The sequence below is a fragment of the Erinaceus europaeus genome, chromosome 5, assembly GCF_950295315.1.
Source record: "Erinaceus europaeus chromosome 5, mEriEur2.1, whole genome shotgun sequence".
Classification (NCBI taxonomy): domain Eukaryota; kingdom Metazoa; phylum Chordata; class Mammalia; order Eulipotyphla; family Erinaceidae; genus Erinaceus; species Erinaceus europaeus.
In genome coordinates, this window is record NC_080166.1 from 38,295,814 (window position 1) to 38,439,992 (window position 144,179).

General features: G+C 40.3%; 4 protein-coding genes and 1 pseudogene across 4 annotated transcripts in view; 2 read left to right on the forward strand and 3 right to left on the reverse strand.

Moving 5' to 3' along the window:
- Window positions 1–24,419: 24,419 nt before the first annotated feature.
- RAD1 (RAD1 checkpoint DNA exonuclease) lies at window positions 24,420–37,195 on the reverse strand. The gene is made up of 6 exons (XM_007530902.3): window positions 37,056–37,195; window positions 35,531–35,777; window positions 33,857–33,965; window positions 28,926–29,184; window positions 25,581–25,679; window positions 24,420–25,133 (listed from the first exon to the last, which is right to left on the reverse strand). The coding sequence occupies exons 2-6, from the start codon at window positions 35,723–35,725 to the stop codon at window positions 24,950–24,952; spliced, it is 846 nt and encodes a 281-aa protein (XP_007530964.1). The 5' UTR covers window positions 35,726–35,777; window positions 37,056–37,195; the 3' UTR covers window positions 24,420–24,949.
- Window positions 37,196–37,294: 99 nt separating this feature from the next.
- On the forward strand, window positions 37,295–48,273 carry BRIX1 (biogenesis of ribosomes BRX1). Its single transcript, XM_007530903.2, has 10 exons — window positions 37,295–37,509; window positions 40,936–41,047; window positions 42,964–43,007; window positions 44,815–44,885; window positions 45,137–45,186; window positions 45,315–45,388; window positions 45,725–45,775; window positions 45,859–45,960; window positions 47,300–47,428; window positions 47,816–48,273. The coding sequence occupies exons 1-10, from the start codon at window positions 37,351–37,353 to the stop codon at window positions 48,083–48,085; spliced, it is 1,062 nt and encodes a 353-aa protein (XP_007530965.1). The 5' UTR covers window positions 37,295–37,350; the 3' UTR covers window positions 48,086–48,273.
- A 4,182-nt stretch (window positions 48,274–52,455) lies between these two features.
- On the forward strand, window positions 52,456–86,076 carry DNAJC21 (DnaJ heat shock protein family (Hsp40) member C21). Its single transcript, XM_060191215.1, has 12 exons — window positions 52,456–52,870; window positions 57,549–57,642; window positions 63,861–63,984; window positions 64,546–64,668; window positions 65,041–65,345; window positions 70,084–70,235; window positions 73,053–73,140; window positions 75,464–75,622; window positions 76,414–76,456; window positions 79,293–79,462; window positions 84,323–84,398; window positions 85,607–86,076. Exons 1-12 carry the CDS (start codon window positions 52,504–52,506, stop codon window positions 85,769–85,771), a joined length of 1,866 nt encoding a protein of 621 aa, XP_060047198.1. The 5' UTR covers window positions 52,456–52,503; the 3' UTR covers window positions 85,772–86,076.
- A 20,872-nt stretch (window positions 86,077–106,948) lies between these two features.
- The window catches only part of LOC103120485 (alanine--glyoxylate aminotransferase 2, mitochondrial), a 39,093-nt gene continuing 1,862 nt past the window's right edge, over window positions 106,949–144,179 (reverse strand). The window contains exons 3-7 of the mRNA XM_060191216.1: window positions 138,878–139,010; window positions 132,881–132,972; window positions 126,070–126,219; window positions 113,803–113,901; window positions 106,949–107,815 (exon numbers count right to left, since the gene is read on the reverse strand). Coding sequence (XP_060047199.1) covers window positions 107,708–107,815; window positions 113,803–113,901; window positions 126,070–126,219; window positions 132,881–132,972; window positions 138,878–139,010 — 582 coding nt within the window. The 3' untranslated portion in view covers window positions 106,949–107,707. The remainder of the gene's footprint in view (window positions 107,816–113,802; window positions 113,902–126,069; window positions 126,220–132,880; window positions 132,973–138,877; window positions 139,011–144,179) is intronic.
- LOC103120481 (eukaryotic initiation factor 4A-I-like) lies at window positions 141,924–143,135 on the reverse strand (annotated as a pseudogene).

Sequence of the window (144,179 nt, forward strand, 5' to 3'; positions counted from 1 at the left end):
AAGGAGATGTAGTAGTAGTGGTGGTGGGTAGATAGCATAATAGTTATGCAAACAGACTCTCATGCCTGAGGCTCCAGAGTCCCAGGTTCAATCCCCCACACCACCATAAGCCAGAGCTGAGCAGTGCTCTCGTTAAAAAATAATAATAATAAGTAGCAGTAATAGCCATAAGCTACTAGCAAGCTGATGTGGAAAACATTTTACTGGTTTAACATTTCTGAAGTGATCTAGAGCTTATCAGCAGGTGGAAACACATAATATAGACCAAGATATTATGACACAATTACTGAGCCCAAAGGAGATAACCTGTACACTGGAAATCCGTCCTTTCAGTGACCTGAAGATTTCAGACATAGTGGATTCTGCCACCTTGTGGCAGGAGAGGAAAAAGCAGAAGCTTTCAGTTACTGGTAGCAGATAACCTTGTCTACCTCTAATTTTTTTAAAATAATTTTTATTTCTAAAATGGAAACACTGACAAGAACACAGAATAAGAGGGATACAATTCCACACAATTCCCACTACCAGAGTTCTGTATCCCATCTCCTTCACTGGAAGCTTTTCTATTCTTTAACCCATCTGGGAGTATGGACCCAGGGTCATTATGGGGTTCAGAAAGTGGAAGGTCTGGCTTCTGTAATTGCTTCTCCACTGAACATGGACATTGGAAGGTAGATCCATACTCCCAGCCTGTATCTTTCTTTCCCTAGTGGGCAGGGCTCTGGGGAGGCAGGGCTCCAGGACATTTTGGTGGGGTCATCTGCACAGGGAAGTCTGGTTGGCATCATGGTAGCATCTGGAACCTGGTGGCTGAAAAAAGAGTTAACATATAAAGCAGAAAAAATTGTTGACTAATAATGAACCTATAACCAAGAATATTGCAGGTGAACATTTAGGGTCTCCATTTTGGAAATTGCTAGTAGGTCTATTTTAGGTATATTCCAAGGGGCCTATGACTTCAATAGTTTTTGCCTGACCCCAAGTTATTGTCTGGGGAAATGGTGTCATAGTTGGAAAAAGGTCTAGAAAGCTGGATCAGGGAAGAGAGTAGCTCCCAAAAATGAGAAAAGTATATAAATATTGTTGACTGTAAACCCCATCGATTTGATCTGGGGGCCCATATTTAGCACAGGAGTCTATGTAACCTCTGCAACCTTGTAGGTCCTGTCTACCTATAATTTTACAAAAATTCTGGCTTATTTCTGTGCCTATTTCTTGCTCAAATTCATAATTTCATTATCTCTTGGTTACTGAGGAGGAAGTAATCCTGTCAAGTAGCTTTCTGATTTCATTATAATCCAGCTATATACTAAGAATTAGTTTTAAGATTTGCATATAAAGCCCTCAAGGGCAAGGAGATAGCATAATGGTATGCAAAAAGACTTTCATGTATGAGGTAGCAAAGGTTTCTGGTTCAGTCTTAAGCACCACTATAAATCAGAGCTAAGCAGTGCTCGGGTAAATTAAAATAAAATAAAATAAAATAACCATAACAAAGGGACTTTTCAAAGTTAACCCAATTAACAAATAATGTGATGATAATATTAACTATCGATTGTCTTTTTGAACCCTAAGACAGCAGGAACCTCACATCTCCACTATAGAGCCCCTACTTCCCCCAGTCCTGGAACTCTTGGATAGGGCCCACTTTCCCGTATGCATCTCCCAATCCAAACCAAATAATATTGCATCCGCCGATCACAACCTAACCAATGCAATGATTGCCACCTCAACATGCTTCACCTCAGACTGTATCCAGAGACTTCACGTGTGGAATGACAACCCTTCAGCTTCATTACTCGGGTGAGACCCTTCCTTTTATAGTACACTCTAATTTCATCTCAGGTAGTTCACTTTCTAACAAAGTCCCATAACCTAGATATACACCAGTTTCTGTGAGAGAGAGCTTATGTGCACATAAACTACTGCAAAATATATACCTGAAAGCAGAAGTACACTAGAGTTTGCAGTGAGTACCTCCCTAACACTTCCTCTCCACTATTCCAAGCTTGGGATCCATGATTGCTCAACAAATTGTTTGGCTTCATATGTTAACTCTCTTTTCAATCACCAGGTTCTAGATGCCACCAGGATGCTGGCCAGGCTTCCCTAGATTGAAGACCCCACCAATGTGTCCTGGAGCTCAGCTTCCCCAGAGACACACCCTACTAGGGAAAGAGAGAGGCAGACTGGGAGTATGGACCGACCAGTCAACGCCCATGTTCAGCGGGGAAGCAATTACAGAAGCCAGACCTTCTACCTTCTGCAACCCTCAAAGACCCTGGGTCCATGCTCCCAGAGGGCTAGAGAATGGGAAGGCTATCATGGAAGGGGGTGGGTTATGGGGATTGGGTGGTGGGAATTGTGTGGAGCTGTACCCCTCCTACCTTATGTTTTTGTTCATTAATCCTTTCTTAAATAAAAAATTAAAAAAAAAATAAAAATAAAACAAAACAAAACAATAACCTTGAAGCTGCTCCTGAAAATTTGTAATTCCTAGTTCTGTGGGACAGAAAAATTTTCAGGTGAATTAAAGTTATGCAAATCACAGTGTTTACAGGCTTGAGATCTAACTAGGAAGTGATGCAGAATGTAACAGAAACTGTGTTTTTGGACCACAGTCTTTTGGCCTATATTACTTCCAATTCCAGCCCAACTTCCCAGTATTAGGTTGTGTGTGTTAGCTTTTTCATTTAGAGAGAGAGACACCATACCACTGGAGCCAAAGTATGAGCTTGGCATGAATAGGCATCCAACCTTGTAAGCTCTCCAGCCCTAAATATAATGATATGTTTTTAAATCAGTTATTTAATAATGATTAATAATATTATAGGATGAGAGGCATACAATTCCATACAGTTCCCACCACCAGAGTTCCGTATCCCATCCCCTTCACTGGAAGCTTCTCTATTCTTTATCCATATGGGGGTATGGACCAAATTCTTTAATTTATTTATTTAATAGAAACAGAGAGAAAATGCAATAGGAGGGGATAGAGAGGGAGAGAGACAGACAGACACCTGCAGCTCTACTTCTCCATTTATGAAGCTTTCCGCTGCAGGTGGGGACCAGAGACTTGAACCCAAGTCCTTGCACACTGTAGTGTGTGCACCTGGCCCGATGGACCAAATTCTCGATGGGGTGCAGAAAGTGGAAGGTCTGGCTTCCGTAATTGCTTCTCTGCTAAAAATGGGCGTTGGCAGGTTGAGCCATATCCCCAGAATTTTCCACCACCAAAAACAGAGAAGACAGTTGCTCATTTTAGCACATACAGCCCCCTATGTGCTCATAAGAAATCACCTGAAAGGTTAAGCGCACATGGTGCAAAGTGCAAGGGCCAGGCGTAAGGATACAGTTTGAGCCCCCAGCTCCCCACCTGCTGGCCGTCGCTTCACAAGCGGTGAAGCAGGTCTGCAAGTATCTATCTTTCTTTGCCCCCCTCTGTCTTCCACCCCTCTCTTGATTTCTCTCTGCCCTATCCAGCAACTTACAAGGGCAACGAAATGGGAAAAATGGCCTCCAGGAGCAACGGATTCGTAGTGCAGGCGCCGAACCCAGCGATAATCCCGGAGACAAAAAACAGCCAACTGCCTTCTTGTTAGGCAGGAGTGCGCTGGTTATAGAAATCACCTGAAAGTCATGAATTACTAAATTAGTAAATGCTTCCAGCTGTTATTAAGAGAAATCTGCATATATCAGGTTATCTTCCTTGGTTTATCATCTATCTGAATCAAGCAAAATCCTCTGGAGGAAAATGTGTAACTCTAGTATCATTTTTGGAAATCAACTAGAAACCAGACTTTAGGGTATAGTCACAGGGTGAAATGGCCAGTTGCCTTTGGCTGAGATCCGCCTTCTAGTTCAATCAAGTTGTGATTTGGTGCTGGGGGGGAAAGAGTGCAAGAACCAAGAAACTACACAAACGATTTTCTTCTTTCTTCTAGATTTTCTGCTATCAGTAAAAGAGAAAACCTCTATACAATAAAACAAGTAAAAAAATCAACCTTGTCCATAACAAATAGTCTGGGCTATGAAATATATTTATTAACATTGATAGTGGCAAGTCACAAGCTGGAGAACTGAGGACTGGAGCGTATGGAGGCTGGAGGGAAGGCCCACTTAGCAGCATCAGGTATAGGATCCAACAAACCAAGATCCTAATCTGCAAGTTGGGGGAGAAAAAATCTTTTGGTGGGGCATATTTAGTTTCTTATGTCACTATAACTCCATTGCATGCCATTTCCCTTTTCAAAGTTCATTCCTTTCCATTCACCAAAGTTCTGTGTCCTCTCCCCTTATCCCATAGATAGCCACTATAGTTCTCCCACAGTCTTGGAAATGGGTTGACATTTTGTTTTTTCACATTCATATACTCAATTATCTATATTCTGCATATGCGTGAAAACATTCTGTAATTGTCCCTCACCCCCTTACTTGCTTCACTAAGCTTAATTTTCTCCAATTCCATCGACTTTATCCAAAAAGGCACTGTGACATCTTTTTTACTGCTGAATAATATTTCATTGAGTATATGTTTCATAACTTTTTTTATCCACTCATCTGTCGAAGGGCATTTTGGTTTCCAGGTTTTTGCTATTGTGAATAAGCGCGCTATAAACATGGGGGTGCATATATCATTTCAAATCAATGTTATTATGTATTTTGTGTATATGCCTCATAGTGGAATTGCTGGGTTATATGGCATTTCCATTTGTATTTAATTAAGGATTCTTCAAACTATTTTCCATAGTGGCTGTATCAGTTTACATTCCCAACCAGGAGTGAAATAAAATTTTTCTCTCTCCAATCTTCTCCAACACTTATCTTCCCGTTTTATTGATGAAGTCCATTCTCACAAGTGTGAGGTGGAATATCAATGTGGTTTAATTTGCATTTCTCTGATGATGAGTGAATTGGAGCATTTCCTCATATGCTTGTGGGCTGTGTGTATCTCTTCTTTAGAAAACTATCTATTCATACCTTCTGCCCACGTTTTATTTAGGTTCTTTCTTTTGGTTAAACTGTATTAGTTCTTTACATATGTTTGATATTAACTGCTTGTCTGAAGTGTAGTATGAAAATGTCTTTTCCCATTTGCTGGGTTTCCTGTTTATCCTTATGGAATTTTTTTTGATGTGTGTAAAGGTTTTTAATTTGATATAGTCCCATTTATTCATTTTTAATTTTTTAATATTTATTTTCCCTTTTGTTGCCCTTGTTGCTTTTTCATTGTTGTTGTAATTATTGTTGTTATTGATGTCATTGTGCTGGATAGGACAGAGAGAAATGGAGAGAGGAGAGGAAGACAGAGAGGGGGAGAGAAAGACACACTGCCTGAGAAGCATGCCTGAGAAGCAACTCCCCTGCAGGTGGGGAGTCGAGGGCTCAAACCTGGATCCTTAAACCAGTCCTTGTGCTTCGCTCCATGTGCGCTTAACCTGCTGTGCTACCACCCGACTCCCCCATTTACTCATTTTTAATGTTGTCTCTCTTGTCCACGGTGTGAAGTCAACAAATATATCTTTATTTATTTATTCCCTTTTGTTGCCCTTGTTGCTTTATTGTTGTAATTATTATTGTCATCATTGGTGGATAGGATAGAGAGAAATGGAGAGAGGAGGGGAAGACAGAGGAGGAAAGAAAGATAGACACCTGCAGACCTGCTTCACCACTTGTGAAGTAACTCCCCTGCAGGTGAGGAGCCAAGGACTCCAACCGGGAACCTTACACCGATCCTTGCACTTTGTGCCACATGCTCTTAAGCCGCTGCATACCACCCAACTCCCCAAATATATCTTCAATGTTAAGGTCCTGGAATGTTTTACCAGTGTATTTTTATATGTATCTAATATTCACATCTTTGACTAATTTTGAGTTAATTTTGGTGTATGGTGTTAGGTGGTGGTCTAGTTTCATTTTTCTGCAGGTGGTTATCCAGTTCCCCATTGGACACTTTTGGCCCCTATATTATATATAATGTCCTATATATGTGTGAACTAAGTTCTGGGCTCTCTATCCTGTTCCATTGGTCCATATGTCTATTTTTGTCCCAATACCATGCTGTTTTAACTGTTACTGCTTTGTAATATAAACTGAAGTTAGGAATTGTGATGCCTTCATTTTTCTCCTTTTTCCTCAGGAGTGCTTTTGCTATTTGTGGGTGTTTTTTTTTTTCCCTCTATATAAATTTTTGGATAAGTTCAATTTTTTTGAAATATGTCATTGGGATTTTAATAAGGATCGCATTGAACCTATAGATTACTTTTGGCAGAGTTGCCATTTTAATGATATTATTCTTCCAAATCATGAGCAGGAGGTGTTCTTTCATTTCACTTTTTTAAAAAGTTTTTGTTTATAAAATGGAAACACTGACAAGACCATAGGTTAAGAGGGGTACAGTTCCACATTATTCCCACCACTGGAATTCCATATGCTGTTCCCTCCCCTGATAGCTTTCCTATTTTTTTTTAATTTTTAAAATAATTTTTATTTATAAAAAGGAGACACTTTATTCGAGGCCTAGGCCCATCATGTCTGTTTGGGAATCTCAAGACTCCCCAACTATGGCCCCAACTGATGGGGTGGCCTGATAGTAACTAAAGAGTCATCATTAAAGTATGCTTGTCCTTAAAGTCTCTTGTCCTTATTTAGCTTTTGCAGTCCTTGCTTTGATAAGGTTAGATTTTGAGTGAGGGAGGGAAATATAATAGGAACTAGGTGAGGAGGATATCTAAGTAGACACTATTTCATTATGAATTTTGTACTGTTGTGTATTTTTGCTATCAGGTATATATTTTGCCCTAATTTATGGATACATGTGAACATATGCTCTATCTCATGGGACCTGGTCTATATCTAGGTTTTGGGACTTTGTTAGGAACCACCTGGAATGGAATTAGAAAATACTATGAAAGGAAGGTCTCACCCAAGTAATGAGGTTGAAGGGTTGACATTCCATGCCTGACCTCTCTGGACACAGTCTGCAGTAAAGCATGTTGATGTGGTACTCATTACGTTGATTAGGTTGGGATCGGCGGATGCAACATTGTTTGGTATGAATTGAGAGAAGCATGCAGGAAAGTGAGCCCCACCCTAGAGGTTCCAGGACTGGGGAAATATAGGCTCTATAGAGTAAGCAGGAGGTTCCTGCTGTCTTAGGGTTTAAGAAGACAATAGATAGTTATTGCTATAATTTTATAATTTTTATAATTTCACATTATTTGGCAATTGAGTTAACTTAGAAAAATCCCTGTTAGGATTTGCTGTGTCATACAAAACATCACCATAATTTATGTCCTTTGACATTATTTTTATATAGCTGTGTCACCAGTTGCTTCTATTCTCCCTGGTCTAAGCTTTTAAGAGAGTCAATTATCAAAGACTCAGCTATGGTGTGTGCATTAAAAAGTTTGAGACAGGGAGTTGGGCAGTAGCACAGCTGGTTAAGCACATGTGGCGCAAAGCACAAAGACCGGCTGAAGGATCCCGGTTTGAACTAGGCTCCCCACCTGCTGGGAGGTTGCTTCACAGGCTGTGAAGCAGGTCTGCAGGTGTCTTTCTCTCCCTCTCTCTGTCTTCCCCTCCCCTCTCCATTTCTCCCAGTTCTATCCAGCAACGATGATATCAACAACAACAATAACTACAAAAATAAAACTTCAGCAAAGGCAACAAAAGGGAATAAATAAATATTTAAAAAGTTTGAGACATTCAATCTTTCCCCTCATATAAATAGTGATTTGTATGACTACAAATTAATAGGTGTGTACATAAGCACCATTCCCACCACCAAAAGACTGTGTCCCATCTCCTCACCCCTCCCTATCCCCCCATTCCCCCCACCCCCCCACCCCCCACTCCCCACCTCATAAAGCTAAACATCCGCCCTTACCCTCACTCCAGGGTTTTTGCTTTGGTGTTCTACTCCAGATTTAGTCAAATCCTGCTTTTAGTTTTCCTTTCTTTTCTTCCTTCTCAGCTTCTGTTTATGAGTGGGATCATCCCATACTCATCTTTGTCTTTCTGACTTAGCTCAATTAACATAATTCCTTCTAGCTCCATCCAAGATGGGTCAGAGAAAGTGGATTCATTGTTATTAATAGCTGTGTAGTATTCCATTGTGTATATATACCACAGCTTTCTCAGCCACTCATCTGTTCTTGGGCACCTGGTTAACTTCCAGGTTTTAACTATTATGAACTGTGCTGCTATGAACATAGGAGTACACATCTCTTTTTGGTTGGGTGTTATGGAGTCCTTGGGGTATAACCCCAGGAGAGGAATTACTGGATCATATGGAAGGTCCATGTCTAGCCTTGTGAGAGTTTTCCAGACTGCTCTCTACAGAGGTTGGACCAATTTACATTCCCACCAGCAGTGCAGAAGGGTTCCTCTGTCCCCACAGCCTCTCCAACATTTGTTGCTGTCCTTTTTGACGTATACCATTCTCACTGGGGTGAGATGGCATCTCATTGTTGTCTTTATTTGCATTTCTCTGACAATCAGCGACCTGGAGCAATTTTTCCTGTGTTTATTAGCCTTTTGGATCTCTTATTTAGTTCTATTCATATCCCCTGCCCATTTTTAAATGGGGTCATTTGCTTTTTTGTTGCTAAGTTTGCTGAGCTCTTTGTATATTTTGGTTATTTCTTGTCTGATGTATGGCATGTGAAGATCTTCTCCCATTCTGTGAGGGGTCTCTTTGTGCGATAGTTTCTTTGGCTATGCAGAAGCTTTTCAATTTGATGTAGTCCCATTGATTTGTTTCTGCTTTAGTCTTCCTTGCAATTGGGTTTGTATCATCAAAGATGCCCTTGAGGTTTAGGTGGGAAAGTGTTCCAGTAATGTTTTCCTGTAAGTATTTGATAGTTTTTGGTCTAACATCCAGGTCCTTGATCCATTTGGAGTTGATTTTTGTTTCTGGTGAGATAAGGTGGTTCAGTTTCATTCATCTGCAATATCAATCCAGTTTTCCCAGCACCACTTATTGAGGAGAGCTTCCTTTCTCCATTTAATACTTTGAGCCCCCTTATCAAAGATTAGATATCCATAGGTGTGGGGATTTAGTTCTGGACTTTCAATTCTGTTCCACTGGTTTGTGTACCTATTTTTGTTCCAGTACCAGAGTGTTTTGATGATGATGGCCTTATAATATAGTTTGGGACTGAAGTGTGATGCCTCCGTTTCTGTTTCTTTTCCTCAAGATTGTTTTTGGCAATTCTAGATGTTTTCTGGTTCCAGATAAATGATTGTAGTGTTTTTTTAATTTTCTTAAAGAAGCTTGGTGGAACTTTGATGGGTATTGCATTAAATTTGTATATGGCTCAGGGGAGAATATTCATTTTGATATTAATTCTTCCAGTCCATGAGCATGGGATGTCTTTCCATTTCTTGGTATCAGCTTCTATTTACTTGAATAGTGACTCAGTTTCAGTATACAAGTCTTTCACTTCTTTGGTCAGTTTTATTCCTAGGTATTTTATTGATTTTGAGCAACAGTGAATGGGAGTGATTTCTGGATATCCTCTTCTTCAGATTTAGTGTTTGCATAAAGAAATGATTTTTGTACATTGATTTTGTAGCCTGACACCTTGCTATATTACCTAATAACTTTCAGTAGTTTTCTGCTGGATCCTTTAGGTTTTTCATTTTTTTTAAAATAATTTATTTCTTTATTGGGGAATTAATGTTTTACATTCAACAGTAAATACAATAGTTTGAACATGCATAACATTCCACAGATTCCCATTTAACAATACAACCCCCACTATTTCATTCATCATTTTTCATGGACCTGTATTCTCCCCACCTACCCACCCACACCAGAGTCTTTTACTTTGGTGTAATACTCCAAATCCATTTCAAATCCGTTTTCTTTTCTGGTCTTGTTTTTCAACTTCGGCCTGAGAGTGAGATCATCCCATATTCATCCTTCTGTTTCTGACTTATTTCACTCAACATGATTTTTTCAAGGTCCATCCAAGATCGGCTGAAAACGGTGAAGTCACCATTTTTTTTACAGCTGAGTAGTATTCCATTGTGTATATATACCACAACTTGCTTAGCCACTCATCTGTTGTTGGACATCTGGGTTGCTTCCAGGTTTTGGCTATTACAAATTGTGCCACCAAGAACATATGTGTACACAGATCTTTTTGGATGGATGTGTTGGGTTCCTTAGGATATATCCCCAGGAGGGGAATTGCAGGGTCATAGGGTAGGTCCATTTCTATCCTTCTGAGAGTTCTCCAGATTGTTCTCCACAGAGGTTGGACCAATTTACATTCCCACCAGCAGTGCAAGAGGGTTCCTTTGACCCCACACCCTCTCCAGCATTTGCTGCTGTTACCTTTTCTGATGTATGACATTCTCACAGGAGTGAAGTGATATCTCATTGTTATCTTTATTTGCATTTCTCTGACAATCAGAGACTTGGAGCATTTTTTCATGTGTTTCTCGGCCTTTTGGATCTCTTCTGTGGTGAATATTCTGTCCAAGTCCTCCCCCCATTTTTGGAAGGGGTTGTCTTGTTGTTGGGTCTGGCAAGCTATTTATATATATTGGTTATTAAACTCTTATCTGATGTATGGCATGTAAAGATCTTCTCCCATTCTGTGAGGGGTCTCATGGTTTGGGTAGTGGTTTCTTTTGCTGTGAAGAAGCTTTTTAATTTGATGTAGTCCCATAGGTTTATACTTGCCTTAGTCTTCCTTGTAATTGGATTCGTTTCATTGAAAATGTCTTTAAAATTTATGTGGAAAAAAGTTCTGCCAATATTTTCCTCTAAGTATCTGATAGTTTCTGGTCTAACATCCAAGTCCTTGATCCACTTGGAATTTACTTTTGTATTTGGTGAAATACAGTGGTTCAGTTTCATTCTTCTGCATGTTTCAACCCATTGTTTCCAACACCATTTGTTGAAGAGACTCTGCTTTCCCCATGTAATAGTCTGGGCCCCTTTGTCAAAGATTAGATGTCCATACGTCTGGGGCCTCATTTCTGGGCTCTCAATTCTATTCCACTGGTCAGTGTGTCTATTCATGTTCCAGTACCAAGCAGTTTTGATGACAATGGCCCTATTATACAGTTTGAGATCTGGGAGTGTGATGCCTCCGGTTCTGTTCTTTCTTCTCAAGATTGTTTTGGCAATTCTAGGTCTTTTCTGGTTCCAGATAAACATTTGTAACATTTTTCTATTCTCCTAAAAAATGTGCTTGGGATCTTGATGGGGATAGCATTAAATCTGTAGATGGCTCTGGGTAATATATTCATTTTGATGATGTTAATTATTCAAACCCATGAACATGGAATATCTTTCCACTTCTTTGTGTCTTTTTCAATTTCTTTGAGTAGTGACTCATACTTTTCAGTATACAAGTCTTTCACTTCTTTGGTTAGGTTTACTCCTAGATATTTTATTGTTTTTGTTGCTATAGAAAAAGGAACTGATTTCTGGATTTCAATTTCTTCTAACTTAGTGTTTGCATAGAGGAATGACTTTTGAATGTTAATTTTATAGCCTGACACCTTACTGTATTGCCTGATGATGTCCAAAAGCTTCTTGCTGGATTCCTTAGTTTTTTCCATGTATACTATCATGTCATCTGCAAATAAGGAGAGTTTGATTTCTTCTCTTCCAATATGTATCCCTTTAATTCCTTGCTCCTGCCTGATTGCTATGGCAAGAACTTCCAACACTATGTTAAATAGTAATGGTGATAGTGGGCAGCCCTGTCTAGTACCTGATCTGAGGGGAAATGCTTCCAGTTTTTCACCATTGAGTATGATGTTGGCTGTAGGTTTGCTATATATAGACTCCACTATCTTCAGGAATTTTCCATCTATTCCCATTTTTTGTAGTGTTTTGATCATAAAGGGATGTTGTATTTTGTCAAAGGCTTTCTCTGCATCTATTGTTATGACCATGTGGTTTTTGGTCTTGCTTTTGTTGATTTGGTGGATCACATTGATTGACTTACGTATATTAAACCAACCTTGCATGCCTGGGATAAACCCCACTTGGTCATGATGAACAATCTTTTTGATATACTGCTGTATCCGGTTGGCTAGAATTTTGTTCAATATTTTCGCATCTATGTTCATCAGAGATATTGGTCTGTAGTTTTCTTTTTTGGTTGTGTCCCTGTCTGCTTTTGGTATCAAAGTGATGTTGGCTTCATAGAAGCTGGCAGGGAGTATTCCAGTGTCTTCAATCTTCTGGAAGACTTTTAAAAGTAGAGGTATTAGTTCTTCTTTGAAAGTTTTGTAGAATTCATTTGTAAAACCATCTGGTCCAGGACTTTTATTTTTGGGAAGATTTTTCATAACTGTTTCAATTTCATTAGCTGTGATGGGCCTGTTCATGTTATCCACTTCCTCTTTACTTAGTTTTGGAAGTTGGTAGGTATCTAGGAAATCATTCATTTCTTCCAGGTTCTCTAGCTTGGTGGCATAGAGTTGTTCATAGAAGCCTCGCATGATATGTTGAATTTCTGCAGTGTCTGTTGTGATATCTCCTCTTTCATTTACTATCCGATTTATTTGGGTCTTCTCCCTTTTTTGTTTTGTGAGTCTGGCTAAAGGTTTGTCGATTTTGTTTACTCTTTCGAAGAACCAACATTTACTTTCATTGATCTTTTGTATGGTTTTCCTATTCTCAATGTTATTTATTTCTGCCCTAACTTTAGTGATTTCTGTCCTTCTGGTTGCTTTAGGATTCCTTTGTTGTTCTTCTTCTATGTCTTTAAGATGTGCAATCAGGCTGTTTATTTGTGCCTTTTCTTGTTTCCTAATGTGTGCTTGTATAGCTATGAACTTCCCTCTTAGGACTGCTTTAGCTGTGTCCCAAATATTTTGATAGCTTGTGTCTTCATTTTCATTGAACTCTCAAAACATTTTGATTTCTTCCTTGATTTCCTCTTTGACCCAGAAGTTGTTAAGAAGTGTACTGTTGAGCTTCCACATTTTGGGACTGTTACTAATCTTTTGTTGATTGTTAAGTGTTAGTTTAATTCCACTGTGGTCTGAGAAGATGCTTGGGATGATTTCAGTGCTCTTGAATTGGCTGATGCTGTCTTTGTGACCTAACATATGGTCTATCCTTGAGAATGATCCATGTGGATTTGAATAAAATGTGTATTCCAGTTTCTTGGGATGAATGACTCTGAAAATGTCCAATAGTTCTAGTTTATCTATCTCTTCATTTAGCTCCCTTATGTCTTTACTGATTTTCTTCCTGGATGATCTGTCAAGTTGAGATAGTGGGGTGTTGAAGTCCCCTACTATGATTGTGTTACTGTTAATATATTGCTGTAGCTCTTTCAGTAGAAGTTTGATGTATTTAGATGGCTTCTCATTGGGTGCATAGATATTAATAATTGTTAAGTCCTCTTGATTGACTGATCTTCTGAACATTAAGTAGTGTCCATTCCTATCTTTTTAAATCTTATCTATTTTAAAGTCTATCATGTCAGATATGAGAATATCTGTTCTTGCCCTTTTTTGTTGGCCATTGATTTGTATGATAGTTTTCCATCCTTTCACTTTAAGTCTGTGTTTGTCTTGTTGAGTTAGGTGAGTTTCCTGTAGACAACATATTGTTGGGTTGTGTTTTCTAATCCATCTTCCTACTCTGTGTCTTTAAATAGGTGAATTCAGGCCATTGACATTTATTGATATCAAAGATTGAAGATATTTTAACGCCATTCTTGTAGAGTTTTAGAGTGTTTTGATATATGTCCTATTTGTGGTGGTCTGGTTGTTTATAGACCTTTCAGAACTTCTTTCAGGGCAGGCTTGGTGATGGTTGCTTCCTTCAACTGTTGCTTGTCTGAGAAGGTTTTGATGCTTCCATCTAGTCTGAATGACAATCTAGCAGGATATAGTATTCTTGGCTGAAAGCCTTTCTCATTGAGCACTCGATAGATATCTTGCCATTCTCTTCTGGCCTGTAGTGTTTGTATGGAGAAGTCTGCTGCTAATCTTATGGGTTTTCCTTTGTAGGTGACTCTTTGTTTTTCTCTTGCAGCCTTGAGGATCCTTTCTTTATCCTTATTCCTTTCCAATCTAAGTATGACATATCTTGGTGTCTTTAGGTCTGGGTTAATTCTGTTTGGGACCCTCTGGGCTTCTTGAATCTTTATGTCTTTGGTGTTGTCTAGACTAGAGAAATTTTCAGCTATTATGGCCTGGAGAATGCTTTCTTCCTCCCCTTCTCTTTCTTCCTCTGGTAAGCCAATAATGCATATATTGTTTCTTTTGTAGTCATCCCATAGGACTCTGTTGTTGTTTTCAGCATCTCTTAATCTCTTTTTGAGATCTCTTACTTCTTTTTTAGTTGTCTCTAATTCATCCTCAATCTTGCTAATTCTGTTTTCAGCCTCATAGATTCTATTCTCTCTGCCCTCTACTGCTTTCTGGAGTTCATCTATTTTGTTGCCCTGCTCTGATACTGTTTTAGCTTGTTCAGCTAGTTGCCTTCTTAGCTAAGTGATTTCAGCTTTCAGGTCTCTAATAACCATGAGATAATTAGAATTTTCTTCCATTTTCTCATTTGTTGTTCCTGCATTTCTGATTACAATTTTTTCAAATTCTTTACTCACTCCTATTATTATTTCCTTAGCTAATGTTTGGATGTTGAACTCGTTTTCTGCTTCACCTTCTGGAGGACTTTTAGCTGGACTCTTGTCCTGGTTCGAGTCTCCAATATTTTTTTCTTGTTGTTCTAACCATTTTATATATGTTAACAGTTTTTTCAATCCCTGAGTTGGAGCTCAGTGGTGTAAAAGCCTCTTTTTTTTTCTTCCCTGTAGGCTATGGGAGCCTGAGGGCTTTTAAACTATCAATAGGTTTCTTAGCTTAATCACTGACTCCTGACCAAGAGATAAAGCAGGGTGTGGCAGAGATAATCCAGTGGTTATGCAAAGAGACTTTCACAGCCCCTCAGCTATGCCACCGAGGTATAGGTCTTCTCCTGAGTTTCCTGGTTAGATCTCTGTCCCCTGGTGTCCCTCCCTGTTGCTGCTCCAGATTCTGAGGGTAGTAGCAATGGAGACTCAGAGTTGCACTTAGTGAGTCTCTGGGGAGTCCTTTCCTCCCTTCAGCTGTCCCCTTGTTGTGGAGCAGACTGGAGGTGGTGTCTCCACTGATAAACTGTTGAACTCTTAGCAGCCACTTAATCTCTCCTTAGGCCCCTCTCTCCTGTCACCAGCCACGCGTCTTTGTACTCATGGGTGATTTACTGGGTTCCTGTGGTCATTCTAGTCCTGTCTTGTTTCGGTCCGGGTGGTCTCCTTTGGTATTCCTAGTTGATCTGGGAGAGGAGAGGAGACCCTTTAGGTTTTTCTATGTATACTATCATATCATATCAAATAGTGAGAACCTGACTTCTTCCTTTCCAATCTGTATTTCTTTGGTTTCTTTCTCTTACCTGATTGCTATGGCAAGAAGTTCCAATACTAAGTTGAATAGTAATGGTGATATGCCACACCTGTCTGGCCAGATAGGCAGGCCACGACCGCGGTGTGACAAAACAGTGCGGGTGACCTGGTTAGGGAACCGGGCAGGGGCCTTACAAGCTCCTGTACGGAAGACTGTACCCAAGATAGGTGGTGGACAGAAGCCTGGATATTTGTGTGGACGGATCCCTGGGTCTCCCGGTTGGCGGAAAGGCCTTGGATGGCTAGGTGGACTTGGTTTCGCTTCTGAAAGCTTACTGTTGTTGTTTATCATGCTTTATGCAGGCCACCCAGGGAATGTCCAGGAGACTCCGGAGACGCTTACAGTGGAACCCACCAAGTCTAGTCTGGACATTCCAGATGGGACCCCACTGGATGAAAAGCCCCTTACAACAGTAAATCCCAGCACTTCAAGCCCCAATGACTTGGCTATCCAGGTTGAGCAAGGACTGAGCACTATTCTCAGAAATATTACATTCAATCATACAGACAATGGTCCTTTAGCTTTCCCAGGAAACATGTTACATAGCAACCCTGAAATGCACCTGCATATTGTCTTAGGTAGATTACAGGAAAGGGAGCTTGGCATAAGGATCAGAGCAAGACGCCGTGTTCCCACTAGTGCCTCCCCTATTCTGGGTATTAAGGTCCAGTGCTTGGAAGGAGAAAGAATAGCCCTTTGGATAAATGAGAGCAGTGAAAGCATTTAGTTCTTACTGATAAATTGACTTTTGTCTGAAACCAAAGGGATGTGGTTAATAACCCATGAAAGAACAGTATGGCTGTGCTTTCGTTTTGATGGTAGTTGTATGCCTTCAGTTCCTCCTGTCTGTGTTACTTATAAAAAATGTACCCTGCGTACTTTGTGGTCAACTGACTTGGCCAGCTTTTGATTTATGCTTCTTTGTTATGCTATTATAAAAAGAATCTCTATATCAGTAAAAGATTGCAGCAGCATTGAAACTCATGTGTCTCAGTGTTGTCTGTCCCGCCGAATCCACCTCCCACCTATAAGTCTCATTCTCCCTGAATCGGCCTGCTGAGCCCCCAGTTGGGAGGTCGGCGGCAGTGATAGTGGACATTCCCTCCATTCCCTGAGAGGGAATGCTTTCATCTTCTGTCTGTTGAGTATCATGTTGGCTTTAGGTTTGCTATATATGGACTCTACTATCTTGAGGAATTTCCCACCTATTCCCTTTTTTTAGTGTTTTCAGCATGAATGGGTGTTGAGCTTTCCTATCCTTTATCCCTCTGGAGTATGGACCAAGGGACATTATGGGGTGCAGAAGGTGGAAAGTCTGGCTTCTATAATTGCTTCCCTGCTGAACATGGGTGTTGTCAGGTCGATCCATACTCGCAGCCTGACTCTCTTTCCCCAGTAGGGCAGGGCTCTGGGGAAGTGGGCTCCAGGACACATTGGTGGGATCGTCTGCCCAGAGAAGTCAGGTTGGCATCATGGTAGCATCTGGAACCTGGTGGTTGAAAGACGAGTTAATTTATAAAGCCAAACAAATTGTTAACTAATCATGAACCTAATGGTTGGATTAGTGTGGATGAAAATTTGGGAGTCTCTGTTTTGTAGATAGTTGGTAGGCCTATTTTAGTTATATTCCAAAGGGCCCATGACATGACTATACTAGTGTTTTTTTGTTTGTTTGTTTGTTTTTTGAGCCTGACATCTGATATGCAGGTGGACCCCAAGTTATTGTCTGGGGAGATGATGTCATGCTGGAAAAAGGATCAGAGAACTGGATCAGGGAAGAGAGTAGCTCCCAAATATGGGAAAGGTGTATAAACACTGTTGACTGTAATTTTTAAAAATTATTTATTTATAAAATGGAAAAACTGACAAGACCATAGGATAAGAGGGATACAATTCTATGTAATTCCTGCCACAGATGCGATTCCCTCCCCTGATAGCTTTCCTATTTTTTTTTAAATATTTATTTATAAAATGGAAACACTGACAAGACTATAGGATAAGAGGTACAGTTCCCACCACCAGAGCTCCGTATCCCATCCCCTCTCCTGATAGCTTTCCTATTCTTTATCCCTCTGGGAGTATGGACCCAGGGTCATTATGGGGTGCAGAAGGTGGGTGGTCTGGCTTCTGTAACTGCTTCCCTGCTGAACATGGGCTTTGGCAGGTTGATCTATACTCCCAGCCTTTCTTTCCCTAGTGGAGCAGGGATCTGGGGTAGTGGGGTACTAGGACACATGGTGGGGCTGTCTGCCTAAGGAAGTCAGGTTGGCATCATTATAGCATCTGGAACCTGGTGGCTGAAAAAGAATTAAGATAGAAAGCAGAAGGAGTCGGATGGTGGCACAGCGGGTTAAATGCAAGTGGCGCAAAGTGCAAGGACTCACCTAAGGATCCTGGTTCGAGCCCCACCTGTAGGGGAGTCACTTCACAAATGGTGAAGCAGGTCTTCAGGTGTCTTTCTCTCCCCCTCTCTGTCTTCCCTTTCTCTCTCCATTTCTCCCTGTCCTATCCAACAACAACGACATCAATAACCACAACAATGTTAAACAGCAAGGGCAACAAAAGGGAAAATTAAAAAAATGAAAGATAGAAAGCAGAGCAAATTGTTGACTAACCATGAACCTGAAGGCAAGAATATTGTGGATGGAGATTTGGAGTCTCTTGTTACGGAAAAAGCTAGTAGGTCTATTTTAGGTAAATTCCAGGGGGCCCATGACCCAACTAGTTTTGCCTGCGCCTGACATCTAATGTGCAGATGACTTAAGCTATTGTCTGGGAAGATGGTGTCATAGTTGGAAAAAGGACCAGAAAGCTGAATCAGGGAAGTGAGTAGCTCCCTAATATGGGGGAAAGTATATATTGTTAACTGTAAGCTCCATTGATCTGATCTGGGACCCGTAGTCAGCACAGGAGCCTCTGTACCTCTGCATCCCTGTAGGTCTTAGCACACATTCCATGGTCACAGCTAAGAATATTCCAGGCTTCGCCTATTTCAGGACTCATCATCCTTGGGTGAGAGGCAGAGTATATATATATATATACTCTGGATAGTATATATCCAGATAGTATATATACTATCCAACCTCCCTTCAGAGTGGAACTGTACTTACCATTGTTGCTTCACATTGAGGGCCAAATTTGATAGGGGCCCACAGAGGGGTCCATTATGTTGTTCCTGATAAAGATGACCAGTGACAGTGGTGAGAGGGATCTGTTAGAGGTCTAGGCTCATCATGTCTGTGAGCAAGTCCCAGGACTCTCTGACTAGGGTCCCAGGTGATGGGGTGGCCTGGTAGTGACTAAAGACTCATCATTAAAGTACGCAAGTCTCTTGCCCTTATTCAACTTTTATAGTCCTTACTTTGTCTGACAAGGTTTTGGTGCGATTGAGGGACGTGAAATAGAAGGAAGGTGAAGAGGGTATCTAGGGCTAAGAAGAAACTATTTCACTTTATGGTGTCTTTTTAGGTCTTTCTGCTTGCTTGCTACATTGACTCACTGCAAACTACTGTGCACTTTTACTTTAAGGTATATGTCCCTCCTTCAACTTCTGGATATATGTACTTATGCCCCATCTCATGGACCCTGGTCTATATCTAGGTTTTGAGGTTTGTTAAGAAGTGTACCACCTGAAATAAATTTAAGGAGTTCTATGCTCTAGGAAAGGTCTCATCAGAGTAATGAAGCTGGTGGGTACACATTCCATGCTTGACATCTCTGGATGCAGTCCGAAGTGAAACATGCTGAGGTGCTATTGGCTGCTTTGATTAAGTTGGGATCAGCAGGTGCAGTCTCATTTGGTATGAACTGGGAGAACATGCAGGAAAGTGGGTCTCGCCCTAGAGGTTTCAGGACTGGGAGAAATATGGGCTTTATAGAGAAAGGGGAAGGTTCCTGCTGTCTTAGGGTTTAAGAAAGTAATAGGGAGTTGGGCGCTAGCGCACGTGGCACAAAGCACAAGGACCGGCATAAGGATCCGGGTTCGAGACACCGGCTCCCCACTTGCAGGGTAGTTGCTTCACAGGCGGTGAAGCAGATTTGCAGGTGTCTATCTTCCTCTCCCCCTCTCAGTCTCCCCATCTCTCTCAATTTTTCTCTGTTCTATCCAATGACAGCAACAACAACAACAATAACAATAACCACAACAATGATAAAATAACAAGGGCAACAAAAGGGAAAAAAATGGTCTCCAGGAGCAGTGTATTTGTGGTGCAGCCACCGAGCCTTGGCAGTAACCCTGGAGGCAAAAAAGAAAAAAAAAAGAAAAGAAAGCAATAGTTATAGCTATTACTAAATCTTCGGCAATTACTTTTAAAATCCCATTGTTAGGATTTCCTGTAGCATATAAGACCTTGTCATAATTTTTTAAAATTTATTTCTTTATTGGGGAATTAATGTTTTACATTCAACAGTAAATACAATAGTTTGTACATGCATAACATTCCCCAGACCTTGTCATAATTTATGTCCTCTTATGCTATTTACTTATAGCTGTATCTTATAAAGGAACACCACCAGTTGCTTTTGTTCTCCCTGGTTTAAGCTTTTAGGAGATTTAATATTTCAAAGAACAAGTCATTATTAGAAATGTATTAACCAGGGAGTCGGGTGGTAACACAGGGGGTTAAGGGGGTTGTCTTTTTGGATTTAATTGTAAATAATATTGCTTCCTTCATCTTATTTTAATTGATTTCTGCTCTAATTAAAATATTTCCTGTCTCCTGCTGACCTTTGGCTCTTTGTTGCTCCATTTCTAATTAATTCAATTGGGTTGTTAGATGGTTTATTGGCTATTTCTCCCCTTATTAACGTTGGCCTGTATTGCTATAAACTTCCCTTTGAAGAGTGCTTTTGTGGGGGCCAGGTGGTGATGTTCCTGGTTAAGTGCAGACATTACAGTGTGCAAAGACCTGGGCTCAAGCCCCTGGTCCCCACCTGCAGGGGAAAAGCTTCATGAGTGGTGAAGCAGGGCTGCAGGTGTCTCTGTCTTTTGCCTTCTTTACCTCTCACTTCTCATTTCTTTGTCTCTGTCCAATAATAAACAAATAAATAAATATTCAAGACTTCTTTTGCTGTATTCCATAAAGTCTGAAAACTGGTTTCTTCAATTTTATTAATATTAAGAAATTCTTAATCTTTATTTCCTCAGTGACCCATGTGTTATTCAAAAACATGTTTGTTTAGACTCTAGACTTTGGGGGATTTGTTTTGTTTTTTCGGTTTTTCTTTTCATTTTGTGGTTGATTTCTGGCATCATGCCATAAGGATCTGAGAAGAAGTATTTTATGATTTTAATATTCACATAATTGGGGAGTCAAGCAGTAGCACAGTGGGTTAAGCGCATGTGGCCTGAAGCGCAAGGATTGGCTTAAGGATCCCTGTTTGAGCCCCTGGCTCTCCACCTGCAGGGGAGTCGCTTCACAGGTGGTGAAGAAAGTCTGCAGGTATCTATTTTTCTCTCCCCGTGTCTTCCCCTCCTCTCTCCATTTCTCTCTGTCCTAACAATGATGACATCAATAACAATAATAACTACAACAATAATAATAAAAACAAGGGCAAAAAAGGGAAAATAAATAAGTACATATTTTAAAATATTAAAAAATAAAAAAATATTCACATACTTGTTTAGACTGTCTTTGTGGCCCAGCATATGGTCAATCTTTGTGAATGACCTATATGTACTTGAGAAGAATGTTTGCTCACTTATATTGAAATGGTAAATTCTGTATATATATATATTCTGTATATAAAATATATATGTATATTTTTATTTTATATATTTATATAAAATGTATAAATATATAAAATATATTCTGTATATAAAATCACTATTTCCCTATTGGTTTTTTGTCTGGATGATCAGTCTTTTGCTGTGAGTGGTGCATTAAGATCCCTTGCTAATATTGTGTTCTACCAATACCTCCCTTTAGTACTTGTTTTATATATCTTGGAGAGACTTCATAGTGAGTTTTCTATAGTCTTTCTCTGATAGTCTCTCTATATCTAAAACCTGGAGTCCTTCTGTCTTTTTAAGTAGTCATATTTTGAAGATTGTTGTTGCTATTTCTCTGGATTTTGTACATTTACTGTGCTGGTTGTTGCTTAGCCAACAGGTTGCACTATTATTATAGTCACTAGATTTCACTTTGCTTATATAATAGATGGTGGGGGTGGTTGGTGGGGTATTTTTTATTATACCCTCGAGCTGTTTTTAGCTCTATGTAGTGTGTATATATAAGGCCTTCTCTGTGGGATTTCAGTCTGCATTCAAGCTATGGAGGTTTGCTACTAACTGTCATTTGTGTTTAAAGAAGGCTCAGTTTACCATAGGCCATCAGCTGCTGCCTATTACCTTTTAACTGCCAGCTGCCACAAACTACCTTCTGAATGTCTACCTTAGTTTGGGGAGGCAGACCAGACTAGTCTATCAAATCCCCTGCTACTGTGGTGTAACCCCACTACTAGTTCAGCAGGCTCTCACTCCTGAGGTCATGCGCCGAAGTTCAGAGGTTACCCATTCTCACAGTTAGCACCCTGCTTAGCCATGACTTCCGTTGTTCAGATACAAAATGGTGTGATCTATTGCTGGAGCTCCCAGCCTCCAGGTGCTTGGCTTCAGTCCTGTGCTCCTCTCACCATGTCCACACCCACCAGCACCCACCCACCTGAGACCACAGTGTCTGTGGATATCCTAGCTGCAATTTAGTGAGGTTTGTGGATTCTGTGGTTGTCAATATTTGTTGTTTTGGGGGGAGAGTCTTTGCTGTTCACTTAGTCCATAGCCACACCTCCCAGAAGTCTTACCCATTCTGACTTTTTTTTTTTTTTTAAATTCTGTAAGACACAGGTAGTTTACTGGTGAACACTTTAATCTATAAACTACTGGCAATATTTTTAGTCAGAATTAGTTTGAAGTCACTGAAACTGCTTTGTTAAGGAAATGTTTGATCTTCAAACATTTATCCTGCTCTGACTTACTGAAGTCATATCATGATAAGAGTCAGAAAGCGCAGCAGGTTAAGCGCATGTGGCCCGAAGCACAAGGACCAGCTTAAGGATCCTGGTTTAAAAAAATGTTTACAGATATTGTTTGAAAAAAAAAAATTCTGAGTCCCTGAACAAGTGTATTAACCATCTCAAAAAATCATATCCCTTACTTTCTCCTTCATATCTTCAGGGACAAAGAAGAAATTGGGCTAAGTCTACATGGTTTAAAAAAAAAGGGGGGGTAGATAGTATAATGGTTATGCAAAGAGACTGTCATGCCTGAGGCTCCAAAGTCCCAGGTTTAATCTCCTGCACCACATAAACCAGAGCTGAGCAGTGCTCTGGTGTTTCTGTCTTTCTCTGCATCTCACTCAATAAATAAATAAATAAACTGCCATAGCGGCCCAGGAGGTACACAGCAGACAGAGCACCTGGCTTGCAAGCCTGAAGCCCAGAATCTAGTTCATGGGCACTGCATGTCAGAGTGATGCTCTGATTTTCTCTTCCTCTCTCAAAATAATAAAGAAATGAATCTTAAAAATTGTTTAAAAAAAACACACACTTTTATTTACCCCTCTGTTTCTCAGTTTATTGGATTTAATGGAGCTCAAAGACCCACCACCTTTAGGGACTCAAATATCTCTATAATTCAGTGTTTACAGAATCATATTTTGGCTCTTTCATGAAACTATTATTTCATTCCCCTTATTTCTTCATTCTAAAAAAAAAAAATTCAACTTATACTCAAGCCTCAGCAGTGAATTGTGTTCTACTGTCACAGATATGTATCTAAACCAATAATGCTATAATTCAATGGCCACAGATAACTAAGTTTTCTTCTGACAGTTGTCCCTTAGCTAATTCCCAGAATGAGGCTTGGCACTCAGATCAGACTCTTAGACTGTAGCTTTGGCTCAAAGTAGTTTTATTCCAGTGACCTTCTCTTTATTGCTTATTAACTGGTCACTCTGTCACTACTAGGTGTTATTTAATCTCATCTAGATATGGGTAAGTAGCTTCAGAAAGTTGCCTATATTTTCGCATACTCAGGTGAAAATGAAAAACAAAAAAACTAAAACAAGAAAAAAAAAGTGTCAAGGAGTGATCTTTAATACCCCATTTGCAGCAATACTAAAATTCTACTATTTTATATAAAGTTCCCCAAGTCTGAAAAACTCAAACTGACAAGTATAGTTAATAAAACAATCTCAAAGTATAACATTGCAAAATAAAATTTGGTATAATACCATTTTTGCATCTGGAATCTGTTAATACTTCTAGCTTTTCTTTATCGTCAGTATAAACTTACTATTCACTTTCTGAGATTTTGTTTTGTTGCTGTTGGTGCTTTGCTGGGGTTTCCTGCCTATAAAATGCTACTGTTCCTGGTGGAATAAAAAAAAATGGAAATACAAAGAGGGATTAAGGAAGAGAGATATTATAATACTGCTTCACTGCTCATGACTTTCCCTTGGCATGGTGCTCCTATGTGGTGACCAGGGGCTCCAACCTGGATCCTTGTGCAAAGTGTGCACTAGTATATCTGTCCCTCCCTCTCCTGGGGAACTTTTGATATTAAAGTGCTTTATGAAATTGGTGGGGACAGTGAGTAGTACTTATGGTCTTACATAAGTATTTGGCAAAATACTTTGTCATCTTTGTTGGCCCTAATTATATATATATATATATATTTTTTTTCTTCTTCTTCTTTCACGTTTTTTTGAAATATCTTATTTTGTTTTTATTTTTTTAACCAGAGCACTGTTCAGTTCTGCCTGATGGTAGTGTGGGGGACTGGATCTGGGACTTTGGAGCCTCAGGCATGAGAGTCTGTTTCATAACCATTATACTATCTACCCTCCACCCTGTGAAATATCTTTAAGAAACTACACTGGGAAAACTTAGCATGATATAACTTAATGCAAAGGGCTGGGGTGATAGTGCAGCAGTGGTGCATAAGTGGTGCATAGTTGTATTTTTCAACTAGAAAACATGCCACATAAAATATTTATTAAAAAATTACTTGAGAAAGTACAAAATCAATTAACTGGTTTTCTACACCTTAGTTTGGTTGAGAAACTCTCACAGACACATAGGCAGTATCTAATAAGTACTTACAGCACTGAAAAATTTTGAAAATGGGAAAATATTTATTTTCCAGGCTGCTGACTTTTCTATTGGTAAATAAATAGAACATTTGATCTTTGACTTTATCAAACAGTAAAATTTTAGATTCTTAAAATATCCTACTTATATACAATGTATAATTTATCTATGTTGGCTCATAATGATTTCACAGATTCTAGAGTAGAATGAGAGAAGAATCTAAAAATGGGTAATCTGCAACTAAAAGAAAACATATTACAAAGTGCATAACTACTGTCAAGGTCAGGGACCTTGTCCTTATCTCTCCCATACTTCTTCCCTGTATAAAGTCCATAAAGAATTGTTGTGGGGGGTACTATAAATAGAAAAGAGACTTGTCCTACATGGATAAATACATCAATATCACAGTGAACTGTCATAGTTAAGACTCGGATTCAGGAACTTCTTCATCAGGGCAGCAGTAATATTCCACAAAGCATACTTGTCCATCTTCATTTCTAATCATATACTGTAATGAAAGGAATCCTCGGTTGTCTGTTCGAATAGACACCTTGCAAGACAGGACTAATGCCTTTGTGGAGGGCTTCAGTAAGGAAATCTTGTATCTGTAGAAGAGTTTTTTTTTTTTTTTTTAAAAAAAGAGCTGTTATTTGCACACATTTAAAGTAGTATTGATAACTCTGAGTCAAGAGAAAAAAAAAATGAGACAAGTACTCCAAGCAGTAAATGGAAATCAAATCTTTGTTCCAATTTTCGATTTTTAAATGTCTATTATAAACCCAAATCTCCAACTAAAGCAACAGCTCTACTGTTCACACAAAAGATGTTATCTACTTGCATAATAACCAAACTGACTCTTATAGGGGTATAGTTTCACATTACATCCACTATAGACTCCTAAAATCTTTTAATAATGTAAATCGATGCTATATCCAAAATGATAAAGAAAAATGTTATAAAAATATGGAAATTTAAAAAAATGTACTTGATAGAAATTTGGCATTTACTCATACCTAGACGACTAAAAGCAAACTCAACATTTAAGAGTTTACCTGTTGACTTGGGTCTGATTACACTGAAATGATTCCATTAAATCAGAATCTTTTGGGTAGTCAAGGTGAGAACTTCCTGCATTTCCAAAAGTTGATAACCTGTAATAGAAAAATTTATAATTTAGGAGCCAGGCAGTGGCACACCTGGTTAAGCACACACACTACAGTGCACAGGACCCAGGCTCAAGCTCAAGTTTTCCTGCAGGGGGAAAACTTCATGAGTGGAAAAGTAGGGCTACAGGTATCTGTCTCTCTCACTCTCTACCTCCCCTCTCAATTTTTCTCTATCTCTATCAAATAATAAATTAAAATTTTAATATTTATTTATTTTCCTTTTTGTTGCCCTTGTCGTTATTGTTGTTGTAGTTATTATTGTTGTTATTGATGTCATCGCTGTTGTTAGGACAGAGAGAAATGGAGAGAGGAGGGGAAGACACAGGGGGGAGAGAAAGACACCTGCAGACCTGCTTTACCACTTGTGAAGCAACTCCCCTGCTGGTGGGGAGCCGGAGGCTCAAACCAGGATCCTTATGCCAGTCCTTGCGCTTTGTGCCACATGCACTTAACCCGTTGCGCTACCGCCCAACTCCCCAATAATAAGTAAATTAAGCAAAGTTTAAAATGTACAAGTTATTTGTTCATTGGTCCAACAATGGGGTCCAAATGAAACATCCTTAATTCATTCTGGTGATTTATGTACTATACCATCTCCCAGATTGTACAAGCACCTCGAATTTAACATCCAGAAAAAAGAAGCTGCAACTTCCAATTCTAATAATTATATATACTTTGCATCTAAGTTTTAAGCTGCTTAATGTCAAAAGCTTTGCAGTTCTTCTCAAGTTGATATTAATAGAACAACTTAAACCTTTCAGTCCATATGCATTTTGCTATTTAACTTCTTAATATTTTGAAACATTTCAAAAGGGAACATTTAAACTCCCTCTCTAAATTGACTATAACCCTGAAAAGAAAATTGTCAGTTTGAATATAATAAGATGTCAGGCTACAAAAAAAGTCAGTGGCATTCCTATATATAAACACTAAGGTAGCAGAAGAAGAAATCCAGAAATCAATTCCTTTTACTATAGCAACAAAAACAATATCTAGGAATAACTAACTAAAGAAGTATAAGACTTACTTATATGCTGAACATTATGAGTCACTATTCAAGGAAAAGACACAAAGAAGTGGAAAGATATTCCCTGTTCAGGGTTGGAAGAATTAGCATCATCAAAATGAATATACTACCCAGAGCCATCTACAAATTTAATGCTATCCCCATCAAGATCCCAACCACATTTTTTTAGAGAATATAACAAAAGCTACAAATGTTTATCTGGAACTAGAAATGACCTAGAATTGCCAAAACAATCTTGAGAAGAAAGAACAGAACTGGAGGCATCACATTCCCAGATCTCAAATTGTATTATATGGCCGTTGTCATCAAAACTGCTTGGTACTGGAACATGAATAGACACACCGACCAGGGGAATAGAACTGAGAGCCCAGAAGTAAGCCCCTACACCTATGGACATCTAATCTTTAACAAAGGTGCCCAGACTATTAAATGGGGAAAGAAACGTCTCTTCAACAAGTGGTGTTGGAAAAAAATGGGTTGAAACATGCAGAAGAATGAAACTGAACCACTGTATTTCACCAAACACAAAAGCAAATTCTAAGTGGATCAAGGACTTGGATGTTAGTCCAGAAACTATCAGAACTTAGAGGAAAATAATGGCAGAACTCTTTTCCATCTACATTTAAAGGCATCTTCAGTGAAACGAATCCAATTATAAAAGAAACTAAAAAATATATATACCAATGAGACTACATCAAATTAAAAAGGTTCTGTACAGCAAAAGAAACCACCACCCAAACAAAGAGACCTCCCACAATGGAATACTACTCAACTATTAAAAATGGTGATTTCACTGTTTTTAGCCCATCTTGGATGGAGCTTGAAGAAATCATGTTAAAAGGACCCCAATAAGTCATATTAAGGAGGCCCCAATAAATTATGGTAAGGGGGGCCCAATAAAGAAATTTAAATATAAATAGTTAATGAAAGAAGGGGGCAATGACCTGGCATAAGGTTAATAATACATTCAGTTCAATGCAAAATGCTTTTTGAGTTTAATGCCTGAGAAATGAATAGCACTCCCTCAAAAAAAAATTACCAGTTTGTAATTTGTTTGGTCAATACAATTACAAGCAGTAGTGATATACAAACAGTTTTTGACATATTGTTGAAAATTATTCTGTCTGGATGGAGGTATGGATTGACTCGCCAATGTCCCTGTTCAACAACAACAAAAAAAAAAACAGTTATATAAGCGAGACCTCCCATCTTCTGCACCCCATAAAGAATTTGGTCCATACTTCCAGAGGAATTAAAGAACAGAGATGCTTCCAATGGAAATGATGGGAATTGTATGGAATTGAACCTCTCTTATCCTACAGTCTTCTAAATCATTATTAAATCACTAATAAATTATAGAGGAAAAACAAACAACAACAACAAAAAGAAAACTGCCCTGTCTTATTTTAAGTTATCCCTACCTGTCTGAGGTGCTTCATAATGTAGCCAAAAACACAGTAACTGTTTAAATGAACCATGTATTAAAAAGTGTTGAATTTCTTTTGCATTTCGTATTAACTTGAAAGAAAAGAGATACTATATAAAAACTTTTCTAAAATTTAAACAGATCTTCCTCTAGATATAATCTGATCCTATATATAGATAGTTATAGAAATAATAGTCAACCTTTATCTGTGACCTTGGAAGTATCACAGTTTCCAGTGGAGGGAATGGGGATACAGAACTCTACTGGTAGGAACGGTGTGAAATTATACCTATTATCTCATAATTTTATAAATCACTAATAAAATTTAAAAAGATATAATCTGGGGTGGAGGTAGATAGCATAATGTTTATGCAAAGAAACTCTCATGCCTGAGGCTCTGAAGTCCCAGGTTCAATCCCTTGTACTACCATAAACCAGAGCTGAGCAGTGCTCTGGTAAAAAAAACAAACAAAAACAAAACAAACAAAAAAAAGATATAATCTGACCCACCACCTAGTAGTGCAATGAAAGACACTTAGTTTATTATGATACTAGACTACTTATCTATAGACCAATACTGCCTACTATGAAGCTTTAAGTAATAAGCTAATTTTCCTAGGTCTTAAGTTTCTTTGACTTGATTTGTAAAAGTATAAGAGTGAAATCCTACAGTTCTAAATCTTTTGGGGCCTTGGATAAAATTTCCCTAGCTAAGCAAATGTATAAGTAGGGAAGTAGGGGAGACTACATCAACTATAATTGCACTGCTTTCAAATACCTGAAATAAGGCTTGTCGGGAGACATAGTGATTTGTAGGACCTCACTTGTCATATCCAATTCAGAAAATGCCTCACGGAGCCCCTCTGACTGGAGAATAATTTTATTAGTAACATTGGTGCTGCAGAAATCAAAATCCAGAGTCTCTTCAGGCTCTTGAGTATTGATTTTACACACGGTTACGACTCCTCCTTCTTCCAGAAATAGCATCAAAGGGTAACCATAACCTTGGTAGCACATCCGAAGTGCAGTTAAAATCCCTGCAATGTGAATAAATCATACTTTGTGCTTAGTTTTATAGGTCTCAGTTCAGTTTCTTCTCAAGAATATTCTACCGCTTACTAGTATACATATAAGAAGGAATCATATCTTTCCTGATGATAGCTGTATGTAGACAATTTCAACAACAGCTGTAAGAAAATTGAGAACCACCACATATACCAACTACTGTACTTTATTGTTGACTACAAACCATTAATCCCCCAATAAAGAAAAAAAAAAAAGAGAGAGAGAGAAGCAGAATAAAATGTAAACTCCCTGTGTAGGACTATGTGAAAGCTTGGTAGAGCTTAGGGAAAACTCCCCCCATCCTTGGATGGAGGTCTGGAAAGACACCCCCTTGTTAGCCTCTCTCATAGAGATGAGCCAAGAGGAAAAGTCTTCCAGACTCAGTTTTCCTTTGTTAGACTCACAGCTCACAAGAAAACCCACACCCTCTCTCACTTAGCTCCCCCTGCTGTCAGCCAAATGGTTGCCTGCTTTAGGATTCACTCATTCAAAGTTCACACATTCCACTTCACCTTTTGATCACAAAGAAAGAACACATCCTGTCATACAATCCTAACACCAGACAAGTGAAAAGCCCCCAAAATCTTATTTCCTGGTGCCCTTTGATGTCCTTAATTTACATCAAGCCTTGTTCTTCCTTCTCTATCTCACCTTACTGGTTCAACCCCTATTCTTCTCTCAAATGCCTTTGGATAATTAAATGCCTGCAACAGGAGACTAATTGTTTTGATCTTTATCAACTCTTATCATACCAGCCCCCTACCATAGGGGCATGCTGACCTCAAAGAAACCTGTGAATTCTGACGTATGTGAAAACTGTTCTTTGTTTAGCCTTCTATTTTAACCCAAACCCACATCCAATAAACGAGTGTTCATACCAGAATTCCCCCCGGTGTCTCCTTTCTGATCTCTGGGCCCCTTAGAGCCGAAGAGGGAGAATCGGTAAGCTTACCTTCCTGGCTGGAGTCACTCCAAGTGAGCCCCAACATCCCTGAAGTAATTTTTAACTTGCCAAAGGGGGATTTAAAAAAAAAAAATCTTACTAGGGGCTGGACAGTGGTGCATCAAGTTGAGTTACCATATACAAGGACCTGAGTTCAAGTCCCTGGTGCCCACCTATAGGGGGAAAGCTTCATGAGCAGTGAAGCAGTCTTGCAGGATTTTTTTCTCCTTTTCCCCTCTTGATTTCTGCCTCTATCCAATAAACAATAAATAAAAATGTCTTATTGACTATATATAAACTCAGGATAAAGAATCTACATGAACTTGGGGTAAGGCAGTGGTGCACCCAGTTAAGTGCACACGGTACTTACTATGCGCAAGGGCCACTGCGCAAAGATCTAGGTTCAGTCCCCCTCTCCTCTACCTACAGAGGGAATGTTTCGCTGTGAAAAAGGTCTGCAAATGTCTGTCTGTCTCTTTCTTTCTTTGCCTCCAGGGTTATCACTGGAACTCAGTGCCTGTACTACAAATCCACAGCTCCTGGAGGCCACTTTTCCCATTTGTGTTGCCCTTGTTGTTGGATCGGACAGAGAGAAATTGAGAGAGGAGGGAAAGACAGACACCTGCAGACCTGCTTCATCGCCTGTGAGGTGACCTTCCTGCAGGTGGGGAGCCAGGGACTCAAACCAGGATCTTTAAGCTAGTCCTTGGGCTTTGCACCATGTGTGCTTAACCCACTGAGATACCACCCAGCTTTCCAGGTGTCTTTCTCCCTCCCCTCTCAATTTTTCTCCTATCAAATAAAATGGGGGAAAAAAATGACCACCAGGAGCAGTGGATTTGTAGTGCCGCACTACACCCCAGAGGTAACCCTGGAGGCAATTATTAAAAAAAAAAAAAAAAAAACTATTATGGACCATTACAAAAGAATCCTACAAAATAGGTATGCTGTTTTGAAGGTTCAATTTTAGTTTTGAACTGGTGTCACTGTCTGAATATGCCAATTTATTCTTTGTTTACTAGGATGGAGAAATTTAGAGGGGAATGGGAGAGGGAGAGATACCTGCAGCACTGCATCACTGCTCATGATACTTTCCCCCTGCAGGTGGGGCCTGGGGCCTTGAACCTAAGCCCTGTGCACTGTAATGTGTACACTTAACAAGGTGTACCACAACCTGGTCCCCTACTTTGTTCTTTACAACCCTTCAAACATTTCTACTAGAAGACAGTATTTATATTTTCTCAAACTTTAAGGCAAAATTAGGAGAAAAGGGACAGTTAATCCATTAGAGAATAGAGGGACTGTGGCAGGACATCCAAACTCCTTTCCCTTACTGGGTGGAGAGTCAGTGGGGAATGGGGGAAGGCAGATGCTGTTATGAAAAATCAGCTGGAAAGTCCCCAGATATGGGGGGAAACTTCACAAGTGGTGAAGCAGGTCTGCAGGTGTCTCTCTTTCTCTCCCTCCTTTCTCAATTTCTCAGTCACGTCCAATAAAATGGAGAAAAAAAAAAGACAAAAAAAAGAAAAATCAGTTGGAAGGCTGGGGAGACAGCACACTGTTTATGCAAAAGGCTTCCATGTCCAAGACTCTGAGGTCCCAGAACCTACCATAAGCCAGAGCTGAGAAGTGCTCTAGTCTTTCTCTCTCATTTCTCTCTCACATTAAACTAAATTATCTTAAAAAAAGAATCAGCTGGTGAACTGAGTGGTGGTATACCAGTAGAGAAAGCATGTTACCATGAACACAGACCCGAGTTCAAGCCCCAGTCCCTACCTGAAGAAAGAAAGCTTCATGAACAGTGGAATATGGTTTGCAAGTATCCCTCCTTTTCTATCTCTCCCTCCCTGTCTTTCTTTCTGTTTCTCACCCCCATGACAGAAAAAATAAGAAAAAAAAAGGGGGGTTCCAGGAGCAGTGGTAATAAACATGGTGACAAAAAAACCAAAAACTATCAGCTGGGTAACACTGCACCAGAAAATGTATAATTGGGAGTTGGGCGGTAGCACAGGGGTTAAGCACAGGAGGCGCAAAGCACAAGTGACCGGCTTAAGGATTATGGTTCAAGCCCCCAGCTCCCCACCTGCAGGGAAATCGCTTCACAGGCGGTGAAGCAGGTCTGCAGGTGTCTGTCTTTCTCTCCCCCTCTGTCTTCCCCTCCTCTTTCCATTTCTCTCTGTTCTATCCAACAACGAAGACATCAATAACAACAACAATAAAACAAGGGCAACAAAAAGGGAAAATTAATAAATAAATATTAAAAAAAAAGAAAAGAAAATGTATAATTAAGGGGGCACAGAGGTAGCACTGCAGGTTAAGCACACATGGCGTGAAGCGCAAGGACCCACGGAAGGATCTAGGTTCAAGCCCCCAACTCCCTACCTGCAGGGTGGTCGCTTCACGAGCAGTGAAGCAGGTATACAGGTGTCTATCTTTCTCTTCCCATCTTCCCCTTCTCTCTCAATTTCTCTCTGTCCTATCCAGCAATGATAACAGCAATAAGGGCAACACAAATGGGAAAGATGGCCTCCAGGAGCAATGGATTTGTAATGCAGGCACCGAGCCCCAGTGATAACCCTGGAAGCAAAAAAAAGGGGCGGGGGGAGAAATGTATAATTACTAATAGTGAAACTGTCAGCAAGTTTTCTAGAAAATTCAACTATTTCCCTGAAGTCTCCAGATTTCTTTCTAGGGTACATATGTATGTGTGTATGTATATGTGTGTGTGTGTGTTTCAATTTATGTTATATTTTTATATCCATAGTAACAAAGTATTTTGAGGGAAAAAACATAATTCATAAGCAGGGCTCAAAGCAAACTTTGAACACAGAAAACTAGGAATTAGAACAGGGTTCCATTTTTCTGCAAAAACTCTAACCTTGGGCATACCTAGAGAAAAAAAAATTACTATGTTAAAGACATTTATGACACATTAAGTCTTTTTAGTTTAGTTCAAATTTAAAACCCCCAAACCTTTGCAGATTAAACACACAAACAAACAAAAAACAAATGGGACTGGCAAATGGCTTACCTGGGTAGTGCGCCTACTTTGTTGTGTGTATGACCCAAGTTCAAGCCCAGATGCTACCTATGGTGCTATGGTGTCTTTCTCTCTGTCTGTCTCTTTCTATCTGAAAAAAATCAGCTCTGAGTGGTGAAGCCTCATTGACCAAAAAAGGGGAAAAGACAAATGTAAAAACTCTTTCGCAGATATGAAAAAGAAGCACAGAAATAGGCACACACTCTAATATTAATAATCAGAATTCATGACTGTGACAAATGAAAAAGCCTTTCTCTCTCTCTCTCATTCCTTGATTCATTCTATCGCCACCAGAGCTATCACTGTGGCTTGGTGCTGGCACAATGAACCCACTCATCTGGAAGCCATTCCTCCTCTCTTTTTTTCCTGTTTTATTTGACAGGACAGAGAAAAATTCAGAGGGGAGGGGGAGACAGAAAGGAGAAGAGAAAGACAGACACCTGGATATCTGCTTCACCTCATGAGATGATGTGGGGGTTGGGGCCCAAACACAGATCCTTGTGCATGGTAATATGTGGTGCTCAACTGGGTGTGCCACTGCCCAGCCTCCAAAATTCAATTTTCTGAAGAAATGTTTATATCACTTAAATTCTAGTAGTTCTTCCTGTATTTCTGGCCAGTCTGTAGAATGTTTTTATGTTGTTATAATAAAATGGTTCACCTGGCATAGGACTTGATCCAAAAATAGATAAACAATCCAAAAGGACAGTTAAATTAATTCGAAAAGTAACGGACTCTTCCTGAACTTTAAATTCTTGAAATATTCCAGCCTATGGAAAAAAAAAAGAGTAAACATGAAAATGCAGTTGTACTTATTCAGGAATGAAGCTCAATGTACAGGGTTTCCAGACTTCACTTTACATGTTTTTAAACTGTTGCATAGTCCTATTAAAAAACTCATTATTGATTACCATAAGGGTACTGATTGATATCTAAAACATTTTTGAGGGAGTCGGGCGGTAGTGCAGTGCACATGGAGCAAAGCGCAAGGACCATCCTAAGGATCCCAGTTCAAGCCCTTGGATCCCTACCTGCAGGGGGGGGGGGTCGCTTCACAAGTGGTGAAACAGGTCTGCAGATGTCTATCTTTCTCTCCCCGTCTTCCCCATGTCTTTCGATGTTTCTCTGTTCTATCCAATAACAGAGACAGCAAAAAGAACAATAACAACAATAAACAAAAATGGAAAAAAAAATAGCCTCCAGGTGCAGTGGATTTATAGTGCAGGCACTGAGCCCCAGTGATAAGCCTGGAGGCAAAAAAAAAAAAAAGAAATATTAAAAAAAACATTTTAGATATTGTTACCATTAACCTTTATGTCCATAAAACAGAATTGGAAGACTAGTAAAATAACACATTTGGATAGTGGGTTGCTTTGCCATGTGCATGACCCAGGTTCTAACCTTGCTCCTACCACATTGAAGAAAGCTTTGGTGCTATGGTCTCATTGTTTCTCCCCCTTTTAAAATTTCATTTATTTATTTAATTTGATGGGACAGAGAGGGGAAGTGTAGGTAGAAAGGGAGAAAGAGACACCTGTAGCACCACTTCACCACTAGTAAAGTTCCATCCCCTACAGGTGGGGATGAGGGGTTGAACCTGGTCCTTTGAACATGGTAACGTGCATGTCAACTAGGTGTGCCATCTTCCAGTCCCTGGTATGGTCTCTTTCACTTTCTTGAGAGCTTGTTTGGAGGTTCTAGCAGGGGAGCACAGCTACCCTCGACTGAATACTGGTCTGTATTCAGGGAAGGCCATCCTCTTCGACCAAGTGCACAGTTGGGAGGGACACACATGGAGCGGTGAGGAAGGGGACAACTGCCTAGCTGGCCAGATCAGCCAAATCAACCCTGGCGATCAATGGGGTGACAGATGTCACAGCCGGATTGCCCTCACATCCTCTTTCACTTTCTTAATGATTGTCTTCTATCTCTACTTAAAAAAATTTTTTTTTAATTAAAAAAACTCAGTGAATAATAAAATCTAAAACCAGACAAAATTGGTGAGGAATTTGTTAAGAGAAAAAAAGGAATTCAAATATTGGGCATCTTATTCTCTAAATGATGTGTACTAAAACTTTCAGAATAGTGATCTGGGAGATGGCACAGTGGATAAAGCACTGGACTCTCAAGCATGAAGTCTCAAGTTCAATCCCTGACAGCACATGTACCAGACTGATATCTGGTTCTTTCTCTCTCTCCTCCTATCTTTCTCATTAATAAAATAAAATAACATAAAATAAAAACTTTGGAAAACAAAAACAAAAACCTTTTGTAGTTAATCAAACTGGGCAGTGAATATCATATACCGTAAGCTTAAAGGTGTTACATTCCATACCTGAATAAAAGCATTTGCTTGCACACACTTTGCATTTTCCACTGTAACCTTGATACCATTTTTAGTTGCGAAACACGTGGCATGTTCTCGGAAATGAATAGCCTTGAGGATGGTAGAGAAATTCCTGACATTATCAAGGCTGGCCACTAAGCTGTAATCATTCTCCTCTTCAGCCTGTGTGGTTATGAGAGGCATGGTCCACCTTGCATCAGACTTCAAAGGATGCTCCTGTTCCTGCAGAGAACAGCTGGAGAGACAGGATATTGTTATGCAAAAACTTTCATGCCTGAGGCGCCAAGGCACCAGGTTCAATCCCCAGCCAGAGCTGAACATTTAGTTTAAAAAAAAAAATACACTTTTTATTTTTTCCTATATTTTTTATTTATTAATGAATAGAGACAGGAATTGAGAGGTGCGGGAGAGGTAGAGAGGGAAAGAGACAGAGACACCTTCAGCCTTGCTTCACTACTAGTGAAAACTTTTCCTCTGCAAGTGGGAAAGCAGGGGGTTGAACCTGGTTCTTGTGCACTATAGTGTGTGTGCATAACCAGATGCACCACTGCCTCATCCCCAGCCCCAATTTTTTAAACTCTGGTTGAGCAGTTATGCTACAAATGTGCAGGGACCTGTATTCAAGCTCCCCATTTGTAGGAGGGAAGCTTCGGGAATGCTGACGCAGGTCTACAGGTGTCTCTGTCTTTCTCCTTATCTCCCCCTTCTCCTTCGATTTCTCTATCTTTATCCAAAATAAATAAATGCATATAATTAAAAAAAAATCTAATTAAAATTGACTCTAAGACTCCCCAGCACCTCAACCTCCACCCAGGTGGAGTGTAACTTTGGAGAGAAATTACTTCTAAATGGCTTCCTGGACTTTAGTTAAGGGGTCATTAACACAAGGATATTTGGGGCGGAGGGTAGATGGTTATGCAAACAGACTCTCATGCCTGAGTATCCAACATCCAGGTTCAATCCCTCACACCACCATATGCCAGAACTGAACAGTGTTCTGGTAAAAAAAAATAAAATACATAAGGATATTTGTGAATGTGGAAAGAGGCAACTGGAGTCGGGTGGTAGCGCAGCAGGTTGGAAAGCGCAAGGACTGGCATAAGGAAAGAGGCAACTAACAAAGTGTGGCGCACCTCGTTGAGTGCACATGTTACAATGAGCAAGGACCCAGGTACGAGCCCCCGGTCCTCACCTGCAGGGGAAAGATTTGCGAGTGGTGAAGCAGTGTTGCAGGTGTCTCTCTACCACGCTATTTCCTCTTAATTTCTGGCTGTCTCTATCCAATAAATAAAGATTAAAAAAAAATAAAAGTAGTTTTTCTATTTGGGGTGACTTTCGTCACGCCAAACTAGGGCTGTCTGTGTCACAGTGTTTTGAGCTGCCCCACGCCACCATCCTCGCCTCAAACACAACAGAAGATGGGGTGCAGCGGTCCCCTTGCCATACAGGTTCACTAGCTGCTGCTGGAGGCAAGAATTTACTGGTCCTGGGATCCAGGGAAGCGGAACCCTACCTTTGCGGTGGAGTTCGGTTGCCTAAGCGCCCTCCCCAGCCAGATGACTGGGAAAGAGAGCCGCAGTTACCACAAAACAGGGTAGGAAAAGAGGTTACTCCCGCCACTCTTCAGACGTCGGCCACCGTCAACCATAGAGCTAGATGAGGCCTAGAGAGGCGAGCGCAAAGCCCAAGGGATACGGCACAGAATGCGGAGGCCAATCAGAAAGCCGCGCGAACCGTACCATAGAGATCAGAAGGCGGAGCGAGCGTTGGAGCCGGAAGGAAGGCCGAGAGCGTGGTCGTGAAGTGAGATGGCGCCGACCAAGAGAAAGCGGTGTGGAGATTTGGCTATTCAGGTGAAGAAGCGGAAGAAAACCGAAAAAGATGCCAAAGCTCCAAAAAAGCGGCCCGACGAAGCACAAGTGGAGGAGGAAGAAGACAGAGACCGTATCCCAGGCCCCGTTTGCAAGGTAGGGCTTGAGCTTGGGGCTGCTGCTCAGCACGCTTTTCCTGGGGCTTCCTACTTGTCTGCTGTCCTGCTGATTTCCTTTCTATTTTTTACTTTTTCTACTTACCTATTAATTTATAGGATAGGGACATATTTGAGGAGAGATTCCTGCATCGCTGCTTCAGCACGCATAAAGCTGTCCCCCAGCCCCCATACACCTAGACGGGGACTGGAGTTTGAACTCGGGTCATTTTAACACATGAGCTCAAGCGGGTGTACCCTCGCCAGGTCCCTCTACTGACTTTCGAGTTACCCCGGGCCTTCGTCTCTGCTCTCTAGGCTAGACTCGCTAAGACACTGACATCTAACTATTAAACATGAGGCCATTGTCATGGAGGCATCTGGCTCAGCAACAAGAACTGGAAGGACTTAGCTCGGACTCGGAGGTTTTGGAGTAAATGTGTATCTAATACTGCCCGCGGTTTCACGCCCCCTAACAGATAAGGGGGTTTGACTTGTTCCGAGTTCCGCTGTTCTTGTTTAATCCATTTAGAGGGTGAGGGAGGTGGGCATTAGTTTTTTTTTTTTTTTTTTTTATTAGTGATTTAATAAGGCTCGACAAGATTATGGGATAAGAGGGGTCCAATTCCATACACTTCCCACCACCAAGGGGCCAGACGGTGGCGCACCTAATTAAGTGCTCACAGTACAGAGTTTAAGAACCCAGATTGAAACCCCTGGTCCCCACCTGTGGCGGGGGGTGGGGGGGGGGCAAGGACTTAATGAGCGGTGAAGCAGGGCTGCAGGTGTCTCTCTGGGAGTATAGACCAAAGATCTTTATGGGGTGCAGAAGGTGGGGGCCATTAGTTTTTCTTAATGTTATTTTTCGCTGAGTATTTCTTCCAGAAATTAGCTTTATACACTCTGCTCTAGTGAGCTTTTGCATGACAGGCATCCTGAAGTTTGTTTTGCAGTCCTTAAAGAAGATGCAGACTTTTTTTTTTTTTTTTTTTTTTTTTTAATTGGAAGGGACAGAGAAATTGAGAGAGATGGGGAGGGACGGAGGGAGGGAGAAACATAGACACCTGCAGACTTGCCAAAGTTCCCCCAGTAGGTGGAGAAGCAAGCCAGGGGCTGGAACCCAGATCCTTGTGCAGGTCTTTGCGCCTAGTACATGTTTAACTGGTTGTGTCACCACCGACCCCAAGAGGCTGCAGTCTTTGCAACTGGCTTAGTTGTGTTTGGTTAGGTCTTTAAATCTTTTTATTGGGAGGGTGAGTTTGAAAATGCGTATATTTATTCTTCTGTACTTTTTTTCCTTTTTCTAGTATCAGTATCACTTTACTGGGGAAATGTTGACTTCAAGTTGTTTTTGTCACATGGCCAGTCTTTAGATCTTTTAAACTTAATTTTATTAAACTTAATTTTAAAAATCTTTTAATTTATGTTATTTATTGGGTTGTAGCAGAGTGAAATTAAAAGAGAAGGGGAAGATAGGGAGAGAGAGATTCCTATAGAATTACTTTATCTGCTCACTCCCCCGCAGGTGGGGGCTTCAGGCATGAGTCTCTTTGTATAACCATTATGCTATCTCCCCCACCCTGAATCTTAATATTCCAAAACTGTGAAGGAAATTGGTCAAAATGTTGGAAATTATGAAAAACTAAAAATAGAGAGCTAGACTAATTAAAATGTAGGGTTGATTAGGAACAATAGTATGGTAAAAATATTGCATAGAAAAATATGTCATGGGGCAGAACGTGGTGGTACGGTGGAAAAAGCATTGGATTCTCAAGTATGAGGTCCTGAGTTCAATCCCTAGTAGCACATGTACCAGCATGATGTCTGGTTCTTTCTCTTTCTATCTTCATGAATAAATAAATAAATAAATAAATAATTTTTTAAAGGGGGGGAGGAAGGAAGGAAGAAAAATACTTCATGGGTGGTTCAGGAGGTGGCACAGTAGATAAAGCATAAGACTCTGAAGCATGAGGTCCTGAATTTGATTCCTGCCAGCACATGTACCAGAGTGGTATCTCTGGTCCTCTCTCCCTCTCCCCTCTCCCCTCTCCCTCCCTTCTTCCCACTCTCTCTCTCCCTGACCTTTCTAATAAAATTTAAAAAAAAATACATGTCATGGCTTTTCCAACAACCCAGTCATGATAATGAAGTAGTTTAAAATCCATAATTAAAGCTTTTTGAATCCACTTAAGTGCCACTGTGGACTTGGTTTAGAAAACCTTGGGAGGTTAAAGGTGTGATTAGAGCAGTACTTAAAAAAAGGTATTCATAGTTGGCCATATCTGTTAAAGAATCTCCAGTCTGGGAAGTCTGACCTTTTGGAAGATTGGCAGTTCATACCAGGTTATGAGAGCCCTGTAAATAGGTAAGATATGAGTTCATTGATAGTAATTAGCATTGCTTATTATATGGGGGATTCCAAGCCTGGGGATGGAAATGACAGTGGTCATCAGGGAAATAGCAAAAAGACCTCTGTTTCATCTAAGACTGAGTTAAGGAGATTTCCTTAAACTTTCTGTAGCATTGACTGTTAAATCAATGGGAATAATTTAGAGAAATCTGCCCTAGAGAGAATAAAAAGAGTGCTAAGAAAGACTCTTTAGGGGCCCAGGCAATGGCACACCCAGTAGAGTAGAGCACTTACTTTACAGTGGACAAGGACTCCATTGAACCTCCTGATCCCCAGTTCTGTGGGTGTTTATCCTTCTCTGATCTATCCAAAAAATTAATACATAAATAAATAGAATCTTATTAAGGGGATGGATGGAGTTACCTTTCTATTTCCCCCTTCCCCCTCAATTTCTCACTTCTCTATGCAGTAAGTAATAATAAATACTAAAATGGGGGGAGGAAGATGACTAGAAACCCAATTCCATCAGTACCCAGAAAGAGAAGAGGGAAGGGAAAAAAAGACTTTTGGAAGTAGTAATAGTGTAGCTGTGAAATGAAAGAGAAAGCAGGATCATAGATAAAGTGGGAAAAGAATAGATATAGATAGAGTTTTATAGATGGAATAGTCAACCCTTATCTGTGACCTTGGGAGAATCACTGCAGTTCCCAATAGACAGAATGGGGACACAGAACTCTATTGGTGGGAATGGTGTGGAATTATACCCGTGTAATTTTGTAAATCACTAATATAAATAAGTAAATAAATGAAAAATAATAAAAAGAATGACTCTTTAAGAGTCAGGAGAAGGAAGTGGAAAAATGGAAGGAAACTCAAGGAAGCAAGCCTGGGTGAATTATTTCTGGATCTCAGCCTTGTCATTATGTTTTGCTGAGAGGCTGAAGTAAAATGGTTACTGTTGCTTGACTTGCTACCTGGAAGCTTTCTCTCAAGCAGACAAGATAGTTTCACTGAGATTTAAAAATCTTTCATCCAACAAAAAAGTCTTTCATCCATTTTCTTTCTTTCTTTTTTTAGGGAAAGTGGAAAAACAAGGAACGGATTCTCATCTTTTCTTCCAGAGGAATAAATTTCAGAACAAGACATTTGATGCAAGACTTGAGAATGTTGATGCCTCATTCAAAAGCAGGTGCCTTCATATCTAATAACTTGAAAATTACAGTTATAGTACTGCACTTAAGTGTATCAGAAGACTAATTTTATATCTTGAGTTTATACAGTATTATATCAAATATATTTATAGACTTGGTTTATTTATGTATTTTCACCTAATTTTTAAGAGATTTATTCCATATGAGATAGAGAATTTCACATGAGAGGAAAGCCAGATCACTACTCTGGCACATGCAGCACCAAGGAGCAAACCAGAGCTTTGAGCATGGAAGTCCTTTGCTCTACAAGTTGAGCACTTTCCTGTATAAATTTCCACTTCAAATCCCACTTTATTCATCCTTGTCACTAAAGAACTCCAAATGTATTGACATTTGAAGGTTTATTTATTTATTTTTATTCCCTTTTATTGCCCTTGTTGTTTTATTGTTGTAGTTATTGTTGATGTCGTTGTTGGATAGGACAGAGAGAAATGGAGAGAGGAGGGGAAGATAGACACCTATAGACCTGCTGGGTGAAGCGACTTCCCTGCAGGTGGGGAGCGGGGGGCTCAAACTGGGATCCTTAACCCGCTGCGCTGACTCCCTAAAGTATTAGTTTCAGACCCAAAGATTTTCCAGTTATAATTTGTTAGAAATTCTTACCAGAACTCATTGAATATTTTCATCTCCTTAAACAGATAATATATTATGATTACATCATTTCCTGCCAATATTTTCTTCTAAGTATGTGATAGTTTCTGGTAAAACATCCAAGTCCTTATATCAACTTAGAATTTACTTTTGTGTTTGGTGTAATATAGTGCTTCAGTTTCATTCTTCTGCATGTTTCAATCCAATGTTTCCAATACCATTTGTTGAAGAGACTGTGCTTTCCCCATTTAATAGTCTAGGCACCTTTGTCAAAGATTAGATGTCCACAGGTGTGGGGGCTTACTTCCAGACTCTTAATTCTATTCCAGTGGCCGGTGTGTCTATTCATGTTCCAGTACCAGGTAGTTTTGATGACAATGGCCCTATAATACCATTTGAGATCTGCCTCCAGTTCTGTTCTTTCTTCTCAAGATAGTTTTGGCAATTCTAGGTCTTTTCTGGTTCCAGATAAACATTTGTAGCTTTTGTTCTACTCTCCTAAAAAATGTGGTTGGTATCTTGATGGGGATAGCATTAAATTTGTAGATGGCCCTGGGTAGTATATTCATTCTGATGATGTAAATTCTTGTACCCCATGACCAGAGACTATCTTTCCACTTCTTTATGTCTTTTTCAGTTTCCTTGAATAGAGACTCATAATTTTCAGCATATAAGTCTTTCACTTCTTTGGTATGGTTTATTCCTAGATATTTTATTGTTTTTGTTGCTATGATTACATCATTTCCTGAAAGTACAGGAATGGCATACTCTCAAATGTACATAAACTAATTTTTCCTAAATGATTCACAGGTGTCATTTATTGCTCTCTGCAGAAAGTAAAGAAAAAAACAACTGTTTTTGTTGAATAGCAGTTATAGGATTTAAAGCAACTTAAAGTTGGGGCACATAAAGTCCTTAGTTTGATCTCTTGCCATTAATAGACTGAAGTCATACTCTGGTTCCCTCACTTCAAGTTCTCTGTCTTTAATAAAGAAAATAAATCTCAACTTTAAAGTAAACCTTTAAAAAAAGAATGCAAATTGATTGTGACTGCTACTCATTATAGTTTATGAATTTTGAGAAATAAAAATTATAGAACATTTATCTAAATGTTTTCTAGAAATTAGCTGGTTTAAGGGCATAATGGTTACACAGAAATACTTTTATGCCTAATGCAACAGAGATCCCAGGTTCAATCCCCAAACCACCATAAGCCAGAGTTGAGCAGTGCTCAGTATAATAATTTTTTTAAATCAAATGTGTGATTTGAAATATTTAGTTTACTTTTTCTCCTTTTTCCTAGATACTAAAATGGACCGCAAAGACAAGTTATTTGTGATTAATGAGGTAATTATAGAACTCATTCAAATTAAGAATCTGGGGACAGTATTTAGAAGTATTTTGAGACACTAAAGATAGCTTATTTACAAAACAAGTTATTCCATGAGTTAAATTGTTTTGTAAAAGAAACTCACGTATTTTATTTATCCAACAATCTACATTAGGTATTTAATACTCACTGTTTAGTACTTCAATATGTATTATTTCTTAGTCATTTTTATATTGTGGCTTGTCTCAAACACTGAAATCTGGAAAGGGCTACATATAATTATGCTTTCCATATCTAGTACAGAGCTAAATTCATAGTTTGTACTTATGGAACAAATCAACATATCATTCATATATATATATATATATATATATATATTTTTTTTTTTTAAATACACATTGTAGAGGTTAGATGGTAATGCACTTGGTTGAGTGGACATGTTACAATGCACAGGAACGTATGTTTGAGCCTCAGTCCCCACTTGCAAGGGGAAAGCCTCACAAGTGGAGAAGCAGTGCTGCTTCTGTCTCGCTTACCTTTCAATTTATCTATCCTATCAAAAAAAAAAAATTGAAAAAAATGGCCTCCAGAAGCAGTAGATTTGTAGTGCAGGCACCAAGCCCCAGTGATAACCCTGGAGGCAACAAAAACAACAAAAAATTCTGTCTACCAGGGGAACTGTTTAGCAAAGTAGTAGTAGTAGGTTTGGGAGATACAATGGTTATGCTAAGACTTTAATGCCCCAGGTTGAATCTTCAACATCACGTAAATCAGAGCTGAGTAGTGCTCTGGTAAAAAATAATACTGTGGTCTGGGAGGTAGCACAGTGGATAAAGCATCGGACTCAAGCATGAGGTCCTGAGTTCAATCCCCGCCAGCACATGTACCAGAGTGATGTCTGGTTCTTTCCTCCTTTCTCATAAATTAATTAATTAATTAAAAATAATGTCCTGTCATTGGAGCTTTTGTTAATTGGGAGAGATAGGATATAAATAAGTTCTTTTTTAAAAATTTCTTTATTGGGGGATTAATGGTTTTCAGTTGATAGTAAAATACAGTAGTTTATATGCATATCATTTCCTAGTTTTCCACATGACAATACATCCGCCACTAGGTCCTCCTCTGCATAAATATGTTCTTCAGTGAAGGTAAGAAAAATAATAGTGGATATCTAGTACCTGAGATCAGAAAGATTTATTCGGGCGGAGTGTAAATAGTATAATGGTTATGCAAATATACTCTAATGCCTGAGGCTCCAAAGTCCCAGGTTCAATCTTCTGCACAAGCCAGAGCTGAACAGTGCTCTGGTAAAAAAATGAAAGATAAAACTAGTAAGAAACAAAAGATTTGAACCTAAGAATATTTTAAGTTGTTTTTAAAATCTCAAGTAGCTAGGAGTTACTTCATTAATTTGTAAGTACCATAACAATGCAAGATCTTAGATAAGTTATAAATCAAAATGCCTACTATGAAAAATGTCTAGTTCTAAAAGGGTTGTATTTTCCTGAGTCTGGTGAGGCAAATTGTAATGTGTGTTAGCCCTTGGGCATCTGATCTCAGTCTTTGTACTTGGAACCCTGGTCAAAAATGTTCCCATTAGTAAGTGAGGTCAGTTAAACTGATTAAGCATCTAACTTACTTTGGGTAGAATACTTCAGAGGAATTACTAATGCTTCTCTCTGAATATTTTACTTAGGCTGAGACTTTTGTAGTTCATTACCAAGTGCATCTCTCTCTTTTTTTGAGGAATCAAATATTAAACTGATTTTAATCTGCATTAGTATGTTCTTGTAATTTCTTTCTTGGGTACTTTGTTCTGTTTAGGTTTGTGAAATGAAAAACTGTAATAAATGTGTCTATTTTGAAGCAAAGAAGAAACAAGATCTCTATATGTGGTAAGAAAATAAATTAAGTGAGATTTACTATGTAATTGTAGTATATATATATTTTTTTTTTCTTACCTAGATTTCTTTCAGTAATTTTGAAGACCAAAGCAGAAAATAAAATTACTTGACTTCAAAATTTGAAATCAAATTTATAATGTGAATAGGTGATGGTGTGTTTTAACTACGAACAGATAGCTGATGTTTATTACCAAATAAATTCTAACTTGTTGAAAATAACACACACACCCCCCCCCCCCCAGGCTTTCAAATTCACCTCATGGACCATCTGCTAAATTCCTTGTTCAAAATAGTAAGTTGACTTGGTTTATTTGTGTGTGTGTGTGTGTGGTTTTTGTTGTTGTTTTTTATGAAGCTAAAAATCTTTTGGAATATTTGTGCCAAAGTTATAACTTTTTGTTATTGTTGTAATTTTTCTAGTTCATACCCTAGCTGAACTTAAGATGACTGGAAACTGTTTAAAAGGTTCTCGACCCCTTTTGTCTTTTGACCCTGTAAGTTTTTTGAATATAAGCCTTAATAATTTTACCCTCTTTGTTTTGCATTTTAGTGAACATAATTGTAAAATTCAGTTTAAAATAACTTTAGAGGGGCTGTGTGGTGACACACCTAGTTGAATGCACATGTTACAATGGGCAAGGACCCGGGTTCAAGTCACCACGAGTGGTGAAGCAGTGCTGCAGGTCTCTCTGTCTCTCTTCCTCTCAATCTCCCCCTTCCCTCTCCGTTTCTGGCTGTCTCTATCCAATAAAGATAATTTAAAAATCATCATTTAAAAATTTTAAGAGACTTTTGCTATTATCAAATTATAGTTTACTTTGTTTTTGTAGGCTTTTGATGAATTGCCACATTATGCCTTATTAAAAGAACTCTTAATTCAGGTAAATAGCATTTTTCTCTAGAAGAATTTTTAGTGATGTATTAGAAATTGCCTTTTTTCAGCTTTTTTTTTTTTTCTAAGTAGATCTTTAGCACACCAAGGTATCATCCCAAAAGCCAACCATTTGTGGACCATGTGTTTACTTTCACCATTTTGGATAATAGGATATGGTTTCGTAACTTTCAGGTAAACTTTAATTAGTTTTTACCTCTATTTTGAAATTAATAGAATGCATAATACTTGTAGACACAGAAAATGCAAAGAATAGTGTTAGGGAAATAAATCACAGGGTAAATGTGCTGGTTTGCCATGTGTATGACCCAAGCTCAAGCTCCTACCACATTGAAGGAAGCTTAAACCTTAGGAGTTCCAAATTTCCCTCAATTAATAGTTGTTAAAAAACATTTGACTGGGAGTCGGGCACAGTAGGTTAAGCGCACATGGCGCAAAGCACAAGGACCAGCATAAGGATCCCAGTTAATGCCCCCGCCTCTCCCCCTGCAGGCTAGTCACTTCACAAGCTGTGACGCAGGTCTGCAGGTGTCTCTTTTTCTCCCCCTGTCTTCCCCCCCCTCTCCATTTCTTTCTGTCCTATCCAACGACAACGTCAATAACTGCAACAATAAAACAAGGGCAACAGAAGGGAATAAATAAGTATTAAAAAATAAAATACATTTGATCATGTATTCTTTTACATAAGACATTTAAGATAGAATTAGTTTATGTGTGGGACTATGCATTGTAATCTTACTTGTAACTATTAGTCACAAATTAAAAAATGGGGGGAAAGGAATTAGATTTATGAAAACAATTTAGGAGTGATTTAAATTTCAAAGGTCTCAGGCCGGGTGGTGGCACACCTGGTTGAATGCACCTCTTACCATGCTTAAAGGACCCAGGTTCAAGCCCCTGGTCCCCACCTGTAGGGGGGAAGCTTCAGGAGCAGTTTGTTGATCAGTGCTGCAGGTGACTCTTTTCCTGCCTGTCTCCCCCTCCCTTCTCAAATTTCTCTCTGTCCTGTCAAATATAAGAAAAAAAAAATTTTTTTAAAAAAAACAACTTTTTTTAAAACTTTTATAAAATATTTATTTTATTTATTTATTCCCTTTTGTTGCCCTTGTTTTATTGTTGTAGTTATTATTGTTGTTGTCGTTGTTGGATAGGACAGAGAGAAATGGAGAGAGGAGGGGAAGACAGAGAGGAGGAGAAAAAGATAGACACCTGCAGACCTGCTTCACCGCCTGTGAAGCGACTCCCCTGCAGGTGGGGAGCCGGGGTTCGAACCGGGATCCTTATGCCGGTCCTTGTGCTTTGCGCCACCTGCGCTTAACCCGCTGCGCTACAGCCCGACTCCCAGGAAAAATGTTTTTAAAATGTCTAAGGAATCTCCCCATGAGATGTTAAAGTGTTGCAGGTTTTAAAATTGAATTAGTTTTCAATTTATGCATTGTGAGAAAGAGGTGATAACCATTATTTTTGGAAAAGTGTATCTTACTCAAACTAAATTTATTTCTTTTTATTAAAGATCATTGAAGAAGATGCTGCTCTTGTAGAAATAGGACCTCGTTTTGTATTAAATCTCATAAAGATTTTCCAGGGAAGTTTTGGAGGACCAACTTTATATGAAAATCCTCACTATCAGTCACCAAACATGGTAAGCTCTTTTTGTTAAATTCTTTTTTTTTTGGCTAGGACATACAAGCATTAAGAGGGGTGAGGGAGAGAGACTGAGAGACAACTGTAGCTTTGTTTTACCATTTATGAAGTGACCTCCCCCCTCCCTGCAGGTGGGGAGCCAAGAGCACTAACCAAGATCCTTGTGCGGGTCCTCGAGCTTCATACTATGTGTGTTTAACCCGGTGCACCACTCACTGCCTGACCCCCGTTAAGTTCTCTTTGAAATGCCAGAACTTTTGGGCCTAAATAATTCAATTAATTATTTTTCTGTTAACTTTCAAACTGGATTTGACTGTGGTCTTGGGCAGTACCCCTTTTGAAATGATACAGGGCAAAGCAAAAGTATCTTGTCTTTTTTCTCTAGCAACGGCGTATTGTAAGATCCATCACAGCTGCAAAATACAGAGAAAAACAGCAAGTGAAGGATGTGCAGAAACTGAGAAAGAAAGAACCAAAGACTATTCTTCCACACGATCCTACTGCAGATGTTTTTGATACTCCAGCTGAAGAAAAACCAATAGAAATACAGTGGGTAAAACCAGAGCCAAAGGTGGATTTGAGTGCAAGAAAGAAAAGAGTTTATAAAAGGCACAGAAAAATGAATCAAAAGATGAACCATGGGAATGCAAAATAAATCAATGGATAACTACTGTTTTCAGTGTTTTATATTTATTTTGTGTTCAGATTGTACATACTTCAGTTATCCATTTTAGATCTAATGAATGACATTTACAAGAAAAAAATTAAATGAAAATGAAAAACTTGTGACTTCAGTGGTATCTATATTTTCTAAATAAAATATCACCAGAGTTCATTGGTTAATTTTTGTTTTTCTTTTCAAAATTTCCTTGAAATTTCAAAATTTGCTTGAAGCTCCATGTTCAGTCTTTAGCACCTACAAGAGGCAGAACTGAGCACTTGGTAAATAATGATTATGATAATAATAAATTGGTACTGTTGGGGCCACTTAAGTAGTGCAATGCTAGTCTTGGGATATGTAAAAACAAAAACTCAGGGCAGTCGGGTGGTAGTGCAGCGGGTTAAGCACACATGGTGAAGCAGGTCTGCAGGTGTCTGTCTTTCTCTTCCCGTCTTCCCCTCCTCTCCCCATTTCTCTCTGTCCTATCCAACAACTACAACAATAAAACAAGGGCAACAAAAGGGAATAAATAAATATTCAAAAAATAATTCAAAAAAAGTCAGGTGCTAATTTTCCTTCTCTTTTTTTTTAATATGGTAGGCATATTAATTTCTGTTACTAAATCTTAACTCTTGATTTCTGAGCCTTTATTTCAGATTTGTAGGCCAAATAGTACTTTTTTTTATTTAAAAAGGGAGACATTAACAAAACTATAGGATAAGAGGGGTACAACTCCACAGAATTCCCACCACCAGAACTCCATATCCCGTCCCGTCCCATCCCCTGGTAGCTTTCCTCTTCTCAAGGTCATTGTGGGATGCAGAAGGTGGAAGGTCTGGCTTCTGTAATTGCTTCACTGCTTAGCTCTGGCTTATGGTAGTGTGGGGGATTGAACCTGGAGCCTCAGGCATGACAGCCTGTTTACATAACCATTTTGCTATCTACCCCTGGCCATAGTACTTGTTTTTATAGAGGCTGGGTTGTGGCACACCTGATTGCACATATCAGGTGCCAAGACCCAGATTCAAGCCTTTGGTATCCACCTACAGGGGCGAAGCTTCGCAAATGGTGAAGCACTGCTGCAGGTGTCTTCCTCTCTACTCTTCCCTCCTCAACTTCTCTGTCCTATCAACATAAATAAAAATTTAATATTTTGATTTTTCACGATAGGAAGTCAAGCTCACTGTTCCATGGCATGTACACCAGCATGCATACAGGTCTTGTGTTCTGCCAGTTAGTTGAGCTATTTCTTTGGCTGCTTATTTTTCTTTGTTGGTTGGTTTGTTTATCTGTTAAATGAAAGATTTCATTACTCTTTAAAAAGTTGCCTAACAGGCTGGGAGTATGGTACAACCTATCAACGCCCATGTTCAGCGGGGAAGCAATTACAGAAGCCAGACCTTCCACCTTCTGCAACCCACAATGACCTTGGGTCCATACTCCCAGGACCCAGTTAAAGAATAGGAAAGCTATCAAGGGAGGGGATGGGATATGGAGTTCTGGTGGTGGGAATTGTGTGGAGTTGTACCCCTCTTATTCTATGGTTTTGTCAGTGTTCCTTTTTTTTAAAATTTTTTTAATCTTTATTCATTGAATAGAGACAGCCAGAAATTGAGAGGAGGAGAGATAGGGAGAGACACCTGCAGCACTGTCTCACCACTTGTATAGCTTTCCCCTTGCAGGTGGGGACTGGGGGCTTGAACCTGGGTCCTTGTTCACTGTAATATGTGCACTCAACCAGGTGTGCCACCTGCCCCCCTTCAGTTTCTTATATATATATATATATATATATTTGCCTAAATTATGTGGGTTGTTAAAGTCAGAAGCTCATTTGAAATGGTGTTATGTGACTAGTGAAGATTCAAATGACTAAAGTGGCCAATAAACAGCTTTATTCAGTATCAATTTTAATCTTTTTGGGGAGTAGGGACTTGCACCTGTCTGATTTCATTACTTAGGACAACATTTCATTCTTGCAGATAGAGTCAGAAAGATATGTCTCAATACAAGAGCCTTCCCAGGTGCTATGACACTCCTGTGCTGCCAGGGGTCAAAGCCTGCAGTGTACATTGCAAGGCATGCTATCTCCTGACCTAGGATTTGATTCATGTACTTTTTGCCACCAGGGTTATTGTTGGGGTTGGATGCCAGCACTATGAATCCACTCCCTGCAGCCATTTTTCAATTTTTTCTACCATACCCGATATGACAAGAAGTGAGAGGGAAGGAAGATAGGGGGAAAAATACCTGTAGACCTGTTTCACTTATAAAGGACCCCCTGCAGGTGGGGAGGAGGGGCTTGAACCTGGGTCCTTGAGAATGGTAATATGTTCACCTAACCATATATGACAATGCCTAGCCCAGATCTGACTTTTTCTTTATTGGGGGATTACTGTTTTATAGTTGACAGTAAACACAATAGCTTGTACATGCATAACATTTCTGTTTTCCACATAACAGTACAACCCCCCGCTATGTTCTCTGCCATCTTGTTCCAGGACCTGCACTCCTCCCCTGCCCCCAAGAGTCTTTTACTTCTGTGCAATACACCACTGACTTAAAAATATATATATAAAATTTTGGATAGAGGTAAATTGAGAGGGAAGGGGAAGAGATACCTGTAGTACTGTTTCACCACTCATGAAGCTTCCCCTCTGTTGGTAGGGGCTAGGGGCTTAAACCTGTGTCTTGCATACCATACTGTGTGTACTCTACCAGGTACACTTCTACTTGCCCTACCCCCTACTGGTTTATTTTTAAACATCCTTATTTCAAGAAGTTAATTATAATCAAACTGACTCAAATTGTGAGAGTAAAGAATTTGTTTATTTTGCTGTTAGGCTCAGTGCTTGTACAACCACTCCATTTTTGGCAGTCTTTTATTTTCCTTTTTTTGACTGAGAGAAAGAGGAGGTACAACAGCTCCATTCCTGAAGCTTTGTGAGTGGTGAAGCAGTGCTACAGTGTCTCTCTGTCTTCCTATCTCCGCCTACTCTCAATTTCTGGCTGTCTATCCAATAAATAAAGATAATGGAAAAAGAGAGAAGAGAGGGACTGGGTGTCGACCATCTGGTTGAGCTCACATTACAAAGTGCAAGCACCGAGGTTCAGGTCCCCAGTCCCCACCTGCAGGGGGGAAGCTTTGTGAGTGGTGAAGCAGGGCTGCAGGTGTCTGTTTTTCTCCCTGTCTATCTTCCTCTCTCAATTTCTGTTCCTATCCAATAATAAATAAAATTAAACAAAGATAATGAAAAAGTAAAACAAAAAAACAAGAAAAGAGACAGCGAGACACCTACAGCCCTACAGGTGGGGACAAGGAAGTTGAACCTGTGCAATACGCACTGACTCCCAACACTTACATTTTATTTTTTACCAGAGCACTGTTCAGCTATGGCTTATGGTGGTGTGGGGGATTGAACCTGGGGCTTTGGAGCCTCAGGCATGAGAGTTTGCATAACCATTATGCTATCTACCCTTCACCCCAACCCTTACCTTTTATAACACACTTTAAGCCTAAATTTCTGACCCCTCATCTTACATTTTCAGGATTGGTTTAAATCAAGAATGTAGTTGAATTGATCTAAGTGCTAAAGAGAGATGGACTGAGTGGCTGGGGAGACCAGCATAATGGATATGCAAGAGATTTTCATGTCTGAGGCTCAATCCCCAGCACCAGCACACACCAGAGCTGAGCAGTACTCTGGCCTGTCTTCCTCTCATTAAAAAATAAATGAAAATATAAATAATAAATTAAAAGAGTGATGTATGGATAAGCATTGATTTATGTTTGTGTATTTAGGGTATTAAAATATGTTGATTCTTCCCTCTAAGATTTTCTCAGTGTCTCATTTACTGTTATTTCTCATGCGTATTGATCAGGATAAGCAACATTAGCTAGTCCATTAAATTGGCAGCTCAAGTGAACTAAAAAAATTTAAGAATGGGGGCCCAGCCCTATCCTGCTGTTGATTACTTGGGGGAAACTAGCAATTCGCTGGACTCCTTGGAGGCTCAAGTGCCTCTCTGTAAAAGCTGCCAATGTAGCTTTTTACAAAATGTACCTCTGTAAAAGCAAATTGCGGAACCATCAGAACCACAAAGGTGACTTACGGAATCCTCTCCCACCAGGTTTTCTTGGCCCTCAGGGCCCTGGTGGCTGTTGGTGCCACTCACACAGAGACCTGGCGTCGGTGTCCCTCACAATGCCACCTGCAGTGACCCCGCCTCCCCTATACCCGGACCACACCTCCATCCGGCCGCAGTCCCACCTCTAGCCGGCCGCTGTCCCACCTTCTTCTGCGGCCCTGCCCCCGACCGTCGAGGCCCCGCCTCCAGACCGAGGACCCGCCTCCTCACCGGGGCCCCGCCCTCCCGCGAGGCTTCTTCCGGAACACAGCCCTCCCCCCCAGTCCATGCGGAGTCGTCGCCGCCGCCGGCACCGCCCCCTCCGCGCACCCGCGTGCCGTCTGTCGCCACCGCGTGCCGCCGTCGTCCCGCGCCGCTGCCGCCGCCGCCGCCGCGCTCGCTGGCTGGCCCGCTGCGGCCGCCCGGCTCCCGAGGCTGGAGAGGACCGCTGGTACCACCGCCATCGTTTCGGCCCCAGCCCCGGCCCCGGCCCCGGCCCCGGCCTCGGCCTCGGCCCCGGCCCCGGCCCCGGCCCCAACCCCCCGCCCGGCCGGGCGATGAAGTGTCACTATGAGGCGCTGGGGGTGCGGCGCGACGCCAGCGAGGAGGAACTCAAGAAGGCCTATCGGAAGCTGGCCTTGAAATGGCACCCGGGTGAGTCCGCTGCCGCCTCTCGCCCTGGCCTCCCAGCTCTCTCGGCAGAATCACTTGGGGGCTGGCCGAGCCGCAGCCTCCCTCCTGGGAGCTTCCCGCGCACCGGGAGCAGCCCCTAGCCGGGCGCCCACCCTGGGCTGCGGCACCCCGGCTCTTTGCAGGCGCCGCCTCCCGCACTGCCCCGCCCGCCGCGCCGAGCCCCGCGCCCTGAATCCGCGCTGCCCGCCTGCGATCTCTGCACCTCCGAACCCCTCGCAGGCCGTCGTGCAAAGCTCTCGCCGGCTGCCTCGGTTTCTTACTGGTCAAGGACTCCTTTGGGATCGTTCTGCCGAGCCCGAACCCTTGTACTTCACTGTGGATGGTCCCAATACGAGTTTTGATAGGTGCCTCCCCGAGAGAATCACGTTTTTATTACGTTTACTCAGAACTGTACTTCCCCTGGAGGCTCTATTTGATTTTTAGGACAAGTCGGAGTCATTTTTGTAAAGTTATCTTCTAGACTGGGAGACAAGCTCATTTATCATTTTTTTTAAAGGTTTATAAGAGACTTAAAAGAATGTTATTAGTGGGGGCCAGGTGTTGGTGCACCTGGTTAAGCGCACACATTACAGTGCACAAAGACCCAGGTTCAAGCCCCTGGTCCCCACCTGCAGAAGGAAGGTTTCATGAGTGGTGAAGCAAGGCTGCAGATGTCTCTCTGTCTCTCCCTCTATCTCCCCTTTCTCTCAATTTCTGTCTCTCTATCCAATAATAAACTAATAAAAATATTAAGAAAATAATGTTATTAGTGATTAAATACAACTCAAATAGATCATGAAACTACTGGGGTATACTTCCACACCACACCCACCTTCAAATTTCTGTATAGTCCTCCATCCCACTCCCCCAACATACACACTATAGATCTCTCCAAGTCTTAGAAGCAGTTTATAGTTCGGCTACTTAAAATTTTTTTTTATTATTATCTTTATTTATTGGATAGAGACAGCCAGAAATCGAGAGGGAAGGGGGAGGTAGAGAGGGAGAGACACAGACACCTGCAGCCCTGCTTCACTCACAAAGCTTTCCCTCTGCAAATGGGGTGGTCTCTTTGCATAACCATTAAGCTCTCTCCTCCACCCAAAAATAGGTTTTAAATACAAGTGCAGACAGACCAGTACAGTATCAGTGAGTAGTCACATTACTAGAACTAACTGAGCTCTGAGAGGGAGGGAGGCTTCCCTGTGGCAGAGTTTGGTCCTTGAGGAATGGAATTGGGAAAGGTGAATTTGCCAGTGTAGAGATGAGCAAATGGGGGACAGTTAGACTGAAAGCAGTGTTTACTAGGTGTGTGTATAAGGGGAAGATTGAAGGACTGGTTTGAAATCAAAAGTCAGATGGTAGTGTCTGTAGTTAGTGGATAGAAAATAAAAGGCACAAGGTGTTTTATTTAAAGACTTTTACCAATAGTGGAACTAAAAAATTTGATAGATACTGAGAGAGAAATAAAATATTGGGCATATTTTAGAGTAGTAGGGATTATTTACATCAGAAATTTAAGTTAGTCTTGTCTGGCAGTGGTATACCTGGTAGAATGAGCAAGGACCAGGATTCAAGCCTCAGTTCCCCACTTGCAGGAGGAGGGCTTCACAAGTAGTGATGCAGTGCTGCAGGTGTCTCTCTCTCCTTATCTCCTCCAACCCTGTTGACTTTTCTCTGTCAAATAAAATATTGAAAAAAATAGTGATTTAATTAATTTTATTTTTTTGCCTCCAGGGTTATCACTGGGGCTTGGTGCCTGCACTATGAATCAATCCACTGCTCCTGGAGGCTCTTTTTCCCTTTTGTTGCCCTTGTTGTTTATCGTTATTGTTATTGCAGTCATTGTTGGATAGGACAGAAAGAAATCAAGAGAGAGGAGGAGAGTAGACAGAGGGGGTGAGAAAGACACCTGCAGACCTGCTTCACTGTCTGTGAAGCAACTCCCCTGCAGGTGGGGAGCTGAACCAGCAGCTGGTCCTTAGGCTTCGAGCCATGTGTGCTTAACTTGCTGTGCTACCACCTGCCCCCTCCCCCGAAAAGAAATTATGTTAACGATTAGAAGAAAAAGTCAGGAATTTGTTGACTAGGTAGGGTAGGGGGAGGCAGAGAATTTAACTTTTATGGCTAATTAACTTTTTATGGTTTTTGTAGTTTTGAGGACAGTATTAAAATGTTTTTGAGTAATACTTTGAGGTTAGATTGTAAAGGGTCTTTTTAAAAAATTTTTTTTATTTATAAAAAAAAACTGACTAAACCATAAGAGGGGTACAACTCCCCACAATTCCCACCACCAAAACACCATATCCCAACCCCTCCCCTGATAACTTTCCTATTCTTTAACCCTCTGGGAGTATGGACCCAAGGTCATTGTGGGATGCAGAAAGTAGAAGGTCTGGCTTCTGTGATTGCTTCCGTGCTGAAGATGGGTGTTGACAGGTTGATCCATACTCCCAGTCTGCCTCTCTCTTTCCCTAGTGCAGCGGTGCTCTGGGGAAGCGGAGCTCCAGAACACATTGGTAGGGTTGTCTTGTCTGTCCAGGGAAGTCTGCTTGGCATCATGCTAGCATCTGGAACCTGGTGGTTGAAAAGAGAGTTAACATATAAAGCCAAACAAATTGTTGACCAATCATGAACCTAAAGGCTGGAATAGTGCAGATAAAGAGTTGGGGGGGGGGGGTTTCCTCCATTTTGTAGATAGCTAGTAGGCATATTTTAGTTATATTCCAAAGGGCCTGTGGCTATACTGGTTTATTTTATTTTTTTTAAATTTTTTCCCAGACCTGAAATCTGTTATTCAGGTGTATCCAAGTTATTGTCTGGGGAGATGATGTCATGGCTGGAAAAAGGACCAGATTGTAAAGGGTCTTGAAAGTTATGCTATAGACTGTAAAATCATCTTTCTAGTCATTAAGAGCAGAGTGTGATTTTATTAAAATGTTTTGAGAAAGTAACTGAGTGAATTGGAGCTAGCAGAGGTAGAAGCCAGGTAGAGGTCCAGGTGAGGTTTGGGGGCTGTGTGTGTGTGTAAGTGTAAGACCCAGATGCAGAAAAGTTGCAATGGAAAAATGACCAGGTTTGGTGGTTAATTGGAAATAGGTGCAAGCAGGAAGTTTCTAAGTATTAGTAAAATATCAGTTAATTACTTTGAAACCAAACCAGTGAGAAACTGAATGTCTTCTGAATGGCATCATGATTTATAGCTTCTTGAGATCTTTTGAAGATGTCTGTATATTTCTTCTCTTTTTACTAGTAATTTAACAGTAATTTACTATACTATAATAGGAGTATAATTCCACACCACTCCCACCATTAAAGTTTTGTGCTCCTACCCCCCTCCAGTGGTAACTGCCATAGTTATCCCAAGGTTTTGTGTGTATGTGTGTGTTTTCCCATTTTATGTGCAAACATAGCAGCATTTTATCATTTAAGAAGTAATGAAATCTGAAGTGGTACTCAAGTTACGGGTCCTGTACTAACTAGAATCAGTTCGCAATAGGGTCATAGTTAGAATGTAAGTTGGAAATAACAGACCACCTAACTACAAAGGTTTAATACTGTAAAAAAAAAATTCGATTTTCATTATTTACTTACTGGATAGAGACAATCAGAAATTGAGAGGAAGTGGGAGTTAGAGAGGGAGACGGAGATACAACTGTAGCACTGCTTCACCACTTGTGAAGCTTTCCTCTTGCATGTGGGGATGGGGGACTTGAACCCAGGTCATTGTGCATTGTAATATGTGTGTGCTTGACCAGGTTTGCCACCATCCAGTCCCCAAAGGTTTAATACATTTTAAGAGGATTTGCTTGTCACTAGGGCTTCACTACTCAGGTCAACTTTTTCAGATAGACAGAAATATACCAGAGTACTGAAACTTCAGTGTAGTATAGACCAGCCTCAAACCTGGGTTGTACGCATGACAGCAAGCCTATTACCCAAGTATGCTGTCTTGCTGTCCCTAAGAGATGTGCTTGTTTTGATTTCCCCACCACAAGACTCTAAGCTTGTGCTGGCATTGTAAATCTCTTGACTTTTCCTCCATGTCTCAAGGTAGCCGAGGAAGTACTTTTATTTCCACATATAAGACAGAGAAAGGAAAGAAAATACTCTAATTGCGGTCTCTTTTTCTCTTTTTAATAGAGCAGTGTCTCATGTCTCCCCTCCTAGTAGCAGGGGAGGCTGGATAGGTACAATACTTGCTTTTATTTTTGCTTTTCCATCCTTCTCAGTATAGGCTGCAAGAGAAAAGGAGAGAAGAATCTTAAGAGGATATACATTGAGTCTTCCACAGAATGGATAAAGTATGATTTTGAATTAAAATGCACAAATAGCTGTTACTAATTGACTAATCAGTAATAAGTGAAAAATGCTCAAAACTTAAGTCAACTCTAAGTTAAATATAACAATATTATATTGCTAAGTGGTAATATATTTAATTCTAGTGCTTGAAAGTCGAGTATAAAAGGAATGACTGGCTCTTTGATTATCAATGACTGTTTTTCAGGAACATGCTACCATCAACTATCTCCCCTTTTTCTACAGTTGCCTTTCTTTGTTTTATACACACATCTATATGTGGTATCAGCAATGGAAGAGATTCCCTTTGGATTTTGTCCTCTACTTTTCTAGTGACTAGATTTGTGTCTTTTTTTAACAGATAAAAATCTAGATAATGCTGCAGAAGCAGCTGAACAATTTAAATTAATCCAAGCAGCATATGATGTGTTGAGCGACCCTCAGGAAAGAGCATGGTAAGCATTGCACAGTCCAGTTCAATGTGTTTTGTTGGGAAGAACTGTTAATAGAGGGGCTTGGAGGTGGCACACTTGGTTGAGCGCACTCATTACCATGCACAGGGTTCAAGCCCCCGTTCTCACCTGTAGGGGAAAAGCTTCACAAGTAGTGAAGCAGTGCTACAAGTGTCTGTCTCTCTGTCTCCCCTCTCCTCTCAATTTCTTTGTCCTATTAGATAGAAAAATAATAAATGAATTTTTCTTAAAAAAAGAATTGTTCATAGATAACTTAGAAAGTTATATTGTGAGAAGGTGGCATAGTGGCCGGAGTACTGGACTTACAAGCATGAAAATTTTTGCGGTATGTTCCAAAGCATCTGTCGTCTGTCATTACACATAAAAAGCAGCATTTTGGTAAGAAGAATCTTTTTATTTTTATTTTATTATTTTTAAAAATATTTATTTTATTTATTTATTCCCTTTTTGTTGCCCTTGTTGTTTTATTGTTGTAGTTATTATTGTTGTTGTCGTTGTTGGATAGGACAGAGAGAAATGGAGAGAGGAGGGGAAGACAGAGAGGAGGAGAGAAAGATAGACACCTGCAGACCTGCTTCACCGCCTGTGAAGCGACTCCCCTGCAGGTGGGGAGCCGGGGTTCGAACCAGGATCCTTATGCTGGTCCTTGTGCTTTGCGCCACCTGCGCTTAACCCGCTGCGCTACAGCCCGACTCCCGGTAAGAAGAATCTTAAAAGACCATCCTCTTACTTTATAGATGACGAAGCGAGCTTCTTATTGTATGGGGTCCTTGTGGCAAATTTTAAAGTCACTGAAGTCTTTCAAAAACAGTGTTGTAAAAATTATATATATATATATATATACATATATATATTTTTTATTGTACTCTCTGCCACCAAAGATTGTTTTGGACACTCAGTGCCTGCACAGCTACACTGCTCCCAGAGAGTTTTTTTTTTTTTTTTTGATGGAGGATGAAAGGCAAAAGGAGATGGGGAAAGAGAGACAGAGGAGGAGAGACACTTCACCCCTCTTGAGACTCCTCTCCCTTCTTCCCACAGGTGGGGATTGAGGAATTGAGCCCCTGGTGCTGTGTGTGCTTCACCCAGTGAGCCACCAACCCTGGCCCTCAAATTGTTATTACTATTATTTCTTTTACCAAATAACTATTACATATTAAGAAATTGAGTTAAACAACTCTTGTATCACAGATAATTTTAATAATTTAATAATATTTTCAAACAGTTAAGTTCTGAGTTTTCAAGTTCTTGGTAACCCAACCCACCCCCCCCCACCCCCCCGCAAAGGACCCCCCCGCAAAGGAGTAAATTTTAAATAATGGTATACCAAGGTCTAGGAGATCGTTTACCGAGAAGAACACACACTTTCCTATACTCACTGATTTGGATTTGAGCTACCCAATGGGCGTACCATTTAATGGGAAAGCTTCACAAGTGGTAGAGCAGTGCTGTAGTGCCTGTCTTTCTCTGTATTGCTTTTCCTATCTGGAAAAAAGAAAAAAAGAGAAAAGAAATTCACCAGGAGCAGTGGAATTGTGTAGACAGGAAGCACTACCAAAAAAATAGCTGGCTTACCATGCAAGATCCTGCTATTACAAAGAATAGGTAGTTATTTTTTTAATTATTATTATTATTTTACCAGAGCACTGCTCAGCTCTAGCTTATGGTGGTGCGGAGGATTGAGCCTGAGACTTTGGAGCTTCAGGAGTGAGAGTCTCTTTGCATAACCATTATGCTCTCTCCCCAACTCTGCTTTTCACCTTTTTTTTGGAATTACTTTTTTTTTTTTAATACCTCTTTGTGCTCTAGCCTCTTACCTAAAACTTAGTTTGTTTTCCTGTTCCAGTGATCCCATTGCCTTGTTATTGACAGTTCCTCCCTGTTAGGAGGCAGTTCTGTGCAGTGGATGGTCCTTCCAGTGCAGAAACTTGCTTTTGAACTCTAGCTTCACTGAATATAGGGCTTTATGATTATGGGCAAGCTATTTACTATAGATGCTAAATTTCAATTTCCTTTTATATAAAATAGGCCAGTGACTACCTTTATAGCTCCTAGAATGTTTACCTAAAGTCTAGGGAAAACATTCAGTAAAACTAAATGTTCATTAATTAGTGAGTGTAAGGGGGAGAGAGAGAGAACCTCCAGCATAGGTGATTCTGGTATTCAAACTCAGGATCCCATGCCTGAGAGTTGAACACCTCACTTATTGCACCACCTCCTGGGATTTAAGTCTTATTCTAGTATGAGTTAGTAATTTTACAGATTATAAATATATAGTTATTCTGGACCAGATTATGTCCAGTTCTTCTTCTAGCGTTTGCCATTCTTCCATAGCCAGTCAACAGCATCAGGTTGAGCCTGATGTAAAGTTTCGAGACCTCCTTTGAATCTGGAGAGGTGGCAGTCGTTGACTATGTGGGTCATAGTCTGTCTGTAGCTGCAGGGGCAGTTCGGGTCGTCTCTGGCTCCCCAGCGATGGAACATAGCGGCGCACCGGCCATGGCCTGTTCAATAGCGATTGAGGAGGGCCCAATCATAACGTGCTAGGTCAAAGCCGGGTTGACGCTTGCAGGGGTCTGTGATGAGGTGTTTGTTCTTTACCTCAGCTGACTGTTTCCAAGAGTCTGGAACAGAGAAGTTCAGTGTAGGCGTAGGGGACCAGATTGGATGACGAAACGTCAAGCATTGGACAGGGTGGACGAAGATATCCGCGTATATTGGCAGGTCCGGTCGAGCGTAGACATGGGAAATGAGCTTAGATGATGCCGCATCCCGACGAATATCTGGCGGGGCGATGTTGCTAAGAACTGGCAGCCATGGAACCGGGGTGGAACGGATGGTTCCAGAAATTATCCTCATGGAGGAATATAATTTGGAATCGACCAAGTGGACATGGGGGCTACGGAACCATACTGGGGCACAGTATTCTGCAGTGGAATAGCATAATGCCAGAGATGATGATCGTAGTGTGGAAGTGCTCGCGCCCCATGAGGGACTGGCCAGTCTTGCAATGATGTTATTCCTCGCGCCCACCTTTGCTGCAGTTTTTATGAGATGTCCGTGAAATGACAGGGTGCGATCGAGAGTAACGCCAAGATAGACTGGCTGGGCTTCATGCCGGATTCTCGTATCGTCAAGCTGCACATTAAGCTCACGTGAGGCAGAGGCATGGTGTAGATGGAAAACAGATGATCCCGTTTTTTGCAGTGCTAGGGATTAGTCGCCATTTTTTACAGTAATCAGATATCAGAGACATGTCTTTCGTGAGTGTTTCCTCGAGGATGTCAAACTTGGATGCCTGAGTTGTACAGCAGATGTCATCGGCGTAGATGAACTTCCTTGAAGAAGTTTCTGGGAGGTCATTGATGTAAATATTAAATAGCGTAGGAGCCAGAACAGAGTCCTGGGGGAGGCCACTTGAGACAAGTCTCCATCTGCTAGACTTGTCACCCAGATGCACCCGGAATCTTCTGTTTTGGAGAAGAAACGATATAGTGTTGGCCACCCATGGAGGCAGGCATCTTGAGATCTTGGCTAGGAGACCACAATGCCAGACCGTGTCATAGGCTGCTGTGAGATCAACAAAGACAGCACCCGTCTTTAAATTCTTCAGAAATCCATTTTCAATGTAAGTTGAGAGGGCCAGGGCTTGTTCGCAGGTAGATCTTCCTGGGCGGAAACCAGCTTGGGCGGGTGATAGGAATTTCTCTGTAAGAGGAGAAATACGTAACAGAAGCAGCCTCTCAAGGAGTTTGTAACACATGGAGAGGAGAGAAATTGGTCTATAGCTGGCAGCCAGTGTTGGGTCTTTCTTTGGTTTCAAAACTCCTATTATCTTCGCATGACGCCAAATTTTGGGCATAGATTCGGATTCCAAGATGTGGGACAGGAATGAAGTGAGCCACTTCTTTGCCACGGGGCCCAGGTTAAGAATAAGTTCTGGGGTGATGTTATCATAGCCAGCAGCTGTTCCCGGTTTGACCCTCTTCAAAGCGTCTTCCAGTTCAGACAGTGTAAAGGGAGAATGTTTTGGAGATGGACAAGATAAACGGAAGTGGGATGACCACTCATGGGAAATTTCTCTTTTCCAGACTGGGTCGATCTTAGCATGTCTAACTTGAGTTAGGTGACTGGCCACTGAGTTTGGAGATACGGGAGGATGGGAGACGGGAGGGGGTTGGCTACCGGCACCCAGTCTGTGAAGAAGCTTCCAGGCCTTCCTACTTGAGTGGGTGAAGTTCAGACTTTCCATGAGTTGTTGCCAGCGGGCTTGGCGTGCTGCATCCAGGGAGGCAATGAGATGGTCAGCCACATCTGGGTCGCCCGACTCATCATACTGTTTTAGTAGTTGCTCGCATTCAGCATCAAGACAAGGCGTATAGTTAGCACGTCTCCCACGAGGAATGGCTTGGGAAGCTGCTTTGAAGATGGCTTGGCGGAAGCGCCTGTAGGAATCTTCAGAGGGGATAGAGTTAATTGGAATTGCAGGAATAGCTTTGTTGGTAAGATCACTGAACAGACACCAGTTTGCTTTCCGAAAGTTCCATCTTAGTTTCTCCGAGCACAGAATCAGTGGGAGCTGGAGACCAATGTGGATGATAGCTGGGCGGTGATGACTGTGCGGGAAGATCTTGAGAACTTGTCTCGTAGCGGGAAAGGCTTGGCCGTTGACTGTGCTAATCCAGCACAGGTCGGGTGACGAGTCTTTATTCCATCTAGCACTGTGAAAAGAGCCTGGCTGTTTGGGATTGTATAATAGGGAGAGGTCATTCGCTGAAGCCTAGTTGGCTAAGATAGAGCCATCAGCACGAGTGGAGGACTATCCCCAGTCTTGGTGATGACTATTAAAGTCTCCAATGTAAACGGCTGGGTGATTCGGGCTCAGCAGGACCTCATTATCCCATGAGGCACTCATTATCCATGGGAGGCTTATATAAGTTGATGAGCTGAATAGTTCCAATAGTAATGGAGTCATAGAAGGTCGAAGAGGCTGTATGGTAAACGTCCGCAAGACACGATTTAGCGTAGATGGCTCGGCCGTGTTTAGGATGGAGATTATAGCATATTAAATCATATTATGTCCAGTGATATCCTATTTAGTAATACTTCTTTATTTTATTTTTAAAATTTGTTTTGGATAGAGACAGAAACTGAGAGGAAAGGAAGGTGGGGGGAAGAGGAAGAGACACTGAGGGTAGTGAGCCAGGGACCATGCTGTGGCTAAGCCTGTAAGGACTGGGTTAGAGCCCCTGTTCCTCACCTGCAGCGGGGATGCTTCAGGAGCTATGAAGCAGCTCTTCAGATGTCTTATCTTCTTCTCTCCCTATTTCCCCATGTATCTAAATTTCTCTCCTATACAATAAAATGGAAAAAAAATTGTTGCCGTGAGCTGTGGATTTGTAGTGTTTATGCCAAACCCAGCAATAACCCTGGAGGGAGGAACGAGAGAGGGGTGGGCTGGAGGTGAGGAGACAGATAACCTGCAGCATTGCTTCATGACTCACCAAGCTTCCTCTCTGCAGGTGGGGACTAGGGTCTTGAAACTGGGTCCTTATTTACTGTAATTTGTGCACTCAACCTGGTGTACCATATCCTGGCTCCATATGTAGTAATACTTTGTTGCTGTTAAAAATCTACCTACCTTTCAGGTAGAATGATGGAATTTCTTGACATATTAAACTTTATTGCTCATATGAACTAGTATAATATACTCATGCTGCAGTACTATGTAATGTAATAGTTTTATAGTATTGCATAATGTGCTAGTTTTGTAGTTCTGTATAGTGGACTAGTGTATATCTGTAGTATACTAGAAGTTGGTACTGTAGTCTTAAGTTGGTTCTGTAAAAAATTAGTGTCTTTTTAAAAAAATTTATTGGGGGATTAATAGTTTACAGCCAACAAAATAAAATACAGTAGTTTGCCATGTATAGCCTTTCTCAGTTTTTCACGTAACAATTCAAACCCCACTAGGCCCTCCTCTGTCTTGCAGGCCCTGAACCTTCCCCCCTACCTCAGAGTCTTACTTTGCTTCAGTACACCAAATTATTGTCTTTTTCATGTTCCTTTTATTATTTTTCTTATTTTGGCTGCACAAATTAAAATGTACAATGATATTTTGATTGTTTCAGAATAAGAACTCCTTTTTGGATGTTCTTTATTTACTTGGCCTTGACTGATACTGACTTTTTCTTTGTTAGGTATGATAATCATAGAGAGGCTCTACTTAAAGGTGGGCTTGATGGAGAATATCAAGATGACAGTTTAGATTTGCTTCACTATTTCACTGTTACCTGTTACTCTGGTTATGGAGATGATGAGAAGGTAATAACTGAACTCTTAATTTTTTAGACTTACTAAAATTTTTATTAAACAAGAAGAGAAGTCTTTAAATTGTTCTGTAATAGAAAGATAGGGCTAGAAGATAGTCTTCTGGTAGCATGCCTGCCTTGCCATGTGCATGACCCAGATTCAGACCCTGACACCATATGGAAGTGCCATGATATTAGGAAAGCTCAGGTACTGGGTATCTCTCCATCTCCCTCCTCTTTGTCTCTGTCTGAAATGGAAAGAAAAAAAAGATTGACTTGGGAGTAGTAAAATTATATAAATTTATGGTCCTAATTTAAAAAAAAGGAAAAAAGTGAAGTAACCTTCATTCTGATAAGTGAAAAAAGTATTGTCTTAATATTCCTATTTGTACTATCACCATCTAAAAACCTTCAGATGTACATTGGAACCCAAATGTATTTTTGTTGACAACGCTAAGGCCTTAGCAATAATAACAGCAACAGCAATTAACAAGGGGGGAAAAAGAAGTGAAATTTTATTCTGTGATTTGACTATATAAATATTGAGAATTAGTGTTTCTGTTACTATTTTTAGGGCTTTTATACAGTGTACCGTCATGTTTTTGAAATGATTGCAAAAGAAGAGCTAGAATCTATCTTAGAAGAAGATGTCGAGGAATTTCCATCTTTTGGAGACTCCCAAAGTGACTATGATAAGGTGAGAGAAAAACTTAACTGCCACTTTATAGTGAGCATTTATCAATGTCTTCTCATTTATTTAAAAATTGAATTCTAGTTGGGTCCTGTCCTATGACTCATTTTCTTACACTGCCTTCTAGAGGAACTCCATGCTCCTTTGTAGCTTCCCCTTCGTACTTTTCCCTCTTTATAGAGTGTGGTATCCTATTCATCTCCTTAAATTTGTTCCAAAGAGTTATGTTTTAAACTTTAAAAAGACATCCTTTTTCTATTGACTGATTGCTCTTGTTTTTATATATATGAAAAAGATGTTTTGCATCACTAATATTTGCTGTTTTGCTGGGGTAAAAAGCATAAATAAACTAGCTTTTACCTTTTTCTTTGTCAATAGGTAGTTCATCCATTCTATGCTTACTGGCAGAGTTTCTGCACACAGAAGAACTTTGCTTGGAAAGAAGAATATGATACCCGACAAGCTTCAAACCGCTGGGAGAAACGAGCCATGGAAAAAGAAAACAAAAAGATTCGAGACAAAGCAAGGAAAGAAAAGAATGAGCTTGTCCGTCAGTTGGTAGCTTTTATCCGAAAAAGAGATAAAAGAGTACAGGCTCACCGAAAGCTTGTAGAGGAACAGAATGCAGAGAAAGCAAAAAAAGCAGAAGAGATGAGACGGCAACAGAAACTAAAGCAGGCAAAGTATGTAATACCTGGCTGGACCATTTTCTAAATATAGATTGGGGAGGTGTTGTCAAAGGCAACTTTAGCAGATACCTGACGTATTGCATTTGTGTTGGTTGAACCATCAACCTGGTGTCTTCCTTTTCTTTTTTAATCCTGGCATTGGACAGTGTTTTCATTTACTATCTGACCATTTTATTTTGAAACAGGATGTTTTTCTTCAGGGACCCTACCTACTTCAGATCCTGACTCTTATAAAATTTAATAATAGCTAACATTTATTGAATTATTTTTCTGTATAAGACTCTTAAGCACTTTTCTCACAACAGTTCTGGTTTTTATTATCATTCTTTTGAATATGCTATACCATCAGGCCCAAGAAGGAATAGATATAAATTGCAGAGTTAAGAATTATTAGTGTCCTTGTGGTCTGGGTGGCAAGGTGGATAAAACATTGGACTCTTAAGCATGAGGCCCTAAATTCAGTCCCTGTCAGCACATGTACCAGAGTGATGTCTGGTTCTTTATCTTTCTCCTCGTTTTTCAATAGTAAATAAGGATTTCAACTACAGGGGAATATAGACTTGTTCCCCCTCCTTAAAAAATATTAGTGTCCTTTAGCTGTTGAGGGGCTGTCCTTTGCCAAACGCGTTCTTATTCAATTGGCGATTCAGCATCAGGCAGATGTTATCTGCCTACAAGAAACACATATAGCAGTCGATGAAACTGCTCGATTCACCATCAGTGGATTCGATTTAATATGCTATAATATCCATCCTAAACATGGCCGAGCCATCTACGCCAAATCGTGTCTTGCGGACGTTTACCATACGGCCTCTTCGACCTTCTATGACTCCATTACTATTGGAACTATTCAGCTCATCAACTTATATAAGCCTCCCATGGATAATGAGTGCCTCATGGGATAATGAGGTCCTGCTGAGCCCGAATCACCCAGCCGTTTACATTGGAGACTTTAATAGTCATCACCAAGACTGGGGATAGTCCTCCACTCGTGCTGATGGCTCTATCTTAGCCAACTAGGCTTCAGCGAATGACCTCTCCCTATTATACAATCCCAAACAGCCAGGCTCTTTTCACAGTGCTAGATGGAATAAAGACTCGTCACCCGACCTGTGCTGGATTAGCACAGTCAACGGCCAAGCCTTTCCCGCTACGAGACAAGTTCTCAAGATCTTCCCGCACAGTCATCACCGCCCAGCTATCATCCACATTGGTCTCCAGCTCCCACTGATTCTGTGCTCGGAGAAACTAAGATGGAACTTTCGGAAAGCAAACTGGTGTCTGTTCAGTGATCTTACCAACAAAGCTATTCCTGCAATTCCAATTAACTCTATCCCCTCTGAAGATTCCTACAGGCGCTTCCGCCAAGCCATCTTCAAAGCAGCTTCCCAAGCCATTCCTCGTGGGAGACGTGCTAACTATACGCCTTGTCTTGATGCTGAATGCGAGCAACTACTAAAGCAGTATGATGAGTCGGGCGACCCAGATGTGGCTGACCATCTCATTGCCTCCCTGGATGCAGCACGCCAAGCCCGCTGGCAACAACTCATGGAAAGTCTGAACTTCACCCACTCAAGTAGGAAGGCCTGGAAGCTTCTTCACAGACTGGGTGCCGGTAGCCAACCCCCTCCCGTCTCCCATCCTCCCGTATCTCCAAACTCAGTGGCCAGTCACCTAACTCAAGTTAGACATGCTAAGATCGACCCAGTCTGGAAAAGAGAAATTTCCCATGAGTGGTCATCCCACTTCCGTTTATCTTGTCCATCTCCAAAACTCTCTCCCTTTACACTGTCTGAACTGGAAGACGCTTTGAAGAGGGTTAAACCGGGAACAGCTGCTGGCTATGATAACATCACCCCAGAACTTATTCTTAACCTGGGCCCCGTGGCAAAGAAGTGGCTCGCTTCATTCCTGTCCCACATCTTGGAATCTGAATCTATGCCCAAAGTTTGGCATCGTGCGAAGATTATAGCGGTTTTGAAACCAAAGAAAGACCCAACACTGGCTGCCAGCTATAGACCAATTTCTCTCCTCTCCATGTGTTACAAACTCCTTGAGAGGCTGCTTCTGTTACGTATTTCTCCTCTTACAGAGAAATTCCTGTCACCCGCCCAGGCTGGTTTCCGCCCAGGAAGATCTACCTGCGAACAAGCCCTGGCCCTCTCAACTTACATTGAAAATGGATTTCTGAAGAATTTAAAGACGGGTGCTGTCTTTGTTGATCTCACAGCAGCCTATGACACGGTCTGGCATTGTGGTCTCCTAGCCAAGATCTCAAGATGCCTGCCTCCATGGGTGGCCAACACTATATCGTTTCTTCTCCAAAACAGAAGATTCCGGGTGCATCTGGGTGACAAGTCTAGCAGATGGAGACTTGTCTCAAGTGGCCTCCCCCAGGACTCTGTTCTGGCTCCTACGCTATTTAATATTTACATCAATGACCTCCCAGAAACTTCTTCAAGGAAGTTCATCTACGCCGATGACATCTGCTGTACAACTCAGGCATCCAAGTTTGACATCCTCGAGGAAACACTCACGAAAGACATGTCTCTGATATCTGATTACTGTAAAAAATGGCGACTAATCCCTAGCACTGCAAAAAACGGGATCATCTGTTTTCCATCTACACCATGCCTCTGCCTCACGTGAGCTTAATGTGCAGCTTGACGATACGAGAATCCGGCATGAAGCCCAGCCAGTCTATCTTGGCGTTACTCTCGATCGCACCCTGTCATTTCACGGACATCTCATAAAAACTGCAGCAAAGGTGGGCGCGAGGAATAACATCATTGCAAGACTGGCCAGTCCCTCATGGGGCGCGAGCACTTCCACACTACGATCATCATCTCTGGCATTATGCTATTCCACTGCAGAATACTGTGCCCCAGTATGGTTCCGTAGCCCCCATGTCCACTTGGTCGATTCCAAATTATATTCCTCCATGAGGATAATTTCTGGAACCATCCGTTCCACCCCGGTTCCATGGCTGCCAGTTCTTAGCAACATCGCCCTGCCAGATATTCGTCGGGATGCGGCATCATCTAAGTTCATTTCCCACGTCTACGCTCGACTGGACCTGCCAATATACGCGGATATCTTCGCCCACCCTGTTCAACGCTTGACGTCTCGTCACCCAATCTGGTCCCCTACGCCTACACTGAACTTCTCTGTTCCAGTCTCTTGGAAACAGAGCTGGAAGTCAGCTGAGGTAAAGAACAAACACCTCATCACAGACCCCTGCAAGCGTCAACCCGGCTTTGACCTAGCACGTTATGATTGGGCTCTCCTCAATCGCTATCGAACAGGCCATGGCCGGTGCGCCGCTATGTTCCATCGCTGGGGAGCCAGAGACGACCCGAACTGCCCCTGCAGCTACAGACAGACTATGACCCACATAGTCAACGACTGCCACCTCTCCAGATTCAAAGGAGGTCTCGAAACTTTACATCAGGCTCAACCTGATGCTGTTGACTGGCTATGGAAGAAGGGCAAACGCTAGAAGAAGAAGAAGAAGCTGCTAGATAGTACTATCTCTTTATCAGGTCTGCTCTTAGATGTTTAGTTCACTTTAGTGTCTTTAAGTTTTGTTGCTTAGGGACTAGGAGGTGGCTCTCCTAAAGGACTCTGATCCTAGTCCTAGCTCCACATGGATGCACAATGGATATCACTAGGGAAAGCTCCATGAACAGTGGGGCAGTGCTGTGGGGTATCTCTTCTCCCTGCCTCTGAAATAAAGAGAATGAAGGTGGAAAAAAGTCAGTCCAGGGGCAATAGAATTCACATAAGCAAAGCCCTAGTGCTCCAAAACAAGACGCCAAGTCTTGTTTAGAGTTAAATGTAAAAGCATTGTATCTGGAGCATTATGGTGATTAATAAATTTAATCACTTAAAAATATTGCTTGTATGACCTCCCATCTTTTGAAAGCAATTATATCAATGGACATAATTTAAAATCTTCTGAAAACCTTTTTTTTTTTAATTTATTGGGGATTAATGTTTTACATTTGACAGTAAATACAATAGTTTGTACTTAACTTTTCTCAGTTTTCCACATAACAATACAACCCCCACTAAGTCCTTAGTCATCCTTTTTGGATCAGTACTCTCCCCCACCCCACCCACCCCAGACTCTTTTACTTTGGCGCAATACACCTACTCCAGTTCAGGTTTTACTTGTGGAAAACCTTTTTTTTTTTTTTTTTTTTGTTACACAAACAAGCTCTTTGAATTTATTTAGAAAGAAGCATCAGGGTGGTCCTACCTCTGTGCTCCACCTTGATAATCGTGGGTCAGTTATTTAATCTCTTGGAGTTGTAGACATCTGAAAACTTTAGATAAAATTTCAAGAACCATGATCTAGTAGAGCGATCAAGCTCAACCAGATAACAGATTTAAATGGCTTGACCTGGTGCCTATTTTATCCAAGTTCTGGTTTTAAGTTTGCAAATATTGCCAACTTCGGAAGAAAATACTTTCCAAAGGAGTAGATTTTCAGTCTAAAGAATAAGCAAAACTAGGGGCTGGGGAAACAGCATTATGGTTATGCAAAAGACTCATGCCTGAGTCTGAAGTCTTAGATTCAATCCCCAGCCCCACTGTAAGCTAGAGGTGAGCAGTGCTCTGTTATCTCTTTCTCTCTCCCTTTCCCTAACTCTCTTGCTAAATAAAATAAGCAAAACTAATGTGAACTCATGCCTTTCCATATAAGTGAGACTGTACTCTGTGCCTGTAGGCTGGCAGAGCAGTACAAAGAACAGAGCTGGATGACAGTGGCCAACTTGGAGAAGGAGCTCAGGGAGATGGAAGCACGGTATGAAAAGGAATTTGGAGATGGATCAGATGAGGAAGAAACGGAGGAACATGAGCTCAAAGATGGACAGGATGGTAACTCTTATTGATTAGAAAAATGATAAAAAAATGTTCTTTTTTTTTAAAAAAATATTTATTTTATTCCCTTAAATTTATTTATTTTCCCTTTTGTTGCGCTTGTTCTTTTTCATTGTTGTTGTAGTTATTATTGTTGTATAGGACAGAGAGAAAAATATGGAGAGGAAGGGAAGACGGGGAGAGAAAGACACCTTCAGACCTGCTTCACCGCCTGTGAAGCAACTCCCCTACAGGTGGGGAGCTGGGGGCTTGAACCGGGATCCACCCTTGTTGTTTTATTGTTGTCGTTGTTGTTGGATAGGACAGAGAGAAATGGAGAGAGGAGGGAGAAGACAGAGAGGGGGAGAGAAAGATAGACCTGCAGACCTGCTTCACTGCTTGTGAAGTGACTCCCCTGCAGATGGGCAGCCAGGGCTCGAACTGGAATCTTAATGCCGGTCCTTGTGCTTTGAGCCACTTGCCCTACTCCCAAAAAAATGTTCTTGTGCACATTAACTGTGTACTCTGTATACAGAAAGCAGTGAAGACACTCAGATGTAGGACAGTGGGAATGGGAAAGCCTGGAGGAATCCTGGTTTCTAGCTTGTTTTTGTCAGGACCATTGTTGCCATAATTTTCATGTATATGTGTTATATTGAAGCTGGAAATTGGATTCTTAAGTGACTCTTTACGGAAAAGTTAATATTGTACAGGAGCTTATGTTGTACATATACATTCTTTTCATCCCTCACTTGTGTAAGTACTGTGCGCTAACAGATTGTGCCACTGGAGCTCCTCATTCCTCACTTGTTTCAAGGCTCTCTTGGTGTTGAAATGTGTCTCTCATTAGACACAGGCATGTGACTTACCTTATTAAGGGAGAATTAGACATTGAAAGTACTTATGTACTAATGTCCATCGTTCTCTCTAGCTATTCCAATACAGTTGAATGATATAAACATAGTCTATCAAATTTTATTTTACTTGCAGATGTGTTTTTTTATACTAACCAAATTGCCAAATGATAATTACAGACTTTTATTTAGAATAATGTTGAGGAAATGAAATGCTTTATTTAACAAATTAAGAGCAATATGTATAACAGGGCTTTGAAAATTTAATGACTTGGTAAATGTGAGGTGGCATAATTAGGTAGAGTGCTATAATTTGTAAAATGCTTTTATATAAAAGATCTCTCTTGATGCTTGCGCAGTGTCCCTTAAATGATGATTTTGCTGATAGATTTATCAACATTTTATTCATAAGGAAACTTAGCAGTACTCTGAAAAGTTTTTAATTTTTTAATATTTATTCCCTTTTGTTGCCCTTGTTTTATTGTTGTTATTATTATTGTTGTTATTAGTGTCATTGCTGTTGGATAGGACAGAGAGAAATGGAGAGAGAGGGGGAGAGAGACACCTGCAGACCTGCTTCACCGCTTGTGACATGACTCCCCTGCAGGTGGAGAGCCAGGGGCTCGAATCGGGATCCTTACACTAGTCCTTGAACTTTGTGCCACGTGTGCTTAAATCTACTGCACTACCACCCGACTCCCCTCTGAAAAGTTTTGTACAGATATGACCATTTTTAGTTCCAGATTTTGATTTCAAGATGAACATTCTTTAGCTGTTTAATCAGCAAAAGACTATTTCATATGCATGATACATTAAAAGTGTACACATAACTGAGAAATGCCATGGGCTAAACATTAACAATAAGAGGATACCTTTTGATCCTTTATTACTGTAATGAGAATTCCTGTAGAATCATAGTAACATAATTTAGGACCAAAATATAAATAAAATATGAAACAAATATTTGAGATCTTTCTTGACCCTATAATAATACCCAAATGATAATCAATTTATTTATTTGCATAAAGATAGAGTATGAGATTATGCTAAGACATTCAGTTGAAATATTTTATTTAGATATTGTGGGTTATACTGATAGTAATTATCTTGTTGTAATAAAGCTTCAAGTGTACACCCCAATCAGACTGTAAAGATGAGACTAGGCTTTACATGTAGTATGCTACTTTTTTTTAAAATATTTTTATCTATTAATGAGAAAGATAGGTGAGAGAGAAAGAACCAGATGTCACTCTGGTACATGTGCTGCCGAGGATTGAACTGAGTACCTTATGCTTGAGAGTCCAATGCTCTATCCACTGTGCCATCTCCTGGACCACACTAGTATGCTATTTTATGAACAGTCTTTCTAGTAATGACAGAATGCTGTAAGCAAAGTCTATCTAAACACCTAAGCATATATCTGTAAATGTTTTGGAACCAAATCTTGTTAAAAAGGTGTCAAGGGGTGGGGGGACTGGCTGGAAAAAAAAATCACTTTTTGTAGTGGCCTGGGAAGTGATGCAGTGGATAAAATATTGAACTCAGGCATGAGGTCTTAAATTTAGTCCTGGCATCATAAATCCCAAAGTGATATTTTGATTTTCTTTTTCTCTCTTCCTTTTCTCTTTCATAAGGAAATAAATTACACACACATATACGACCCTTTGGGAGAACTAGAAAAGTAGCATTAGATTCTTTAAACTTAACTCGTATCGAAAAACTGAGATGTTTTTGAACTTTCCAAGCAGATTAATGGAACATAATCTGAAAGATGAAGTGATTTGAGAGCCTTCTTTCATAATTCATAAAACTCAGTGCTTTTTGTTGTTGTTGTTGTTGTTGTTGTTAAGGAAATAACAGCATTTTAGTTTCTCATTTGTATTCAGCTTTAGATCATTGCTAAAGAGAGGTCATTTGTTAATGAATTTTAAATTTGTGTTCTCATCAAGAGGGATTCTCACTTTATTCTTCCTTCTCATAGGTAAAGATAGTGATGAGGCTGAGGATGCTGAGCTTTATGATGACCTTTACTGCCCAGCATGTGATAAATCTTTCAAGACAGAGAAGGCGTAAGTTTGTTATCTTAAAACACTTTTTCTTTTGAGGCAAAGTCTTAACACTGAAAGTTCATTTGATCACTGGTCCTTGGTAGAGAGAATTCTGCCCAGTAGAAGGGAAGTTATACTAGGTCCAAGTTATATATCCCTAGAGGAAATACTACAGTGGGATGTAAACCTGTGGTTGCTCTCAGAGTATATATACCAGCCACGTAATGTTTCCCTGCTGTTCATTGGTAGTGATACTTTAGATTACCCATTCATGCATTTCAGCTTTTCAACTATATGTTGATGGTATTCTTTATTTTTTAGAGACAATATTTGGAGAGATACTTTAAAGCTATGCAAATACTTTGCTTATTAAAATTTTCCTTCTGAATTTAGCATCCATAGGTAATTTCATCTTGTACCAGTCTTCTCTATGTTGTTTGCCACTGTGCCTCCTATATTATTAGTCTTTGTTTTTTTTTTTTTTTTTTTTTTTTAACAAAAGCCCTTTCCCCTATATTTTTCTTTCTGTCTTGTCTTGATCAGTAAGAATTTATCCTTAAGTCTGGCTCCTCTGTCTTTCTGATTCATTGTCACAATCATAACCGTCTTTCTAACTGTATTTGAAGAAAGATAAACAACCCATACTAGGAAAAAAAAAAAAAAACAGCAATGGAAATAAAGTTGATAGTATTAGAAGTTTTCTTTTCTCTTTTATTAAATATTTATTTTAATTTTATTTATTATTGGATAGAGACAGAAATTGAGAAGGGAGGGGAAGATAGGGAGAGACAGAGAGATACCTGCAGCTCTACTTCACCACTTATGAAGCTTTTCCCTGCAGATGGGGGCCAGGGACTTGAACTCTGTTATTTGTCCACTGTGATGTGTGTGTGTAACCAGGTGTGCCAGTGCCTGGCTCCTAAAAGTTTTTTACTTTCTGGCTTTTCTAATTGAAGTAACTAAGTTGTCACAATTTTTCTGTTAAGTGTTAGTTCTCTGTATCTCTTAAGTTTTAGAGGAATGGGTGGATACACTTTGGGTAGTGGGTGTGAGAAGGGAGACCCCTCCTAAGAATGTAAGATGTCTAGTAAAATAAGCAAAAGGAGGGAGTTGGGGTTACCAACTCCCTCCTTTTGCTTATTTTACTAGACATCTTACATTGTTATTCTTAGGAGTGCAGTAGGTTAAGTACGCGTGGTGCAAAGTGCAAGGACCAGCATAAGGATCCCGGTTCGTGCCCCTGGCTCCCCACCTGCAGGTGGTGAAGCAGGTCTGCAGATGTCTATTTTTCTCTCCCCCTCTGTCTCTTCCCCTCCTCTCTCCATTTCTCTCTGTCCTATCCAACAATGATGAGATCAATAACAACAACAATAATAACTATAACAACTAAAAACAAGGGCAACAAAAAGGAAATAAATACATATTTAAAAAAATAAGCAAAAGTAGGTGAGCAGCTTTTTTTTTTTTAAATATTTATTTTATTTATTCCCTTTTGTTGCCCTTGTTGTTTTATTGTTGTAGTTATTGTTGTTGTTGTTGGATAGGACAGAGAGAAATGGAGAGAGGAGGGGAAGACAGAGAGGAGGAGAGAAAGATAGACACCTGCAGACCTGCTTCACCGCCTGTGAAGCGACTCCCCTGCAGGTGGGGAGCCGGGGTTCGAACCGGGATCCTTATGCCGGTCCTTGTACTTTGCGCCACCTGTGCTTAACCCGCTGTGCTACAGCCCGACTCCCAGGTGAGCAGCTTTTGAACTGTTTGCCCTCAAATCCATTTCTCAAATCCAAGTGATCTTCCTCTTAAGTTAGAAAGTTTTCTTGCAAGTTCACAGTGATGCCTCAAAGCATGCAGGATGACCTGGGACATTTAATCACTTAGTGAATCTCAGTAATTAGGTGAAAAGTTAGTTGATGGCTTGAATTTTAAGAACTGGAAGATTGAAAATGAATTTGGGAAAAATAGGAATAAAACAACACAACAGAGGGGAGAATGCTGGAATACAAATAAAGAATACTTTAGTCATGGACTACCATTATATTTTATATCTAGGAAGTTCTGTTGGGTTTTATTTCTCTTTGTAGTATTCTTATATCTTGTTTAGTTAATGGGAAAGAGTAGAGATTGGGTAGTGGCACACCCAGTTGAGAGTACAAGTTACCATATTCAAGGACTCTAGTTTGAGACCCCACTCCCTACCTGCAAAGGGAAAGCATCACAAGTGGTCAGGCAGGTCTGTTGGTGTCTCTTTGTCTCTCCTTCTTTTGCTACACTCATTTAGCAATGTATTTGGGTGTGTCTGAATTAGTCCTATTGCAGTTACTCATATCAAAAAATTTTTTTTCAGGATGCGAAATCATGAAAAGTCAAAGAAACATCGGGAAATGCTTGCCTTATTAAAACAACAGTTGGAAGCAGAAGAAGAAAAATTTTCAGGACATCAAACTGAGGAGAACCTATTGAATGACAGTTCTGAAGAAGAGATGGAGGATGCTCCAAAACAGAAGTACTTGTAAAAATTTTGCTAGATATGTTTATCATATTTGAAGATTGCATTTAATTTTTTTTATATGTCAGGAAGTTATTTTGTTACTCTATTTTTTTTTTTTTTTACTCTTTTTTGCTGTATTATTGTGTCCAGTTATTGACAGTGCTATGGCAGTGGGTAGAGACATGATAATAAATATGTATATATATATTTTTACTTTCTATTTTTTTTTTTTTTTTACCAGAGCACTTGCTCAGCTCTGGCTTATGGGGGTGTGGAGGATTGGACCTGGAACTTGACAGAGCCTCAGGCATAAGAGTCTGTTTACATAACCATTGTGCTATCTAAACCCCCCATAAATGTGTTTTTTTTTTTTTTTTAAAGTTTAATTATATATTGGATAGAGACAAAAATCAGGAGGGAAGGAGGAAGTAAAGAGGATGGGAAGAAGAGAGATGGAGAGAGACAGACACACTTGCAGCATAGCTTCACCACTTGTGAAACTTCTTCCCCTGCAGTTGGGGGCCAGGGGCTTAAACCAGGGTCCTTGAGCATTATAATAGATGCTCTATACAGAGTGAGCCACATCCTAGCCCCTCAAACATAAATATAGAATATGACTATTAGCAAACTATAACTAGACAGTTAATATGCTAATTACTGTACTTGAATAAAATTTTAAGTGATGTTAAGATTTTCTTCTAATGCTTTAATTAATTATTTTTAATATTTACCTTTATAGCAGTAATGTTTGAGTATTTTTTTCTTTTCAAAAAGTTAAGATATTTTGATTTTATATTTGTTTTCAGACTTTCTAAGAAGCAGAAGAAAAAGAAGCAGAAACCAACACAGGTATGCTGAAATATTTCTATTAACACTATATTTAAAGTTATAATGTTCTTTCTTTATTCCTTAAATTTGTATTTAAGAAAAGAGCTTTCAGGAGTCAGCTAGTAGCACAGCGGGTTAAGCACAGGTGGCGTAAAGCGCTAGGATGGGCGTAAGGATCCTGGTTTGAGCCCCTGGCTCCCCACCTGCAGGGGGGGGGTCACTTCACAAGCATTGAAGCAGGTCTGCTGGTGTCTATCTTTCTCTCCCCCTCTCTGTCTTCCCCTCCTCTCTCCATTTCTCTCTGTCCTACCCAATAATGACAACAATAACAACTACAACAACAATCTTCTTCTAGCGTTTGCCCTTCTTCCGTAGCCAGTCAACAGCGTCAGGTTGAGCCTGATGTAAAGTTTCGAGACCTCCTTTGAATCTGGAGAGGTGGCAGTCGTTGACTATACAACAATAATAAAAAAGGGCAACAAAAGGGAAAATAAATATAAAAAAATACATATACCCCTGTTTAAAAAAGAGCTTTCATTACAGTTTTATATGTATTATAAAATAGATTGAAAGGAGTTGAGAATAATTTTTCTGTATGCTTTTCCTACTTTGTACACGTAGTTAATTTATTATTTCCTAGTGCCATTATATTTAAATATTTTACATGTGAAATTCCCTTAATACGACTTAGCTGAATGGCTATATTAGAAAAATATCTGAGACCTGCAAAATAACTCACTTGGATAGAGTGCTGCTTTACCATGTGCTTGACCCAGGTTTGAGCCTGCTCCCCAATGCATTGATGGAAGCTTTGGTGCTGTAGTCTCTTTCTCTACTCCCTCTCTCTCTCTCTCAAATACAAAGTTTTGGGGAAAAAAAAATGAACTCATTTGAGGGTAGTATTTTTATTTCTAGATGACAGTTAAAATCAGAAATATAAAAAAGTCAGAGGATGAAGTTTTGCCATCTCTTTCTCAGTCACACCTGTACATATTACTACTTCCAAATGTCTTTCTTTTTTCTTTTTTTTTTTTTCTCCAGGTCCTGGTGGAATTAGGTTTCAGAGCCCTCTAATCATCTTCCCCTAATATTTCTCCCCCTTTGGGTGTATGGACCCAAGTTATTTGTGGGATGTGGTTGTTAAGTTATTTATTTTCCCTTTTGTTGCCCTTGTTTTTTATTGTTGTTGTAGTTATTGTTGTTGTTATTAGATAGGACAGAGAGAAATGGAGAGAGGAGGGAAAGACAGAGGGGGAGAGAAAGATAGACACCTGTAGACCTGCTTCACTGCTTGTGAAGTGACTCCCCTGCAGGTGGGGAGCCAGGGGTTTGAACTGTGATACTTACTGGTCCTTGCTCTTTGCACCATGTGCGCTTAACCCGCTGCACTACTGCCCAACTCCTAACTTTTGTTTATTTATTATTGGATAGAGACAGAGAAATTGAGAGGGGAAGAAGAGAGATGGAAAGAAATCTGCAGTACTGCTTTACCACTCATGAAACTTTCCCCCTGCTAGTGGGGACCAGGGGTTTGAACCGCTTTCCTCCTGCTGATGGGGACCAGGGGTTTGAACCTGAGTCCTTGTGCACTGTAGTATGTGCGCTTAACCAGATGTGCCACCACCTGACCTCAGTATATATTTTTTTTCTTCTCTTCCCCCTCCCCTTCCCTCCTCCTGCCTTCTCTCCCTTCCCCCTCCTCCTCCTTCAAAGCACTGAATAGCTTTACCTTATAGGGGATGAAACTAGCATTTTGGAACCTCAGGCATGGAAGTTTTTTGAATAACCATTATGCTATCTCCCCTGCCCTCTACTTAAAATTTGGTATAATTGGATCATATTTCTGGAAACATACTCTTTAATTTATTTGTTTTTTATTGGGTAGAAGCAGAGAGAAACTGAGGTGGAAGGGGGAGATGGAGAGGGACACCTGCAGCATTGCTTCACCAATAGTGAAGCAAGAACCTGGGGTTTGAACCCATCTTTGTGTGTGCTGACATGTATACTCAACTGAGTGCACCACCACTCAGCTCCAGGAGACAAAAAAAAAAAAAAAAAAAAAAACAACTTTATTTCATGAGAGAAGTTAAGACCAGAGCAGTGCTGGTATATGTAATGCTGGGGATCAAACTCAGCTCGTGCGCACAAGTCCTGCACTCTACCATGGAGGTATCTCCCCAATTGCTAGAAATGATTTAATAAAAAAATTTACCTTCATATAGTCAACCATTTACTTATTGAGCATTGTTGTCTCAGTGTCTCAATGTCTTATTGAGCATTGTAGTTTTTTTCCTGATTTAATGAGCATTAATGTTTTGTAAATTGTCTACTTTTACCTTTTCTTTATTTTTTTCTTTACAGAAGATAAAAATCCTACCACAGAAAGAGGACATTATCATTTTTATTAAAGGTATTTAGCAATATAACATGAACAACATCATTTATATATTTATTTATTTTTGCCTCCAGGGTTATTGCTGGGGCTTGGTGCTTGTACTATGAATCTACGGCTCCTGGAGGCCATTTTCCCCTTTTTTAATTTTTAAATTTTTAAAAACTATTTATTTTCCCTTTTATTGCCCTTATTGTTTTACTTTTGTTGTAGTTATTGTTGTTGATGATGTCATAGTTGTTGGATAGGACAGAGAGAAATGGGGAAGACAGAGAGGGGAAAAGAGAGAGACACCTGCAGAACTGTTTCACTGCCTGTGAAGTGACTCCCCTGCAGGTGGGGAGCCAGGGCTTGAACCGGGATCTTTACACTGGTCCTTGTGCTTCGCACCATGTGCGTTTAACCCACTGCACTACCACCTGGCCCCCTAAATTTATTTTTAATGGCATATGTTTTGTCACCTAGAATTATGATAATTTCAATGAAAATGGTACTGGAGAAGCAGTCAAGGGTGATCCTGAAGAAGACACCAGCTTAAACCAGTATGCCAAAGAACTAGAAGACAGTCCTCCAGAAAATGTCAGTGTCACAGAGACTGTTGAACTCTGTGATGACACAAAATGTGGAGCTAAAAGGTGAGCCACAGTTAATTGTTACTGTCTAATGTCTAATGTAATTGTTACTTAGTATTGGCAGTAAGGATGTCTTTTTATATATCAGTACAGTCTCATGGTTGATAAAGTAAACGAAACTTATACACATATTCAGATACTATGTATTTATACAGATGAAGCATATTTGAAAGAAATTGGTAGAGTAGTATGCACACAGTCTCAGCAGTGTGAACAAAATATTTATTCCCCTCTGATGCCCTTTTTTTATTGTTGTAATTATTATTGCTGTCATTGTTGGGTAGTTATTGCTGTCATTGTTGGATAGGATAGAGAGAAATGGAGTGAGGAGGGGAAGACAGGGAGAGAAAGATAGACTCCTGCAGACCATCACCACTTGTGAAGCGACTCCCCTGCAGGTGGGGAGCCAGGGGCTTGCGCTGGTCCTTGTGCTTTGCGCCACCTGCGCTTAACCTGCTGTGCTACTGCCTGACTCCCAACACTACCTTTTTTAAATACGTAGTTACTATTATTTTTTCCACTTCATAATGGGTTTTATTGGAAAGCTATAAGCGTTGTATTTGTTCACAAGGGTCACTACAATCAAATACTCAAATTGAGTGACTTAAGTATCAGGAATGTCCAGTTATGGAGACTAGAATTCCAAGATCAGGGTGCCAACAGAAATGAGGAAGAACAACTTCTGTGCCCTTTCCCCGGTTCCTGTTAGTTTGCTAATGATCTTTGGAAAAGTGTTATAGAAATATTGTCATGATCTCTGCCTCTGTCTTCCCATGGCAATTTGTGTCCAAGTATTCCTTTTTGCTAAGGACACACACATTGAATAGGATCTGTCTTCTAGTAGAATCTACAAGCCTGTGTGCAAGCTTGTGAAATCACAGACTTTGAGAAATCTTTTAAAGGACAGTGTTAGTGGATTCTCAGACAGGGAGATGAGACATAGACTTTTTTATTATTATTATTCATTTATTATTTATAGAGACAGAGTAACTGAGAGGGGAAGGGGATATAGAGAGGGAGAGAGACAGAGACACCTGCAACCCTGCTTCACCACTCATGAAGCTTTCCCTCTGCAGGTGGGGACCAGGGGCTTCAACCTGGATACTTGTGCACTGTAGTGTGTGAGATTAACCCGGTGCACCACCGCCTGGCCCCGGTAGCGAGACTTTCAAACAGGGAAGATTATTATTAAAATTCACATATAGGGTTATGTATATAGGAATGTTCAGGAGTTCAAGTAGAATAGAAAAGATGGTTGGTTATTCTAGCAGTTCCTGGGTTAAAAGGGATAAAGGGGAAACTCATCAGTACAAATGGCATTATATTTATTTATTTAGTTAGTTAGTTATTTTTACCAGACCACTACTCAGCTCTGGTTTATAGTGGTGCAGGGGATTGAACCTGGGACTTTGGAGCCTCAGGCATCGGAGTCTGTTTGCATAACCATTATGCTATCCCTGCCCTATATTTATTTATTTTTACCAGAGCTCAGCTGTGGTACAGAGTATTGAACCTGGGACTTCAGAGCCTCAGACATGAGAAAAAGCATGCTATTTCCCTCACCCCAGCATGATCTTTTTTTTTTTTTTTTTTTTTTTTTATTAATGAGAAAGGAGGAGAGGGAAAGAACCAGATATCGCCCTGGTACATGTGCTGCTGAGGCTTGAACTCAGCACCTCATGCTTGAGAGTTCAGTGCTTTATCCACTGAGCCATCTCCCAGACCACCCAGTATGATCTTTTAATAAATTTTAATATGAGACTTGTATGGGAGCAGCTGATGACATAGCTCACCTGGGAAAACACCTTCTTTGTTCTGTGTGTGACTCAATTTCCAACCCCAGGAACTACAAATAATAATGCTATTGCACTGAAGGAAGTTTTGGTGTTGTGATGTCTTTTAATCTCTCTCTTTTTCCCCCTATCTAAAAGTGTCAGCACAGAGCAGTGAAGTCCCAGTGATGACTATCTATCTGTGTGTGTGTGTGTGTGTGTGTGTGTGTGTGTGTATTAAAGAGTGTCTTTATTTTCCCATTTTACTGTGGAGCTAATGAAAATATCATAGACTATTTCAGGTTCAAGAGGTTATATTTTGGGGAACCACACTAATAAATTTGTGAGTAGTACTAACTTGCTACAAATATAGTTTACTCTGAACCATTACATTTCATCAAACACAAAAGTAAATTCCAAAATGGATCAAGAACTTGGATGTTAGACCAGAAACTATCAAATATTTTGGAGGAAAATACTGGCGGAAATCTTTTCCTTCTGGGAGTTGGGCAGTCGCGCAGTAAGTTTAGTGCAGTGGGTTAAGCACAGGTGGTGCAAAGAGCAAGGACCAGCTTAAGGATCCAGTTCAAGCCCCTGGCTCCTCACCTGCAGGGGAGTCATTTCACAAGTGGTGAAGCAGGTCTGCAGGTGTCTCATCTTTTTAAAAATTATTTATTTTCCTTTTTGTTGCCCTTGTTTTTTATTATTGCAGTTACTGTTGTTATTGATGATGTCTTTGTTGGATAGGACAGAGAGAAATAGGAGAGAGGAGGGGAAGACGGGGGAGAGAAAGACACCTGGAGACCTGCTTTACCGCCTTTGAAGTGATTCCCCTGCAGGTGGGGAGCTGGGGGCTTGAACCAGGATCCTTAGTCGGTCCATGTGCTTAGCACCACCTGCTCTTAACCCGCTGCGCTACAGCCCGACTCCCCCTTAGACTTTTTAAAAACATTTTTCCGGGAGTCGGGCTGTAGCGCAGCGGGTTAAGCAGGTCTGCAGGTGTCTATCTTTCTCTCCCTCTCTCTGTCTTCCTCTCCTCTCTCCATTTCTCTCTGTCCTATCCAGAAGTGACTACAACCATAATAACTACAGTAATAAAACAACAAGGGCAACAAAAGGGAATAGAATAAATAAATATTTTTTTAAAATATGTAAAAAAGAAATCTCTAAACTTTAAAGGCATTTTCAGTGATATGAATCCAGTTACAAAGGAGACTAAAGCAAAAGTAAGCCAATGGGACTACAGCAAATTAAAAAGCATCTGCAAAGCAAAAGGAACCACCAAACAAAATAACCCCTTATAGAATGGGAGGTCTTAGCATGGCATACTTCAGACAAGAGGCTAATAACCAAATCTTTTATATTTGGTTATATATTTATTTATGAGCTCACCAAACTCAGCAAAAAAAAATGACCCCATCCAAAAATGGGGAGACGATATGAACAGAATATTCACCACAGAAGAGATATTAAAGGCCAACAAACATATGGAAAAATGTTCCAAGTCGTTGTCCGAGAAATGTAAATAAAGACAGCAGTGAGATACCACCTCACCCTTGTGAGAATGTCACTCATCAGAAAAGATAGCAGCAACAAATGCTGGAGAGGTTCTGGGGACAAAGGAACCCTCCTGCACTCCTGATGGGAATGTAAATTGGTCCAGACCCTATGGAGAGCAGTCTGGAGAACTCTCAGTAGGCTGGAAGTGGACCTGTTCAATGACCCTGCAATTCCTCTCCTGGGGATATATCCAAAGGAACCCAACACACCCATCCAAAAAGATCTGTGTATAACCTATGTTCATAGCAGCATAATTTGTAATAGCCAAAACCTGGAAGAAACCCAGGTGTCCAACAACAGATGAGTGGCTGAGCAAGTTGTGATTTATATATTACTTTACTATTAAAAATGATTTCACTTTCTTCACCTCATCTTGGATGGGCTTGAAGGAATCATGTTAAGTGAGATAAGTCAAAGAGTAGGGTGAGAATGGGATTATCTCACACATAGGCAGAAGTTGAAAAATCAGAAGGGAAAACACAAAGGAAAACTTGTACTGGAGTTGGTGTATTGCACCAAAGTAAAAGACTCTGAGTGAGGGGTTGGGGGCGAGGGCTTGTGTCCTGGAATATGGCAGAGGACATAGAGGGGATTGAATTATGTGGAAAACAGAAAACAGAAACTACTGTGCAAAATACTGCATTTTACTGTTAACTGTAAACCATTAATCCCTCCAATAAGGAAAAAAATGGTTTACTTCAGTAAATGGAGTATTAAATTATTTTATTTTAAAAAACAGCAAAAACCAAACAACAACAAAACATGTATAAAGCTTTAAAATAAGACTTGAGAGATAGCTCACTTTGTAGAGTGCACACTTGACCATGTACTCAGAGCCAGGTGCAAGCTCCTGGCTTGAACATGTGAGCACCATGCAAAGGGGAAGTTTCATTGGGGCGGGTAGTGCTGTGGTATTTCCCAGTATTTTTCTATCTCTTCCTGTCTCTCACCTCTATCTGGAAAAACAAAATGGGAGCAATAGAATCTTGTTGGTACAAAACTTCAGTGAAAACCCTGGCAACACCAAAAAATTAGAAAGATATTTTAGGGGTCTTACTCATTTATTTATGATTTTATTTTGTATTTTTTACCAGAGCACTGCTCAGATGGCCCATGGTGGTACTGGGATTGATCCTAGGACTAAGTACCCTCAGGCATGAATGTCTCTTTGCATAACATTATGCTATCTACCCCTGCCCTCTTGTTTCTGTTTCATTCAAGTATGTTTCTTAAATGGTATAATTTTTTATTTATTTAAGGTGTGAAAATTAATTTGACCGTTAACTGTTTTTTAAAATTTTTATTTATTGAAAAGATATATTGACAAGATCATAGGATAAGAGGGGGTACAGTTCCACACAATTTCCACCACCAAAACTCTGTATCCAATCTAATGTATCCAATCTAAATTAACTTTTAAAGTACATATCAATTTAGCATTTTCTTGAGTATAAGATGAGAATTAAAAGGGATACTATTAAAAAAGAAACTATATTACTGGTTTATGCTAATCATTTCACTTATTTTCTAGTATTCCTAAACCTAAAGGAAAGAAAGCCAAAGATATGAAAAAATCTCTCAAAGTATCTGCTGACCCACAAACAATGGTAGGTCAAAATTTTATTCACCTTTCTTCAGTGGACCTTATTTAAACTAATCTGAGTTTAATTTTAATTCTGAAGATGGAAATAACACATTTGGTGGGTAGCCCTTTTGCACTTGCTACGAAGATAATGGATTTCATTAGTAGTTTTTCTTGGCAACAATAAGATTTATATATGTGTCAAATTAATAGGAGTGTATATTAACACCATTCCTGCCACCAAAGGTCTCTCTCCCTACTCCCAACCCCTACTGAAGCTGAAAACCTAATACTCCAAACTCAGTCAAATGTTACTTTGCTTTCCCTGTTATTTTTATTTATTTATTTATTTATTTTTCTTTTAACATAAAAGGAGCTTGAAACTGGTGTGGTGTCTTATTTGGTAGAGTGCACATGTTGCCATGCCTGAAGACCTGGTTTCAAGTGCTGAGTCATCATGGGAGCACCTACAAGGGAGGAAGTTCACAAATGGTGGAGCAGTGCTGCTATAGCTTATCTCTCTTTGTCTCTCCCTTTTTATCTCTATCTCTCTCCTCTGTCTAGAAGAAAGAAAAAAAAAGGGGGAGGCCCCAAAGAGCTGTGGAATGCTACTGCAACTCTATCAGGAACTATAGAGAGAAGAGGAAAAAGGGAGGGACATTTGGATGTTTTAATAGGTATATATGAGACTTGGCAAGGAAGAGAAGATGGGATCTGAAAAAAAATTTTTTAAAAAAAGCAAATATGTACAAATACAGACGGATAGCTGTAGAAATAATAGTTAACCCATATCTGCAACCTTGGGAGAGCTGCCATAGCTTACAATGGAGGGACTGGAGATCCAGAACTCTGGTGGTAGCAACGGTGTGGAGTTGCATGCCTTATAATTTTGTAAATCAGTATTAAAATCACTTTAAAAAAAGTTATAAAAGCTCATTGGAAATATCAGACCACTGCAGAACAGTTTCATTTTAAATTTTACTGAAATCTAAAGCCTTGACCTAGTTGATTGTGGTACATAGTATTGAATTTCTCAGGCTCCTTAAAGATGTTGATAATGCTAATTAGGACTTAATTTCCAAGAACAGCTGCATCTATTGAGCCTGTCTTGGTAGGTGTACCATTTTGTGAAAAAGATGTTTATTTCATCATTGCTTGATAGTTGATCTCTGCTTGAAAATATACAATATTGTTCTCGGATATAACAGTTTTAATAATTTCCCCCTTTCTCAGGGTGACGTTCTTATCAGTTGTACAACTTGCCACAGTGAATTTCCATCCCGGAATAAGCTTTTTGACCATCTTAAGGCAACGGGTCATGCAAGAGCACCTTCATCAGCATCGTTAAACAGTGTAACAAGTTGTCGAAGCAAGAAAGAGAAACGTAAAAACAGATAGAAACTCTGCTAACACTTTTCTTTTTGTCTCTAGAAAACCAAAAACTGAACTGAAATCATCTAAAGAGTTAAAATTTCCATGATCTGCAATTTATTGCATTGTCGAAGATTATTTTTATCTTATAAAAGCGTTTTTTGTTTAATATATATTTTTAAACATTTCATTAGTGATTGAATTCTACTTTTGCCATCTGAGTTGACTTGAATGTCTCAAAACACATAAATATTGTAAAATACGCATTTTTGATTTCTGTTGACTCATATGAACAGAAATGTACAGGGAGAATTAAATTATTTTAACACATACTAATGCCCTGTTTTATTTTGTGAATTTCACAGTTAATATTTTGTATAACCCTATACTTTTGTATTTTGTTATCCTTCATGCTCTGTCAGGTGTGCATCATTTAAAATAGTTGTTAAATATTTTTCTACTGGATAACATTGCCTCCAGCCATAATTTTAAAATAATTTCTAAGTAATCTACGTTAGGTTATTGTGCTCCTTAACACTACACACGCGTGTGCGTATGCGAGCGCGCGCGCGCGCACACACACACACACACACACACACACACACATACACGATAGGTAGAAACTAATTGAACATACAGAGTTGTGTTTCCAGAGTAAGGTCTTTTCAGCTGTGTTGGTTTAATTTGAAGTTTTCCTGGTAATTAACAACAAGATTCATCTTTTGATTTTTGTTGTTGTTTGCACTGGCTTGAGTTGTGGAGGTAGAAGCAAATTAATTTATATGGCACTTCAGTACAGTGACAGCTGTGAAGCATGATGGATCAAGGTAGCAGATGGTTTAGAATTTTTATTGACTAGCAAGAGTTCTGCCTTGCCCCCCCCCTTGCTATTTTCAGAAGATTTTTTTAATTTTACTTTTTCTGTCATTTTCAGTGAAAGATTTTGAGATGGGCTGATAGGTATGTCATCTATTCTGTAACAAAGATGAATATTAAAAATGAGTATGGAAAATCATAAGAGTGCAGTCACTAGTTCACTGTCACTAGATCACTGATGAGTCCATTTTTTAGAGTTACTAAATAATTCTTTTTTTTTTTATTTTTAAATTTTTTATTTAAGAAAGGATTAGTGAACAAAAGTATAAGGTAAGAGGGGTACAACTCCACACAATTCCCACCACCCAATCCCCATAACCCACCCCCTCCCATGGTAGCTTTCCCATTCTCTATCCCTCTGGGAGCATGGACCCAGGGTCGTTGAGGGTTGCAGAAGGTAGAAGTTCTGGCTTCTGTAATTGCTTCCCCGCTGAACATGGACGTTGACTGGTCGGTCCATACCCCCAGTCTGCCTCTCTCTTTCCCTAGTAGGGTGTGTCTCTGGGGAAGCTGAGCTCCAGGACACATTGGTGGGGTCTTCAATCCAGGGAAGCCTAGCCAGCATCCTGGTGGCGACTAAATAATTCTTTTGATTGGTCTTGTAAGGTACTTTGAAGTCATTAACTTGAACTATATAATTATGTAATTTATGTTCACTTATCTTCTTTCCTGCTATTCTTGAATTTTTAGTTATGAATAAGCATTATAACATGAAGGGTCATGATGGCAAAGATTTCTCTGAACATCTCAGAAATTGATGACGTGGATTATCCTGTGTGATTGAAAAATAGATATTTGAGCCTTGGCCTTCTTTTAAATCTTTATTAGTGATTTAATAGTGGTTTATAAAATCGTAAGATTACAGGGAACATCTCCACACCTCTCACCCAACGCCACACTTCTGTTCACTGTACCCATCACCCATGCCTTCTCCCTTCCTCACAGGATAGCCACCATTGTTTTCATAAAAGTCTTAGTGATAATTTGACAATTTTTTTGTTTTTAACAAGTTTATGTATTTCAGTTCTTTATATTGAATATATGAGCAAAACCATTTAATAGCTGTCTTTCAGGTTATTTGATTGCATTTGGTGGCATTTCAGGTTATTTGGTAACTGATAAAAGCTGTAGCAAGAATCCTTGAATGCAACACCAAATCATTTTCAGGTTAAGTGTACTTGCTGAGTTAAATTTATATTAAGATTTTTGTTTTAATTTTTATTTTAAAAAATTGGGGGGCAGTCAATGATGTAAATATTACAAGTGCATGTCTGGCACATGCTCCAACGTTCATCACTAGCCACTGTTTCACCTACCAAGTTGAGGACTTTGCTGCTTAATCTTACAAAGAAGAAAATAGACATGCCCAAGGTAAGGTAGCATTTTAGGTGAAACAGTATTTTTAGTAAGATTACTATTTTACTTTGGGCTTTTTTGAAATCTGGTGGTAACTTGATTGAAATTAGATTGGGAGTGGAAGATACATAAGATGAAGGTTAGGAAAAGCCCATTTCCTTTCTTTAGTAGTGCCAAAGCTGGGATTCTCCATAAAACTTTTTTTTTTCTTTTTGACCTGCTCCGTTTCTGACCTGGGCCTGTTCACCCCTCCTTAGGCAACCTGGTGGTCCCCCACTCCTGGCAGGTCACCATATTGATGCTGAACATAGGGGGGGGACACCTGATTGGAATAGTGCACTGCAGCCCAGGACTCCTGAGCTCAAGCGATCCTCCAGCCTCAGCCTCCCAAGTAGCTGGGACTACCGGTGTGCGCCACCATGCCCGGCTTAAAACTTTTTTTTTTATATTTATTTTGCCTTTTGTTGCCCTTGTTTTATTGTTGTAGTTATTATTATTGTTCTTGATGTCATCGTTGGATAGAACAGAGAAATGGAGAGGGGATGGGAAGACGGGGAGAGAAACACACCTGCAGACTTCACTACTTCACTGCTTGTGAAGCGACTCACCCCAGAGTCTTTATTTTGGTGCAATACACCAACTCCAGTTCAGGTTCTACTTGTGTTTTCTCTTATCTTGTTTTTCAACTTCTGCCTGAGAGTGAGATCATCCCATATTCATCCTTCTGTTTCTGACTTACTTTACTTAACATGATTTCTTCAAGCTCCATTCAAGGTGGGCTAAAAAAAATGAAGTCACATTTTAATAGCCAAGTAATATTCCATTGTGTATATATACCACAACTTGCTCAGCCACGCATTTGTTGTTGAACACCTAGGCTACTTCCAGGTTTTGGCTATTACAAATTGTGCTACTAAGAACATAGGTATACACAAATCCTTTTGGATGAGTGTGTTGGGGTCCTTAGGATATATATCCCCAGGAGAGGAATTGCGGAGTCATAGGGTAGGTAGATCCATTTTTAGCCTTCTGAGAGTTCTCCAGACTGTTTTCCACAGAGATTGGACCAATTTAAATTCCCACCAGTAGTGCAGGAGGGTTCCTTTGACCGCATGGCCTCTCCAGCATTTGTTGGTACTACCTTTTCTTATGTATGACATTCTCACAGGAGTGAAATGGTCATTGTTGTCTTTATTTGCATTTCTCTGACAATCAGACTGTCATAGTCTTTTCTTGGCATTTGCATACTATTTGCATTTTTCCATGCATTTCTCAGCCTTTTGGATCTCTTCTGCAGTTGCAGTGAATATTCTATCCTCTCCCCATTTTTGGATGGGGTCATTTGTTTTCTTTCTGAGTTTGCCAAGCCCTTTATATATTTTGGCTATTAGCCTCTTGTCTGATGTATGACATGTAAAGATCTTCTCCCATTCTGTGAGGGGGTCTCTTTGTTTGAGTATTGGTTTCTTTTGCTGTGCAGAGCTTTTTAATTTGATGTAGTCCCATAGGTTTATATTTGCCTTAGCCTATTTCGTAATTGGATTTGTTTCATTGACGATGTCTTTAAAATTTATGTGGAAAAGAATTCTGCCAATATTTTCCTCTAAGTAGCTGATAGTTTCTGCTCTGACATCTAAGTCCTTTATCCACTTGGAATTTACTTTTGTGTTTGGTGTAATATAATGCTTCAGTTTCATTCTTCTGCATTTTTCAGCCTACTTTTCCCAACACTATTTGTTGAAGAGACACTGCTTTCCTCATTTAATAGTCTGGGCACCTTTGTCAAAGATTAGATGTCTATAGGTGTGGAGGCTTACTTCTGGGCTCTCAATTCTATTCCACTGGTCAGTGTGTCTATTCATGTTCCAGTACCAAGCAGTTTTGATGACAATGGCCCTATAATACAGTTTGAGATCTGGGAGTGTGATGCCTCCAGTTCTCTTCTTTCTTCTCAAGATAGTTTTGGCAATTCTAGGTCTTTTCTGGCTCCAGATAAACATTTGTAGCTTTTGTTTTATTCGCCAAAAAATATGGCTGGGATCTTGATGGGGCTAGCATTAAATTTGTATATGGTTTTGGGTAATATATTCACTTTGATGTTAAATTTTCCAACCCATGAACATAGAATATCTTTCCACTTATTTGTGTCTTTTTCAATTTCCTTGAGTAGTGACTCATAATTTTCAATATAAAAGTCTTTCATTTCTTTGGTTAGTTTTATTCCTAGATAATATATTTTGTTGTTTTTGTTGCTATTATAAAAGGAATTGATTTCTGGATTTCATCTTCTTCTAATTTAGTGTTTGCATAGAGGAATGCTACTGACTTCTGTATATTAATTTTTTTACCCTGACACCTTACTGTATTGCCTGATGATTTTCAAAAGCTTCTTGCTGGATTCTTCAGGTTTTTCTATGTATACTATCATGTCATCTGCAAATAGGCAGAGTTTGACTTCTCTTCCAATCTATATCCCTTTAATTCCTATGGCAAGAACTTTCAACACTATTGAATAGTAACAGTGATAGTGGGCAGCCCTGTCTAGTACCTGATCTGAGGGGAAATGCCTCTAGTTTTTCACTATTGCGTATGATGTTGCCTATAGCTTTGCTATGTATGAACTCCACTATATTGAGGAATTTTCCATCTATTTCCACTTTTTGTAGCATTTTGATAATAAAGTGATGTTGGATTTTGTAAAAGGCTTTTCTGTGTTGATTGATATAGCTATGGTCTTTGGACTTGCTTTTATTGATGTAGTGGATTACGTTGATTGATTTACATATATTAAACCAACCTTGCATCCCTGAGATAAAATCCACTTGGTCATGATGAACAATCTTTTTAATATACTGATGTATCGGGTTGGCTAGAATTTTGTTCAGTATTTTGGCATCTATGTTCATCAGAGATACTGGTCTGTTTTCTTTTTTGGTTGTGTCCCTGTCTGCTTTTGGTATCAAAGTGATGTTGGCTTCATCGAAGCTGGAAGGGAGTAGTCCTGTGTCTTCAATCTTCTGGAAGAGTTTTAAAAATAGAAGTATTACCTCTTCCTTGAAGATTTTATAGAATTTATTTGTAAAACCATCTGGTCTAGAACTTTTATTCTTGGGAAGGTTTTTGATAACTGTTTCAATTTCATTAGCTGTGATGGGCCTGCTCATATTATCTAGTTCCTCTTTATTTAATTTTGGAAGTCTGTAGGTATCTAGGAGATTGTACATTTTTTCCAGGTTCTCTAGCTTGGTGGCATATAGTTGTTCATAAAAGCCCCACATGATATGTTGAATTTCTGCAGTGTCTGTTATGATATATCCTCTTTCATTTACAGTCCAATTTATTTATTTTTTGTGTGTATTATTCTATTTCTGTTGACCTGAAAATGTTCATAACATCATATGAACATGGTGTAAATAATAAGTCATAGATATATTAAAGTACCAACAAAGGCAACAAAAGGGATAAATAAATAAATATTAAGATATATGAAAGTATATTGCAGAGGGAAATTCTGAAAAGTTCTACATCAAAATGATAAATTTTATGTTACACATTATTATTATTTTTTGACCTCCAGGGTTTTTGCTGGGGCTTGGTGCCTACACTACAAATCCACTGCTCCTGGAGGCCTTTTTAAAATTTCTTTATTGGGGAATTAATGTTTTACATTCAACAGTAAAAGTTTGACATGCATAACATTTCCCAGTTTTCCATATAACAATGTAACCCCCATTAGGTCCTCTGTCATCCTTTCTGGGTCTGTATTCTCCCCACCCACCCACCCCAGAGTCTTTTACTTTGGTGCAATACGCCAATTCCAGTTCAGGTTCTACTTGTGTTTTCTTTCCTGATCTTGTTTTTCAACTTCTGCCTGAGAGTGAGATCATCCCATATTCATCCTTCTGTTTCTCTTAACATGAATTTTTCAAGGTCCATCCAAGATCGGCTGAAAACGGTGAAGTCACTATTTATAGCTGAGTAGTATTCCATTGTGTATATATTCCACAACTTGCTCAGCCACTCATCTGTTGTTGGACACCTAGGTTGCTTCCAGGTTTTGGTTATTACAAATTGTGCTGCCAAGAACATATGTGTACACAGATCTTTTTGGATGGATGTGTTGGGTTCCTTAGGATATATCCCCAGGAGAGGAATTGCAGGATCATAGGGTAGGTCCATTTCTAGCCTTCTGAGAGTTCTCCAGACTGTTCTCCACAGAGGCTGGACCAATTGACATTCCCACCAGCAGTGTAGGAAGGTTCCTTTGACCCCACACCCTCTCCAGCATTTGCTGCTGTTACCTTTTCTGATGTATGACATTCTCACAGGAGTGAAGTGGTATCTCATTGTTGTCTTGATTTGCATTTCTCTGACAATCAGAGACTTGGAGCATTTTTTCATCTGTTTTTCAGCCTTTTGGATCTCTTCTGTGGTGAATATTCTGCCCATGTCCTCCCCCCATTTTTGGATGGAGTTATTTATTGTCTTATTGTTGGAATTTGCAAGTTCTTTATATATTCTTGTTATTAGCCTCTTGTCTGATGTATGGCATGTAAAGATCTTCTCCCATTCTGTGAGGGGGTCTCTTGGTTTGGGTAGTAGTTTTTTTTTTTTTTATCTTTATTTGTTGGATAGAGACAGTTGGAAATTGAGAGGGAAGGGGGTGATAGAGAGGGAGAGAGACAGAGAGATACCTGCAGCACTGCTTTACCACTTGTGAAGCTTTCCCCCTGCAGGTGGGAACAGGGGGCTCAAACATGGGTCCTTGCGCACTGTAACATGTGCGCTCAACCAGGTGTGCCACCACCTGGCCCCCCAGGTAGTAGTTTCTTTTGCTGTGCAGAAGCTTTTTAAATTGATGTAATCCCATAGGTTTATGCTTGTACAATCTGATTTATTTGGGCCTTCTCCCTTTTTTGTTTTGTGTGTCTGGCTAAAGGTTTGTTGATTTTGTTCATTTTTTTGAAGAACCAACATTTACTTTCGTTGATTTTTTTTTTTTGTATGATTTTCTTATTTTCTTATTTCCTTGTCCCAGTAGTTGTTAAGTAGTATACTGTTGAGCTTCCACATTTTTAATACATTTTTAAAAACTTTATTTAATTAATTTTTTTATATTTATTCCCTTTTGTTGCTCTTACTGTTTTATTTTTGTAGCTATTATTGTTGTTGTTATTGATGTCTTCGTTGTTAGATAGGACAGAGAGAAATAGAGAAGGGGAGACAGAGAAGGACAGAATTTGAGAGAGAAGGGTATACAGGGGAAAGACCTGTATACCTGCTTCACCACTTGTGAAGCAACTCCCCTGCAGGTGCAGATCCAGAGGCTTGAACCAGGGTCCTTATGCTGGATATTGCGCTTTGCACCACCTGTGCTTAACCGGCTGTGCTACCGCCCGACTCCCGAGCTTCCACATTTTGGGACTATTACTAATCTTTTGTTTATTGTTCATTGTTAGTTTAATTCCACTGTGGTCAGAGAAGATGCTTGGGGTGATTTCAGTGCTCTTGAATTTGCCGATGCTGTCTTTGTGGTCCAACATTGGTCTCTCCTTGAGAATGACTCATGTATTCCAGTTTCTTGGGATGAATGACTCTGAAAATGTCCAGCAGTTCTAGTTTATCTCCTCATTTAGCTCCCTCATTTCTTTATTGATTTTCTGCCTGGATAATCTGTCAAGCAGAGAGAGTGGGGTGTTGAACTCCCCTACTATTACTGTGTTGCTGTAGCTCTTTCAGTAGATATTTCATGTATTTAGATGGCTTCTCATTGGGTGCATAGATGTTAATAATTGTTAAGTCCTGTTGATGGGTGATCCTCCGAGCATTAAGTAATGTCTATCCCTATCTTTTTAAATTTTGCTTATTTTAAAGTCTATCGTGTCAGATATGAGAGTAGCTGTTCCTGCCCTTTTTGTGGGCCATTGGCTTCTATGATAGTTTTCCATCCTTTCACTTTGAGTCTGTGTTTGTCTTGTTGAGTTAGGTGGGTTTCCTATAGACAGCATATTGTTGGGTTGTGTTTTCTGATCTGTCTTCCTGCTCTGTGCCTTTTAATAGGTGAATTCAAGCCACTGACCTTTATTGATATCATAGCTTGAAGATATTTTAACACCATTCTTTTCAATTTTTAGAGTGTTCTGATATATGGCCTATCTATGGTGTTTTATAGGACTCTTTATAGACCTTTCAGAACTTCTTTCATTCAGGGCAGGCTTGCTGATAGTTGATTCTTTCAACTGTTGCTTGTTTTTATTCCTCTATCTAGTCTGAATGACAGTCTAGCTGGTACAATAGTCTTGGTTGAAAGCCTTTTTCATTGAGCACTTGATAGAGATCTTGCCATTCTCTTCTGGCCTGTAGTGTTTGTGTGGAGAAGTCTGCTGCTAACATATAGGTTTTCCTCTGTAGGTGACTCTTTGATTTTCTTTTGAAGCCTTCAGGATCCTTTCTTTATCCTTATTCCTTTCCATTCTAAATATGATGTGCCTTGGTGTCTTTAAGTCTGGGTTAATTCTGTTTGGGGCCCTCTGGGCTTCTTGGACCTTTATGTCTTTGATGTTGTCTAGACTAGAGAAGTTGTCAGCTATTATATCCTATAGAATGCTTTCTCCCCCTCCCTCTCTTTCTTCCTGTGGTAAGCCAATAATGTGTATATTATTTCTGTTGAAGTCATCCCATATGTTTCTGTTCTTGTTTTCTACTGGCATTCACATGGGTGGCCTCTCAACCCGAGATAAGCTGCTGGCCCTCTCGTCACCAGTTCTAGTGACTGCATGATGCAGAAAGAAGCACCAGGAGAGGTTCAGGTATGAACTTGTACTTTATTTGGTGTAAGCACAGGATTTTATAGCAAACAGAACAAAGGACATTTTTCAAGTATGTCAGAAATTACAGGTTTCTGAAAGGTCAGGTACCCCTATGGTGGGGAAGGTTAGGAATCACAAGAATTGATGAGATACAGAAAGGTCAAAGCAATTAGTTTCCATGACGCAAGGCATGTTAATTATCTAAAGGTATTAAGAAAAACAGGGAGTTGGGCGTTCGCGCAGCAGGGTAAGCGCACGTGGCGCGAAGCTCAGGGACCTGCTTAAGTATCCCGGTTCGAGCCCCCGGCTCCCCGCCTGCAGGGGAGTCACTTCACAGGCGGTGAAGCAGGTCTGCAGGTATCTGTCTTTCTCTCCTCCTCTCTCTTCCCCTACTCTCTCCCATTTCCCTCTGTCCTATGTAATAACGACAACAATGATAACTACAACAACAATAAAAACAACAAGGGCAACAAACGGGAAAATAAAAAAATAATAAAAAAAAAGAAAAACATAGTGGTTAAACCAGTAGGGTGAGATAGAGCAGAGAAGGACAAAGCTTGATGTAAATCATAGATATCATAGACAAGGAAATAGGTGTGGGGAATCTCACTGGCAGTGTATGGGCAAGGCTTGTGAATGGAGTATGTTTATGTATGTGATCAAAGGATGAAATGATGGTGAACTCTGGGTGAATATGTTGAACTCTGAGTAAACTTAGAAGCAGGCAGCCATTTGGTCTGCCAGCAGGGGAGTGAACTAAGTGTGAGAGGATGCAGGCTTTTGTGAAACTTTGAGAGACTAACAAGGGGAAACTGAGTCACGGAAAGCGTTTCCCTCTTAGCTCTATCTCTAGAGGGGAGAGACTAACAAGTGGGGTGTCTTTCCAGACCTCCATCACAAAGATGGGAGAGCTCCCCTAAGCTCTACCAGGCTTTCACATAGTCCCACAGTTTTAAGTATCTCTTTATCTCTTTTTTGAGATCCCTTACTTATTTTTAAGTTGTCTCTAATTCGTTCTTGATCTTGCTACTTCTGTCTTTAGCCTCATTTATTCTCTCTCCCCTGTAATGTTTTCTGTAATTCATCTATTTTGTTACCCTGTTCTGGGAATTCATCTATTTTGTTACCCTGTTCTGATACAGTTTTAGCTTGTTCAGCTAATTTTTTTCTTAGCTATTTCAGATTTCAGCTAATAACCTTGAGATAATTAGTGTTTTCTTCCAGGGTCTCATTAGTTGTTTCTGCATTTCTGATGACAATTTTTTCAAACTCTTTACTAACTCCTGTGACTATTTTCTTAACAAGTGTTTGTATGTTGACCTCACTATTTTGTGGTTCAACCTTTGGGGGCCTTTTGCCATGGTTGCTTTCTCCAATATTTCTTCTTGTTGGTTTAACCATTCTATATAGTATGTTATGAGGTTCCTCTCAGTGCTTTCAAATTACTGGTCACACTTGCCTGGATTGACTTGTATCTAAGTAAGGTACTTAAGGAGTTCACAGTTGTGTATATTAACAGTTGCTTCAATATTATTTCAATCCCTGAGTTGGAGCACAGTGGCTTAAAAGCCTCTTTTGTTCTTTTTCTTCCCTGTAGGCTATGGGAGCCTAAGGGCTTTTAAACTATAAATAGGCTTCTTAGCTTAATCCCTCACTCCTGACCAAGATATAAAGCAGAGTGGGGGAGAGATAGCACAGAGGTTATGTAAAGAGACTCTCACACCCCAAGGATCCAAAGCTCTGGGCTCAATTCAGCTTCTCTGCCAAGTCGGGCAGCACTGCTGGGCCCTGTGAGTTTCTAAACAAGTCCCATTTATAGTCTGTAGGTTCTGAGGCACTTCACCATGTTCTCCTCATGAGACCAATTTGTAAAGGCTCCCACCACACAGCCTCACTGCTAGGCCACCAAGGTGTAGATCTTCTCTTGAGTTTTCTGGTCAGTTCTCTGTCCCCCAGTGTCAGCACAAGGCCTCCCCCCCTGCTGCTCCAGCCTCTGAGGACAGTAGCAATGGAGACTCACAGTTGCATTTGGTGAGTCTCAGGGGAGTCCTCTCCTCCCTTCAGCAGTCTTTATAAAAAGGAAACACTGGCAAAAACCATAGGATAAGAGGTACAATTCCCACCACCAAAGCTCCATATCCTATCCCCTTCCCTGATAGCTTTCCTATTCTTTATTCCTCTGGGAGTATGGACCCAAGGTCATTGTGGGATGCAGAAGGTGGAAGGTCTGGCTTCTGTAACTGCTTCTCTGCTGAACGTGGGCATTGACAGGTCGATCCATACTCCCAGCCTGCCTCTCTCTTTCCCTAGCTGGGCAAAGCTCTGGGGAAGCGGGGCCCCAGGACACATTGGTAGTTTCGTCTGCCTAGAAAAGTTAGGTGAGCATTATGCTAGTATCTAGAACCTGGTGGCTGAAAAAAAAAAAAGATAGCATGTAAAGCCATACAAATTGTTGACTAATCATAAACCTAAAGGCTGTAATATTGAAGATGAAGATTTGGGGTCTCCATTTTGGAAATAGCTAAGTAGGTCTTTTTTTTTAAGTATATTCCAAAGGGCCCATGACTTTATTAATTTTTAACTGAGACTGACATTTGGTATCATGCCCATATTTTAAACATTTAATCATGAAAATGAAAAGACACACAGCAGAGAAGCACATGGGTCATTTGAGCAAAGATGACTGACACTGGAAGATGACGCTCATTTTTATTCATTTCTAAGGCTCTGCCTTCATCTCCTTTCTAACACACACCTACACCTCTTATAACTTCCTTGTGTCCTTCCTTTTTCCTTTTCTTTTTCAGATGAGGGAAACAGTGCCTGGATTCCTCAGCTGTTCTCCAGATTTTCTTCCATTTTGGTGATGAGAAAAACAAATAAGTAAACAAAAATTCCTGGTTACAAAACTTCAGGTCCCAGTGAAGTTGGGGGTTCAGATCCCTCTGGTCATCTTTCCCTAACATTTTCCCCTTTGGGAGTATGGACCAAAATTCTTGTTGGGATGCAGAAATAGGAGTTCTGGCTTCTGTAATTGCTTCTCTGCTGGCCATGAATCTTGACACCCCCAGTATGCCTTTGTCTTTCCCTAGTGGAGTAGGGTTCTGGAGAGGTGAGGTTTTGGGACATGTTGCCTACGGTAGTCAATATGGAATCATACTATCATCTGTAATTTGGTGGCTAAAAGTCAGTAATATGTAAAGCTAGACACAATAACGGACCAAAAAGTAGAATTAGAACTAATAAGAATAGGGACTCTAGGGTGGAAAGAAGCTAGGATGTCACTTTAGGTATGTTCCTAGAATCGCAGGACATAAATGTCACTTTATATTCCTTATGCTCCTTGTAACTAGTAAATAGAACAGTCAAAGTTTGATTTGATGGACGGTTTTTTTTAATCATTCTTTCCTGACTGGCATTTCAGGGGTTTTAAAACAAGTGCCAGGGCCGGGTGGTGGCACACCTGGTTGAGCGCACATGTTATAATGCGCAAGGACCCAGGTTCGAGTCCCCGGTCCCCACCTGCAGGGGGAAAGCTTTGCGAGTGGTGAAGCAGTGCTGCAGGTCTCTTTCTGCCTCTCTCCCTCTCTATCCCCCCTTTCCCTTTCAATTTCTGGCTGTCTCTATCCAATAAATAAAGGTAATAAAATATTTTTAAAAAGTGCCAATATTTTAATTTTAACTTCTAGCTCTGTGATTAACTTTCAATATGTTCATAGTTTGGAAACAAAGTTTACTTGAGCTGAGTGCTCATTATCTTTACTTTAGTCAGTTTTACATAAGAGGAAATTAAGAGCTTGGCAAGAATGTGGGATTCTTGCCTTATATAAGCTTATATAAGCTGGCTGACATCCCACTTCCTGTGGGTTGAACAGAAAATGGAAGGGAAAAATGGTGGTGCTAAACTCCTGCCCACAGCTCCACATAAAAAAGAGCAGGAGTCCATATTTATAAACTGGTGGAAGAGGTAAGTAGCCATACATTCTCTAAAACTACAACACTTTGTTCTTCTCCTTTATATCTCTGATGGCTTAAATATCCACCTAACAAGAATGAAACTTACCCTAATCAGCAGGCATTTGGACAGAGTCATGTGTGCTTCATAGGCAAGAAATAAGACCAATGACCTATCTACCTTTTGGAATTTCTTTATTGGCTTTCACTTAATGATGCTTTCTGGAGGTAGAGACTGTTGTATAAAATGTTAGATAGACATAAGTTTCTACAGGAATCAAGACATCAAAGGATTTTGGTTCTATTCCTGTTCTGTTCATCTGAACAACTAGACTCAGTCTCCTTATTGCAAAAAAGCTTTTTTTTTATTATGTTTTATTGTTTCTGCTAATATTTTGTTAAATTCCTAAGTGTTATAAGTTTCATTTAAAATATTTTATTTGTTCATTTTTCATAGATACAGAGTGAAGTTGAAAGGGAAGGAGGAAATAGAACCCCGCTGCAGTACTGCTTGGGAAGCTTCCTGCTGCATGTGGAAACTGGGAGCTTGAACCTGGATTCTCACACATTATGTGTGCAGTCAACCACATGTACCACCATCTGCCTCCTTATAAATTAATTTTTTTCTTACTTGATAGGATAGAATTTGAGAGGGGAAAGGGAGACAGAAAGGGAGAGAGACAGAGAGACACTTATCTTGCTTCACCACTTGTGAATCTTCCCTTTGCAGATGGAGATCAGACACTCAAACCTGGGTCCTTGTGCATGTTAATGTGTGTACTTTACCAGGTGCACCACCACCTGGCCCACACCTTATAGATTTCATTTTCAATTTTTTCTTTTTAATGATTTTTTATAAGATTTTATTTATTTATTTATGAGAAAGACAAGGCGAGATAGAAAGAACCAGACATCACTCTGGCACATGTGCTGCCAGGGATCAAACTCAGGACCTCATGCTTGTGAGTCAAAAGCTTTATCACTGTGCCACCTCCTGGACCACTTTTCAGTTTTCCGTTTCTCCTTCCTTCATTCCGTCCTTCCTTCCTTCCTTCCTTCCTTCCTTTCTCTTTCTTTCTTTCTTTCTTTCTTTCTTTCTTTCTTTCTTTCTTTCTTTCTTACCTCTTTCTTTCCTTCTTCCTTTCCCTCCCTCCCTCCCTCTCTCCTTTCCTTTCCTCCTCTCTCTTTTGTGGGTCAAGCTCTGGAAGTCCTGCCCTGTCCACCCCATGCCTACCACTCCATTGGCCACCAGAGAGGTATCATAGAGGAGGAAGAGAACAGGCCACAGTGGGGGAGAGCACATAGAGTGATGACTCTGGACACTATAGCAGAGGATAGTGTGTTTATTGAAGAAAAAGGCAGGGTTTATATAGGGTAAAAAGCCAGGTGCTGGGGCAAGGTGCCAGGGCAACAAGCTGAATAGGAGCAAATGCTTGACAGCAAGAACCAATCAGATATTTTTAGACTCTAGCTTCCTTCTAATGACTCAGGCTCTTGACTTCCCCTTACCCGGTCCATGGGTTCTTGACCTAGTTAATATGGTACATAGTATTGAATTTCTCAGGCTCCTTAAAGCTGTTGATAATGCTAAATAGGATTTATCCACATTCCATTGAGGAAAAAGTTTATCCAGACCAGGTGGAGAGGGAATGGTTACAGCCTCTGGGTCTAACAAAATGGAGGTCAGGGAGAGGTGGGGAGGCTTTTAGGTGAATTTCTTCCATCCTCACAAAGAGGTATCCGGGGTTCCAACCAGACTTAATCCACTGTGTCCCCACACTCTGTCTTTCAAGAAGTGTTGAACAGGGGTCGAGTATTGGTGCACCTGGTTAAGTGCATACATTACAGTGCACAAGGACCCAGTTCAAGCCCCTGGTCCCCACCTACAGGGGGAAAAGTTTCATGAGTGGTGAAGTAGGGTTGTAGGTGTCTCTTCTCCTTCCTCTCAATTTCTGGATGTCTCTATCCGATAAATATAATAAAAAATTTAAAAAGGAAATGTTGAACATGGGCAGTCTTTGGAAAATAATTAAAAAGCAAGTGTTGGCTTTCATGCCCAGTCTTCCTGACCTCATAATTTCTACTGACAAATGAGAGGAAGAACATTGCAAGTAAAGTGAATGATAATGACAAAGAACCAACATGCATGACATGGAAAGAACAGTGAGAGTAGAATTTATAAAGGTGGCTTGGAGGCAAATTGTGAAAGTTCTTGAATGCCATAACAATCTAAGACTAAATCTAAGACTCTGCACTTTGTCTTATGAGCAACAGGGAGTTCTCAAAGTTTTCAAGAGATGAGAAATGTGACCGTTTTTATGCTTTAAGTGAGTTTGATATCAGTGTAGAGGAAAGGTTGGGTGGGAATTCAGAATACCAGCTTGGGAGACAGTTTAAATAGCACAGGAGAGGTTATGATCAATAAAGTTTTGGTATAAACGGACCATGTTAGAAAAGTTATATTGGATAAAGAATTCATGAGACTTAATTATAAAAAGAACTTAAAGAAGTCTGAAGAAATTAATGTGAATCTGAGCCAAAAAAGGTAACATTAGTCAAGAAGAGATTAATTGGAGTAAATATTATGTGTGATGAGTTGAATTTAAAGTGTTCTTATGATATTTAAAAGAATATGTCCAGAGAGCTAGAAACATGGAACTAGGGCTCAGAAAAAGGTAGATACTGAAGATGCGTATTTGTATGTCATTTGCATAGTTAGGTTAAGTGGACTTTCTGAAGTGAATGAGGTGGCCTACATAGGGATAGTTTAGTGTGTGGACCAAGTGTTGGCACACCTGGTTGAGCGCACATGTTATAATGCTCAAGGACCCACTTTGAGACCCTGGTTCCTACCTGCAGAGGGAAAGCTTTGCTAGTGGTGAAGCAGGGCTGCAGGTATCTGTCTCTCGCTCTTTATCTCTCCTCTTCCTCTTGATTTCTGACTCTATCCAATAAACAAATAATGATAATAAAAAATTAAAATAAGAGTTTAGCATGAAAAAAAGTTCTATTCAGGAGAAAATTTTGTAGTTGAGTCAAGAAAGATATCTGGGAGTTGGGCAGTAGTACAGTGGGTTAAGCGCATGCGGCGCAAAGTGAAAGGACCGGTGTTAAGGACCCTGGTGTAAGGACCCCGATTCAAGCCCCCGACTCCCCACCTGCAGGTGAGTTGCTTCACAGGCTGTGAAGCAGGTCTGCAGGTGTCTTACCTTTCTCTCCCCCTCTGTCTTCCCCTCCTCCATTTCTTTCCATCCTATCCAACAATGAAGACATCAATAACAACAATATTAATTATAACAATAAAAAAATTTTTTTTAAAAAAGAAAGATATCTGAGTCAGAGAAACACATTATAGAAACAACTGAAATCTTAATAGTATTCAGGAAGAACATACAAAGGAGATACTTTGGCTAAAGGAAGTCACTGGTAGTCACAAGGCAGTTTCCAAGGAATAAAAGGCAAAAATGAGGTCCTGGTGGTGAAAGCAACGACTGGAACACAAAGCTGCTCTTGAAAGAGATTTAACAGTGGGAGAAAGAGGAGAAATGTAGCTTGAAGGGGAGAAATTTCTATCTGTATAGTTCAGTAAACTGTAAAGCACTTTTACATCCATTAGTTCACTTGTTCCAAGACAACTGAGGAAGTAGAAAGGGCAAATATTGATGTACCCTTGGAGCAAAATGAAGTTAAAAATAAACTTAAAGTTATATCCATGGTTGTTTACTGTAATTAAATAGAAGATTTATTGACTTTTCCACTGAGTCCAAACAGAGCATTTCTAAGGTGCTTGCTTTATTGAAATATTGGATACTGGAGAGTAAGAACTCCTTGTTAAAGGACTTTGATCATAGCCGGAGGCCAATGGGAGCAATTAGGTTTTATCCAAGTAAACACCATGTGGAAGGCAACAGAAGAGAAAAATCTGGCCATGAGGTTATTGTGTTAGGGAAATAGACATAGGATAGATCCTCAGGACATGGTTTCAAACTGAGACACAGCTTAAATGTCAAACTGCACACCAAGAGAGTCATTTCCTTTTTTAGGTCTATAGATACTCTTCTGCTTGTATTAAGGAGAAGATCTCTACCTTCTGCAACCCTCAATGACCCTGGGTCCATGCTCCCAGAGGGATAGAGAATGGGAAAGCTACTGGGGAGGGGGTGGGATATGGAGATTGGGCGGTGGGAATTGTGTGGAGTTGTACCCCTCCTACCCTATGGTTTTGTTAATCCTTTCTTAAATAAAAAAAATTAAAATGAAAAAAAAAAGAGAAGATCTCTGTAAGTTTTCTTTATACTCTTGAAATTTTTTAACTTTCTCTTTTGAATAAAAACATAACGTGTAAGCAACCTTGTTGGCTAGAACTGGAATCCTGTATGCACATTTTATTTTTATGATAACATTCTATTGATGCAAGCAATACTGATTTCACATTTATCATACATACAAAAGGTCTCTTTAAACAAATCTAAGTAAAAAGTCAGTTTAAAATTTTTAACTCTTAAGACAAGAAGAGGTATACATATATATGAAAATACAGTGAATGTCTATTTTAATTATTAAAATTTAGAAAAATTTCATCTTGGAGACCATTGCAATAGGCATAACAGGAGGTTTAGTCCAGAGTGGGATGATGGAGGTGGGTCGGGTGGTGGCACATCTGATTAAGTGCACACATTACCATGCACAAGGACCTGGATTTGAGCTCCCACTCCCATCTGCAGGAGGAATGCTTTGTTAACAGTGAAGCAGGTCTGCAGTTGTCTGTCTTTCTCTCTACTTCTCTCAATTCCTCTCCCTATCAGAACAAAATAGAAAGAAAAAAAAAAGGGAGAAAAATGGTCTCTGGGATTAGTGGATTCATATTGCTGTCACTGAGCCCCAGCAATAGCTCTGGTGTCAATAATAAAAACAAAAAAATTTAAAGTAGATTTCCTAAAACTGAGTGAGATCATGGCAAGGGAAATACAGAAGAAAACTGTGGAGTTAGAGAAAGCTGTTAGAAGAGAGAAGGATAGTTATCTGAGGATATTTCTGCATCATTTTTAAAAATTATTAGTGAATTAATATTGATTTACAGAATACAAGATAGCAGGGATACAACTCTGCACCATTTCCACCCCCAGAGTTCTGGATCTCCAATTGTAAGCTGCTAGCTCTCCTAAGGTCTCAGATATGGGGCAACTACTATTTCTACAACCATCTGTCTATATTTGAATGTCGGGGTCTCTGGCAGGGTTATCCCCAGGGGAAAGGTAACGGACTGGTTCTTTCTCGCTCGTGCAAGAGACACGAAATATAGACACCAGGGAGAGTTGCAGCATGCTCAGATCTCAAGTCTCAGGTCTCGTTTATTAGTAGGTGGACATGAGTTAAATAGAAAACCAAACAAAGGGAATTATTGAAATATGTCAGAAATTATAGGTTTCTTAAAGATCAGCTTGCCGTTATGGTAGAGGGCTGATATGACAGGAATTGATGAAATACAAGACAGTTATTCTCCATGACACAAGCAACTTAATTATCCAAAGGTATTTGAAAGAAGCATAAGGGTTAAACCAGCAGGGTGAGACAGAAGATGGATATCAAAAGGCCATATAGTTTGGAATTTCTCTTGTCTGGGGTCTGAGGTGTATGATGGAGTGTGTGATAAGGTGTGTTCTTCTGTGATCAGAAGGTAAGGTGACTTTGAGTAAGTGAATCTTAAAGTAGGCAGCCATGTGGCCTGCAGTTAATGGGGAGAAGTATTGGGGTTTCTGTGGGCCTGAGAGTCAAGGAAAGAACTAAGTCTGAGTTTCTCCCCTTTTGCTCACCTCGGTTGAGAGAGACTAACCAAGAGAGTATCTTCTCAGACCTCCATCCAAGGATGGTAGAGTTCTCCCTAGGCTCTATCAAGCTTACACATAGCCCCAACATTTGGACTCTTTCTTTTGAGTCCCATCTTCTTTTCCTTTCTAAGACACTCATATACCTATTATTACATCCAAATGTCCCTCCTTTTTTTCCTTCTCTGGTTCTTGATGGAGTTGGAGTTTAGAGTTCTCTGGTCATCTTCCCAAATCATTTCTCCCTTACTGGGAGTATGGATCAAAATTGTTTTTGGGGTACAGAAGGTGGGAGTTCTGGGTTCTGTAATTGCTTCTCTGCTAGACATGGGCATTGTCAGTTTGATCCATACCCCTAGCCTGTTTATTTATCTCTCTCTTTTTGTTTGTTTTGTTTTACATAAGTTTTTTTTTTATTAGTGACATAATTATGATGACAAGATTGTGGGATAAGTGGGGTACAATTCCATATAATTCAATCCCCACCACCAAAGTTCCACATCTCCCCTATCTCCCTTGAGGCTTTCTAATTCTTTATCCCTCTGAGAATATGGACCAAATATCTTTATGGGGAGCAGAAGGTGGAAGGTCTGGCTTCTGTAATTGCTTCTCCACTGGACAAGGGCATTGACAGGTTGATCCATATCCCAAAGTCATTTCTGTATCTTTCCCTAGTGGGGCAGAGCTTTGAAGCAGTGAGGTTCCAAGACAAATTGGTAAGGTGGTCTGCCCAGGGAAGTCAGGATGGAATCATGATAGCTTCTGCTACTTGGTGGCTGAAAGGTGTCAAGACACAAAGTAGGACAAAATGATTAAAGAACAGGAAACAAAAAAAACCCTGTGTAACCTCTATGTCCTTATTGGTTTGAGCTCACAGTTCGTGGCCATGGCTGGGAACTGCACTCATTTTAGGACCAGTCTTCATCAAGTGGCAGGGCAAGATACCACAGCTTCCCTATGGAGTCTGGAACAGTCCCTACCATTGCTGCTTTATGGTGAGGGCAAGGTCCGGTGAAGGCCCAAACGAGGGTTTATGATGATGTTCCAGATATTCAGTGATGGTGGAGAGAGGGATCCATTAGAGGTCTAGGCCCCTCATATTTGTGTGGGAATCCAAGGATTCCATCACTAGGGCCCCAGATGATAGGTTAATGTGATACTGACCAAAAAGGCTATTATTAAATCTCCAACTTTTGTAGTCCTCTCTTTATCTGATGATCTTAGACTTTCTCCCAGTTGTCTGAGCATTGAATGTTATTTGTTGTTCCCAATCAGAATTAGGTTTTTGGGATCTGCCTTTCTGCTAGATTGCCAAGCTAATTTGGTCTATGTCTGATCCATTAGAGAATTGTGATGCCTTCTTTAGGCACTTCTACTAGGATTCCAGGCTTATTAGGTCTAAGTCTTATCACAGAGGACTATTAATCAGTTTAACTTTGTGTTCTTTTTTTCTTTCTTTTTTTTTTTTTTACTTCAACAGAAGTAATATGGAATCAGAGAGAATCAGAGTAAGGAATCAGAGAAATATCAAGAAGTACAGGCATAGTTCCAGGAGTAGGAAAAATGAGGTTATTAAAAGAGAATGCAGTAGTCTTAGACTAAAGTCAGGGAGTAGGGTAGTGCAGTGGGTTAAGCGCACGTGGTGCAAAACGCAAGGACCGGTGTAAGGATCCTGGCGTAAGGATCCTGGTTCGAGCCCCCGGCTCCCCACCTACAGGAGAGTCATATTCAAGAACGCCGACATCAATAACAACAATAACTACAACAATAAAGGGCAACAAAGGGGAATAAATAAATATTAAAAAAGAAAGACTAAAATCTTAGAGTTTAGAATAGCAATAATTATTAAAACCACATTGATTAGGGCTTTGTTTTCTATGAAAATTGAATGGTTAACATTTACAGTAATATACTTAACCTCACTGCACTTTATGCCCTTTAGTGGTATCTGATAATCTCTGTATTTTAGATATTGACAGGACCAAACGGTTTTGATTTATCTGGCCTAAAGTTGTAGTTAACTAAGATGTTTAAAAAGCTTATATACAGATAACAGTTTTAGAGCTCTGAACAGTGTAAGCCCAGTTTCAGAGTTCAGTCATTTACAAATCTGAAGCATTAAATTCTTAGGCTAAAGAAAATATTTACACTTTGGCACTATGGTCTGGGCCAAAAGTATTAAATCTATTTCTCTCTCTGAGGCTGTGATGTTTCAGTTGTAGTTTGTGGATTCTGTTTAGGTCTATTGTTGTATTTATTTGTTGTTTTTTTTTTGGGGAGATCTGATCCGATCCCTGTTACTCCGTGGCCATGCCTCCTGGAAGTCTGAATCATTTCTTAAGATACTTTCGGTTGCAATAACAGAAAACAGACAACAAAAAGACTTATGAAATACAGAGAATTTATTATTTTGTATACAAGAATTTCTAAGGTAAAGTGACTCTAGGACTGAGTCAGTGATTCATTTGCCTTCTACCTTCCAATCTCTATTATTAATCTTAGTCTTCAAGGTCCTCAAATAGCTAAGGTGGTTTGAGAAATTCCATCATAATATATGATGCTTCAGTGCAAGAAGAAGACATTTCTTCTATAGATTAAGAGTGAAGGGTACAGAAGCCCTTACTGAAAGAAGATACCTCCATTAAAAAGATTTTCCCTAGGGATTCACGGTGCAAACGAATATGTCACATATTGTATGTAGACCAATCACTGCAAATTACTGTAAATGACCTAGACTAGTTAGGCTTTATTTTCAGAGTGAGGCATAGTGGTTTGTAATAGAAGTTATAGTCATAGAAATGACTGGCAGACAGTCTAATTTATAGACATTGATAATTCATACCAATGGTTCTGGGATTTTTTTCACTAATTCTTAGGAAACTTTTACTATCTATCCATCATCTATTTATCATCTATCTATTTATCATCATCCATTATCTATCAATCATCTATTTTTAGATAGAGACAAAGTAGAGAGGCAGAGAGAGAGAGATCACAGCACTGGAGCTTCCTTCAGTGTGGCAGGGGTCCAGGCTCAAACCCTGGGTTGTGCACTTGGTAAAACAGCACACTGCCCAAGTGAGCTATTTCACATGGCCTTGGGAAATTCTTGAGGCTCATGCTAATTTTATTTTTTCAAATAGTTATTTATCTCTTCTCTTCATGTGTTGGATTATGGCAGAACGAAATACTTCTACTGCAAAATCAACTTCCGATTTAGTGATGCACATTGAGGGAGCAATGCGAAATGTCTGAGGAGACAAAGGGAAAAAAAGTGAGGGATTAGGTCACTCCAAAGCTAACCTTATCAAAGTAAGGACTGCAAAAGCTGAATAAGGGCAAGAGACTGGCATACTTTAACCATGACTCTTTAGTTACTATCAGCCCACCCAATCAGCTGGGGCCCTAGTCAGGGAGTCCTGAGATTCCCAAACAGACATGATGGGCCTAGACCTCGAATAGATCCCTCTCTCCATTGTCACTGGTCATCTCCATCAGGTACAACACAATGGACCCCTTTGTAGGGCCCCATAGGACCTTGCCCTCTGTGGATCAACAAGGTAGAGAATGTTCCATCCTCCAAAGGGAGGCTGGACAACAGAGAAAGATGGGTCCTGAAATTGGGGCAGCTTGGATATGTTCCTACTCATGACCATATAATGTGAGCTCAGACCTACAGGGATGAAGAGGTTACATAGGCTTCTAAGCTGAATATGGGTCCCAGATCAAATCGATAAGGTTTACAGTCAACAATATTTATACACTTTTCCCATTTTAGGGAGCTACTCTTTTCCTGATCCAGCTTTCTAGTCCTTTTTCCAGCCGTGATATCATCTCCCCAGACAACAACTTGGGTCCACCAGCATATCAGATGTCAGACTCAGGAAAAAACTAGTATAGTCATGGGGTCTTTGTAATATAACTAAAATAGGCCTACTAGCTATCTCTTCAAAATAGAAACCCCAAATCTTCATCTGCACTATTCCAGCCTTTAGGTTCATGATTAGTTAACAGGTTTTTTTTGGCTTTATATGTTAACTTTTTTTTTTTTTTTTTCCCAGCCACCAGGTTCCAGATGCTACCATGATATCAACTGGACTTCCCTGGGCAGATGACCCCACCAATGTGTCCTGGAGCCTCACCTCCCCAAATCTTTGCTCCACCAGGGAAAGAGAGAGTCAGACTGGGAGTATGGATCGATCTGGTTATGCCCATGTTTGGCAGGGAAGCAGTTACAGAAGCCAGACCTTCTACCTTCTGCACCCCATAATGACCTTGGGTCCATACTCCCAGAGGGATAAAAATAGGAAAGCTGTCAGAGGAGGGGATGGGATACAGAGTTCTGGTGGTGGGAACTGTGTGGAGCTGTACCCTTATTATCCTATGGTTTTCCTTTGTTTCCTTTTTATAAATAAAAAGTAAAAGAAAAAAAAAGTGAGGGATTATCACCAGTTCAAACTGGCAAATGCTAGAAGAAGAAGAACCAGTTCAAACATGACTTTCAGGAAATGCACTAAAGGAAGAATCCAAGATCTGGTTTTGGGGGCTGGAGAGATAGTTCATTGGGTAGGGTGTATGCCTAGCTATGTACTAATCCTAGGTTTGAACCCCAGCACCACATGACGATGTCATGGCACCAGGGGTGGCTCAGGTGTTGTCTTCTCTCTCTCTCTCTCTTTGAAAAAGTTGGCTTAAAAGTGAAATCATGCATGCTTTCCCGACTGTAAAAATAAAACAATAACACAAAAGACTCATTTTTATAATATTTCTCATATTACCCTTATGTTTTGGTGTGTTCTTCCTCCCTTAATGCTGTGTCTAGGTCAGTCATAGTCCAGTCTATGCACAAAATTTTGTTGCCACCTGCTTTTTTTTTCTTTTAAATATTTTCTCTATTAATGAGAAAGGAGGAGAGAAAGAACCAGGCATCACTCTAGTACATGTGCACCTGGGGGTTGAACTCAGGACTTCATGCTTGAGTGCCCAATGCTTCATCCATTGTGCCACCTCCTGGACCATCCCACCTGCTTTTAACCCTTGTTCTTGTCATCTGGCCCTCCAAGCCAATTTTGCTGTGGTTTTAGGCATCTACTCTTGCTCTACTTCTGCCATCACCGAGGCTGATCTCTGTGTCCATGTATGCAACTGCACAAACTAGCTCTTTACTTCTTCATTGCCAGCAATCCCAGTACACTCATACTCACTTCTCTGCACCCCTCCCTTCAAAGTTAGTGTCCTGTGCTTCCTCCTTCACCACAAGTAGCACAATTTCTGATACCCTGTGATATCAGCCCTTCTCCCAGCTCAGAGCATGTGGTAGATCCTCTGAGCCACTCTCTCACCAGCCCCCACACTTTGCTTGCATTCCTACCTTTCTGCTGTGCACCCACACTGACAAGTCCCAGCCCTGCTCCCAGTTCTAACTGAGCTGCTTCTCTGCAACTTAAATAAAAGCTAAAAGAAAAGTGACTCCTCTTATATCACTGGATAGACAGACACACAAGGTCTCTAATTTCTGCTGCTTCCTAAAAATTTCCTTGTTCCCTGTCAGCTTCCATTCTCAACTTTTATTCTTCTCAATTTTCTCTTTCAATTCTGATATTTCTCATCTTTCTCATAGATAATCTTGCCACATGCTTCTCAGAATCTGTCCTGTAGTATCTTTCCTACAAGCTCCTTTGCTACCACATCTTATTATTGTATCCTTGGCAGAGGGCTCAGAGAATCAGCAAGACTATTCAGCCCCCAAATTTTCAATCAAGACCTTGATATTTCCTAGGGGGAAAGTTACTTTGCAAACAAGCAGACTTCTTTTCTCTTCCTTTCTCTCTCTTTCTCCCTTTGCCTTTCCTTTTTTTCAAGAATAGACAAGGAGGGAGGGAGGGGGGAGAGAGAGAGGCTATAGCACTGAAGCAACCTCTTCCTCTCCTCCTCCTCCTCCTTTTTTAGAACCAGGAAGAGCTTTATTATGTATATAAAGAGAATCAGCAAGAAGGAATACGTGGTTGATGGGTAGAATAGGAAGTTCCTAAGAACTGTAGTCAAGGTGAAATGTAAAATATTTCCAGACCCTCAATCAATCCATCCCAACTTGGTCATCTGTAGAAGTTGGCATTTGAGGTATTTATAAGCTGGTGGCTGGGCAGTGGTGTATTCCTGGTTAAGAACACATATTACTGTGTGCAAGGACTTGGGGTTCAAGCCCCTACTCCCTTATCCACAGTGGAGATGCTTCACAAACATTGAAGTAGGTCTGAGGTGTCTTTCTTCCTATCTCCCCTCATCTCTCAACCCTATCACATTCATTAATATTGAAAGAAAAAGAAGATATTTGTAAGCTAAGGAGAACATGAGGTTAATAGAAGGTTACAATTAATTGATGCATTATATTCAATAGTTTGATGCCTGAATTTTTCTCAGTGGGATCAGATTAGCTGGTATCCTAGACTAAGAGTTAACACACTTTTTCTGAAAAAGATCTGTAACTATTTTGGATTATGGCCATACATCCCTGTTGAACTAATGAATTCATGGTAATGTGTGGGCTTTACCAGGTGTACCACCTCCCAGCCTTCTGCAACTAATGAGTTTAAATGTTGTGACATAGAAGTAGTCCCATACATTACATTAATGAATGGTCAGGATTATACTCAAGCAAATTTTTATTTATTAAACCTGGAGTCAGAAAGCTTTATAGTTTGTTGACTCCACTTTTCAGTGCTCATAAAAGAACCATGGCTGATTGAATCATGAAACCCAAGTTCTACTTTTCACTGTGCCATAATCTGTCTGGTTAAACTTGGAGTCAAGGTTCTATAGAGAAGAGATATGATACATACATTTACATGAATAATTATGTATACATGCATATGTGTTAGATTTATTGTAAGGAATTTTCCTTGAAATTATAAAGTTTTGGTAAATCCAAAACTTTTAGGTTAGTCTGGAAATCTTTGGAACAACTACAGTATGACTCCAAAGACATTCAGATGGAAGGATTCATTCATATGGTAGAGCTCTCTGCCTTTGTTCTGTTAAGAGTTTCAACTAACTGAATCAAGTCCCCCTATCTCATTCCTGAAAGTTCAGATTAGCTGGGAGGACTGGCCTAAGAGTCTTAGCTATTTCCTCCTTGTTTGTTTATATAGAGACAGAAAGGTAGAGAGGCAGGGAGAGAAAGAGAGTGATCACAACACTCAAGTTTCCTCCAGTGCAGTGGGGGCCAAGCTCAAAGCCAGGCCACATATATGACAAAGCAACATACTATCCAAGTGAGTTATTTTACTGGCCTATATTTCCTCCTTTAATATCCCTTTGTATAGCTATAAATGAACTGACTACATTGTACTATAATTTACTATCTATATGTATTTCTCATTCACTCATGGAGAGAGGGATGGGATCTTATTTATTACTATAGCTTTAGCATCACTGCTGCTGTGTGCCTGATTGTTTGATAAAGAACTATGCAAAGAGACAATTAACTGTTTGTGTCTATATAAGGGGTCAGGTCTATTAATTTTTTAATTAATTGATTTTTTAAAATTTGATAGGACAGAGAAATTGAGAGATAGAAAGGGAGAGAAATAAGAGACACCTGTAGCACTGCTTCACTGCTGAGGAAGCTTCCTCCCTGTAGGTGGGGGTTGGAGGCTTGAACCCAGGTCCTTGTACTTGGTAACATATGAGTTCAACCAGATGCACCACCACCCAGTCCCTCAGGATTTTTTAATCACTAAATTACTCTGGATTGTACAGAAAAATTCTTATGACAAAGATATATATATATATCATCATGTATAGCCCAGCAAATGTGCTCACTCTAGCTTTGCTTGCTGTGTTTTGGACAGGGAGAACTGCAAATCTTTCTGCTATAGGCTGAGGACAAATGGAAGAAAAGTTGAAACTAGAAAAGTGTATGTCTATATTTCCTTGTGTGAAGGTTGAGGTAATATCAAGGGTACAGGAGAACAATCTAGACTTGGGTACAGGAGAAAAATCTAGACCTGAATAGGAGAGAGATGCATGTTTTGAACCAAGGTGGCTGGATGTGGCGTCTATTGAGGTTAGACAGAGAGCCTGCCCAACAGCTCCTGTTTTCTCTGACTCCCAGTGATAACCCTGGTGGCAGTTAAAAAAGCTCGGTGCTGGCACTTAGGAATCCACTACTCTAAGCATTCAGTCATTTTTCCATTTTTTTCTTTCTATTTTGCTTGACAGGACAGAGATAAAGTGAGAAGGAAGAGGGAGAGAGAAAGAGAGACACTTGCAAATCTGTTTCCCTCTTGAAGATGAGGAGCAGGATCTTGTCCCTGGGTAATGCGTTAATTGGTTGTACCTCCCCCAACCCCCCCACCCCAGCCCGTGATCTGTTTCTATAGCCCCTACCCTAATTCTTCCTCCTCACAACTTTTATCTTTTTATTTTACTAGTTGAAAGAGGAGAGAGAAAGAGAGAGAGAGAGAGAGAGAGAGAGAGAGGAAGAAGGAGGAGGAGGAGGAGAAAGGAGAAGTAGGAGGTGAATGAGGAGGAGGATCATTACTTTGGCATGTAGCCTGGGAAAACTACAGATTTTATGCTTGACAGTCTAAAGCTTTATCCACTGAGCCATTTCTCAGGCTGTCACCAACCCCAATTCTTAAATGCTGGTGGTCTCAGAACCAATCCTAGTGAGGGTCCTATGGGGAAGGGTCCTGACTGTGAAGCTGAGCAGGATTTTTCCAGAAAGGATTGAGAACATCTAGCCTGAAGGTGAAGACTGATTTCTGCCACTCTCATTTTTGCTTTTGGTACCAGACCAGAGTGGTCACTACCTGTCCCGCAGGGTCACCATGGCCTGACAGTACTGTCAGATTGTTCCTGGTTACAGAGCCATTAAGACTTAAGTCCTTTAGGGTTTCACAAAAGTGCCCAGGGCTGAGTTGAGTATGGAACAGATTGCTCTTATGGTTTCAGAATTAATTAGTATGTGGGGTAAACTATTTATTATACGGTTCCTGTGATCTCTTAGGATTTGCATTATAACTCCTCCAGTTTGTACATCATGCTTTGGTGAAACTGTCCTGTTAGCATTTCCTACAGAGCTTCAATAAACAAACCATTTAATACTGCGCCCCCTAGTGTCCCAAGAGCATCATCGCACCTTCTTTTGAAAAATGCCTTAAGGTCTGTGATGAACATTGGAATGTGAGGGATAGACTTACCTTAAGCAATATGCAAAAGCCAGCCCTTCTCATACCTGGGAAAAGATGCCTCCACGACCAATTAGGAGCCCCATTTGTTTACAGTCCTCGTGGATCTGATTTACTTCTTCACGGGGAAGAGGTTGGCGGCTTGTCTGCAAATACAGTTAACATATATGTTCTCTTTGGTATTTGAATGAGAGGCATTATTTCCAAGAGGGGGGAAAAAAAGACAGTGGAAGCAACAAATGTTCATTTCTTTCTCTTAATCTTCACATATGATTGAACAAAGCTGAACCAGATTTAATTGTTGAGTTGGGCTATTTTGGGGGTGGGGTGGGATTTTTTTATTAAAATACTTGTTTATGGGGTCAGGCGGTGGCACACCTGCTTAAGTGCATACACTACAGTGCTCAAGGATCCAGGTTCAAGCCCCTAGTCCTCACCTGCAGGGGGAAAGCTTCAAGATTGGTGAAGCAGGGCTGCAGGTGTCTGGCCACTACCTGGCCCCAAAATACTTGTTTATATTCCAGTTTATCCCAGTTTCCTAAAGACAAACTGAAGTTGATTGCAGATGGCCCCTGAATCTTGGCTGTGCTGGTGACTACCCTGGCTACCCTTTAAGATTTAAACTTGGAGTCTGCTTTATAGTCTGATAATTCTCCCCCACTCTTGGCATTGTGTGTAAAGAGCTCATTTCAAAGTCCAGGAAATGGCTCAGGAATTGCACAAGGACACACCCTAAACTTTCCCTAAGCCACGTACTGCATGAGCAGCTAGGCTGGGAAAAAATTGCCCTCATCTTTCCTGCTGTGGTATTTATCACCTCCCTACCCCCTATAAACACTTAATCTAGGAACCAAGAGCCTGAAGCAGGCCACTCAAGGGCCCAGACATGTCAATTTCCTTTGGTAATACCAGGTGGGAATTTGTGCCTTTTCTGAGTCTGTCTGTTTTTCTAATTTATAGATTTTATTAAACTCATCTTTCCTCTGAATTTTATTATGGGGGGTTTAATAGTTTATGTAACAGTTGTTGAGGGTCTCTGGTTTTAAGAATCTGTGAGTACAGGGTGGCTCACCTGGTAGAGCTCACACAATATCATGCATCTGCAGGGAAGAAGCTTCACAAGCAGTAGGACAGTGGTGTCTTTCCTTCTCTGTTTCTCTATCCCCACATCTCTCTTTCTGGCCCTCACTCTCTCTCTATATATATATATCTCCAGGAATGGTGGAGGAGTTGTGCAGGCTTAGTACTCTGACAATAACCCTAGTGGCAAAACTGCCCGGCTAGCTTCATGGGCAGGCGAGAGAGACGACCAGGGACTCATGGCTGAGTGGTACGCAGTTCAGTCTTTATTCATGTGCAACGCAGCACAATCTAAGCTATCTCTAATCACAATCCTGTCCTTATATATACTTGCCAAGTAGGGTGGAAACAGGATGTGATGTAGTGAGGGTGGAGCGAAAAAAGACTGGTGGAAATCAGGGTGTACTAGGAGAGGGGGCGGAGCAAAAAGACATCTTGAACCAATGGGGATTAAACCAATGCCCTGCAGGCAGGGCGGTGCTTAGTTAACAGTGGTTATGTAAATAGAATACAGTGTTAAGCAGGGGGGATTAAACCAATGAAACAGAAGGGGTTTTAGAAGCAGAATTAGAAGCATACTAACAGCAAAACAACAAAACAAAGCAACCTGTCATTATAAATATTTCCCTCTGACCAAGTCCTTTCAAGGTGAGTCTATTTGTGTGTCTACATGGCTTGGAATTCTTTTCAAACTAAATGAGCCTCCAACTGATCTACTGAAGTGTAATATATTTGGGGCAGGGTTTAGACCTCTGTATTTGTAAACTGCTTCTCAGGTGACTGGGCTGAAAACGACTGCTCCAGTAACACAGACTTTGTGAGCATCAGTGCAGCACCTGGCTCTATGATTTTTTTTTAATTAGTTAATTTTTTAAATTATTTTTTATTTTTATTTATAAAATGGAAATGTTGACAAGACCATAGGCTCACTGATTTTAGTGTGTAAAGCTTGATCCTGGCTCATGGGCTAGGTTCTGTGGTCCCTCTGAGGCACTAGAGGTGCTATGGCTTCATTCTTTTCTATAGTGTTTCTTAGCTGCTTCCTTTTCAGCTCTATGATTCATTCTCATCCCCTCATAATATCTGATGGGATTCATTCCCCAAATCCTTCAGTTCTGGTTCAGAGTCAGTGTCTGAACACAGAATGAGACTAGACCTCCCAGAGGCCTTTGCATGCCTTCTGCTTGTCTTAAAGTTTCACAGTTAGGGAAATAATAAAAGAAAAAATTTTTTTTGCATTGGTCGGTTGTGAAGAACCAGTCATACAGAAAACACTTGGAGGGGCTAGGTGGTGGTGCACCTACAAGAGTGCACACTATCATATCCTAGGACCCATGTTCAAGTTCCTGGTCCTCACCTACAGAGGGAGAAGCAGTAAAGTGGGACTACATATTATCTCTTTTTCTCTCTTCATTTGTATCTCTCCCTTTCATCTGAATTTATCTTTTTTATTTTTATTAGTCATTTAATAATTTACAAAATCCTAAGATAATAAGGGTATAATTGTTTATTAAAAAAGATTTTAAGGGAGTCGGGCGGTAGTGCAGCGGGTTAAGCGCAGGTGGCACAAAGCGTAAAGCGCAAGGACGGGCGGAAGGATCCTGGTTCAAGCCCCCAGCTCCCCACCTGCAGGGGAGTCGCTTCACAGGTGGTGAAGCAGATCTGTAGGTGTCTATCTTTCTCTCCCCCTCTCTGTCTTCCCCTCCTCTCTCCATTTCTCTCTGTCCTATTCAACAACGACAACAACAATGATAACTACAAGAATAAAACAACAAGGGCAACAAAAGGGAATAAATAAATAAATAGTAAAAAATATATATGTATATTAAAAAAAGATTTTATTTATTTATTTATTTATTTATGAGAAAGATAGGAGAGAGAGTGAAAGAACCAGACATCACTCTGGTACATGTGCTGCCAGGGATTGAACTCAGGACCTCATGCTTGAGAGTCTAGTGCCTTAGCCACTGTGCCACCTCCTGGACCACACAGGGGTATAATTCTATACAGTTCTGTGGTCCATACCCTCCACTGGAGACTATAGTAGTTCTTCCAAGATCAGTGATATAGGCTGATTCTTTAACTATCTATCTATATGTATATATGTACATATATTTCCCACTTTTTTCAATGATCCTGCTTTCAATTCCTTTCTAGTTCACCCCTACACCTATTACTACTTCAAATGTCTTTCCTTTTTCCCTCTTCTGTTTCAGATAAGTGAAACTGTGCTTCCTCTGATGTTTTCCAGATTCACTTCCCCTCCACTGATGGTATAAAAACAAGATTTCTGGTGACAAAAGCTTTGAATCCTGGTGGAATGTGGGTACAGAGTCCTCTGGTTTACTTCCCCTACTGTTTACTTCTCTGGGAGTCCATATCCAAAGATATTTATAGGTAGGAGGTCTGGCTTCTGTAACTGCTTATCCACTGGACATGGGCATTGGCAGGTTGATCCATACCTCTGGCCTATTTCTATTTTTCCCTAGTGGGGTAAGGACTACAAAATCTGGATAAGGGCAAGAGATTGGCAAACTTTAATAATGGTCCTTTTATTCACTACCAGGCCACCCCATCAGCCGGGGCCCTATTCAGGGAATAATGGGATCCCACATAGACATGATGGGCCTAAACCTCTAATAGAGCCCTCTCTCCATCATCACTGGTCATCTCCATCAGGAACATCATATACCCTCTTGTGGACCTCTACAGAACCTTTCCCTCAATTTAGAACAACAATGGTAGGAACTGCCTCACTCTCTGAAGGGAGGCTGGGGCAACATACTCTTGTCACTTGAGGAGGACAGACACTCTACAATGAGTGCATCCTAGAATGTTCCTAGCTATGACCATGGAATGCAAACTCAGACCTATAGGAATTCAGAGGTCACACAGGCTCCTGTGCTTAATATGGGTTCCAGATCAGGTTGAATATATTTTTCCCATATTTGGGAGCAACTACCTTCCCTGATCCAGCTTTCTGGTCCTATTTCCAACTCTGACACCATCTCCCCAGACAATACCTTTAGCCCACTTGCATGTTAGCTGTGGAGTTCAGGCAAAATTTTGTAGTCAGAAACCCTTTGGAATATGCCTAAAATAGACTCCCTAGCTATATCCAAAATGAAGACTCCAAATATCACCTGCTGTATTCTTACCCTTTAGGTTCCTGATTGTTAAACAGTTTGTTCTACTTTAATTTTGTTAAATTAACAGTTTTGTTAATTTTTTAACAAATTGTTAACAATTTGTTCTGTTTTAATGCTTTTCAGCCACTAGGTTGCAGATGCTACCATGACTCCAACCTGACTTCCCTGGGCAGATGACCTCACCAAGGAATACCACCTCTACAGAGCCCTGCCCCACTAGGGACAGGCTGGGAGTATGGATCAACCTGCCAATGCCCATGTCCAGCAGAGAAGCAATTTACAGAAGCCAGACCTTCCACCTTCTGTACCCTATGATGATACTGGGTCTATACTCCCAGAGGGATAAAGAATAGGAAAGCTTCCAATGGAAGAGATGGGATATGGAACTTTGGTGGTGGGAATTGTGTGTAATTGTACCCCTCTTATCCTACAGTCTTGTTGATCATTATTAAATAAATTTAAAAAAAAAGAAATACTAGTCAACCCACATCTGTGATCTTGGGAGAACCACTGCAGTTTCCAATGGGGACACAGAATTCTGGTGGTGGGAATGGTGTGGAACTGTATCCCTGTTACTTCGTAATTCACAGACACACACACACACACACACACACACACACACACACACACACACACACACACAGAGAAAGATAGAAAGAAAATATTTTGGAAAAGTGGAGTTTGGCCTTCTCCTAGCCCTGGTCTGCTGGTCTGCACCCATGCTAATCAATTCCCCATTTTGTCACCTCCTGGCCTCAGCCATGGTGACTAATTAGACATCTTGCATGCATTCCACAGAGATAACTAGGCTTGGACATGCCACTGAGGCAAAGTCACAGGATAGTCTGCTCAGGTCTTAATTGCTCAGTAATTAAGAAGGCATGTGAGTAACTAATTCTTGCTGGATATGTAGCATAACTTCATGTTTATCATTTTCTTTATTTTTTTTTGTAAATCTGCATTTTGAAAATTATAAAAAAAGTAACCTGTACTTAAGTAAGTTAACCTTTTTTTTCCCTTTGAGGAAGAATCCACTTTTTAAAAAAATATTTATTTATTCCCCTTTGTTGTCCTTGTTGTTTTATTGTTATAGTTATTTTTAAATTTTTTAAATATTTATTTACTTATTCCCTTTTGCTGTCCTTGTTGTTTTATTATTGTAGTTGTTATTGATGTCGTTGTTGTTGGATAGGATAGAGAGAAATGGAGAGAGGAGGGGAAGACAGAGAGGGGGAGAGAAAGATAGGCACCTGCAGACCTGCTTCACCGCCTGTGAAGAGACTCCCCTGCAGGTGGGGAGCCAGGGCTTGAACTGGGACCCTTATGCTGGTCTTTGCGCTTCGGGCCACATGCACTTAACCCGCTGCACTACCACCCGACTCCCTATTGTTGTAGTTATTGTTGTTGTTATTGCTGTCGTTGTTCTTGGATAAGACAGAGAGAAATGGAGAGAGGAGGGGAAGACAGAGAGGGGGAGAGAAAGACACCTGCAGATCTGCTTCACCATTTGTGAAGCTACTCCCCTGCAGGTGGGGAGCAGGGGGCTGGAGCTGGGATCTTTAAGCCAGCCCTTGCACTTTGTGCCACGTGTGCTTAACTAAGCACTGTGCTACCGCCGGACTCCCTTCTTTTTCTTTTTTAATTTCCTTTTAATCTACCACAGATTGAAACAAAAAGGGAGAGAGGCAGAGAGGGTGAGAAAGACAGAAAGATAAGAAACCATTGCATTGTTTTATGACTCATGAAGTTTCCCCTTTTTCATAGTGAAAAAGTAAATTTTTCTTTGAAATGACATCTTTCTATATGGAGTCAGTCTTCTTAAAGGTAACCTAGTATTTTATCATTTGTTACTAGAAGGATTTATTTAATCTATTGCTGAACACTTACATCACCTTTAAATTTTCATAATTATAACATACCTGCAAACACATGCATAGATATATGTATTTCTTTGCACACATCTATAAAAATATCTTTAAGACACATTTCCACACATGGAAATATATACACTTAAAAATTCTTGATGGAAACAGATAAATTGCTGTTCAAAGAACTGTATCAGTTTACATTCTCACCAACAACTTATAGGAGTTGAAATTTTGGGTTGTATTGGAGACAGCTTAATAGCGAAATTTTGAGCTGTTACAATTACATGAATGTAATTTGAAGTGTTCCAGGGTCTGGAATGAGTCAGCAAGAATTTATTATGCTGTTATCATCTGCATGCTTCCTGATCTCAAAAGTATACAACTAGTTAACAATTTTTTCTGCGTTATATCTTAACTCTTTTTCAGCCACCAGGTTCCAGATGCTACCATGATGGCAACATAACTTGCCTGGGCAGATGACCTCACCAATGGGTCCTGGAGCCCTATCTCCCCAGATCCCCACCTCACTAGGGAAAGATAGAAAGAGGCTGGGAGTATGGATCGACCTGTCAACACCCATGTTCAGGGGGAAGCAATTACAGAAGCCAGACCTCCCACCTTCTGCACCCCATAATGACCCTGGGTCAATCCTCCCAGAGGGATAAAGAATAGGAAAGCTTTCAAGGGAGGGGATAGGATATGGAATTCTGAGGGGATACGGAATTCTGGTGGTGGAATTGTACCCCTCCTTATTCTAGGGTCTTGTCAATATTTCCACTTTATAAATAAAACAACAACAACAAAAAAATGTACAACTTATTTCCATAAAAGAAGTCATTTATACACAAAAACCAAGCCATCAAACACAGGACTTAAAAGATCTTTCCAAGTCTCTTCAACAAATGGTGTTGGAAACAATGGATTGAAACATGCAGAAGAGTGAAACTGAACCACTGTATTTCACCAAATACAAAAGTAAATTCCAAGTGGATCAAGGAATTGGATGTTAGACCACAAACTATCAGATGCTTAGAGGAAAATATTGGCAGAACTCTTTGCCGCATACATTTTAAAGATACCTTCAGTGAAACGAATTCAATTACAAAGAAGACTAAGGAAAGTATAAACCTATGGGACTACATCAAATTAAAAAGCTTCTTAACAGCAAAAGAAACCACTACCCAAACCAAGAGACCCCTCACAGAATGGGAGAAGATCTTTACATGCCATACATCAGACAAGAGTCTAATAACCAACATATATAAAGAGCTTGCCAAACTTAATAACAAGACAACAAATAATCCCATCCAAAAATGGGGGGAGGACATGGGCAGAATATTCACCACAGAAGAGATCCAAAAGGCTGATTGTCAGAGAAATGCAAATAAAGACAACAACGAGATACCACTTCACTCCTGTGAGAATGTCATACATCAGAAAAGGTAACAGCAGCAAATGCTGGAGAGGGTGTGGACTCAAAGGAACCCTCCTACACTGCTTGTGGGAATGTCAGTTGGTCCAACCTCTGTGGAGAACTCTCAGTAGGCTAGAAATGCACCTACCCTATGATCCTGAAATTCCTATCCTGGGGATATATCCTAAGGAACCCAACACATCCATCCAAAAAGATCTGTGTACACATATGTTCTTAGCAGCACAATTTGTAACAGCCAAAACCTGGAAGCAACCCAGGTGTCCAACAACAGATGAGTGGCTGAGCAAGTTGTGGTATATATACACAATGGAATACTACTCAGCTGTAAAAAAATGGTGACTTCGCTGTTTTCAGCCGATCTTGGATGGACCTTGAAAAATTCATATTAAGTGAAACAAGTCAGAAACAGAAGTATGAATATGGGATGATCTCACTCTCAGGCAGAAGTTGAAAAACAAGATCAGAAGAAAAAAAAACAAACACAAGTAGAACCTGAACTGGAATTGGCATATTGCACCAAAGTAAAAGACTCTGGGGTGGGAGTGGGTGGGTAGGGAGAATACAGGTCCAAGAAGGATGACAGAGGACCTAGTGGGGGTTGTATTGTTATATGGGAAACTGGGGAATGTTATGCATGTACAAACTATTGTATTTACTGTTGAATGTAAAACATTAATTCCCTAATAAAGAAATTAAAAAAAAAATTTTCCCAAAGAAGCTCTTTAGGTAATGTTACAGTGACTCTATGAAGATTGGAGGCCTCATTAGAGGAAGAGAAACAGAGGTTTGTTTTAAGGATCAGTCATGATGAAGACTTGAACCCAGTCCAAATTCTGCTTTGTGTTTTCTTATTTTTCAATTTATTATTTTTTAAATATTTATTTATTTATTCCCTTTTGTTGCCCTTGTTGTTTTATTGTTGTAGTTTTTATTGATGTCTTTGTTGTTGGATAGGACAGAGAAATGGAGAGAGGAGGGGAAGACAGATGGGGAGAGAAAGATAGACACCTGCAGACCTGTTTCACTGCTTGTGAAGTGACTCCATTGCAGGTGAGGAGCCCGCTGGGGCTGGAACCGGTATTCTTGCACTGGTCCTTGCACTTCGTGCCATGTGCACTTAACTCGTTGTGCTACTGCCCAACTCCCTTCAACTTATTTTTTTATACATCCTAGTGATTCAGTAATGATTGACAAGATTGTGGGATAAGAGGGGTACATACAATTCCCACCATCCTGGTGTTACTGCCAGAATTTTATGTCCCTGTCCCTTTCACCGGAAACTGCAGTAGTTTTTCCATGGTCACAGATAAGAGTGACTTTATATCTGTATCTTTTTACATCTGCATCCATATCTATATTGTTTTTGCCCATTTTTTTCTGTGTTCCTGCTTTCACTTCCTTTCTAAGTCACACCTACACCTATTACTATGTCCTAGTGTTGTTTCCTTTTTTCCTCTTTTCTCTGATAAGGGAACCAGTGTCTGGCTTCCCCTGGTATTTTCCATATTTGCTTCACTGTCTCTGATGGTACAAAAACAAGATTCCTGGTGACAAACACTTTGGTTCCCAGTGAAATTGGGATTCAGAGCCCTTTAGTCTCCTTCCCCCATCCTTTACCCCTCTGGAAGTATGAACCAAAGTTCTTTCTGGGGTGCACAGTGTGGGAGTTCTGTATGGACATTATTTTATAAATGCTTTTGTTTACCCTTAATATAGGCAGCATATCTTTCCACGTTAAGTACATATTATATGCATATCAATATATATTATGTTGAACTACACATAGCATATGCATATTATATATCTGCATGTCTGTCTATTTTTTAAATTTTTATATTCATTTATTTTCCCTTTTGTTGCCCTTGTTTTTTATTGTTGTAGTTATTATTGTTGTAGTTATTGATATCATTGTTGGACAGGACACAGAGAGAAATGGAGAGAGGTGGGGAAGACAGATGGGGAGAGAAAGATAGACACCTGCAGACCTGCTTTACCGCTTGTGAAGCAATGCCCCTGCAGGTGGGGAGCCAGGGGCTTGAACCGGGATCCTTGAGCCGGTCCTTGCGCTACATGCACTTAGCCCACGGCACTACCGCCCGATTCCCCTGTCTACCTATTTTTTTGCACTGAAGTATGAATACATAATTTGTTCTGACTCCATGACCATTTGAGAGGATTCTAATGCTTCTCTATGATAAGTCAAGTTTGGATGAACATTTATGTTCATGTATCATTGAGCAAGCAAAAATTGGGTTTGAAATAGTGGGGAAAGTAGGAAATTTTCCTCTTTCATTAGATTTTTCTCAGTGGAATCTGGATTTTAATGGTCTGTTTGGGGGGGAAACTCCTGGGCTGGGTTTTAGAATGAACTTAGTCTCCAGACAGCCTTTGAGTCATAAACTGAAATATGTTATGACTTGTGAGTCAGACAACTTTTTAAATTATTTTATTTATTTTATTTTTGAGAGAGATGCAGTGAGAGAAAGACAGAGAGAAACACCAGAGCACTGCTCAGCTCTGGCTTATGGTGATGTGGGGGATTGAACCTGGGACTTCGGAGCCTCAGGCATGAGAGTCTGTTTGCATAACCATTATGCTATCTAGCCCCGCCCAGACAACTTTTATTTGCCTGTTGTTTCCTCTTGATATTACCATGCCATCCTAGTTTATAAGGTCTTAGTTTAGCATTTCAGCTTTATGGCTGGGGAGATGGAACAGGGGAAGGGAATTGGACTTGCATCTGTAATGTCCTGGGTTTGATCCCTGGCACCACACATGCCAGAGCGATACTCTGTTTCTCTTTCATCTTTTTTTTTTTTTTTAGTATTTTTTATTTATTCCCTTTTGTTGCCCTTGTTGTTTTATTGTTGTAGTTATCATTGCTATTGATGTCGTCGTTGTTGTATAGGACAGAGAGAAATGGAGAGAGGAGGGGAAGACAGAGAGGGCAGAGAAAGATAGACACCTACAGACCTGCTTCACTGCCTGTGAAGTGACTCCCCTGAGGTGGCAAGCCTGAAGCTCAAACCGGGATTCTTACGCCAGTCCTTACGCTTTGTGCCACCTGCGCTTAACCCGCTGCCTACCGCCTGACTCCCTCTCTTTCATCTTGATGAGTAACTCAGCAGTACTCTTAAAAATAACTTTCTTCTTATTTATTTATTTATTTATTTATTGTTGAATAGGTACAGAGAGAAATTGTGAGGGGAGGGGGATAAAGAGAGGGAAAGAGACAAAGAAATACCTGTCGCCCTGCTACACCACTCATGAAGCTTTCCCCTTGCAAATGGGGACCATGGGCTTGAACCTGGGTTCTTATGCACTGTAATGGGGACACTTATCCAGGTGTGCCACTACCCGGCCCCAAAAAGAACTTTCTAATTTTATTCCCACAAAATCATAGTTATTTTAAATATATGTATTTATTTTTTAATGTGAGAGAGAAACCAAGAGAAAGATACACAGATTGAGACCAAAGACCATGCTCAGTTATGGTTTATGGTGGTGCAGGGAATTGCACCTAGAACCTCTAAACTTCAAATATGAAAGTCTTTTGTATCACCATTATGCTATCTTCCCAGTCCTGATGTAGGTTTCTTTATAGCCCACTGTCTTCTCTAGATATTAAAATACCTCCTAAACTAGGATGGCAAGGTGACATCAAGTGGCAAGAGACCACCTAATGAAATGCTGAATCCCTGAGGGTAAGAATTAGGACAAACTCCAGTTTCCTGTCCATGTCATGACTCTCCTCTTGCTGTTCTGCTCAGTGTATCTCAGGGGGCTTTGCTTTTATGGATGAGAGAGGCAATTTTCCTTTATGTAGAGTGTGAGAGCAGCAGTAAGACAAAGGGGGTGGGTGGGCTATGAGAGATATGGCAAAGAGAGAATCAATGGGATGTGACTAGGGATAAAAGGAGAGAAGAAATCACATTGTAGAAGGTTTTGAGGCTGAGCAATGGGGAGAGCAGTAGAGGGTGAGAAACAATGATAGTGAACTTGGAAGGAGTCCTGGCTTTCAGGAAAGGGATCAGTTCATTTGTTGATATATTGCATTTGATATAATACTGGGAGACAAGATCAAGATATCCCATTTTTTCCCAGTTACTTGGGAGACTAAAATCCATAAACACACAAACATACATAAATAGGCAATGAAAAATCCAACAAATTCTGAACAATCACTACAACCTTCTGCTCCTCCCTGACTTCCACTATTTTTTTCTGGGCCACATGTCCTTTCCCAAAGAGTAACTTTCCTTCCCCATAGTTTTAGTTCTAAATAATCAGAATGGCTAGAGAGGTAGCTCACTAGGTAGGATGTGTGTGTGCCCTGTCATAAAAATGATTCAAATGTGAGCCCCAGCACCACAAGGAAGGTGCTAAGCCACTAGAGGGAGCTTGGGTACTATAGTGTTTCTCCCTTTCCTTTAACTATATAAATGAAAAAGTAGCTTTGATCAGTGATAACGTATCTGAAACTCCATCTTCTCAAGAAAAGAAAACATTCACAACCCCCATGCTTTTGGACAGTATGACAAAAAAAAAATCACTTCTTTTTTCTAAATACTTTCCTTCACCCTTCTAGAACTCTCAATGACCTGCTAGCATTTTGCTCACACTGGGCCCTCACTGTTCATCTCCAAGAGGCTTTGCTGGGTCTTGTTGTCTCTGTGTGCCTGTTCTCTGAGACTGAAGAGAACTTTCATTCAGCCCATGTTTTCTACCTTCATTCTTGCTGCTCTTGAGCAGCTAGAGAGTGAACAGCAGTTCAGAACCTACCTTATCGGACACCATCTCTATTCCCATCATTAGACCTTTGCCTCGTACATCTCCAATAATTTCAAACTCATCCCGCAGCTTAGCAAACTTCAGTAACATATAGGTGCCAACTTCTTGGCTGTTTTCCTGGAGTTTTTCTTCTTTAATTACCTGTTGAGAGAGGGCCCCAAATGAGCCAACATTAAAAGTGAAGTTCTAAAACTGACTGAGAAATACAAAGATCTCACTTATAAGAAGAAAAAGAAAAAAAAACTTAACCAGACAAATAGAACACAGAGACTAATGTGAACAGGTGATAGGCTGCAGTAAGTTTTTCTGTAAAAAGAAATTAAAGTCTATGTAGAACATCTCCTTTTCATCTCTCAAGGGTGAGTAATAATGTAGGCAGGATATTTTGAACAGAACTTGAAGGAATCATGTTGAGTAAGATAAGCTAGAAAGGGAAAGATAAATACCAAGTGATCTCAGTCATAGGTAGAACTTAAGAAATAAAGACAGTAAGGGAAAATAAATGGTGAAACTTGGAATGGGTGTTGGTGTACTGCACCAAAGCAAAGGGCCCTAGGGAAGGAGGGTGGGAGTTGGGATGGAGAGGCTTGGTTATATGATAGTGGGAGAGAACCTAGGTTTGGAAAGAGAATGTCTTGCAGAAACCTACCAGGGGGAGATGAGAGGCTATACCTATGTGTCAGCAACTGTGCAGTAAACTATTAACTTCCCAGTAAAGTGGGGAAAAAACATAGGCAGGAGTAGAAGATGTATTTCAATGCAGTCTGCAGCACAGATTTCAGAGTCCTGTAGTTCCTTATTTACTGGCTTTGCTGGGAACTGGGACACTGGCAAATAAGACAAGTGCTCTGATGACAGAATTGTCACAGAGCTTGCCTTGTTGGGAGCTTCTGGCATTTGTCAGTAGCCCTCAGCCAGACACAAAATGTCATTGTGCCAGTGTCCAGACATAGGGATTTGGCTGCTTAACAGAGCTGAGACCTGTGAGGACCAGAAGGAGCACTCAGCATGACCATAAAAGAATTTTCACCGACTTCTGCTGAAACTCTTGACAAGATATATGGAATATACTTCTCATATACTTAGATAATAATCATTGTATGTTTTTCGGCAGACCTAGATGTCTTAAAGACCTATATGCTAATACAGTGATTGACATAATAGAGTGCTTAAAAAAATTGGTGCTGTCTACAAAACAAAATAAACACACCTCCCTGTGCATGGGTTCTTTTTTGTTCTTTAGTAATTTGATAGTATTTGAAGATACTTTTCAATTAAAATAACAGATTTTACCTATTTCATTAAAAATGTTATTATTGGGGCCAGGCAGTAGTGCAGTGGGTTAAGTGCAGGTGGTGCAAAGTGCAAGGACCGGTGTAAGGATCCCGGTTCAAGCCCCCAGCTCCCCACCTGCAGGAGAATTGTTTCACAAGTGGTGAAGCAGATCTGTAGGTGTCTTTCTCTCCCCCTCTCTGTCTTCCCCCTCTCTCAATTTCTCTCTGTCCTATCCAACAACAATGACAACAATAATATTAACAACAACAACGATAGACAACAAGGGCAACAAAAGGGAAAAAAATGGCCTCCAGGAGTAGTGGATTCGTAGTGCAGGCATCGAGCCCCAGCAATAACCCTGGAGGCAAAAAAAAAAGTTATTATTATCATTACTATTATTATTGGCACCCAGGTTATTGCTGAGGCTCAGTACCTGCAAGATGAACCCATTGTTCGCAGCAGCTGAGAGAGAGAGAGAGAGAGATATGCAGAACTACTCCATCATTATTGGCACCCCCTTACATATAGGCTCTTGCTGTATGCTTCACATTGGTTTGGTCTCCCCCCCAACCCCCGCCTCTGAGAGATTTGGTTTGGCCCTTGCTAGTTTCGTGCCTCTTTTTCTCCCCGCCCCCTATGCTATGTAGTTCCGGAGTTCTTGGCGTGGCTGAGAAGGATGCAGGACAGATCTGTGTGGTGATTAGTTTGGGTTAGTTTATGAATAATTGTTCGTGAATAAAGAAATACAGCTTCACTGCCCAGCCGTGTGTCCTCAAGTCTCTGTCTACCATCGTGAAGCTAGCCCGGCCTGCTGGAGCCCTGAACTTTAACGACAAATGGATGTCGTTCTGCGCTGCGGAGAAGAGAGAGAGGAGGTCCGGAGCGAAGAGGGAACACAAATATTTATTTGCGCTGGCACCTCAGAGTTGGGTGCGAGAGAAGCAGGTTGGGCCACATGGAGGTAGTGAAAATGGCCGCCTCACGCAGTAACCTTTCCTGCATCTGAACACCGAAGTGAAGCTCCGGCAAGAGAGAGAGGTGCGGAAGAAGAAGGGCTTTTATAGGAGCGGCTTTCCGTGAGAATGGGAAGGGGGGAGGAGTAACCAAAGCACACCAAATATCGTGGGGAAATAGCCAATGCCCTGAGGGCACAACATGGCGGAACAGGCACTCCAAAAATGTCCCAACTCTTGCGGGAACTAGCAGTAGCCTGAGGGGACAACATGGCAGAGGTGACTGCATCTGCAGAATTTGCCAGCAGGCTCTGGGATTGAACCTGGGTCCTCATGCATGGTAATGAACATGTACTCTTGAAAGTGTGCATCACCACCTGGCCCCGTGTTTAATTTTGTTGAAAAAGTAAATCATGTACCTAGTTCTTTTTTTATATTTATTTATTTATTCCATTTTGTTGCCCTTGTTGTTGTTAATTGTTGTATTTATTATTGTTGTTGTTGCTGGATAGGACAGAGAGAAATGGTGAGAGGAGGGGAAGACAGAGAGGGGGAAAGAAAGATAGACACCTGCAGACCTGCTTCACCACTTGTGAAGCGACTCCTCTACAGGTAGGGAGCCAGGAGCTCAAACTGGGATCCTTACGCCATTCCTTGTGCTTTCCTCCACCTGTGCTTAACCCGCTATGCTAACGCATGACTCACCATGTACATAGTTCTAATATCAGAAAGTAGAAGAGTGTATTCTGTACACCAGGGGAGGAAAATATTTATTTATTTATTTATTTATTTTTAGTGATTTCTAAAATTATAAGATGACAGGGGTTTAATTCCACACCATTCCCAATATCAGAGTCTGTGTCTCCATCTCTATCCAGAGGGGGTAGGGGTGAGAAGGGGGGCTCTTTGAAGGTCACAGATATAGATTATATCTGTTATATACTATTGACATTATTTTGCCCATTTTTCTATAGTCCTACCTTCACCTACTTCTGAGTGTCCTTTCTTTGTCCTCTTCTCTCTCAGATACCTAACTTCTTCTGATATTTTCCTGATTTACTTCCCTTTCAGTGATAGTATAAAAACAAAGATTCCTAGTGACAAACAGTTTGGGTCCTGGAGCAACTAGGGTCCAGAACCCTCTGACCATCTTCCCCTACCTTTTGAGGGAAACATTTTTTTTCTGAGGAGGATAATTTGGATATTTATAATACCATGTGTGTGTGAATCATAAAAAATTGCCAACTTAAAAATTAGTACTTCATGTTGCTACAAAAAAAAGCCACAGTTGGAATAACCAGACCAAATGATTTCCCTGGTCATATATGGCTCACAGGCAAGTTATGTTCTTCATTTGCAGCAAATTAATCTTCAGTGACTCCTGTGCCTCAAATTACCAAGTTGCCCTCTCTACAAACAACCATGATTATTCATTTCTTGAACAGTCTTCCAGAAGTGTACCATGCCTATTGAACAAGTGCCACTATGCATATTAGAAAGACATTTAAAAATATTTTCCAATGGTTTGGGAAGTGACTCAGTGAAAAATGTTTTCAAAGACCTGGGATGTGACTCACGTCACAGGCTTTGTATGCATGAGGCCCTAGGTTCAATCTTTTGTACCACATAAAATGGTAGAGTAATGATCTCTCTCTCAAAAAAAAAAAAATCAGAGCTGGGGAGATAGCATAATGGTTATGCAAAAAAGGTCTCCATGTCTGACACACCAGATTCAATACCCTGCACTTATAAATAAACCAGAGCTGAGTAGTCCTCTGGAAAAAAAAAATCATAATGGGTAGGTGGTTCAGTGCGTAGAGCAATTACCTTGTATGCTTGAGGTTCCTGGTTTGATCCATGACACTATATATACCAGAGTATTGCTCTGGTCTTGGTGTCTCTCTCTCCCTCTCAGAAAATAGATAAATTAAACAAGACTGGCTTAAAAAAGAATTTTTTTAAAAAAATTATCAGAGGAAATGAGGGCTTTCAGTTCATTACTTAGGTGAGATCTTTCATTTCAGGTGGTTCACTTCCTAACAAAATCCCAAAACCTAGATATAGGCCAGGTCCTGTGAGATAGAGCATATGTTCACATGTATCCATAAATTAGGGCACAATATATACCTGAAAGCAAAAGTACACAATAGTATGCAGTGAGTCAAGTATAAAGTTCATAATGAAATACTATCTACTTAGGCTTAGATACCCTCCTCACCTACTTCTTATTACAGTTCTCTCACACCCTCCAAAGCTATCCTTATCACGGCAAGGAATGCAAAAGCTGAATAAGGACAAGAGACTGGCATACTTTAAGGATGACTCTTTAGTCACTATCAGGCCACCCCATCAGCTGGGGCCGTATTTGGGGAGTCCTGAGATTCCTAAACAGACATGATGAGCCTAGACCTCAGATAAATCCCTCTCTCCATTGTTACCAGTCATCTCTATCAGGAACAACAAAATAGACCCTTTGTGGGCCCCCATAGGACCTTGCCCTCAACTTGGATCAACAATAGTAGAGAATGTTCCATCCTGCGAAGGAAGGATGGACAACATACTCTATGGTACACCTGAGGAAGATGGGTTGATATTGGGACAGCTTGGAATGTTCCTCCTCATGACTAAAGAATGTGAGCTCAGATCTATAAGGATGCAGAGGTCACATAGGCTCCTAAGTTGAATATGGCCCCAGACCAAATCAAATTGATGGGGGTTACAGTCAACAATATTTATACCCCTTTCCCATATTAGGGAGCTACTCTCTTCCCTGATCCAGCTTTCTGGTCCTTTTTCCAGCCATGACATCATCTCCCCAGACAATAACTTGGATCCATCTGCATATCAGATTTCAGGCTGAGGGGGCAAAAAAAACTAGTAAAACCACAGGCCCTTTTGAATATAACTAAAATATGCCTACTAGCTACCTACAAAATGGAGGGACCCCCCCCCCAACTCTTCATCTGCCCTATTCCAGCCTTTAGGTTCATGATTGGTCAACAATTTGTTTGGCTTTGTATGTTAACTTCTTTTCAGCTGCCAGGTTCCAGACTCTACCATGATGCCAACCAGACTTCCCTGGACAGACAACCCCACCAATGTGTTCTTGAGCTCTGCTTCCCCAAAGCCCTTCCCCACTAGGGAAAGAGAAAGGAAGGCTGGGAGTATGGATTGACCTGTCAACGCCCATGTTCAGCGGGGAAGCAATTACAGAAGCCAGACCTTCCTCCTTCTGCACCCCACAATTACCTTGGTTCCATACTCCCAGAGGGTTAAAGAACAGGAAAGCTATCAGGGGATGGGATGGGATATGGAGTTCTGGTGGTGGGAATTGTGTGGAGTTGTACCCCTTTTATCCTATGATTTTGTCAATGTTTCCTTTTTATAATTAAAAATATTATCAGAGGAAATGGGGGCTTTCAATTCAGGTCTACAACAAGATGGAGCTAATTTGAGGGTACAAGTGTTTTGCAGATGCCTATCTTGGTGAGATGATAATTGTACCCATGTGCAATCAAGTGTACTGTAAACCATTAAACCTCATAACAAAAAAAAAAAAAAGAAGAAAAACATTGCATTTAATTTACTGAGGGAGAGCTACTGATAGAAAGATATGAAAAGAAAGGCCAGAGTTTATGGTTATGCTAAAGATTGAACATCAGACTTTGGGATCTTAGTCATAAAAGTTTTTGCATAACCGTTATGGTCTCTCTCTAATCCCCAACATCCTTTTTCTGTAGATGAACCTCGACCAGTGTCACTGATAACTGGATTACTTAACTGTAACCACAAGGACCTTTGTGTTTTTATTTTTATTTTTTTAGTCCTTTAATTTATGACAATGCAACAAAAGAAAGGAAGACTGTACAAAACAAAGCCTAAATTAAAATAAAGTTGGGGACAGCTACTGGCAATCATCCATAAAATGTCATTCCAATAACAAATAAAAGTCAGTGTGACTATTAACTAGGGAAATGTTTATATTCCTCAGGCACATGAAGTTTATGCTTGCAATAACATACAATGTTAAGAGTATAGTTTTTTATCTGTATACGTGTGTGAACGCAACTCACCACACCCAAATGGGATCTTCCACCATTCCTCATTGCCTCCCCATCCTGTGCCTTCCATTTTTCCTGTAAATTTCACCTTTTAAATTAGTATTTTATTTCTTTATTTTAATAAGAGACAAAGAAAAAAACGCAGAGAAAAAGAGAGGGAGAGGGAGAAACAGAGATGTGAGAGCACTGCTCATCTCTGGTTTATGGTGACTTCAGTGGTTGAACCTGGAACCTTGGAGCCTCAGACATGAATGTCTTTCTCATAGCCATTATGTTGTCTCCCTTGTTCCTCCATGTTATTTTTTATCTAATGCTCCATGCCTCCAAGCTATAATAGAGCTTTCTTATAAAAATGAATGGAGTCAAATACTAACTGGTAATCTACCTTAAATATATAACTAGTAGTGAGCTCTCCACTTCAGTAAAGTAATGTGCTAGGGTTCTGATAATGGGTATGTAGTTTTGATGGCATTTTATGAAACGAGTGACAGTAACATGGAAGCTGGGACATACCTCAAGTACAGCTGACCCAATGGCACAGGCCAGGGGGTTCCCTCCAAAGGTATTGAAGTGAAGCAGGCGTTTAGCCAGAGACTTGGCAATCTCTAGAGGGAGACAAAAAAAGGTGGATTAAGAATATCACATTTCTTTTTATTTGTTTACTCCTTAAATCACTTCATTAGAGGTATTGAGAGACAAGACTGTCATTGTCACATGTGTACAACTTTTTCTCTCCCCATGAAGTGTAAGTACACTACAACCTTCACCAACTTGTCATCTTCCTTCACCATAGGACTTGGGCCCTTAATTCCCTGTTAGCCCCCTTGTTCCTCCCCTGTTCAGAGTCCTTGGATCTGCTGCAACAGACCAATTTAATCTTTTTTTTTTTTTTGCCTCCAGGGTTATTGCTGGGGCTATGAATCCATTGCTCCTGGAGGCTATTTTTTCCCCTTTTGTTGCCCTTGTTGTTTATCATTGTTGTTGTTATTATTGTTGTTATTGCTGCCATTGTTGTTGGATAGGACAGAGAGAAATCGAGAGAGGAGGGTAAGACAGAGAGGAGGAGAGAAAGATAGACACCTGCAGATCTGTGACTCCCCTGCAGGTGGGGAGCTGGGGTCTCAAAACAGGATCCTTACATTGGTCCTTGTGCTTGGCACTACATGTGTTTAACCCGCTGCACTACCGCTCTGCCCTCCAACAGACTGTATTTAATTAAAGTTCTACCTTGTCTTTCCCCTCTCTTTCTTTCTTTCTTTCTTTCTTTCTTTCTTTCTTTCTTTCTTTCTTTTCTTTCTTTCTTTCTTTTCTTTCTTTATTATTTTAGTTTCTTTAGGGTGTAGGCGGTGGTGCATCCAGTAAAGCACACATGCTACTGTGCATTTAAGATCAGGGTTCAAGTCTCTGGTTTCCACCTGCAGAGGGGACGCTTTATGAGTGAAGCAGTGCTACATTTGTCTTTTTCTCTTCCTATTCGTTATGTCTTGATTAGAAGGAAAGAAAAAAAAAAGGCAAGGGAAGGCCACCTGTAGTGGTGGAGTTGTTATGTAAGAACTGAGCCTCAATGAGCTCCATCATTTTTTCCCCACCAATGTTATCTCTGGGGCTCCGTGCTTACATGAGGCCACCATTCCTGGTGACATTTTTCTTTCCTTTTTGATAAAGAGTGAGAAATAGAGATAGAGAGCAGGAGAAAGAAAGAGAGGGAGAGACAGAAAGCTGGGTATTGGCAGTACCACTCCACCAGTCGTGAAGCTTCTCTCCTGCAGGTAGGGATTGGGGGACTTGCCTCTGGGTCCTCTCACATGGTAATATGTGTGTTCTAACAAGTGCACCACCACCAGCCCCTTTTGTTTAAGCCTGTCCTATGAGCAACTTTGTGGTAGAGTGTTACTCAGTGGTAGAGTAAAGGACTTGCATGTGTGACATTACAGGTTTGATCCCCAGCATCACATACACTTGGGGTTGCTTTTCTCTTCCCCTCCTTTCATAAAATAAATGAGTAAATAAAAGTAAAAATCAATAAAAAAGTCACATTGCTATCTACAGCCTCTTACCACATTAGATCAAAGGTAGGTTCTTGAATAAAATAATTTCTTTTAACACTATTGTTATAAAGTTGATGAAGGAAAAAAAAATCCCTGGCAGGGACCACTGTCTGAGTGAAATCTGCTATCTTCTCATGTCTGTATAGGTCTCTGCAGGTACTGTGGTTTCCACACACCAGAGGCATGTACGTTAGGTTCACTGAAGTGGGCACGTTGTCCCCTCTCCAGGATAGAGTGTGACTGTAGGTGTTAGTACCAGTGAAGGAAGAACATCTTGTCCACAGTTGGTTCCTGACTGTGCCCTGAGTTTCAGGGAGAGCCCCAGGCCACTTACAACACTGAACTGGAATAAGTGAGTGGAAAAACAAGTGGGTAGATGAGTACACATTACTGTTTAATATTAGAAGTGTTTGAGACTTTACTTAGAAGTTTGGTGAGTTTTTTCTGTGTGTGATCAGGCCTATGCTTTTGAAACTTAACTTTTATATCAGTTAGCCTGTGGTGATAACTAGTCTTGTTATCTGTTATTTTGCTTAAAGTACAGCTTCTAAGAACTTTTCAGGATACTAAACGCAGACTTAATATTATTATTTGCTTTCATATTATAGAAGGCTTCAGAAGCTTGATAAAATCGTCACTGTGCATGTGAATTGAAATGTACCTTAAAAAGGGGCTGAGCAGTAGTGTACCTGGTACAGCACATACATTACAGTACACAAGGACCCAGGTTCAAGCCCCAGGTTTCCACTTGTAGAGGAGAAGCTTCATGAGCAGTGAAGCAGGGCTATAGTTTTCTCTCTCTCTCTCTCTCTCTCTCTGTCTCTCCATCTTCCCCTTCCCTCTCAATTTATCTGTATCCAAAATAAATAAATTAAATATTATATATATATGTATATATAAACTTGATCTATTCGAATGTACATGGAACTTTCACCAACTAAATCTTATTTTCTGTACTCCACTCAGCATATCTTTTGGTCTATATCTATATATATATTGGGTTGCTGGAAAAGTCATGATGTGCTTTTTCTGTTTTACCATGTAAAATGCATCATTACTTTTCCAAAAATTCAATATTTTATTATGTAGTATATATAGCATATGCTATAGTATATAGTATATACTATACATTACATATGCTACAAAGTAAAACGTGCTGTGCTATATATACTATCTTAGTATATATGCTTAATATATAAACAGAAATATCATAGGTACATATGATATTTATATGTAAAAACATCTCACATAGAGGATTTAGTAACATAGTTTCCTGACTGCTTCTTGGTATTTATCCATTATACTTCACCTTCCATAACTAAATTTTCCTTCTGTAATATGCTTACTATTGGTGGGAAAAATTAAGCAGTTTCAAGATCTGTAATAATGGGTGGTTCATAGAATTATTGTCCAAAAAACCTCACTGTACTAAGAAATTCATTTACTTTTAAGGTTCATTTCATGAAATGTTCTAGATAAGTGAGACTTCTTTGTATATCATTGTTGATTAGACATCCACAGAGAAAAAGATCACTGAGTCTATAGCTTGTTACCCTAGCAAGACCAAGAAAGTTTTATCAAGATTAGAAGTCTTGGGGCTGGGTGGTGGCAGACCTGGTTGAGCATACTTGTTACAATGTACAAGTATCCAGGTTTGAGCCTCTGGTCCCCACCTGCAGGAGGAAAGTTTTGTCAGTGGTGAAGCAGTAAGGCAAGTGTCTTCCTGTATTTATTGCTCTTTACCTCCCCATTCCCTCTCGATTTCTGATAGTATCTATCCAATAAATAAATAAAGACAATAAAAATTTAAAAAAAGGAAAAATCAACTTGTACTTAAAAAAAAAAAGATTAGGGGAGCCAAGATGGCGACTTGCAAGCAGCGGCTGGCATGAGCTCCAATAAGCAGCCGCTTATGACTGGGGATTCTCTGGATAGGATTCCAGATGCTATCATGATGCCAAACAGACTTCCATGGACAGACAACCCCACCAATGTGTCCTGGAGCTCTGCTTCCCCAGAGCCCTTCCCCACTAGGGAAAGAGAGAGACAGGCTGGGAGTATGGATTGACCTGTCAACACCCATGTTCAGCAGGGAAGCAATTACAGAAGCCAGTCCTTCCTCCTTCTGCACCCTACAATGACCCTGGGTCCATACTCCCAGAGGGTTAAAGAATAGGAAAGCTTTAATAGGAGTGTACATAAACACCATTCCCACACCAAAAGACTATGTCCCATCCCATCTATCCATCCCCTCACACTCCACCCCCCGCTGGCCCAGGAAACCGCATGTCTACCCCCCCTTCACCACAGGGTTTTTACTTTCAATTTAGTCAGATCCTGCTTTTACTTTCCCTTTCTGATATTCTTTCTCAGCTTCTGTTGATGAGTGGGATCATCCCATACTCATCTTTATCTTTCTGACTTAGCTCACTTAACATAATTCCTTCTAGCTTTGTCCAAGATGGGTCAGAGAAGGTGGGTTCATTGTTCTTAATAGCTGTATAGTATTCCATTGTGTATATATACCACAGCTATCTCAGCCACTCATTTGTTGTTGGGCACCTGGGTTGCTTCTAGGTTTTAGCTATTATGAATTGAGCTGCTATGAACATAGGAGTACACACCTCTTTTTGGTTGGGTGTTATGGAGTCCTTGGGGTATCTACCCAGGAAAGGAATTACTGGATCATAAATCACTAGTTAATTAATATGAGAGGGGGAAAAATTGATTGTATGTCTCAAAGTTTTTAAAACACAGACTGAGTCTTTTTAAATATATAGGCTGTGTCTTTCATATGCGGACTCTCTCAAAAGCCTAGACCAAGTAGATCAGAAGTAACCGGTGGCACAGCTACATACAAGATACTGGGTATTATACAGCAAACCCTAACAAAAGGACTTTTCAAAGGTAACCCAATTACCAAATAGTGTGATGATAACAATAACTATCCATTGTCTTTTTGAACCCTAAGACAGCAGGAACCTCACGTTTCCACTATAGAGCCTATATTTCCCCCAGTCCTGGAACCTTAGGATAGGGCCCCCTTTCCCGCATGCCTCTCCCAATTCATATCAAATAATATTGCATCTGCTGATCGCAACATAATCAACTCAACGACTGCCACCTCAACATGCCTCAGCTCAGACTGTGTCTAGAGACTTCAGGTGTGGAACGACAATTTTTCAGCTTCATTACTTGGGTGAGACCTTTCCTTTCATAGCATTCTCTAATTCCATCACAGGTGGATCACTTTCTAACAAAGTCCCAAAACCTAGATATAGACCAGGTTCTGTGAGAGAGAGCATATGTTCACATGTATTCATAAAAAAAAATCCATAGTGCAAAATATATACCTGAAAGCAGAAGTACACTAGAATTTGCAGTAAGTACCCCTCCCCCCCAACACTTCCTCTCTGCTATTCCTACCTTTGGGCCCATGATTGCTCAACAACTTGTTTGGCTTTGTATGTTAACTCTCTTTTCAGCCACCAGGTTCCAGATGCCATCAGGATGCCGGCCAGGCTTCCCTGGACTGAAGACCCCACCAATGTGTCCTGGAGCTCTGCTTCCCCAGAGACCCACCCTACTAGGGAAAGAGAGAGGCAGACTAGGAGTATGGACTGACCAGTTAATGTCCATGTTCAGTGGGTAAGCAATTACAGAAGCCAGACCTTCCACCTTCTGAAACCTACAATGACCCTGGTCTATACTCCCAGAGGGATAGAGAATGGGAAAGCTATTGGGGAGGGGATGGGATATGGAGATTGGGTGGTGGGAATTGTGTGGAGTTGTACCACTCCTATCCTATGGTTTTGTTAATGTCTCCTTTCTTAAATAAAATTTTTTTAAAAAAAGAATAGGAAAGCTATTAGAGGAGGGTATGGGATACAGTGTTCTGGTGGTGGGAATTTTGTGGAGTTGTACCCCTCTTATCCTATGGTTTATTCAATGTTTTCATTTTTATAATTGAAAAATTAAATAAAAAAAAGATTAGGAATCCTGCCAGGATGTTTCACAGTGAGCAGAGAAGCAAACTTGCATGGATGAAGCCCTGAGTCTGATGCTCTGGCACTCCACCTCTCTCTCTCTCTCTCTCCCTCTTTCATAAATAAATCCTAAAAAAGAATATGATTCTGTTGGACATTTTATTATTGGATTCAGACTGGTTAACAATCTCCTGCTGGTTTTGTTTTGTGGCATATTTTCCTTTACCTTGTCAGTAGAGTTGGACATGCACTTTGCTGTGGGAATGGGTGAATGATTCTTCCTGATAGCATAAGAAAGAGGGCTGAATTTCTTCTGTCTGTTCTATAATCTGACAAACAGAATATTTCTCTCTTTCACTGTTTGGGAAATGTGTTGTCTAGTTTCCATCATAGTTTCTAATCCACACAAGTCTGAACACATGGTTCTTCACTGATGCAAGGAATGCAGAAGTAAACACAAACTTCCTAGGTCCTACCTGAAGTTGTTACAACTGCTGCCATGGGAAAGCCATTCCCAATCCCTTTAGCCATGGTGACAATGTCTGGCAGGACGTCATGGGTCTGGAAGCCCCAGAAGTGAGAGCCCAATCTTCCAAATCCTGTCTGCACCTGTTGGAAACAAATTCTAGACCAATGGAAACCTTTTAGGAAAGGCTATGTCTTCTGAATTTCTGATCTTTCCCTTTCTTCCTCCTTAGTATCATTGCAACTCCCCCATACAATGTCTGGAAGTTTAACTAGAGCTCTGTCCCTACTAATTGCATGGCCATTACAGGTCATTTAAGTATCTGGGACTTCAATTCATTTATCCTCAAAATTGGAATGATAACATTGGTACATGCCTTATAGAATTATTATAAAAATTAACCAAAGTAAAGCATTATGAACAATGCTTGGCATATAGTAAATGCTCAGAAAGTTCTAATCATTAAAAAATTATTACCACCAGGGTTATCACTAGGGCTTGGTGCCTACTTGATGAATCCACCACTACTGGCAGTAATTTTTTCTTTTTTTTTTTTGTTTGATTAGACAGAGAGAAAATGAGGGAGAAGGTGCAGATAGAGAAGAAGACAGGAAGACACTTGCAACATTACTTTACTGCTTGTTAAGCTTCCTTCTGTAGGTGGGCACTAGGAACTTGAACCTGGGTCCTTGTGCATGGTAATGTATGTATTCAGTCAGGTGCACCACCACCAGTTCTAAGTATTCTTGTCTTCAGTTAGTCATTAGGACAGTCCTACTGAAGGTCACTTGGTATTAGACAGTTTCCAATTATATCATTAGTATTTTCTTTATTTGATAAGACAGAAATTGAGAAAGGATGGTGAAATAGAGAGGGGTAGAAACAGAGAGACACCTGCAGTATTTGCTTCACCACTTGTGAAGCTTCTTCTCTGCAGGTGAGGTATAGAGGCTTGAAACTTGAGAACAGTAATGTGTGCACTTAACCAGGTGTGTCACCATCCAGCTCCCTTCCAATTATATTATTATTAATAATAATTTTTGGCACAGCGGGGCTTTCACAAATGCATGATTTCATTATTCTAGGTTAATTTTCACATAAATAGATAAATAGATGATAGATAGATAGATAGATAGACAGACAGACAGACAGATAGATTGACTGACCAGAGCACTACCCAGGTCTGGGTAGTGCGAAGGATTAAATCTGGGACCATTCAGTCCTTAGGCATGAAAAGTCTTGTGAAATCTCCTTGACTCTTCAGTAAGAAGGCTAAAACCACATATTTGGAGACATTCCAAATATATGTATTCTTTGAATTTAGTCTATTTTCCATTCTAATAAGTCTAGTGGTGGAGCCATGTGTTGATTTCAAGGGTTGAATTTATCCTTTTTACTTATGTTTCTAATTATAAACCAACTAAAGGTGCCTCCTCCTCTATCATCATCATTGTCATCATCTTCAATTTCAGATAGAGACAGAGAGGGAGATAGAGAGGGAGAAAGAGAGGGAGACAGAGAGGGAGAAAGAGAGGGAAACAGAGAGGGAGAAAGAGGGAGAGAGAGAGAGAGGGAGAGAGAGAGAGAGAGAGAGAGAGAGAGATCAAAACACAGAAGCTTCCTTCAATGTGGTGGCGGTAGGGTTTGAATCTGGGCTGTGCACATTGCAAAGCAGAATACTATCCAAGTGAACTATTTTTCTGGCACTGTTGCTATTTTATTTAAAAACAATAGATTGGATTTCTTCATTAGGATATTAATTGGTTCACATTTCCTAAATTTATATGGGGCAGATTAGGGAGGGGAAGGTGGGCACAGTAGGCTGGGATGGCTTAAAAGTTGTTGTGTATGTTCCTGGAGGGACCCAGTCCACTTGGAGAAACAACTTAGTTGCACATGAAGAAAATGTGAAAATATTCTGCTGAAGGGCAGCCCAAGGTCATATATGAACAAGTTTTAGTTGGGGAAAACTGTTCAGGAAAAGATAGTGAGACTGATACAGAGCCCAGGGGATTCTGACCACTTGTGACTAGAATCTGGGTGGATCACCCAGCAGCGAGCAGGGAACAATTTTATAGTAATGGTGGTCAATTTTTGGTCTCAGGGTCTCTTTGCTGGTTTCAACTCTTCTCTTCCCCTTCCTTCTCTTTCCTTCCATTCCCTTCACTTCCCATGCCTTCCCTTTCCCTTTTTCCTGTTCCTTTAATTTTTTTAACTTTATGTGATAGGAGAGAGAGAGAAGTGAAACTGCAACACAGTTTCACTACTCGTGAAAGCTTCTTTCCTGCAGGTGGGAACCTGGGGCTTGAACACAGATTTTTGCTCAGTGAAAAGTGCGCTCAACCAGGTGTACCACAGCCCAGCTCCTGTAAATACTTCCTTCCATACACTCTAATATAAGTAGGTTGATCATTTTAATTTATTTTTAATAGATAAATAAATAAATAAATTCTACCAGAACCCTGTTCAGCTCTAGTTTATGATAGTGGTGGTGGGGGGAGTGTATCTGGGACTTTGGAGTCTTAGACATGAAAGCCTTTTTGTATTTTTTTTTTTTGCCTCCAGGGTTATTGCTGGGGCTCGGTGTCTGCACCATGAATCCACTGCTCCTGAGGCTATTTTTTCCCTTTTGTTGCCCTTTTTTTAAAAAAAAATTGTTGTTGTGGTTATTATTGTTGTTATTGATGTCATTATTGGATAGGACAGAGAGAAATTGAGAGAGGAGGGGAAGACAGAGAGGGGGAAAGAAAGATAAAAACCTGTAGACCTGCTTCACTGCTCATGAAGCAACCCCCCTGCAGGTGGGGAACTGGGGGCTCAAACTGGCATCCTTACACACGTCCTTGCGCTTTGCACTATGTGTGCTTAACCTGCTCAGCCACCGCTCAACACCCTGAAAGCCTTTTTGTATAAGCAATATACTGCCTTCCCTGGCACAGACAGCCAATATATTTTTAGTTTTTTTTATGGTTTCCTTCTTTGCCTCAAAAAGTGACATTTATTCAAAGAAAAAAAAAAGAAAGAAAATGACAGGATGTCCATCACTTGGCTCCCTTCCCTCCCAGCTTCCTGCTCCTTCTGAGCCCCTCAAGGTTTGGACCCTGGCTGGACCTAGGTAGCAGAACAGCTCCTTTCAGATGAGGTCAGCAACATTGAGAGGCATCTCCTCAGTGGTGTGTTGTAGAAGGTCTCAGTGTCTCGGAGAGTCCTCTTGTCTTCTGTCACCATATTGATAGTAACTCCATTACGGCCAAAGTGTCCACTGTGACCGATTCTAGGAATGTAGTTTTCCCTGTTGGTGGGAAGATCATAGTTGATGACTAAAGAAACCTGCTGCACATCAATGCCTCTGGCCAATAAGTCAGTGGTGATCAGTACTTGGCTAGAGCCAGAGAAGAGCTCCCTCATGATCACATCTCTTTCCTTTTGGACCATGTCCCCATGCATGGCAGAGACAGTGAAGTCTTGGGCATGCATCCTCTTAATTAGCCAATCAACCTTCCTTCAGGTATTGATAAAGATGATGGCCTGTGTGATGGTCAAGGTTTCACAGAGTGTGTCAAGCTTCCACTCCTCTCATTCCACATTGATGTAGAATTGGTGGATACCCTCCAGAGTCAGCTCTCCTTTCTTGACAAGAATCTGAATGGGGCAGAATTGTTGGATACCCTCCAGACTCAGCTCTCCTTTCTTGACAAGAATCTGAATGGGATCCCTCATGAACTTCTCGGTCATTTCAAGCACATCAGAAGGCATGGTAGATGACAGAAAAACCACCTGGGTATTGCTAGTGAGCTTTTGGAATATGTCATAAATCTGGTCCTTGAATCCTCGGTTTAACAATTCATCAGCTTCATCCAACACGAACATCTTGATGTATTTGGGAGACAGGTACCTACAGTTAAGCATATAAAATATACAGCCAGGCATACTGAAGATGATGTGGGGAGCTTCCATCTGCAGCTTCTGCACTTCTGCACGGACATTAATACCACCAATGCAGGCACGGCAGGAAGCACCCATGTAATCTCCTAATGCCATGACCACCTTCTGTATCTGTTGAGCCAATTCTCTTGTGGGTGCTAGCACCAAGGCCTGAGTGACCTTTAAATCCAATTCTATCTGCTGCAAAATTGATATGGCAAAAGCAGCTGTTTTCCCAGTCCCAGACTGGGCTTGAGTGATCACATCATAACCTTGATGACACCTTCGGGCTCCATCCCACTGGGGCCATTGTCTCTGGATTGGGATTACTGACTCATAGACATGTTCTTTAGAAACTCTATTTTTCAAATTTTTATTAATTATTTAGTAATGGTTTACAAAATTATGAGATAATAGGGCATAATTCCCACAAGGTTCCCACCACCAGAATTCTCATCCTCCTCTAGTGGGAACTGCAATATTTCTTCCAAGGTCACAGATATGAGTTGACTTCATATTTATATCATACCATATCATATCACATCACATCATATCATATCATATCATATCATATTATATCATATCATATATCATATATATCATATCTATGTCTCTATATTTTTGTAAACTCTTTTTTCTATGGTTCTACTTTTTTTTTCTATGGTTCTACCTTCACTGAATAAGTCACACTTATTGTCAACCCTGATTTTTTCTCTTTTTCCCTCTTCTTTTTCAGATTAATTGAACAGTACCTGACTTCCTTTGGGGTTTTCCAGATTTATTTCCCTTTCAATGATGGTATATATTCTTCACAACAAACATTTCAGGCAATTACAGAAGCCAGAACTCTCACCTTTTGCACTCCCCAAAAAATGCTGTTGCATACCCACAGAGTGGTTCTGAACTCCAACTCCAAGACCCAGACAGAGAGAAGAGGAAAAAAGGAAGGACATTTGGAAGGACTTAACAGGTGTAGGTGTGACTTAGAAAGGAAGAGAAGGTAGGAGCATAGAAAAAAGTACAAATAAGCATAAATATAAATAGTTATAGATATTATACTCAACACTTAACTGTGACTGTGGGAGAATCACTGCAGTTTTTTAATGGAGAGATTGGGGAAACAGAACTCTGGTGGTGGGGATGGGATGGTATTATGTGCCCATTTTCTCATAACTTTGTACATAAATACTAAATAACTCATAAAAATTAAATTAAAATATATAAAAGAAGTGAGAATCTTGAAACAATGGGTTCAGACAAGGTGAGACAGCATAGGTGTGACGACAACAGTCCAGGATGTGTGCTCAGCAGCATACATCACTTATAAAACAGTGACTTCAAGCTGGGCAGCAAAATGGAAATGTACTTCATCCAATGCATCTCTGTGC

Bases quoted from the DNA above. Each gene is read 5' to 3' on its own strand.
- RAD1 (XM_007530902.3), bottom strand. From the start codon at position 35,725: ATGCCTCTCATAACCACACAGGCTGAAGAGGAGAATGATTACAGCTTA. The intron at 33,966-35,530 runs GTATGGAATGTA...TTTTTTCCATAG, and splicing joins AAGCAAATGCTTTTATTCAG to GCTGGAATATTTCAAGAATT. The intron at 25,680-28,925 runs GTATTTGAAAGC...TTTCTATTACAG, and splicing joins CCCGACAAGCCTTATTTCAG to GTTATCAACTTTTGGAAATG.
- BRIX1 (XM_007530903.2), top strand. From the start codon at position 37,351: ATGGCGCCGACCAAGAGAAAGCGGTGTGGAGATTTGGCTATTCAGGTG. The intron at 41,048-42,963 runs GTGCCTTCATAT...CCTTTTTCCTAG, and splicing joins GATGCCTCATTCAAAAGCAG to ATACTAAAATGGACCGCAAA. The intron at 45,389-45,724 runs GTAAGTTTTTTG...TTGTTTTTGTAG, and splicing joins CCCTTTTGTCTTTTGACCCT to GCTTTTGATGAATTGCCACA.
- DNAJC21 (XM_060191215.1), top strand. From the start codon at position 52,504: ATGCGGAGTCGTCGCCGCCGCCGGCACCGCCCCCTCCGCGCACCCGCG. The intron at 70,236-73,052 runs GTAACTCTTATT...TCCTTCTCATAG, and splicing joins GCTCAAAGATGGACAGGATG to GTAAAGATAGTGATGAGGCT. The intron at 73,141-75,463 runs GTAAGTTTGTTA...ATTTTTTTTCAG, and splicing joins TCTTTCAAGACAGAGAAGGC to GATGCGAAATCATGAAAAGT.